Source organism: Larimichthys crocea, chromosome XXIII, assembly GCF_000972845.2.
Source record: "Larimichthys crocea isolate SSNF chromosome XXIII, L_crocea_2.0, whole genome shotgun sequence".
NCBI lineage: Eukaryota > Metazoa > Chordata > Actinopteri > Sciaenidae > Larimichthys > Larimichthys crocea.
In genome coordinates, this window is record NC_040033.1 from 8,827,158 (window position 1) to 8,959,578 (window position 132,421).

The 132,421-nt window shown below is 41.8% G+C and overlaps 3 protein-coding genes and 1 long non-coding RNA gene across 24 annotated transcripts; 3 read left to right on the forward strand and 1 right to left on the reverse strand.

Moving 5' to 3' along the window:
• The first annotated feature begins 1,718 nt into the window (after positions 1–1,718).
• otud1 (OTU deubiquitinase 1) lies at positions 1,719–3,849 on the forward strand. The gene has a single exon (XM_010740875.3). It carries the CDS (start codon positions 1,981–1,983, stop codon positions 3,355–3,357), a length of 1,377 nt encoding a protein of 458 aa, XP_010739177.3. The 5' UTR covers positions 1,719–1,980; the 3' UTR covers positions 3,358–3,849.
• A 23,211-nt stretch (positions 3,850–27,060) lies between these two features.
• Positions 27,061–109,534, forward strand: kiaa1217 (KIAA1217 ortholog). Of its 21 annotated transcripts, none has more exons than XM_019274714.2 (22): positions 27,061–28,060; positions 66,003–66,289; positions 82,525–82,605; positions 83,747–83,942; positions 86,986–87,184; positions 88,192–88,285; positions 92,371–93,221; positions 94,756–94,860; positions 95,369–95,418; positions 96,975–97,114; positions 97,231–97,406; positions 99,360–99,490; positions 99,973–100,120; positions 100,808–101,306; positions 101,441–101,639; positions 101,747–102,039; positions 102,140–102,295; positions 102,633–102,755; positions 104,320–104,400; positions 104,519–106,159; positions 106,669–106,812; positions 108,176–109,534. In XM_019274714.2, the coding sequence occupies exons 1-22, from the start codon at positions 27,733–27,735 to the stop codon at positions 108,398–108,400; spliced, it is 6,147 nt and encodes a 2,048-aa protein (XP_019130259.2). In that variant the 5' UTR covers positions 27,061–27,732; the 3' UTR covers positions 108,401–109,534. The 21 variants fall into 21 exon arrangements, with proteins under 21 accessions (XP_019130259.2, XP_019130249.2, XP_019130252.2 ...); XM_019274704.2 differs by having other exon boundaries at positions 27,064–28,060; positions 107,858–109,534; XM_019274707.2 differs by having other exon boundaries at positions 27,064–28,060; positions 106,681–106,812; positions 107,858–109,534.
• Positions 109,535–109,613: 79 nt separating this feature from the next.
• On the forward strand, positions 109,614–112,967 carry LOC109142130 (uracil nucleotide/cysteinyl leukotriene receptor). The gene is made up of 2 exons (XM_019274703.2): positions 109,614–109,691; positions 110,638–112,967. The coding sequence occupies exon 2, from the start codon at positions 110,660–110,662 to the stop codon at positions 111,578–111,580; it is 921 nt and encodes a 306-aa protein (XP_019130248.2). The 5' UTR covers positions 109,614–109,691; positions 110,638–110,659; the 3' UTR covers positions 111,581–112,967.
• Positions 112,968–126,208: 13,241 nt separating this feature from the next.
• Positions 126,209–131,732, reverse strand: LOC104938263 (uncharacterized). The gene is made up of 3 exons (XR_003461590.1): positions 131,695–131,732; positions 127,055–127,101; positions 126,209–126,256 (listed from the first exon to the last, which is right to left on the reverse strand). It is a non-coding gene; the product is annotated as an uncharacterized LOC104938263 (long non-coding RNA).
• Between the last annotated feature and the right edge of the window lie 689 nt (positions 131,733–132,421).

The following is a 132,421-nucleotide window of genomic DNA, read 5'->3' on the forward strand; positions in this document are numbered from 1 at the left end:
CAGTAAGTCAACATCAGCCAGTTCTGTTATTACTACTTCATACTGAAAACTATCTAAGTAATGATAATAACAACACTGGAAGTACTGGTCTGTCATTATTTAACTTTATAATTCAAATTCAAAACAAGTGAAGTTCAGTTAGACTTCCTTTCATATTATATTAATGAGGTATACTGAGCTGTTCAGTGTTCTTTTCATACTCACTAACCCTACATAGCTCTTCTCACATTGTGTACTTTGACCTTTTTGGTCATTTTCATAAGTTTTTAAATAACTTTCCTGTGAGAACAATCCTTGTTTTTTTGTTTTCTTTACTAGAAAAGGAGAACCTTCTTCCTTACACGAGCTTTCCCCCGCATTAGCACTGAACTTATTTTTTTTACTGTGACACATCAAATCCTTCACATTTTTCTTCTTGTGGTCAAACACATGCACTCCTTCAGTCAGGACCTGAAAGTGGAGAGCTGCGTCAAGCCACGCACACACAAGCGTGAGTGACACAGGAAATTAGGCGAGTTCGCCTTCAAAATAAAGTTCTATTTAACTTCATCTAACAGGTGACACACACAAGGAATTTGCCTTGATGCATAACAATAAACGTAGTAAAATAAAATATAAAGAAGGATCATTTCAAGTCAGGAAGCTTGACTAGAAATCAGCAACATATTAAAATAAATATATTATATATTATAACAATATGTACAATATAAACGATTACAATGTTGCACTATAAAATATTCAAAAGGTAGAGACATTAAAAACATGTTTGTGTGCAAATAAACTGCGTCATTTCACGCACACGATTGCTATAAAAAGTCAACTGACACCACAGACGACACACATTTCACTGATTATGTGACCTCCAAATCAACCAAAATGCACCTGCAACGATTTCTTCTCTTATAAGAAGTAAATACTTGAATACTAGTGTTTTTCTGCTGATCAGTTTAAAAAAAATAATAATACTTTGATTCAATGTTGTAAGACAATGAAACAGAAAAACTTCCAAAAGGGGGTATTTTAAAAATAATTTCACACACAGCTTGTGTTTTGAGACCGTAACTCCAACTTAACATGTTAAAATGTATTCAGTGCAGTGTATGAAAGGCTATTATGCAGCTAATGATTTAACTAATTACAAATAAAAAGTCTACTTTGCATCTTGTAGCTATTTCCAGTAGTGAAATGTAACTGATATACTTTCTTCTCCTTTTATTTATTTGACATTAGTTACTCTTATGAGGTAATAACTTGTTATATTTGTTATACTTACTTTGTTTATATCTTCCTATATTTACCTTACTTTCTTAATATCTCTTTACACTTCTATATACTTGAATGCTTCATGTTTATTGCTTGTTTTGCACCAGAGATATGAGGGAAATTTAATTCTCTGTGTCCTGTACGCATGGCAGTGCTTACAATTTGCTGTATATACCTCTGTACAATATATTTTATTTTATTTACTATTGCTATTTTGATATTTTATTATGTATAGTTTGCTTTTTATATCATATTTTTATTCTTATGTTGTCTCTTGTCACTGTGTGTAATGCTGCTGCTGCACTGTAATTTCCCATCTATCTATCTATCTATCTATCTATCTATCTATCTATCTATCTATCTATCTATCTATCTATCTATCTATCAAGTTGACTTTCATGAGCATTTTATTTTGAAAGTCTTTAAACGGTACCCACATGTGTTTCTCTCTGTCTGCCTTGACGCCTTCAGAGCTGCCAGTGTCCTGTAACAGTTTGAAGTCTAAAATTAGGGAGGCACCCCAACTGCAAATGACGCAAGAAGGCTAAAGTGGACAGTCTCCTCGTCTCTGCGTGTCACTGGTGTCAGGACTCAGGACCATGGAAACGGTCCCTACAACTTTGCTGTTGTTGATGACATGCAGGGTATTTTTAGGTCTTGTTGTCATCTTTCCGTAACAGCCCGGCTGTGGCGTTCAGTATAAAGGACTCTTTCAAAATGCAGTTGTACAACAGTGTGCTGACACACTACCCGAGGTCGTCTCGCAAAGTTACAGTAACTTTATTGACCGGATCCGAGCGTCTGAACGGGACAACACCAAGTTCCTCTGAGGCGGATAAAGCAGGATTTCCACAACCAGGCGCAACTTCAGCCAGCAACGGGGATCCTGTGAGAGAGACTGCTGCTGCTTCTTCCGCAAACATGCCTGCCTTTTCATGTTACGAGGCTTCATCCAGGAGGCCGATTTACTTCACGTCCACTGCTGAGATATTAATCCGCAGACCTGATGGAGTGGAGAGGTCTGTGCCTGTCCACATCGTGAGGGAGTCCAAGACCAAACCACCCACCCCTGACTCACATCATGGGGAAAGTTTCCTCTCTAATGACTGTGATTCTGATGTGATTGTGGACTTGATAGATCGTCTAAGAAATGGGACGGATGAGCTTTTTCCTGACTGCCCAGAGCTGGTTGGAAACCACCTTTTAAACACTGACAACATCCGTAGACCCAGACTAGACGAAAACAAGAGGATTGTTGGAAACTCAAGGGAGGATGAAACAGTTTCAGTGACTGATGCCCCCTTCAGTCACAATGGATGGGTCTCATTAAATGAAGAGGAGCTTGTTCCCTCCAGGGAAGCTCAGCCCGAAGACCTCATAAAGGAAGATTTTAGTGATCTGAGCGGTGGCAGAGCTGCTCCAGCATCACATGAGAGACGGGCCTTTGAGCTCAGCGTTCTGCAGGAGTCGTCGCCCCCACAGAGATGCCAAGAGAGAGAGGATGTCAACGATAAAGTCACCCGGTACCTGGCTGAAGTGGAGAAACAAAACAAGTACCTCCAGGAGAGGCATAAATACAGGTACCACGTCATTCCAGACGGAAACTGTCTGTACAGAGCTGTGTGCAAGGCCACGTACGGGGACCAGGCGAGGCATGGGGAGCTGAGGGAGCAGACGGTTCACCACATCGCCGACCACTTGGATGAGTTCAACCCCATCATCGAAGGGGATGTAGGGGAGTTCCTGATTAACGCGGCGCAGGATGGAGCCTGGGCGGGGTACCCCGAGCTTCTTGCCATGAGCCAGATGCTGAATGTCAACATCCACCTGACAACAGGAGGGAGCTTGGAGAGCCCCACCGTCTCCACCATGGTGCATTACCTCGGGGAGGAGGATGCATCCAAACAGGCAATCTGGCTGAGTTGGCTGAGCAACGGTCACTACGACGTCCTTCTGGACAAGTGTCTTCCCAACCCAGAGTACGAGGACTGGTGCAGACACTCGCAGATGCAGAGGAAACGAGATGAGGAACTGGCAAAGTCGATGGCGGCGTCATTGTCCAAAATGTACATTGAGCAAAATGGATGTGCGTGAAAAAGAGACACTGTATGTTGAAAAGTAAAAGATGCACACTGATAGAGCAGAATGCAGAAACACTGATTCTGCATGGTTTCTACATGCTTGAAATAATTTTTTATAAGATATATATCGTGAGAGAAAGGAAGTGCAGTGCACATACTTTGGATTTTATACATGCCAGAGATGCCAGATCAGTGGCAGTGTTCTCTGAAAGTGTTTGAAAGTGTGTGAGACTGTTCCTATTGATTGTTTGGGTGATGTTGACAATTCTTTAATGCTGTTCAGTTACTGTACATGGCAATGCTTTTGATTATACAGTATTTATTTGCCTTTTATTGTCAGACCAGTTATTTTTATATCATGTTTCTGCTTTGTAGGCCATTGCCAACTGCAGAGAGACTTGGGTTGCCCTTTTTCATTGTTTCATATCTGTCTTGCTACTCTCTTTTGCACAAAAGTCCTATCAGACAAGTCCAGAGAGTTTGATTTGTGTCTGTTTAGAACAATTCAAGAGCCCCTTTTCCTGTTTTTTGTATTATTCCAGTTCTTTTTTTTTCTGGCTTTTGACAAAATATTTTAAAATAAAGTTCTGAAGAAACATAACTTGCAATGATTTCATGTTGAACTTTATACCCATGGCTTGATTGTCTGTCTCTTGTGGGGATTTCCACAGAATTTGTTGTCCAGTTTCCAGTGTTGTAGTATTTCAGATCAGTTCTGGTCTTGAGACCGGTCTCAAGAGCACTTTCAGAATCAACCACATTTTTACTCAACCTTGACTTGGTCTGGGACAAAGGATGGATTTTATTTCAAGACCAGACAAGACCACAACTGCAGGAGTATCACCGAGTTGCCTGTGTGTATTGTCTGATTTGATTCAAATTTGCTTGCTGTAATTGGATGTAAAACATCTTCCCTCAAATACAACCAATAACTCGACCCAATCCAAAATTTAAATTTGTGTTATTGTTAACAGCTGTCACCCCTACACACCCCCACTTAACTCACACTCAAAGAAAGTGAATACATGAAACAGGAGAAGAAGTTGTGGCTGTCGGGGAGATGTCAGCCAAATCTTTTGTAACAAAATCTCAAAAAAACATCAGATAACAAATCTCAAAATCCTGAACCGCAAAGAGTTCATCTGCAAAACAGTGTCAAAAAGAAAACACACAGCAGTAGGTATGTAAATTCTGCAATGCAACGCTTGCTGACACAACCTCACCCAAAGAGATCTGGCAAATATTAGCTACATATTGGCTTTCAAAGTAGCCTACTGTCTGGTCTTGGTCTTGACTCTGTCTTAAAATTTTCATTTTGTCCTGATACACTCAGGCCTCAGTCATGACTTGGTCTCAGTTTAGGTGGTCTTGATCTTGTGCAGAATTGTCTGTTCATGTAATGGGATCCATCTAATACAGGGAGGCTAGATGAAGTGATGAGTGCACTACTCATCCATCACCTCTTGCTGTCCTAAAGTGAGAAGTGATGTTTGGAATTTATTACAAGCAGTGACCCCTTGAGAGTGAAACAAAAGAGTAAAGCTGTGGGCCAGATGGTTTAACAATTGCTACATCACTATGAGTGACCCCTTTCACATTGTGACACATTCTGATTTTTACATTGACTGTAACTCTGTAGCTTTCCTTTCCTTAAAGGTTACATTGCAGAAAGCAGCCTAATCATGCTTTCAATTAGAAAACTTGTTTGAGTTTTGTTTTTTCTAATTTGGGACAAGACATAAGTCTTTATGTTGTGATTTTTACAGCGACTTCCTCTTTAGCGTTTTACTATTACTGTTTAATCTTTCAGAAAGTATTTTCATGTGTCATGTGTAACACCTTGTCTGGGGCCTAGACGATATATACGTTCATGTTAATGTACACAACATACATTTCTAAAATAAAGTCCCTGTAATGTGGGTCAAGACATTATAACAGATAACATTATAAAATAAAGTTCAGTGAGTGTGATATAAATTAAAGTGTATAACTTTCTTACAGCGTCAACAGAGATCACCAGTAGGCCTACATTCCACTACAGTAGCCTGTTTTTCTACATTTTGTTCATAGAGGAACCGAATTCACTCTCCTGTGACTTCTGAAACTCCAAGTGTCATTCAGGAAACACTGTCTGAACTGCAGTTGTGCTAAATTATGTAATACAGTTTGTGTTATTCTCTTTCTGGGATGCCAGAACCTGATGACACTGCGCTTTTCTTCCATTAGGTGGCGTTGTAGCCCCCCATATACACCCTGACAAAGTTACTGTGTCGTTAAAGGAATTTGTATTTCTTTTACAAATTGATTTCAGTGTGGGGTTGTGTGACCTACTGCATTGAGGTAAACTGGCGTTTTGATTTGTAAAAACAAAAAGGTGAAATGTTTGAAGATTACTAAGAGACGATGGGAGAAAGTGTGGAATATTGTTTTAGAAAGTTTGAGTTTATTACTGAGCAGATTGCCTCACAAACAAAGCTCTTTTGAAATCAGCTGTTAACTTTCTGATTCATGTCAAACATTTGGTTTTATTCATAAAACATCAGCATATAAGCAGTCTTCTAACTTAAACTTTATTATGGGGGGGGTTTATGGATCATTTCCCCCCCTGAAATCTTTACAGTGATGACGTAACCCTGCAGTCATGTGGACATTAAGGGAGAAAAAAAAAGTTTTTATATTTTATTTTACTGCAGGAGGAGATGTAGTGTCTCTGCCAGCTCCAGTGCGTCCATAGTAAAGTCCACCGAGCACAGGGCAGGTGGGACCGGACCGAGCGGTGCTGCTTCTCCCGCAGTACTGGCACACAGTCAGCAGCACACACACACACACACACACACACACACACACACACACAGAAGGAGCAGGGGGAAAGTCAATGACAGACGCTCTCCAAAAACGGCGTGTTGTGCGTCTGTGAAGGATTCCCACGCTGGGGTCACCTCGACGCTCGGAAGTTGCGGGATACTTTGAAAGAAGAAAGCCCGGAGAACACAGTCGGTTGGCGGCGTGGTTCTGACCTGAGGAAAAAGGGGGGGAATCGGACATGTCGGGACACCGGGTGCAGTTCGCAGATCTTCCTCCGAGTGATCACAAAGGAAGTCCTAAATTTCACAGTAAGGAAAAAAAAAAAAAAAGATTGAGCTGTAATCTCTGCTGACCTTGATTTCACCAGTGTGGAAACTCATGAAGTTTTTTTGGCTTATTTTAGGTGTAGGCTTTTCATGTAACTTAATACTGTCTAGTTTTGTAGTCATATAGGAAGGAGGGATGGTTCCCATTGAAATCCCCATTGGAATATGTGCTGTTCTTTCCTTTTTCTTTCATTATTCGTGTAGTGTAGCCATGATGTAAGTGATTATACAAACACTTAATGCACACAGCTGTCTTAAGGAGAACAGATGTGCTCCGTTAAAACCTTGTCCTAGAGATGATTACACTTCTCCTACATGTCTAAATAATTTGTCAAATACAATCAAAGAAAGTCCAAACTGGTTGAAGGTAACTTGTTTTTCTTTCAGCTTTCAAGCCAAACCATCGTCACTTGCTGACTTATATCTTTGAGGAAATATGATCATTGTTTCAAACATGTATAATATCTCCACTGTTAACATGTATGCTGTGTTATGTGTTTGTGTTGACCCTTTGCTTGCGATGCACTCCGCATGTGTATCGGTGGTGTGATCCCATTCATTCCCCACTTAATACACTTATCTGAAGTGGCAGTTGCCCTTTACGTGCTGCTTCTAACTTTTTTTCAGTGTTGACACCTCTCATGTTCTGTCTTAGTAAGATAATGCTCACCTTGAGATGCATTCAGTGACCACTTCCCTGCATCACACAGCCTTGAAGTATAGGACATTAATGGCTCTTAAATAAGAGCGATGCATTCAAGGATTTTGCTGTTCTTTGGCACAAGTGGATGTTTTAAAGACGTGCTTATGGTGCGACAGTGTCAGCCGTGCCTGCTTCACTTCTGCTGCTGCTGCGTGCTGCAGTGTATGCACTACAGCACGAGACACAGAGAAGCTGAGCTCATCTCCATGGTGACAGGTTGAATGACAGGACACGTGAGAACGGACGCAATGGAAAATTGCCAGTTTGCTGCAAAGCCCTCCAAAGTGGTGCATCTAACAGTACAGTCTGGCTTCATGACAGCGCATGTGCAAGCTCTGGATATATTTGTACCTTTTGATGGCAGCTGTTTTGGCAGTCCGACGTGAGGTTTTGTCACAGTAAGGTGAAAAGGGCTGATGCTGTGCGCAGGTTGCATGCAGGGCATGCTGTGTTGGTGTGTGGAAAAGACAGAATGGCAGCTTCAGCACCAAACCACACATTCTGACTCAGCCCATCCGTTCCTCCTGTGGTCCAGATGCAAGTGACAGTGCGGGTCAAGTTTCATTCTCTTCTCTTTCTCCCTGATGTCTCACAACCACACACACGACATGCACAACCTCACAATCATTCCTGATTCAAGATAGACTGGCAAGTTTTAATGCTCACTCTTCACAGTAGAAATGTGAAATACAAATAGCACCTGGAAAGCAACAGAACACAGGCTCATCCATCACTCCATTCATTTTCAGACCGCTATAAGAGCTAATGATCTTGGCATCACCTAGAGGGAATACGTCATCGGAGTTTGTTGTTCAGTGACAGAAGCCAGCTCTATGTTTAGACATTTTAGAGGAAATGGTCATTGCTGTGGCATTAATAATGGGTAACACTGTGACATCCTTTTCTTTGGGTATTTTATATTTAGGTAAAGTTTGCATTTCTTGCTGTGGTATGCTTTTCTTCCATGGTGGCTGGTGCTGCTCAAGGTAACTATCAACTCTTCCTAGTTGTTGCTGCTTCTGACAGAATAAAACACATTCATTTCTGTGTGCCAATCAACGTCTTCCAGGAAAGCCATTATAAAACAAATATAAAGGCTTTCAGGAACAGGTTACATGTCTAATCTTGTGCTGTAAGAATGAGATAAAAGTGCGAAAGATTATTACTTTAACCTTTCTCCCCGAGTCTGCATCAAAAGCTGTTTTTGTACAATTACAGAGAGAGAGAAGTGTAAGTAATTGCGTCTGTTTTATCACAGCTAGTCTCTCAGTTATTGCTACATGGAAGTACTAACATGCCTATGAAAGCTTGAAAATTGTACAGTATGATTCAAAAGTTTGGAATCACCTGCCACAAAAGCTTCAGTACTGTCAGACTCTTTTTTCTTTTTAACGGTCTTTCACTCTTTTACCTTGTAGAAAGTTCTTTTTACAAACATATTATTTAGTATGAAGTGTTTTGGAAATGTTTTGTACATGAAATACAAAATGCTTTACAATGTTTCAACCAGACTGACAACTGGAAGGGTGGAAAGAGACAAAGATACCTCTGGGCAACAAGAAATCAGTGGTCATTGGTAGTGAAAAACACACAGAAATCTAAGGTTAGTCTTGGGTTATCATAGTTAGAATTGGATCAGCTGAACCTAGTACAGTATAGACAAATCACAGTTTAAACCCATTTAATCTTACTGGTTCCCAAAATATTTGGAGCCCAATTCCACCATTGTGGTTCAATAATGTTTGTGTGTAACTTACATGTTTCTGGACTGGAAAACAAAATCAAAATCAAAGGGTATTTTGTGTTAAAAAAAAATTGCTTTCAACATAGGTGATTAAAAACTTTTGAACAAACCTAGAATGTCCATTTTCAGCGGTGAGAAACTCAAAGTTATCGCGGATCAAAACCCAAGCGACAAAAGGAAAAAAGTTTTCAGATATATACTCAAGCTCTTAACACGTAATTCTAATAAGTTTTATTAAGTACATCGCCAAACCATACTGTACCAGCTCAGAGATTCATTGACTCATCTGACTGGATTACTTGAAGAAGACCCTGTTCCTCCTTTGTTCTTTATCTGTTCCACCATGTTCCCATTTTCACCTCACCTGTTACTGTGCTCTTCATATTTCCCCTGCAAAGAGCCAGAACAGCTCTTTAATATTTAGATAAGACTTTAAGATTAATCTTTTCTTATAGCGAGGTGAAAATAGGCTTCTTTTCTTGGAGAATGGCTGTCTGTACATTTAATGATGTGTCTCTCAGTAAGCTACTTCATTCGGGACAGCTGCACTCTGAGCCACGATGTTCATCTTCTCAGATTTTCAGTGAAATTTGAAGATAATACCAGTTCCTGGAGAAGGATATGCAGTCTTGATTTGGATGATTGGATGAAGATATTACCATTGCTTTTTCCATCAGTCTGGTTAGTCACAAAGAGAGGGTGGAGCACTTCAACAACATCCAGTCACTGACTTGATCTTCACAAGGAACAGTTTAAAACTCTCCTCTGTTTGCTCTCTTGCCAAGAGTTCTTCTAACTCATGTTGTTGCTGTCGTTCATTCCATAGGTCTGTCTCCATTATTTCAAGTCCGTCATGTCTCTTTGTCCACGAGCCAATTTAATCAAACAGACTTGTTGTGAGTCCAAATCTTCTGTCATTCTTTCCCTTTCAAGAACCATCTGCTTCTAGACTAGTCATATTTCTGCGGTATGGTCCATTTGTCCTTTATAAACATGCATTTTCTATGGATGAGATTATGTTGTTAGTTAAAATCAGCACCAGTTAAATTATGTGGGGTAAATGTCTTTAAGTTCCAACTGCAATCAATAAATCAAATATGTTTTGGGGCTAGCTTTGGAGACCGGTCTGCAGTGGGTTTTGTTCAGTTTGATACTTGGATAGGTTACCTACCCTCGCTTTAACATGGCAAAAAAAGTTGCTTAATTAACAGGTCAATCAACAGAAAATGAACCCGCAACAATTACACTGAAAGTAGATGCAAACGTTACCTGATTCCAGCTTCTTAACCGTAAGGATTTGCTGCTTTTCTGTCTGATGTGATAGTAAAATGTTGTCTGGGTCACACAAAACAAACCATTTAAAGATACACTAAACTGGTAGGTATCACATTCCAAACATACTGTGTGGTACTGAGACCTGTTGTTGACTGACAATGTCCAGTAAACAACTCTAGTGCGCTCTTACCTCATCACCGCAGTAAATTAGATATTTGCACACATGTTATTGACGGTGACAAATACATACCGACAACAATTCATGTCAAACAACATGTGCAACACTTATGTTCCACTGGAGTTTGCAGGTAGCAGCTTTAAATTAACACAGCTGGATGGCATCTTAGGTGTTTTTAGAAATGGTATTTGCATATTCAAATGCAACATCTTGCCCGACCTTAGTTTAACGAGAAGCTTTAAACTAATAGTATCTACATCAGACGTTATTTGTTGCTTGTCTTAAAAGGGTCAAAACAAACATATCATAATCAGTGGGAGACCTCGCAGTGCTCATTAACTTTTACATGATGTTCCACTTTGGCCTCGTTAAGACTACATTGCTCTAATCACTTATCAACATCCCTTTGTCCGGATGTCAGGAGGAACTATAAACACGGCTTGCTCCATGCTACTCATACTCACAGTCCCTTTATGCGATTGTCTGGAAATGGCAAACGCTGTGTTGGAATGATAATCACAGTATGTACGTCTTTACCAGCTCAGGAATGCAGATGCTGTCTGCGTCAGTGTCAAGCTTTAGAAACCAGGGGCGGGTGCTGTCTTCGCAGCTTATAATTCTTTGCGAAAACAAATCAAATAGTCATGAAGGTGAGGATAAAGCATGGCCTTAATTTCCTGTGACATATATTCTAAAGATAGCTCACTCACCCGCTATTACTGTCATCTTTTTCTACTGAGTCGCTGTCCACTCAGGTGAGGTGTGAAATGCTTGGTGAAATGTTTGGTAGACAGTTTTTCCCCCGCTCAAGAGATGCTGATCACACTGGATAGGCACTTGAGATGATCCTTCTGGAAATAGCCGAGCCCTTGAGACGGCAAACAGCTGTTTTCACAGCGGATTAAAAGCCTGTCCCTGAAGGGCTCTTAAGTTCCCGTAGAGTTTAAAACACAAAGATTTAAGGGTATGCTGTGGCCTTCCCTACCCGAGAGTAATATGCTGTTGTTATAGCTTTAACTGTGGTTGTCGCTCTCTGATAAAAGGCGGTAACCTTGAGCTGATATCCACTTTGTTTCTGTTGTTGCTCAAATACTGAACATACTTTCAGACATGACACTCGAGTGAACCACAGAGCCTATCCGCTGCTTGGCTGCAAAGATACTTCTAATTTAATTAGCATAGCTTATTCATTTCAACTTTTCTACATATTTATTGAAGCAAGCGTTGGTTCTCGTGTCTTTATTGAGACTATTGTGCTGAAAAGGTTTCTTGATGACAGTGAAAATAAAGATATATTGGCGTGCATTTGATCCCTGGCACTCACATTTCATCTTTTTTTCTTGCTGACCTTTTCATATCTTTCCATGCACTTTATTCACTATATCCGGCTCTAATGTTACATACTCGTGAAAAAGAAAGCACGCTGCTTCACTTTGGCCTATTCTTGAGAAGAAGGAAAAAAAACTTTATATTCAGTGTAACAGTTTATTATTTTATGACCTCTGACATTTCGTTCCTTCATCAAAGCATTCGTGAGAAAGGAGAGTTAACATAAAGGTCGCACGCAAGAAATTAGGTCAAAGGGAGATGGTATTTTGAAAAGACCCAAAAAAAAAAAAAGAGATTTACAATAAGACTGTAACATACTGTACAGTATCCTGTGGTTAGAATTACTCCTGGCTGAGTTATCATCTCTGTCTCACTGAATGGCTATGCATCACGAAACGTTGCGTGCCTAATGAATTATCCACCCTCTCCTGACTTCTCTGTCTCTGTCTTCAGCAGCGGGATGCCGATGTGGAGAAGAACCAGATGTTTTCCTATTCTTTAGTCTGTTGTGTTTTTTTTTTGTTTTTTTTAAATTAGGTTCCCCTCATGATCTCCTTCCTGAAGAGGACGTGATGAAGTATCTGTAGTCTTCTCAAAACCTGCAGCAGAACTAAAGCAGCCCGTGTCAAAATCTCACCACCTGTTATGTGAAGAATAGGGAGATAATGAACTTCACCTGTTCGGTAGCAACAAGTGTCACATGGACCTCTCAGCACCAGGCACTTAAAGCTTCTTATTGGCTGCCGCAGCTGAGCTGGAACTCAACTCACAGCCGACGTAGACACCACAGCGTTGACATTCCAGCCGCTGCTCTTTTTGTCGCCTGTGGAATCAGCTGAGGAGTAAACAAACACTTCTGTCTTGTTTATAGGCATCTCAAGTCTGGAAGGATCTAAGGCCTGATAATACACAGATGGGAATGTGCACAGTTAAAATGATGACTCCCAAAGGCTGCTGCAGCTCCCCGCGCAGTTGTCATTCATCCGCCCTGAGCAGCAGTCTTGAAATATCTGCGCTGCTTTATTGGTGATTAGAGACAATCTGGCTGTATTTCTGGGCTGTTGGGATACAAGGATGTAATAACATTCTCTGCATGCTCTCCCCGAGCACTAATGATGCATGATGCCAGCCTCGATGACATCGTTTTTTTTGTTTTTTTTAAAGGAGCGGCAAGAACAAAAAATTGATTTGGACACAGATGAGTGAGAAGTCAAATAGTCTCTGCTTTGATGCTGCAGCGAGGTCATGTTCAAAGGGAAATATCAAATAGGTTTGTGGGGGTGAAAATGAGGCAGTGTTTATGTGAGCAAAGTTGAGCGCTGATGCTTAATATCATCATCAGTGTGTGTGTGTGGATACCTGATAATTAGGCTTATCTTAGGCTTATCTTCAAACTCTAAGCTGACGACATCCAGTCTTTTATTCACCACCTGTGATTTTAATGAACCTACAAATCAAGCAAAAGATCTGGGTCACTGCCGCGGAGGTCAGCCTAGACAAACACACACACACATGCTTGACAAAAGAACTCCTGTGTCTGCAGTCCTCATTGTTAACTTTGTGAAAGACATTTTTAGCCTCATTTTTTTTGTCATGTAACGGGAATAGTTTGACATTTTGGGACTTATTTGCTTTCTCGGTGAGAGCTGCAATACAGAAAAATGGACGTCATATCCGTGACGTCACCCACAGGTTTCTGAAAAGTCGCTGTAGAGCTCAGAGTGTGTTGGCTCTGGCTCCGCTGTCATCTTGGCAGTCGTGCCTCTGCAACCGGCTAATCCATAAACAAAGATGTAGATTGTGTGTGGAGCCGAAGTGGGCTGAAATGACGCATGGGTGCTCAAACAAGCCACCTGTAATGGCACCCACCTGTCAGTCAAATTAATTATTCAGAACTTTAAAGGTCCAGTGTGTAGGCTTTAGTGGCACCTAGCAGTGAAGTTGCAGATTGCAGCCAACTGAATACTCTAATTAAAATTAAAAATAATTTGTGTTTAATCTACAAAAGCACTTTGTGGTATAGTAATGTTCGGGACTAGTTCTTGGCTCGGCGCTGCGACTCCCTGAGTGGCAAACTCACAGTGATGACAAGACTCTTGGCGAGTTAAGTTGTATGAAATGTGTATAACCGCGGCTGCATCTGCCTGTTTGTATGTGCGCGTGTGTTCGTGTGTGTGGTAATGTTTGTGTGTGAGCTTGTGTGTTATGTTGTTTTACCATCTAGTGATACTTTATGGGAGTTATGTATTGCTTAGACACATGATCTGTACAAACTAAGACTCCAAAGACAGATATTTCAACATAACTGATAGAGGTATAAGAGAAGCCAAACACACACACACACACACACACAGGCCTGAACATATTCTCTCAGTTACGCACTGTATGTGATCAACCCCTCCTGATTACAAGTAATTTATGCTCGCTTAGCTAAAAACAAGCCATCTGACACCACTCATTTAACATTCCAAACATTTTGCTTCAGTATCTAATTTGATAACTGAGTTTGTGGATGGGAAAAGAATCCACTCCCAGTCAATAACCACAAGCCGCTGCTGTCAATGTGATAAATGGGAGGTTTAGTGCAAGGATACAAGTGGGTGTTTATAAGTGGAGGGGACGCCACTGATTGGGTGCGGTCACAGCAAGGGTCTGTGGGAGGAAAGCATACGTCTAGAAATGTCTGAGAAGTTCTGCGATGACCTTACAGTACGTTTTAGGAGCTGCTTTCTCTCCCACGCCGGATGAAAAACACCTTGAGCCGCAGCAATTATCCAACTTCTATATATCTTATATTTTTTCGATGATAAGAGAGAAAAATGAGTGGCAGAATAAGCAGCGACCTATTGCTTTATCAGCAAACTTCCTATAAAAAACTTTATCAGCAACATTCCCTTATGTGAAAATGAGGAAGTGAATACGAGCATTGCTGCGTGCAGTCGATTCTTTGGCACTTCCTGTGAATTTTTCAGGTCAAGTTGAGATAATCCACTTTATTCTCTGGAAAGTCTATGAAACACCAGCATGCCAATAAGTGTGGTGCTGGCCTCAGCAAATAGCTGTTGATGCTTTCATCCAAACTGTAATCTGGAGACAAAGGTTTTTTTTTTTTTAATTAAGAGGCTTTTCCATTATATTGAGCCACCTACAACATTTGAATGCAGTCTCTCTGTCAGGGTCAATCTCTTTGACTTAACAGAACGAATAAGCCTTTCAGAAGTCGGTTTGTCACAATTAGAAATTGTAATTATTCTATTCTTTGCCATGAGTGATGATTTTGTCACATTGTCTAATTCCCCTGGTTGTTCACGGCTTAACATACCTTTCCCGTTAGCTTATCGGACCTCCTACAGCTGCTCTGGTAAGAGGTGTGATATTTAACAATCAAATATGATGTGCTGCCCCTATGTGAAGCTGAACACCGTGATGATGCAGAATTGGCTGTCGGGAGCCACTGCAAAGGCCAGCAGTTGTGTAAGAGATTTAATGGCTGAGCCTGGCAGTCTAAAGAGGGGGCAGCAATCATCAGACCCTTTTGGCAAGGTCAGCAAGGTCCTTTATTCTCTGATTCTCTTGTTCAGTCACTGTTAGTCATCCTAAATAAAAATACTTTGGTGCTTCCCACCTCCAGACACTGCGCTTTGTGCTTTTGTCCGTCAAAAAATCCTTGTCTTTTATTTTGATTTATAGTCCTTATGTTGCCACAGTCTTTGAGCCGTATAACTAAAACAATGGCTTAAAGATGTTTTGCATATTTCTGTTTCTTAAATTAAAGTGTGGCTTTTGTCTACCTTCCTCTGTTTGAACCGTGGCTTCTAACCGCAGCATAAATGCTTGTAAACCTAAATAACAATAGACGGGTGCATATGTGCACGGATCTGCACTGTTTTTGCATTTTTATAACTCGTAAGCCCCTGGGTGTTTCAAACCCTATTTTTTTGGGTTCCTGTCCCAGCATGGCCAGATGAAAGAGGAGTTATCGGTGTGTGTTTGATGCCTGCTGTGTCTATGATAGAAACAGCCCCTTCAGTGATCCTGTGTTGTTGTGACCTGACTCTGCCCAGCTGCACAATTTTGGACCACCAGGGTGGAATGTGTACTCAGCATTTATATTCTCCTTTAAAACACAACCAAGCAGTTTGTGTCTCATAGTGTCTTGTATACCTCTCTTGAGAAAAGGTTAAGGGTCCATTTGTGCAGAGAGTAGACAGCGTCAGCTCATCTGGACTTCAATGGTGTAACTTCAGAAGACTGAGATTTACTTAAATGTTTTTTTTTATGTATCATAGGTTTCTGGTTCTCTCTGTGGTTTTCTCACAAAGGCCGAGTTAAAAAATGTTCACATACGATAGTGAATCACTGTTCAGATCATCTATCACTGTAAAAAAATGACTTTTGTTGTCATGAAATCAACTGACTTTATCTTTCACTTAAAGCTACAGTATTAATATTAACAATAAATCACATTTGTACAGTAAATCAATTATCACCCGACTCTGATTTTAGGATCTTTCAGCTCATTGTTTTGGTTTTACCAACCACAATTTCACTGCTTCACTGTCACAGCTTTTTCCTACTTAGGTCTAGTTACCATTTTAAGGTGTTTTAGAACTTACCATCATTAGTTTGTCTTATTTCAAGTGTGCACTAAAGTTACTAAATTATTGATTTTTTTATTGATCAATTTTCCAGCATGCATTGTTTTAGGGTTAACTATCTCGACCCCCGGTTCCTTAAACAGTAAGTCGGATGTCTTCTCTCTGTTAAAAATGAAAACAGACATAATCGTGATAAAGATTGGTATGCGCTTCTGTCCTTAGGCTCACTCACCTTATTTTAACAGTCACTGAGAGTACCCTTAGATGTTCTGCCTTCATATTAGCATGATATGAAAGTGACTCTTAACTTTGCTGCGAAAGCTGAAAGGATTATGCTACATGTGAAGAACTGACCTTGATACAGCTTCAAAGTGGAAGAATAAATGTAACAGGAAAGCAAAGCTGACCAGTGACCCTGACAAATATGATTAAACAGTTGTTAATTTAACCTAACGTCTGAAATTTTATGCAAATGATTTGTGTTTATGAAATTAAATGAATTTCACACTCTAGCAAATAATGAATAAACAAAGTTATGCACCAGCCTGTGCTTCTAAATTTAAATAGCTTTAAATGTTTTACAGTGTCTCGCAGCTGCTAGTTACTATTATCTACCAACAGCTGCCAGTTATCATCGGCTCCTACTTTTTTTTTCCTTCCGGCAAAAAGTGATTCAGCAGCAGCCAATCACTGAGGTGAGAAGAAAGTTAGCACAAACTTTTCCATTGACCTTCAGGACCTCAAAGTCCCCCAACCTCTGAGTCACCCGAGCCTCTGTGCCTGCTTCAGAACTTGACACTGAATGGCGCCCGGGAGTTTTAATATCACGGGGATTGTGGGTGCTCCTGACTGATAGAGGTTTGGGGTTGGTCTTTGATGTTCTTTGTGCTTCTTAATGAGGATCAGACTCCAGGGTTTTTTTTGGCCAAAGCCCGCTTCCCCCTACCCTCTTCCAGTCTACAGGGGGACAGCAGAGATTGAAGGACCAGTGCTACCTCAAGAGAGGAGGATTTTTTCACCCCCGTCTTCTCTTCCCTTCTATATACCCCCTCCTCTTCTTTCTCTCCCTCCATTTCTTTCTTTAATCAGCCTCTCCGGCACCCAAAGCGCCTCTGCGTCTCAGTGTTGAGTTCATCAGTTCATTAAGGAGGCCTTGGCCCAGATGAATCGGGCCTCTGAAGTCTTTTCACCAGCACCTTGGGGAAGCAGGAGGTGTGCTTATGGGAGACAGAGAGCATGACACCACTCAGGAAAAACACCCAAGGGGGTCGAGCTCAGTCCAGACTTGGGCGCGAACACTAAAACGTGTGTACACAAACCTGCAACAAGGCGAAGGGTTAGGGCAGATGTCAGACAAGGGGTTAGCCAGACAAACGCCTGACCCAAGTTCTGAAATTGAGGGCCAATCAGAAACATGTGTACCACTGCTCTAGTTAGGCTGCCTTTCCTGTTGAAAAGACATATTTGATGAATTAACTCAGGGAAACAAAGACCCACTGTAGTGTCATTGCGCTCCCTGTTAGCAAGGCACAGCAGAGTCCTCCTGGATGTGATTGACTCTTGTCAAGCGAGACCTTGTACTCTTGTCAATCAATAATTGTGGAAACTTGCACTTTTAAATGACACTCACAGAAAGCGTCTTTGTTCCCCAAAGTGCGCCCAAGGAGATAAATACCAGATGCTGCGCCATGAGAATACGCTCATCCTACAGTAAAATTAGACATAGTTCTCTTTTTCCCCATAGGCTAAACTGTCAACAATCGCCTGCAGCTATTCCTTGTGCAATTTATTACAATTAGCCTCAAGTCAGTGCTATTTCTAGCTGAGCAACCGGACTGTTAATTTGTGTTATTGCCATAGAGGAAAGCCATAAAGACTGGGGCTCATTATTCCTGTAAGAACATTTGGTGCCATAGCATAATTGAGAGAAGTGGAGCTAAAGAATCTGTATCTTTTGTCGTGAGACCAGATCCGTACAGCACGGCTTCTCGCATGACTAGTTCCTCCACACCCGTCCATCATCCATTCAGTCTTGCACCTTCCCCTCCATCATTAACAGCCGTATAGCCCTGTTTTATTTTTAAACCACCTCCATGTATTCAAAGCTTCACATTTAGTGCCCTCACGTGCCTTTCTTTGTGCGTACATCACATTTTCTGTCCCTTCGCGTCAGATGCTTATCTCTGTCCTGTGTTTGGCCAGTTGCTGTTGGTTCAGCAGATCTCTGCTGCTGACCGAAGCCTTGTGTGTTTTTGTGGCCGTGCATCTGTGTATGTGTGCCTGCCTGCTTGCATTTATGTGTGCAGTTGGAGTACTTCCTGTTGTGTTGTGACATGGATGCTGATGTTTGCTGTCCCTGCACTTAGTCACCACTGTTGCTTATTTGCTACTGGGACACTCTCTCTCTTTTCTTATGGGTCAACCGTTTAATATCTCACTCTTGTAATTTTTACTCTTATATACGTGTGTACTATAGAGTTATATTATATTATATTATTATATATAGCCTTCCACTGTTTTTGGTTTTGTTTGCTCTTCTCACTGATTTGAAGTGAACGTGGCTCTTGTAATTATTTGAAGTTTTACAGAAATACTTTTCTAGGGTGTGTAATAATAATGATAGTCCAAATCAAAAAGGTTTATGTCATAAATTTAAATAGACTTATTTAAATTTTAAAAGACTTGAAAGATTTGAAAGACTAACAGCAGATATATCTCCATCAGTAGCTCTTCAAACACTTAATTTCTGGTACTCTTTTTATCTTTGATAACATTTCCAAACGCCTCTCTCCAAACCATTTTCATCTCACTCAGAGCGTGTGGCCATGTCAGTTGTTTTAAACTCATCCCTACAACCTTTTTTTAAGAGTTTGGAAAATAATTTATATGTCATCATCTCCCATCCAAGCACTTGGTCAAACGCAAGAAATACTCAACGAAGAAAATTCCACTTTAATGTAGATCTGTAGATCGTCGCATGGTTGGCTGACCTAATCTATCTTGCCTCTGCAGACATAGGTTATAAAGATTTAGAGATTAAATCGAGATTTTAAATTAATTACTGGTTTTAATAGACCCTGTTAAATGGCAACACAGGATACTTTGAATAAACCTCTATAGAGTAACATATTTTTGCCACTGTAAAAGTCCCACCATGTGTTCCACATACTTCAACTCAAGTGTGATTTATGACATATGATATAACCGTAATGATTGGTGCATTTGTGATGTTGAGTGGAATGATGTTCACCGGTGAAACTATGCAAATTTATAGGGGTGATAATCGTCCATTTGAAAGCTGTCAGCTTGATTTAGAGACCCAAGCCATGAAAACCTCCAATGAAAATCTACTTTCTTGGCAAGCATGTGTATACACAGACATGCACACGCGCAGATATAGACACAGACGCACACAGATTATTCACAATCCCCCTGAGAGCGCTTAGACAAATGGCATTTTCACATGTTAAAGGTCACAAATGGAATAGCCGTTGTGAGCATAAATTTGGGTACTCCACAGCTTCTATGGCAGAAAGGGAGTCATCAGTATAAAACATTACTTACGTCAGGTTGAAGAACCACCAGATTAACTGCTGAGGGTTTTATGCTTGACCACATTAAAGTTCATATCATTCAGCGAGCAGATTCTTGAGCAGCATGTTCCTGACAAGCCAGAGTGTTTTCCTTTTGTGCTTCATTTGTCCTGAAAATGGTAGAAGAATCTTTTTTGTTGTTGTTGTTCTTATCCTAGTTTCAGTTGTCCAAGCTGACCACAATACACGTAAGAAGAGAGAACTTGTTGAGAGAGGTTTCATCAATTTTGTTCTTGCTACACTTCATTTGTATTTTATTTGGATTTCAGAGTTCCCAAAGTTTCATTTTGCCATAGATGTTTCTTATAGTGCTGCCTCCTAGTGGCACAAAATACAGACCAACCAATCATATGTCACATTAACAAGCATCAAGAATTCTGCGCAATGACAAGGATGCTTTTATTAAATACACGTAGGATCATCTAAACATCTACCCAAGGTTGCAGCTGCTCCAGCACCGATGATCATTCTTCTTCCATAATACATGACTAGCATTAAAAGACTACTTTAACTCCTCAAGGTGTTTACATGATGCCAACAACAAGATTTAACAGGTCCTTGTGGTGTAGATGTGTGTGTATGAGTGCATGCTCTTATGTGTTTGTGTTTTTGCATTCGCATCAAATCCAAGTAAAGATGGAACAGGTGGGATGGAAAGATGCATGCATGGAAAGACTTCAGTATTTATTTTAATATATTAACCTTTATCTTTTTTTCTGTTTCTTCTGTTTTGGCTATGAATTTTTTTGTGTGTGTGTGTGTGTTTGACTTCTGAATCAAAAACAACCCAGACTTGACCCTGCAGACATCATCTCCTTAATTCCTCGGCTGTAACACTAGAATATTGTTCATCCAACATGTGAATAAGTTCATTGTGTTTTCCCACCACATAAGAGAGAGAGGCTCATACCTTTGCTGTTTTGGTAACTTAACTCGGGTATACAATCTCACAGCAAAAATCTGTTCATTACCATGAAATCCTGACAATATAATTAAGGGGCTCTGATTTCATTACGACACACCTTGTACCTTGTGTGTATGTTTGTGTGGGCAAACATGTTTTTTTCTCCCATGTTCTTCATCGTGATCTTTATGGCGCAGAAGTGCCATTAATGTGGCTTTTATTCCCAGAAAGATGCTGCTGTTTCAGAATTCAGTGACCACTTCTCTCTGTCTTTCTGTCCTCCCTCCCTCTTTTCTCCGTTTCTGCCTGCAGCCAGCCATCGAACTAAAAATCAATAGGCCATAAAGAGAATGGAGAAGCCTCTTATTTACATCAGTCTGAATGGAGAGCTGGTTTGTCTCTCCTCGTATCCTCTTTATACACTCCGCGCGAGAAGCATTCAGTTTGCCTCCAATAACACACTTGACAGGCTGTCCAGATAAGAAGTCAAACTCTCCTAAAATGCTGAGGCTGTGAGTTTAATGCGTAGCCACTACCTCTGGGGTAACTAGATGAAAATATGAGTTTTGAGGTAGACATTTACAAACTGTGTGTGTGCATGTGTGTGGAGCATGTGAATGCTCACATGTCGATGCAGGGCAAAGAGCAGGAGTGATTCATAAGGCCACAGGGGGGCCCCAGAGACAGGACATAAGTAGGAAAAATCCATGATGACACAGAATGTTCATGCATAATCCCATCTCACTGAAAGCTGTGAATCGACCCTTTTGTTTTTTATAACGTGTTTGTTTCCTCGCATTATGTGAAATGTAAGAGTAAACATTTTCTACTTCAGCATCTGTTACAATAATCCTCTTATGGGTCCATGTTAAGAAGGGGGTTCTACTTATTTCCAGGGACAGGAGCTCACCAAAATGATGTGACATGACTTTGTTCCTTAAAGCAGTTTGCTTTTTCAGTTCAGTCACTTTTAAGAGGATTCTGCGTCTGTACATAACCAGTGTTTCTCCTGCATGTTTAAGCCTGTTAACTACAGATTCCAGATGTTTATCGTCACTGTGAATTATTTATTTTTGGATACATTTCATCTCATAAAAAGAAATCAACTTTCAAACAAGCTTCAAACAGATAAAACTGTCATTTGCAATGTATTTTTTCAGAATTCACCATATTGTTTCATGGTGCTGCAGTTGCTTGAAAGCACTGTCCTGCAAACTCTCATTACTGATGTGTAGATTTCAAGTGAAACTTACACATCCATATTTCCTCATATTTGCTGTTGTGTTTGTTCATCTTTCTCTTGGCATAATGTCTCAAAATTGATTTTTTGAAGTAAAGTTTGATATTTGTGATGTGATTAGTTTATCGTGTGTGTCCGGATTCAAATATGTGTCCAATAAGTCTTCTTGAAGTATTTGTTAAGCTTATGCGATGGAATTTTTACTCTTCTTTCATGAGCTACTTACTCCCATCATGTTACCATCTATCATGTGTATTTCCATGTTGATGAAGATCCAGATAGAAACTAAACATTTCCAAACATTTCTCTTGTTAGAATAACACATTTGGCTGATCTTGCAGCCTTGGCGGAGACATGCACTCACCAAATGCTTCTGGATTTGAATTTTCAACAACATAACTTGTCAGTTTAATGCTTTTTGGCTGCCGATGATCAATTTTTGGAGTCAAATCTTTAGCAGCTGATTTACCACGATGAATAAATGGAGGAAATCAAACTTGAACACTTTCTTAATTCTTTGAGTATATGTACCAAATAATAATAAAAAATCAGTATGATACTCAAGAGAAATTGGAACAGAGCCATCTTTAAAACTTCAAGCCACATTGTTCTGTTTAATTAGTGCGCAGGTGAGTTGACACTCCTGCAGACTCACCTTGATCAATCTTGTTCTTGTTTAGACAGCTGATGATAATGGCGGAGACGGCGCTTCTTCTGACTGGGTCAGCGTCTCCTCTGACCAGTTCAATGAGTGTGACTGTGACTTTGCAACAGATAATGTGACATGTTGAGTGGCTTTCCCCAGGAAGCAGCTGAGTATTAGGACTAATTGGGCCCAACTGTCTGTGAGTCCCCTCATCTTATAGACTTCTTTTCTGCCTTTAAGTCACTTTTCTTCACCCGGGAGTCAGGAGCAGTCAACAGCTAGAGCTACGGAGGAGAGTAAAAGAATTCATACTGGAAAGAAAAGGCACAGTTTGTCGTTGTTGACCAATTTAAAATACAGTATGTGTTCCAGATAGAGATTCAGATTCAGATGTTCATTTCATGAGTCTGTGAACTACTAAAAAGTCTCTGATGAAATATTGATTGCTTGCTAGGGTGAGAAATTGTTATTCTCAGGAACATTCGAGTTTTACTGTAGCCCCAGTGCAAGATTTGCCTCAGTGATACACTTCTCTAGGTAAAATCTACTACGTCATTCTCGATAGATTTGGTATTTCTCTTCCGATCATGGAGGATAACAGGAAAGCCAGAAGGGGGAGAGTTGCAACCTGGTCTCAGACCTGTTGTCCTGCACATATTAGGCACCCAAACTGTACTGGTCCTCACATGCACAATGCGATTATTGTTTAATGAATGTAGATTTCTGTAGAACTTGTGTGCCTTCAGTAACTGATTCAGTGGCTGATATTGAGTAAATGTTACAGTCAGTAATGACTCATGATATGGTTGGGAGGGAGCACTGAGATGGAATGTAGAAAAAGAAACAACCAACCCCCGAGGGCTTGGAAAACATACTCAACCTTAATCCTCAGCAGAGAGGTACACAGCTCACCCATCCCCCCCAATAGCTTCCCAAATCCCCCCCAACCCATCGTCCACCACAAGCACTCTATAAACTTGGCCTTTGTGTTTATTCTGCTGTACAGAGAGCCATTCACTGGGTAGCCGAAGTTGTTATAATCAATATTTTTATATGGATTAAATGACTCATAGTCATGAATCCACTTGAGTCTCGAGGTTTACAACTTTACTTTTGGTTTAGCCTCAGCGCTCTCATCAGTGTTGTTTCCTACTGCAGCAGGCAGCTGAAAAAAATTCAGATAAACCACCTGCCCGGCACCAAACACACAACACAGCAATATTTAACTTATATTTGTGGCAGATACATGCTAATGTTGCAACATATTTGGTGGGCTAGTTTATGCAGCCCCCAAGTGGCCAAAAAGTTAATGCAGATTTCATGTTGAACCTGATATAACTGATTTTTTTGTTAAACTTGTACATCAAGTAATCACTGTTGTTGTCTAGTTTCTGTTACTATGTTCACTAGAAAACTGTTGTTTGGTGCTTGGCAGGTAGTGTAAAGTCAGCTTTTTCTGATGGAAATATCTGCTACTGAAAACAACACTATGAGAGTGTTAAGGGTAACCAAACAATGAGGTGAAAGACACTATAAAGCTCCATAAAACTGAGGGAAATTGTAGAGTCAGGTGATAATTATGTGACCTATCGTCAGTATAAAAATATTGGTTATAGAAGCTTTAAACTATCCCATTTATTGAGTCTGTTGCATTTCTCTGAGCTTGTGAGCACTCCTGTGTACATTCAATTATATATTTTGGAGATCTGTAGGCAGATTCTGCAAAAACAGCACATATACTGTACAGTGAGCCTAACCAACACTGGCTTCAGCTCACTTTGTGGGGAGGGAGTCATTTGTAACCTATGCACCCAGTTTAATAATAACCCTCAGACAGAAAAGTCAGTTAATTAGAGAAATACCACAGAGGCACTCAGACAACTCTTGCTGAGCCCACCAGTGTTCTTACCCAACAGCCCCTCCTTTACACACTTATGAGCCATAAGCAGCTATACCAGAACTTGTGGGATTTTCTGCCCCATCGTATTTCCACAGAAATACGCCCATCCCAACCTACTGTTCCACAACTAAAACTTCAATCCCCAACTGCCTACTCCCTCACTCAAAATGTGAAACAGTAGTTGGGTCTTTGGCATTTTGAAGCCAGAGTTAGCTGCTCAAACAGCTCTGGGTGGCAGTTTAGTCATTCAGGTCTTTATTGTCAAAGCCAATTTCAACTCCTTAGATAATCATCTTCACAAGTTTTTTTTTTTTAAGTTAAAATATTTGTGGTTGGTTGTTTTCCACTTCAAGTTTGAAATGCAAATTGATGCCATGCCTGGATAGTGTGTCAACGTCGGGGTTTGTTATTTGATATGTGGACGTACTTTATGATCTATCATATTGCACAAAATCACAGGCTTAATTAGGAAACTCAAATTATATCCATCCCTAAATGCTATGTTATTTAAAGCCTTTGAACCAAGTTCCCGCCGTTTGCCTACAGTTAGAACTGGCTAAAAGCCTGGGCGGCATCCAATCCACACAGAGGGCTTTCATTTACTTCCAGCATGTACACACACACACACACACATACAAATGGCCATAAATAGCCATATAACCAAAAGAGAGTTCGCTCACTGAAACCTATATGCAGTCTGTGTTTTTTCATGGTCAACCTTTTTTAGGTTTGACGTAATCCTTCGTAGTACGATGCTGTAAACATAGTAGAACTCAGCCAAGCGGATGACGCACGAATATATATTTCTAGGGATCCTTCTAATATTTAATCTTATGGAAATGTCTCTATCTTCTGTACTTTTTCTCTCTTTTAAATCCATCAGACATGCAGCAGCTCCCATGAGGTTCTTAGCCCTCTGATTTTGTCAGCGTACTATTTATTGGGAAAGTATGTAGGTCAATCTGCTCTGCTTTTTTATCTAACGCCATACAGATATGTAGCAGTATGATTAATATTTCATATCTATACGATCGGTGATGGCTGTCATCATGTTCCGAGGGCTTAGTAGTCTAAAAGGCAATCATCAGGGTGGGGGTGTGGAGGACAGAGTATGCAGGAATGTTGGGGGAAAATCTTCTGCACACATCTGAGTGTATTTTGTGCCCTCTAAATCGCTGTGTAAACGCCTGACATGTACATCAGTGTGTAATCATGCCGTGCAGCTTGAGCCACATGTAAAACAAAAACTGGCTTTTCTATACTAAGACTTTTAAGTGGGATGTTTTATGATATCTGAGTGACACAGTGCCCGTTCAGAGAGAGAAAGCATCCAGCCCCTGTGGATTGTTGCTCTTTTCTAATGTGTTGCCTGGACACGGTTGATCCTTTTTCTCGCTCTAATCTGTTTTCTGGTGTTTAGTCAGTGCGCACGCAACAACGTCCCTGTGCGTTATATCACATGTTCATTTCGCATGCTGTGGCATATAACACAAGTCACAGACTCAGCGCTCAGAGTAGGGTGTCCTGTCTGCAGAGATAATGAATTAGACAAGTTTATAGGATTATGGTTTACTTTCCAGGGTCAGCCTGTGTCAGCAAAATGTGCTTTTACAGACAGAAACAGACTGGTTCTCACTTTCTTTTAAAAATGTCCATAAAATCTTTCTTTAACGGTTCAAAGTTGTTGTTTTTGCACTTTCTGCCCTGCAAACAGTGATTCATACTTTATTGTGCTTGTCTGGCAATGATCACTTTGTGCTGTGGAGGAATTTTCTGTGGGTCAGACAATTGTTCAAAGCACTTTGTCAACCGAGAAGAAAGTCTTTTGCTTCATGAGGTTTTTTTCTGGGGGGGTGAGAACTTGATTAGTTTTTTCATCAGGACAGAGGGTAAGAGGAAGAGAAGTGTCTGAGTGCTCTGATCTTCTCTTCCTTGCTGTTTCTCTCCAACATCTATATTTTTTTCTTGTCACAGACGATGCCTTCAGTGCAGGAGATCAGAACAGCTCCACTGTGTGTCTCTTGTATACACACACACACATGGTGTAACGCTCCCCTCCTTCGCCCTCCTTTAATTCTCTGTAAATTCCACCAGTGAGTGAAGAGCTTGGTGTGTTGTGTTGTGCATGTGAGTTGTGCGTGCATTCCTTCCTCTGGTAGCCTGAACATCTCATCATATGTGAGGAGTACGAGCTCTGAGACGGACAGAGAGAGAAGATAAAGAAGGAGGAAAAAAATGGAAAATAGGAGGATGTGAAGTGATTGTACCAGAGTGTGGCTCTGAGTGGTCAGCTGATGGCGTGAAGCGCTGCACACACATCTGGAACAGCTTGAGCAGCTGCACCTGAAGAGAAGGGCTCCTCCGCAAAGCCTCTGTCGACACTTTTTCTTTCTCCCTCGTGCCCTTTCTTCTTTCCTTTTTTTTTTTTCTCTCTCGCTGTCTCTAAATCTTTCTCTCTCTCTCTGGTCTCTGCCTGCTGGGGCGCTGGAATGATTACCCGCTGAGCATCAGCAGAGAAGAGCGAGTGGATCGGAGCGAAAGAGAAGAGGAGAGGAGAGACGAGGCACAAGAGGACAGTAACACGGGGAAGAATTATGAGGCAAGAGGTAGGAGAAGTTGATTATGAGTGCAAGTGAGGAAGAGAGGGCGCACAAGAAATTTGCAAAAAAGGAGAGAGGGATGGAGGAGAGAGTGTGAAAGACGGGAAAAGAGAAGCGGAGAGGGGATTAAAAAACTGGAATGCGCTGACACTGGAGACATGAGTTTCTGTTTGCATTTGGCACAGCCTGTCACTCCACAGGTTTATCCACACATACACCAATTTACCAGCACACACACACACACACACACTCACACTATTTGCTTTGGAGGATGATCCCAGGAGGCCCTGCTAGAAGAGAACACCTTCCAAGGAGCTATTAACCCCCCACCCCTCACCCTCAGCTCGCCTCCCACCTAACTTCCCAAAAGTGCCCTCCCTCCCTCTGGCCCCCTCAGCCTACCTGCACCAGTCACAACACGCTGGAGCTGGAGAGTCACAGTCACACTCACTGAGAGTTGAGAAATCCTGGATTGCCCACGGGACACAGCTGCAGTCATACTGGCTGAGAAAGACTGAGGAGCTGTACTGATCCACTGACCTGCGGGATGTCTAAAGCCTCCAGGCTGGCCCGCCCCCCCTCAGTAGGGGCCGGATCCAAGATGCCCTCCCCCAGGAAGGAATGCCCTGGCACGGCTGGTCGAGCCCGGGTGCTGAGTGTGGGGGAAAAGCTGATGAGGGCAGGTAGTGATGGTATCCTGAGCAGACAGAAGTCTTTAACAGCCGCTGTGCCCCAGGACAAAGCACAGAGGGAGACCCAGATTGAGACTCAGGCTCCCAGCCAGAGTCCAGGTGAGAAGGGCCAAAATATGGAGATGGTCCCTCCCAAGAGCAGGATCAGCCCACCAAAAGCCTCAAGTCAAGGCTCTGTGCAGAGTAAGTAATACACCAAACTTCATAATCTGAGTGTAAACTTGTCTCTAATGGTCCTTTGGTTTAGATCTTTTCACATGAGAAAACTTAACTTTTTTAATGCATAAACTGATTTCAATCTATAAATCAGGTGTCGCATTTTAGTCCTTAACTGGCTGGTGTGATGTGTGTCATCCTCCTCCTCATCAGTCATCATTTGTCGGTCAGTTCAGCATGTAGGAGATTAGGCTTTTTCTGCTTGTCCCCTGTTATGCTAGTTCATTGTGTTTTGTATCGTATGGATTAGGTCTTCTTGGGTTTTCTGAGATTCCCCTCCTGCCCTGTGGCGAAGGATGGGATTATCATCTCATGCATCTAACAGACATGGAGACCAAAAATAGCACCAGGTTAAAAAAATACAAGGGTCTGCTGCCAGGGTGACCATACACAGCAGACAGGTAATGCAGTGGCAGTAATTTAGTTTTCTGTCTTGTAGGTATTCTGACAAGAATGCACACTTGCTCTGATTAGCCAGATTAATGCCTTGCTCGTTGATGTTGCAATGAATTGCGGTAACACCTGGTTACATTTCTGCTGCATAACCTTGGTTTATTTGGTCTCATTGAAATGAATGAGGAGGCTTAAATATTTGACGCAGTTCTATTGTCGTTGCGAACTTGATGGAAGAAAGAGGAATAACTGCTTATGGGATCTCTGTCGCCATCCCACTGCCACGGTCTCTGTGGGGTGCAGATTAAGAAATGGGGGTTGAGGAAAGTGGTCTTATCATTCCCATTTGGCTTTCCAGATTCCCAACACTGCAGGGCACCAGCTTTCATGGTTTTGTCAGGTCACAGTTATCTTACGTTCTCAAAGGTAACTTGACCAAGATTGTTTTGAGGATTAATTTGTGTTAAGAGTCTGATTGACAGACTAGACATTCCCCCCCTGTCCATTGAAATGTTTCTTGTCAGTCACTCTTGAATCACGCTTGACTGTTCAGCTTGTACTCAAAGACAGCAGTTCAGGAACTCTAAGAGGGGGTTTAAGTGTGTAGATAGGGGTGATTCAAGTAAGAGACTGACAGAAGGAGGTCAGGAATGTGAGCAGGGTATGCTGGGAAATCAACAGGTCTTGAGCTGTGTCTGTGTGTGAATTCCTCTCTGCACTAAAGACAGGTTATGGGTTATAAGAGGGCAGGTTTGCACTGGAAACCAGATGTTCTCGTCGGTGCGGCTTCCAGTCTCTTCTTTACACAAATAAAATGACCCTTTCTGCAGAGCTGATTCACTTCTCAAGGTTAAGGGTCAGTGTGCCTTCAGTTCATTTGGTCCTAGATGTGCAAATGTACAAACTTTCATTCAAGGTGTAATCTGCAATTGAACCTAAAAATGTTAACATACCTCTTTGTTTGGTCACATGGAAAGCAATCCAACAGTCTTCATTTCTACATCTTTCTTGTTTTGTCTTTTCCCATGTCCTCCCTCACTCATCGTTTTTCTTTTACCCACTTTCTTGTGTTTCTTTGTCTTTCTTCTCTCTAACATTCTCTCCACTTTTGTTTCTCATTGCGTCTTTCTCTTCTTTCGTTCCCTTTTTCCTGTCGCTTTTTGACAGCGGATGAATCAGTTATTGAAAGATGCCACCTCCGCCCACACATACATCCGCATAAATTCACAAAAGACCATCAAATAGAATAAATGAACTGTGTGTATTCTCCGCATTTCACTTCTGTCCTGGTGTGTTTTCAGTGAGTTTAAAGACACCAAGAACTCAGTACAGTTCTTACAGTTACGGACAGTAACTTTGAAGTTCCACACTGAAAAGGCAGTGCTCCAACAGTCCAGTCTCTCTAGAAACCAGCTATACAGTCGGCTGGTTCCACAACTCTTTGATATATAACACTTTATTTTTACATGCCATGCAAGGTCTTCACTTTGGGGAACTGCTGTTGGCTCCACAGAACAATGTGCTGCTTAAGTGTCTGGATTTTATATAGGTCCTATCCAGTTATGGCTACAAACAAGGCTGGTTAATGTGGGGGGTTCAGGCCGTGCCAGGTCTCCATCTCCCCAGCTAATGCCAGTTACAGGGCATGACGACAGCTAAAGCATAGACCCACAGGGTCACACAGAGCTGATGCACAGTACGCTGGCAGACGATAAGTCCGTGTGACAGGTGACATTTCCACTGTGTGAAAGCTTCAGAGCTGACTGCTGCTTGCCAAAGGGCCCAATTTCAGTCTTAAAGTGGCAGCTTCCCCCGAAAAACAGAATCCGTTTGACATTTTCTGTCCAGAGAGGGTATAATATGAGTTTCAAGTACAGGTTCAAATTCTTTTGATACTGTGTGACATTGCAGCAAACCACTGTTAGGCAACATTTTGGCTTTTTCTCTCAGGTATTTCTAATCCTGGATGTATATATCAATATGCATACCTATGCACACAAGGTTTTATGATCTACCCTCCATGGCAAAAGCAAATAGACACTCAAACATTACACCCATATGTGATTTTTGAACATATCACTCTAAAACCATAACAGCCTCCATCCTTCTGAGAGAGCTTTCAACAAGATTTGAAATTGGTCCCATTCAGCAACAAGAGCATTAGAGAGACCGGGCACCGGTGTTGGCCGATAAGGCCTCACTTGCAAAATTCTTTCCAAAGGTGTTGGATGGGGTTGAGCTCAGGACTCTCTCCAGTAAAGTCAGTTTCTTCCACAGCAAACTCTGAAGACAATTTCTTTATGGACCTTGCTTTGTGCACAGGTCCCAAAGGTCATATGTCCAAATGCAATGCAAACCTGTGTCCTAACCACTGTGGGGTATTATGAGACGATGGTCAAACAGTGTAACATGGTACAGTGCTTTTCAAACCAACAGGGGTCCTTGAATGTGTTGTAGTAGGTGTCCCCCCTTTTATACTTAACAGGGGAGAAATTAATGTTTTCCTTGGTTGTCATTTATAGTCATCCTCATTTGATCAGTGATTGACAATGAAAAATGATGTTATTCTTAAACCTAAAAAATAAAAGGTTTGTGGGTCTGTCAGGAGTCCTTGACATGAAAAAGGAACCCCTAACATAGCATAAGAACAAAAGTAAGCAAACTCACATGTCAGCAACACAGCAATATCCTCCTAAATTTGGCGAACATGAGCCACCATAAGCCACTGGTCATAGCAACCCCTGAGTGTACTGAATGGAATGGTTTTGTTTCTAAGAAGACGAATGTGCTATGTCTTCTCTAAAGGTTACATAGGATGACTAATGCTTTTTTATCATTAAAGAACCAGATGTAAACATAAGCACAGACTGTTGTACAAAACTAGCTGGGCAAGGCTACCCAGTTGATTTAAACATCTGGAAAGGTTAGAGACTTGACCTCTCTTTCACTCTCCTATTAATCTTTGCTATCGCTAAAACTCCCAGACTCTTACTTTCTCTTTGTGTCTAGATCAACTTGAAAGTATTTCACCTCTTGTGCAACCATATGTGTCCTTTGATCCCCTGCCCCATCATGCAAGGATTTGTTTTCAAGATGCTCTTGAGATAAAGTCACTCCTCAGTTTTTTTTTTGGATGACCTCATCTTCTGGTGATTGAGAAGGTGAGTCAATAAAAGAAACAGAACAGTGTGGTTAGGGAGTGGGGTAGCTTTATAAACTTCGTCTGCAGTTTCCTTACTCATCTAGACACAGCAACAAGCCCTTGTGTTATGTTGTTTCTTGCCTGATCAATTTTGCAAGACTTGTTACTACTGTACATCAGTATGTGCAGAGTTGCTTTAGCTTGTTTCCAAGTGTCAGGGGTTATTAAGATGTTTTAGCGTTTGCCCCGGGTATATTAATGTACATGTGTTCTTCTGCTCGTTGACAGCAGCGTATTGATGTGAATCATCGGCTAGAGACTTGTTACATGCTCCTACATGCTCACTGTATGGTTGTGTTGTTAGTCTGAGTAATGTGTATCTGTGACTTGCTTCCTTTTGGGGAAAAAAGTAGAAAAAACAGCTTAGTGTAATGGGAATGAGTTTGAGGATTGGGATGTGATCACCCATTTCTTTGACATTGAAGCCAAGAATTTGGATTACATTAATTGCAGGCTCTCGTGACTTTTTAAACCCCCAGTTGTCTCTCTGGAGTTTTTCTTCTTTGACAACTATCAGGGTTATTAAGATTACAATATACTCCACATCAATTGGCCCACTAAAATGGATATGTAGCTCTGATTCTTCAGAAATCCATTTAAATTACCATTTTATGTACATATCTGTTACAGGATTGGATCATTCAGGTTTCTGACACTGTGCACGGTCTTGAAAATGCTTTTTTGCTCTGCCAAAAGGGAATTTGAGAGATTGGGTTCCTTTGTACCATTCAGTTATTGAGCTGACATATTGAGGTCTGTAAGTATGGGGTTGATTTTAAGCAAACCACCCCCACTCTGACTCTGAATCGAGAAATCACAAACTTTTCACTGGTATAGGTTGATATGACTTTCATACATTCATACTTTTCATACAACATCAGATGTTTGTTTTGTTTGTTAAGGTTTCTTAAAAAGTTTCCAAAGAACTTTTCCTCCAAAGGCCAAAAGGTAAGAAGTGATGTATTCTCAGCTGTGGAAGACAACTCACCTTTGTCTTTAGTTTGTCAATAAGTACTCGATGACTAGAGAGAAGTCCAGTGAGTCATGAGACGCATGGGAGTAGGTGAGTTAATGGTGTGTTCATGGACCTGGGGTCTGTGTTCAGAAAATGAGTGGATGTGACTCATCCCTCAAACAGAAACAGACAATAATCGGGCCACTGAGCAAGAAGAAAGAGCTTTGGTTATGTGATTACTCATGAGTGTGTATTGTAAATCCCCTTGTTAGGTCTCACGTCTGTTTTTCTTTCGGGGTCTGGCTTGGGGCAATGTTGCTTCTTCCTGAGTCCGGAGGCTGTGTGAGAGACAGCCGTGGAGATTGGTTTTCTTTCCATGACAGATTAATGATAAAACAAAAGCCTTAATCTCTTTAATGCCCGCCCTAACTTTGTGTCCCAAGGTTTTCACTTGTTGAAGACAAACTGATTACCATCTTTTGCATATTTTACTTTCCAGTGTGGCCTGTTAGTTTGGCTTGATTACACACCAGTCTTCAAAGCTAATACTGCAAATGTGGCATGAAATTCTTTCAAACCAGACATCTCACTACTAGATTGTTTTTTCAATTTAATGTAATGTGTGTTTGTGTGTACGTGTGTGTGTGTCTAGCCCAAAGCATAAATGTGGTTAATTCACCCAACTGAGGGCTGTAAGCGGATGCAAGGCCTCCCTCAGGGTTTCCTCTCAAAGAGTCGACAGAGAAATCAATATCTCCACCTCCCCTCTTACACCCTGTTGACCTCCAGGCAAACGTGATGTGATATGTGTGTGTGTGTGTGTGTGTGTGTGTGTGTGTGTGTGTGTGTGTTTGTTGGTCTGGTCTGTCCGTCTGTGTGGGCATGAGTAAGTGCACACACACATTTCTGTATGCACAAACTTCTAAATATTCACACACTTTTATCTCTGTAGTTCAGACTATACAAATTGAGTCTCCAGCTGTGTTTAGGCCTATTTCTTTCACATGGACGTGTTGGTTCAGGGGACTTTCATTTATACGTTTCATTAATATTACATTAATTTTTAGTGTTGCTGGCGATACTCATCTGTGATCATCTGTGAGAGGAGGATTATTTGGATATTTGAATATTTGGATTAGGTCATTAAAATAATGTTGTGTCCATGTAAAATACAGATTAGATTAGAAGAGATTTTCTGCCAGAATTCATGGTTAAAGTGAAATTAAAGGAATCATTTTTGGGAAATCACTAATTTACGGCCTTTCAGTGAGTAGATGAGAAGATGTATGTGTCTGTGCTCAATATGGAGCTGAAGCCAAAAGTCAATCAGTGTAGCTTGCATAAAGGTTGAAAGCTGGTGGAAAAATAGGTCTGCTAACACTAAAGCTCACATTGTATCTCATTTGTGTTATGTGTACACAAATGAACTAAACTCAAAAACAAACCAACATGATGAACCGTTTCTTATGACGACAAGGCCATGGAGTTAAAGCTACAAGTCAGTTAGTTTAGGTTAAGATAAAGCAGGGGAGAAACACCAAGCTCGTTCAAAAATACACCTATAAAGTTTGGTTATTAACATCTTCAATGTTGTTTGTTTAATAAACTAAAATGTAAAAACAGCAAGTTCTGGTTTTACATTAGTTATGTGACTTCCATGTAACTTTGCGTTTTTCTTTCTACATTTTGGTTATGGAAAACATTTTGATAGATGGATTTTTAAACTCTTGACAGAGCTAGGCTAGCTCTTTTCCCCTGCTTGCACTCTTTAAGCAAAGCCTCCTGGCTCTAGCTCCATATTTATCGTACAGACATGAGAATGATATTAATCTTCCCATCTAACTCTTGGAAAACATGTCCCGAAATGTCGGAACTGTTTTGGCTTTTGAATAAAACAATGTTGCTTTACAGCTGACTAATGGTCTCAATCCACTGTATGAGTGCGTAGATGTGGACCACATGACCCACCATGGGGAAGCTACCTCCTACTGTACGCTCTGTCAGATGATTCGGGCATGTGGTGTAGCAGGAAGGACTGCAGGATAAACAAAGTGCATGTGATATTGTGTGATGTGATATTACAAGCAATTTCTAGATTCCCGGCATCAATTTCAGCCTCACATTACTGAAATGACCACACTGTTACCGCTTTCCATTAACTGCCTTTATTCTTTTATTTGTTTTTGTTTCAGGGTCTAAAGCAGAATAGAAATTCGCCAGTCCATTTGAAAACTGATTTCCCTTCCCTGTATTGTCACTTCCTTAGAGACTAGAGTGTTTTTATTACCTCAAATCATGACAGGCATGAAAGTGAAGCTGTGAAATCCAGGGTTAGAAAAGTTTAAGACTTTCTGACCTTTTAACTGAGACTGTGTGGCTAAATGTCCTGCTGTAAATCATTTCTAAGATAACAAGGAAAGTCAATCACTCCACCAAAATGTGTTCAGGGAAGACAAACCACATTCTTATTCCAGTTGTTCAGGACGTTCAAGTGGGTTTTCCTGTTTACTTTGTGCAGAGAATACAGAATTTTCTCCATTGAAATGTCCCTTTTTGCTAAGGTCACCTCCCATATGAGAACTTCAGTGAGTTTCAGTAAGAGCACTGCCAGATTCTTTAGATCTCTGACAGGGTATGAAGCTTTTAAGGGCACTTCTTTACAGCATAGTTGTGGTTTATGGTCAGGAAAAGGAACTAGTAGCAACACAGAATAGGCATGTCTCTATGCGTTGAGGACAGAAAGGGTGCCTAGTGGTGTTTACTCTTTGGCTGATCTTTGAACTTTGTAAAGGGAAATGAATATGCCATATGTCATATCCACATTGGAATGAAATATCTTAATTTTCTCCTCAGTAAATACTAGCTATAAATACAGAAATAGAAGCATCATGCATATCTGAAGCACCATTGTAATTTAGGATTTTCCTCTTGATGTTACTCCGTGCTTCTGTGCCGCTGGAATAGCAGCTTTTACTGCCTCAACACTGCCCTTGTCTGTCCCAGTTTCCAGAACCAAATGTGACAACAGGCTGTGAACATACAGTGTGGTGTGACAGTCACACAGCTCAGTAAACGACCAGGGCAAAAGGATGTTCATTTCTTACAATGCTACTTATTTAGGAATCTTCATCTGTGATCCAGTTACAAGACTGAACATGCAAGTGTACAAATAACAGATAAATGTCTTGTCTTGTGGTCAATCTGTGTCAAAAATAGTGTTGCCAAGCCTTTTTCTGTCTGCCAGAGACGGATCTTTAAGCCAACATCCTGTGTTTGAATATCACTTTTCAGCCAGAGAAGCCTATAAAAATCTGCCTTTTTCTTTTTAAATGTTGTGATGCAATTAAATGAAGAAAATAAAGACTGAGAATAAGTTCCAAGATGCTTAGGTTGGGAGCTTGTGGTTCCAGCAGGAGCAACACATTACACTTGTGTTTTAGCCAAGGCACTGGCTCGTAAAGATTATTGATGAGGTACACCATGTGATACGAGCGCTGAGCAGGATGAGGCAGCATTAAATCTCACTGATGTATGGTCCTCTTTTTCTTTTTCTCTCTCTCTCTCTCTCTGTCCTGGGAGAGGAGGGAGAGAGAGAGAGGCTGACGGATGAAGAAGAGAAATTAAAAAAGTTGCTGGAGGAAGAAAAAAAAAAGCAAGACAGAGCTGGTGCATGTTTTGCTTCTGATTTTCTTCTTCTTCTTTTTCTTGGCTGCATTAGTGCATCAGTGGCATTTCTTGGGCACAGTTCGTCTGTGTGTCTATGTGTGTGTGTGTGTACTTGAAATCACAGTGCTGAGAGCTCAACATTTACCTCAGACAGGTGCATGTATCAACGTGTATTTAATAAAGGTGAAAGTGGAATGTGATACGAGAAAAGTGTGTTTACTCACAGCTGTAGTTACCTGTGCGGTTGTTATGGAGGTTTTATCGACCCCCTCTGACAGTATCTGTTTCCCGGCAGCAACAAAGCTTTTCCCAAGAATGTGCCCTACGTTATGTTTACTATACCTTCTGCAATGCATGGGTAACGAATAAATGTAGCATGGAGTGATCATCTCTTTTGGCGTAATGCCACATCTGATTTGCAAGATTAGACACATAAATTGTATTCACTCTAAGTAACTGTTGCATGAGAGGAAGAAGTCCCACCTTTTTCAATGTCTGTCTAAAGATGAAACTGATAACTCAGGCATTCCCCTCTTTTGGAGACGCTCTGTCATAGACAAACTCTTCCAGTTTCTCAGTAACTTCTATGTGGTTTTGCTTTCAAAACCCCTGATGTCAGGGGTCAAAAGTTGTGGTTGTTGAGGGGGTCTCTAAGTGTTTAGGAGCTGCGCTGCTTCAGGCTTTCAATAGAACGGAGTATTTATAATTAAGTGAAAACGGCTTTTTATTGCCATCCAATATATGAACAGTGTATGCTGAATTTTATTAAAGCAGGCCAAGGCGGCCTGATTTATAGAGCACATTTGAAACTCGGAGGGAATTTAAAGTGCTTTACATAAGCAAAGAAAAGCATTAAAATGACATGCAAAAACAATAAGCAATAAAATCTGTCAAAGAAGAAAAAAAAATTAGATTTAGAAAATGAAATAAAAGACACATGAAATACAATACAAATTGAATGAACAAGAAATACAGTTTGTGGACAATTTGTTCACAGTGATCTATGCTTATCTCAGCCTCAATGAGGGCTTGAGGCCAAAGTAATCACATTAATTATAAATTAATTATAAAGATAGAGATTTAAGGTATATATATATATATATCATGGGGTTCTAAATCAACAGTGAAGCAGCGAGTGCTTTTTTCTGAAAGGGCGCAGTGCTGATATCAGATGCTGCAGCATCCTTCTGCTTAATAAGTGTGTGCAGCTCTAGCCGTGGCTTAACGGAAAATAATTGAGGCAATTTTAAATGTACCTCATTTGCCAGCAGAACAGACAGACATTGTGCTGTAATTGTCATGTGCTCAGCGGGGCCTCGGCCTGTCTTAGTTAACGTAATGACTGTCAGATACAGAGAACACCCTCACTCTGAAGCCATTAAGATCACCGTGACCCATGTGCACTGAATGACAAATTCCTGGTTGCGTGCGTTCTGTTCGGCGTTAGAAAAATAATTAAGGTGACGAATTCATACCATAGGTGCCTGTTTCTGTCATTTTATCCTCAATTATTTGTCTGACTTTGTCATTTTGTTTCTCTGTTGCCTCTAATTGAACACCTAATTGTGTTTTAACACCATCGTTTCAAAAAGCACACTTCCTCTGACCCTTTAATGGCACTGACAATCTGTACAAACACCCGAGAATTGAAATATTCATCTCTCTGTTCTTTCCTTTTATGTCTTTGCAATATGTGGAAAAGCAGAGCTATAAAACAAAGAGCATGTGTGCTGCTTTATAGAAAAAACAGGAAGATTTATTCCCGCTGCACTGCACTGTATAATTGCAACTGGAAATAAAACAGACTTCCTAGCCACATATGTGATCTTTCATATTTAGCCTTTTGATAGTGAGCAGGTTTCCTACCACCTCATGTAATTACACCTGACAACGCTTCAAGTCCAAGCAAAAGCTTGGTGAGTTTCTTCCACTTTATGTTGGAGAACTCAATAGCTCCTGGCATGTAGCGCCCCCAGCTGTACAGCTAATGGGATTTCAGGTTGAACTTGATTCATTATGCCCACACTGGAGTTTCAGTCCTCATGTAGCTTTATGCCTCTCATGCGGTTTTTGTCAAAGAGTTTGATTTGACGTTTATTCATTTTATCCCTGTTAGCACAGCTTGTTCAATTAGGCTGTGACTAAAAACTTCACTTTTTGCCAAGTTTCTTTTCCCCGAAATATGAAATACTGAGATGGGTTTGACAGGCGCTCTGTGCCTCTGAGCATCTTTGGTACATTCTTACAGTATTAAACACTAGAAACCTTGAATCAGGGATCAAATGTACTCCTCCCCCAACCATCTGGGGATTTTTCAAATGGGGAATAATACCGTTTGGCTTTGTGATGAAGTCATTGGTAAGACATGCATGCTTTCCAGCAAGGCAGCTAAAGCTATCACGAGACTGACGCAGCATTTTTAGCCTGAGCTGCAGGGGGAGAATGAGGAGGAGGGGGTGATTTCTGCTAAATTGATGTAACCAGCTGGAGGTTTAATAGTTCACAGGAAACTGGTATGCAAACGAATTTTGTGACAGTGGATTTCTCCAAACTCTTTTTTTTTTTTTGTTATTTCAATTCATCACAATTATCAAATCAGAAAGGGTGAATATCTTATCAGTTTTGGATTAGTGGAAACTGAAAGGGAGCAAATTTAATAGACCATTCAACCGAGTGACAGGATACAAAGATTTAATCCCTTCATTACTATACTTTTGATACTGCTCCAAGAGAAACAGTGCAAATACATGTTAAATCAGATTCTTTTGGCTTGGCAAAAGTCAATTGTTTGCATCCGTTATTTGTAGTCTGTTTTTCAGCTGCAATTGTCTCCTTGTATCATCGCTCAGCCAAACAACCGTCTGACATGATCCCTCCTCACCAATAGTTTTGTAAGACGCCAGAAGAATGTAAATTGGTCACGATAGGCATCACAAACTCTTATCTAACGTCCCACGTTACATAAACTTTGATTTCTTATGACTAGAGAAGAAGATAATGTTAGGCAGAACGGGCATAACCCATACTGACGTGACACAACAGGCAGTGAAACAAGGATGGAAATCAAATGGAATCATTTTGGAAACAGGACAGTGTGTATTTTCTGCATGGTAAGAAAGCCTTGTAGTCTCCCAATGTGATGTGTTTCATCTTTGTCCCACCTTGACAGCAGCAGAGGTTCAGAAATATATCAACACATGCACAGCTGTATAGCATCAGGACAGATAATGCATGGATGTTGCTGGCGGTGATGGTTACGCTGTGTGGATGGATGTCTGTCCCTGCAGGCTTGTTGTTTTCAGAGAACAGATGCTGGGCTGCTGGGCTTTGGTAATGCACTGACCTGTACGGCTCCCTGCAGAGTCTCTGTGCAAACCCTGTTCAAATATCCAAAAAGTTTCAGCACCCCATACTGGCCAAGTTTATTCTCCTCAAGGCTTCTAAAGGGCTATTTGCAACCCTTTCCTCTCCTGTCTCAAACTAAAAGGTTTGCTGATGCTCCCAGCTTTGGAAAACATGCAATTAAAACACATTTTTTTCATTATGAAAAACTGCAAGTTGATGAATTCTGCATTCGGCTGCAACACTTGACAAGACAGGGATTCACAGTTAAGTGTTCTTCACCTTAATTTGCACTTTCGTGCTCATTAGTGGATGCACTCCAGAATAAGTTGATTTAACTAAATGTTGCTGCAAATATAAACGACAATTAATGTCATTTGGTCATAAAACATTCTAATAATTAAATTACAGAGATGGAGGCTAAATCACTGAGTAATATCAGCAAACTAAAAGCAGTTCCTGTTTTGTGAGTTTATGTAATTTCACAGATTTATTTGCAGATGTACAGATAGCTTCACACTGTGACCATATGGAGCCGCAGAAATGTCTGTAGATGTAATAAGAAAGCAGTCCAAACAAATATTTCTTTTTACTCTCTCCCCGCTTACTTTCTTTATGCTCTCGGAGACAGAATCTTAATTGTGATTAAGACCAAATGTTTCTTGGTGCTGCATATTTCATAAGACATTTGCTATTGTTGTTTGATCCCCTGAAATCCTTTGATAGGCAAACAGGGAGCGTCTCTCGTATAAGTGGGAAGTCAAGAAGGGTGTGCTAAATTGTTGATTGAGACCCACAGTTCACAATGCGACAGCTGGCAGTTAATGTTATGTGCAACCAGCAATCATCAATTATTCAGTGTTGAAACATTTTCCAGAGTAGCAATAAAGGGCACTTTTATCGATAGGCAAATGACTTATATCTTTAGGGCCACTTTATCTCCAAATTCCTCACAGAAATGTTTTGCACAATACATATTTTGAAAAGCAGATGCAGCACTGCAGTTAGCTATAAAAACCGTATCTTATGGGGGAAACATATTTGTTCATTTTCCTTTTGACATTACATAAAACATCTGATAAATATTTTAGCTTCGTTATTCGTGACCATTCTAAATGCATAACAAGAGCAATAATTCTTAGACTGCACCAGAAGTGCACTCTGGGCCAAACACAATTAAGCTAAATTCTTTGTATTACTCTGTAAAGCTGATTATGAATCACATTTCTATGACAACTAAAAACATCTATTTACAGTGATTGATTGCAAGTGCAGCCCTGCAAACAAAGAGTTACATAATAGAGGGCAAGTACGAGAGGCAGAGATAGAGATGGAGTGATGGACAGATGTTGAACCAGGTGGGAGAGGAGAGGAGCATGACCTGACAGGTTTGCTGCCTAAAGCAGCTGGTGGCCTGGCCTTTTCACACACGTTCACTGCGTAGGAGTTTTAGTTTAGTTGTTATTAGAAGCATAAATGCCAAAGGGCACAGATGGCATGTCTGTGTTCATAATCTAGGACCCAGCTGATTCTTCTGTGTTCTTACAAACTGTCTCAAAAACAATCCATGTGTTCCAGCTTCGCGTCACTTTCTGTTAATATTTTTGTCCTAACTGGTCTAGTATCATTTTAGATCTCGTAATTATCATTATAGAAAAATGTCACCACAGCAAAGCCTCTCGATATCTGTGGTCAAAGATTATGTGATATTAAGTGTTGTGCCAATAAAATCATGCAAGACATTTTCTCTGGTCAAGTAATCTACACTAGGCATTTGTGAACTCGTTGGCCAAGAACGATCAATGGTTTTATATTATGGGTATCATTTAGAACCATGGACTCAACTATACAGACCCAATGATGAGCTGAAAGCTTCAATCTGCTGTGGTGTGTTGATTCACAGTGGGATTGGCACTACTAGCTACTTTTTTTTCCGCATTATGAGGCATTTGACACGGTGTTAATAACAAAAATAACGCTTAATGACAAGCGTGAGTATGTGTGCAGGAATGGTTGCCTGTTTGTGTGTGTCTGTTGAATCACTGCTTGGGTCGTGATCACAAAACGCCCATGGAAATTCTCTCTTATAATAAATCATTCATTCATATTATTGTATTACTATAATGAGATTAAACAAATGTTAGCAAGTAGATCTATCCACTGGAAAAAAAGAAAGGAAGACACATTCCCATCATGACATTCAAAATTTTAAACTGTGGGCTGTGAAAAATGAAGATTATTCTCATTGTGTTGGTTGTAGGCAAGTATTTTCTCTGCATTATGTTTCCTTTTAGTTCCTTCTGTAATTTCATATTTGTAGTAATAGCTTTATTCAAGGCCATACTAATAGTAGTTGAGAGATTTTTCTGATTTACTTTAGTAAAATATTTCATTGCTGAGGCATGTCTGAGGTTCAGACCTGAGATCTTCAGATCAAAAGCCAACTCTTCAAACATTTGCTCAGCCTAGCGAGCTCTGAAGCGGGCGCTCAGCCACCGCTTTGTTACTTTATTTATCTCTGATAGCTTTGTTCACCCAGTCTTGGCCGTCGTGTTCTCGGCTTTACATTTCTGAGACTGTCTGATTTGAAGACTGATCAACACTGACCGATCTTCACCACAGGACGATGCATCCACGTCCTCTCTAGGATGTAATTTGTCTAACCACATCGTTACGGAGGCTGCCATTTGAATTCAGGCATGTGAGTGTGCCCACCCAGAGACGAGACCAACAGTCAGTCAGACAGGCAGACAGGCAGACAGGAACACAGTCATGTGGCCTGTCTGACCCTCTGTGCTGTGTTCTCTGGATGAGTTATGTCTCATTGTTCCTTTCTGTCATTCGTGCAGTGGGCCACAGGACAATCAGACTGGCCTCATAGTGCCACATTCACTTCTCCAACCCGGATCTGATCTCACACCTCTCACATCACATTCTCATTACCTCAGGCTGTTATTAATTTATTTAATCAATAGCTGTTTAGCTTCTCCTCCCCCGAAATCCATAATGGCAGGCAGATTCACTAAGCTGCTACATCAAGTTACGAGCGTGCGCTGTGGTGTCTCTGCACACTCAGATGTGTTTGTGAAGGGAGAAATACAGGTTGCAACACATTTTAATGAACATTATTTGCATAATGTATTCATGGTTATCCTCTTTGGACAAACTGATACAGTCATTAACTCAGAACTTAAATAAGATTTCATATCATGCACTTTTGGAGTTTTGACGCTGACTCAGAGATCATGCAAGACCTGTGCCTCCGTTGTTGCTATCAGCTAAACTCTCCAGCCTCCCTGTTGAAGATTATGAAACTGCCTTTAAACTAGAGAGAAGCAGCTCACCAGGGCTTTGGATGATTTGAGGCTAAATATATGTAAGAGGCAGCTCATTGCAGAAGCTAGAATGGGATCTGGGTGGATAGCAGCCAAGGCCTTTGGTGTTTTTTTTTTTGGACTCTGTATCAGTTTGGTAGAAAGATGCCCTGTAAACCAAAACCTAATATGAACCAGCAAGACACAGACTCTGAGGTTCTGGGTAATGAAGTGAAAATTACTCTGCAGAATAAGCTTTGGCTGTTTTAGTAGTAGTAGTTTTTCAGTTTATCGTAGATACACGTAGAAACTCAGAGGATGTCAATTCAAAAAGATCTTAAACATAAGATAATTCATTTTTCATGTGTGGATTAATGTATTTGTCAAAACTGGTTAAATTCGTCAAAATGATTGACACTGTGATATGGCATTATTGTAATAATATATTTATTAAATGGATGTAATAATGTAATAATGAAGTATTTATTTTTCTGTTTTTTCACATTTATTGATGACAGTCTGATAAATAATAACCTCATAAGTCTCTGTGACAACTGAGCAAACTTCATCCACTTCTGAAGCCCATGAGATATCATCCATCCATCCATCCATCCATCCATCCATCCATCCATCCATCCAGTATATATCCGTATATATCCATCCAGAAAGTTGGGTTTATCAGTTTCAACATTAAATATATTGTTTTTTCTGCTGTATTGAGATGATTATACAGTAGTTTGAAACAGATTTCCAAATTTCTTTTTTCATTTGTGTTTTACACAGCAACCCAACTTCTTTGGAATCAGGGTTGTTTCATATGTATGACTACCTGATTTCACATATGTGCCTGGCATCATTTTTCTCCAGTCTTTTCAGCTGTTAAGAGTTTGTTTTTTGGTTGTCTTTGAGACCATGAAGCTACTGAATCTCAATCTGCTGGCCTTTGTGGTACTGAAAGCAAAGTCCCTATCGTTTCTCTCTCTTTACTCAAGTCATATAATACAAGCGCAAGTGGAGTTCAGTCGCTTCCAAGACTCACAGGTGGCTCATTCACCGCGTGACTGCAGGATCAGTTCCTCAATGGCAGACTGGCACAGACCGTGGCTCCAAACCGAATAGCTTGAGGTGTAATCCTCACCTGCTCGCTCACTGTTGAATCCCAAATGTTTTGATTTATTTTGTCTCCTCTCTCCGTTTGTTTGGGTCTCTTTTGAGCAATGGAAGCATTTTGCGCTAAGGGATTAGGCAAAGTAGGTTCTGTTTATTCTGTTCATGCAAGAAGAAGAAAGTGATGTCAAGGCATATCCTCTGTCATATGCATCATGAGTCCAAAAGGTATTCATGAGCACGTGCATGCAGTTTCACATATGCACAACTATACAAATATTGCATGTACGGTTTCATTGTGCCTGCTTCCTGTTATCTAGAAAGCTTGTTGCTCTGAGTCAACACCGCTTTTTTAGTCTCTATTACCTGATTAAAGCAGCATAAGTAATGGATGCTGGTGTACAAAGCATCCATGCTGACACACCTGAGCCAGAGGCAGTGACAGAGCACATTTTCTCTATTCATGTTAGTGCTGTTTTGTAGTAACCGCTGCTTTGAAGTTAGGTTGTTTTGTGCGTCTCAGGCCCTAAACAATGGACCACAGTTGTGAACGTCCACATCGTGTCTGTCAGCATTGGGTTTTCTGTGCTTGTGTGCACAAGAGGAGGGAGCGGCCTCCCCGTTCCAACACATGGTGCCCAGACTAAACAACAAGATGAATGTTTCCTGAATCCAACCTGGCATTGAGGCACCCCAATCTGCCCGTGTGGCTTTGACGGACTGACTGAATGAATCGCATTCAGAGCAGAAGAAAAGGACAGGTTACAGGAAGGGAGAGAAGAAGAAATGAGTAGAGAGTGGTTAAGACAGCAGAAGAAAGAGGATTAGTTTGTTCATTTCAAGTTTAGATCGCACCACAGTGGCATCCATCCTTATTTTCATAGCCTGGGCCGTCATTTGTATCTGTAAGTATAGCATTGTACTCACAGTTGATGGTTGAGCGATTGGAATGCAGCATAGTCACTAAAAAGAAGTCAGACAGGGTGAGTGATATAATGTAAGTAGTCAGACTATGATACAGAATTTAAAGGGGCACTCCACTGAAAAGCAAGTTCAGTTTACTCATCATGAGGGGCACTACTCAGCCCTTTGTGTGTCTGGAGGAAGCGCTACGAAGTCAGTCAAAATAGCTGGAGTGCCCCTTTAACAAATGTCCAGATTAGAGAAAACAAAGGCGAACGGTGCATTTTTTATTATTAATCTGTCCATTTTAAATATCCTTTAGATGAACGTGAACCATTTGAATTTACCGTTTAATTTGTGTGATCAGGGATTATTTACTTGTTCGGTTTCACCTCCAAATTACCACCAAGAATTAGGCGGTTCAGATAATCTGGCTGCTGTTGCTAGTTTAGAAACTGATTATTTGTGTCTTGTTGCACTTTTTTTTCCTATCAATGCCACTATGATCTCAGTATGTTATCATAACCCAAAAATGTAAAAGACCCAAGTTGTAGTAAGTAAGTTATCCTCTTACTGGCTACACTTTCAGTGGAAACACTAATCCAGCACACACACATTCACCTAGAATTCCAAACATACTTGTTACTTCCGGAAAGTTTATCTTGGAAGTCGAACATGTGTTTCAAGTTATACCACCTGAACGTCAGTTTGGTCTGAACTGACTGCTCCATAACCCACAAGGTGTTACCATCATGCGATGATGGGACTGTTGACAACAACAACAAAAGCTCAGTGTGCTGCTGTCAACCTGTCTCCTCCCACACGTCACCTTTCACCTTGCTACCCTGCACCCCCACCTCACACCTCCGCCCTCTCCCCCCCCCCCCCCCCAAAAAAAAAAAGCATGGCGAGAGCTGGCCTGACTGTGTTTGGCTGGCTTAGTGAGACGCTGAATTAGAGGCTGGGGCTTTGCGAGAAAGGGGTTGGGGTATCGTGGTGAAAACTTTTGGCAGACTGTGGGGAAGGCGCCTCGTTTTGGAGACAGAGCTCTTCTGAGGCTCTCTGGGAGCTTCGATGGGCTGAGCCTCGTTTGCGGTTTGTAGCAACAAGCTGTTGGATTTGGAGAGAAAGTTCCAGACACACCCCCAACCCTTACTCAACGCTGCTACCCCCCTTTTCCCCCCATGGCTGGAAAAGTGTATCCGACTCAGTAAGACATTCAAGCAGGAAGCCCCCTCCATGTGTTTTTCTTCAGTCAACTAGTCTTACTCCCATCCTGCCGTTTTCAGCTTGCAGTTTGCTCCTTCCTCACTCTTCTTCTTTTGATTGAGGGGAGCCAAACTTTGGGTCGTGGTCAAGAGGGAACACACACACACACATACACACACACATCTACATGTGACAAGCCCCCGCCAAACAATGGCTGTTGGCTGAGGTAGTGCGAGAGGGCGGGTGGGGGGGCAGCAGCAGCAGTTTCTTGGATGGCCTGATTGGAGCATAAACAGCAGCCCAGGAAGTACTGAAGTAAGAGAGAGAGAGAGCGAGGGAGAGAGGAGGGAGGGAGGGAGGGAGGGAGAGCTGGGGAACTGTGCTGATCTGCCGGGAGAGAGCAAAAAGTTTGGGACTGCGGCGGTGTTGGTGTGTTAGTTAGTTTGTGTCACTCCGGTTGTGTCTGAGGCTTTGACTTTTTCCTGTCAGGACATACTGTATAGCAGAGAGACTGAAAAGAAAGGTGAGTAGCTGCATCTCATACAAGGTCACACACACACACACTCACACACACAGATGTGAACTTAGTCATATACTTGCTTAGTCATATACATGTGAGTACAAACAACACCCATTTTCTTCTCTGTCTCTTCCCTCTGTGCACATCAGACTGATGTATTCTGAGGCAAATATTCAAGAGAAGTGGCTTGTTGTTGTTATTATTGCACGCAATGTCATTTTCAATTCCAGAGGGGTTTTTTTGAATGGTATTCATGGTAGTGTTCTTAATGTGTGTGCTGTTTGCAGATGGTTTCCCCTGGCTCTGAAAGCTGCTTGTTTTGCATAGCTTGTTTTTTTGTGGTGCCTTGAACTGCAGCCAGCCATTCAGTGCGTGAAGCAAAAAAAAAAAAAAAAAAAAAAAAAAAAAAAAAAAGAAAGAAAGAAAGGGGACCATCTAATGTGTGTGTGGCTGTGTCTAATTAAGCTAATGGGGGAGATGAGCGGTGAGGGTCAGACCATGAGAGGCTGAACTTGAAAACACCACGGTCACTTTCTCAAAATACAGTATCCAAACTCTCTGGTTACATCAGTCGTCACCGATTCAACGTCTGTGCATCCCACTTTTTAAATCACAGATGAGTGATGTCTGCAGCTGATGGGAGATCAGATTTACTCCAGATTTTGGCCATGTAGGGTGCTGTTTGCTCGCTGGATCGAATGGATTGTTAAATTTTCCCCACTGGGGAGATGCTGCATTCCTCCTCTCATCATCATTGTGTTGGAAGTTTGCAACTTCAAAGAAATTGTGATACTCACATAGATTTATAGGCACAGCAGTAAACTGCAGTAAGTAGCGACCTCTTTTTATCCGAGAGCTGTGGCTATTAGTGACTACTATTTCACTAGTGAAGTAGCATTTTAAGTATTTTACTGTCCTAACAAGTCTATTTTCCCGTCTGGAGCGCTCCAATTCTGCTGGAATTAGTTGAACTTTTTCCGCTGTTGAGTAGATTTACATCTGGAGAAACTGGCCGGCTGAAGCGCAGGCAAATGAAAAAATAATAATTGCACTTCATTTCACAGCCATTCACATGTAAATGTTTAATAAATCTCAATTAATGTCAAACTTGGTTTAAAATGTCTTTTTTTTATCACCCTAAAATTGCAGACAAACCTAATAAATAATCAGCAAAAGCAACTTCCTATGAGAAAACTTGTTAAAAAGCAGATTTCCTTGTTAAACTTGTTCTTTTTTTACTGCTTACAAAGTAAATCACATCCTTAGGCAGCCTTCTAATTAGCCTTTTTCCCCTTCAGCAGTGTTTTGTACAATACAGGTATGTAACGTTTCCATAACTTTGCTTTTTACTAGTCAGGTGCTCAGTGATGGGTGTGATTTGTTGTGTCTCTTTCAGCAATGAGTATATCAACTTCGGTTCTCCCGCTGGGAGGGAAGGTAAACAGGTCGGAGAGGAGTGCCTCGTCAGAAAGACAAATGAGCTTGCACCCTTGCACCCCTTCCAGAGCCCCCGAACCTCATCCGTCATCACTCGTTCCGACACTTTGACAGCACTAGACTGTCTCTCATAAGTTTTCTCTGTGCTATGCTGATGTAGCAAGTTGTCAATTCTCTCACAAGACCAGAGGAAACTGTTATTAACTGGAAGGCAGTGCTTTGGCTGCCAGTTTGATTCAGCCAAGCTATTTGTCTAAGTGCTAGCATATGAGGTGCAGTGATTTTGGCAGTGTTTTTACAAGCAAAGGCACACAGTAGCTCCTGACCATATGCCTCCATTTGTCTGATATCATTATGGGACGCTAAGGTTACGTTATGACCACTTGATTACCTGGCTGGACTGTTCTCTTGCATCGGTATCCAGACACAACAGATCATGTCTGGATCTGAGCAAGAGATCAAGCACTAACCTGGGCCATATGTATTAGCTGATGCAAATCTGTGGCTGTGGAGTTTGATGGCTGCCACGGGACATTGAGCTCGGTGGAAACACACCTGGGCCAGTGGCATGTGGCCGAGCAGTGCTGAAGCCGGGGGGGGTTTGTGGGTGTTAGAGGCCTGACCAGGTGTTTCTCCTGTGAGCTGTCTGCACTGTCATCCTTCAATGGGACCTGAGCCAACTTGCGCCACGTCTCGTTGAGCTTCATGGTTTGATCAAACCTCATTACAGACCTTTCATTTCAGCTTGTATTTGCAGGTTATGGATATGATAAAATATTTCCAAAAAGAAAGAAAAGGAAATTACAACGAAAACATCCCAGTCACCTGTGGATTATAGGGAGTGACAAGGGACATTGTTTCTGTCAATCCAGTGATGACTTTTAAAAAGCTCTGGAAACTGACCTCTAATGTGAAACCTGCTGATTTTGTCAATCCAAGTTCATCACAAGCTACTTCAGGTTTACATAAATCCTGACTTCCTTCACACGGTCACCTCACAGCTTTCTGGGACATTAAAGTGTCCACTGCTGTTATCGTTTGAACAGTTTTGTTTAATAAGCTTTGAGATTTTGCCTGAGGCAAATTATATTCTCAATTAGCTGCGAATAACTGATCTCGTCTTCTAGGAAGATTTTCTATCGTTTCAGCAGCTTAGACCACGAGCCGTGCTTATGGCCAAAACAACTTGAGTCTAATAGAGGTGGGGATGATTACGAGGTATAATCAGACGAAATCTCTATCACATTAATTGACTTCTACCCGTTGTAAATTGACCTCATTTTGAGCCATGTAATTTTCTGTGGAACAGTTGAAGGCAGTCTTTGAAAATCTTTCCTGCAATGAAGGTAAGAAAGTATAGTATATAGCACCTTATCTTGCCACCCTTTAAAGGAGCAGAAGATAAGTTATTTCTATTGTACACTTCCTCTTGTTTCTCTTGGGTGCAAGTGAAATGACTTTCTGGCAGCGGCTAATGTCAACATTTGAATGACTTGTACAGAGAAATATGACAGACCAGCAGAAAATGATTTAATAAGGCAGCACTAATGATTCATTAGTGTCTTTTCATTTCCCCTTCTTTCCCATGCCCTTTTTATTCGATATTCACACATTGGTCTGAATGGAAGAACTGGAAGAAACCCCAAGAACAAATCGAGATGCAGAAAATATCCTGGAGATCCAAGACCATCTAAACGACGGAAACACATTATGATGTTGTTGTCTTTTATTGTTGGACTGTTGGGCTTGTGTTAGACCTCAGCATTTGCCAGCGTTGGTGCCTTAGGCTTTAAGGATTATCCACAGAGGAAGATCGTACTTCCTGTTGTGATATTGAAGCTAATGAAGAAATCTGCCAAGACTAGATTTTTTTTGGAGGCTGAACTGCAAAGAGCATGTTGGAAAAGTCACTTTACACAAGAAAACAAGTCTTCATTCATGTAAAAAAGCCCAACGTAGATGATACAAAATCTCACTTTTTAACTTCCTCTTGACGTTCATAAGTTTCACATACTGCATTGACTCCACCTTTTCAGTGAAGTCATTTGTTTGACCATCTCCTCTGGCAATAATGAGGAAGAGGGGGGTAAGACAAATGTTCCCCACCCACAGGCACAGACGGAGGCGGGAGAGGCTCAAGCGGACACTGCTCTGACACTCTTCAGTCGCTATTAACCCCCCCCAGCTCTTTTCTCTCAATGTAAACATCCCTCTGCCGCTCCCATCTGTCTGCTCCTTTAGGCATTTGGTTTGACATGGTGCCTCCCGCAATACACAAAAACATACCAGGGCTGTTTTTGTCCACAGACGGACATGCTTTGTGTACACATAAACAGGAGTTGTATGTTTTTGTCCAAATGTTTGTCTGCCCCGGCAAAACGAGAGTGGAAGAATTATAATTTCCCTCTAAAAACCTACAAATGACCTTATGTGTCAGGCCTGTAAAAGTGTATTTTCCTATGTCACTCTTTATACTTTGAAAGAGTATAAAGCACTCGAGGTTTTCTGTTAATTAAAGAATTTGAGTATTAAAGCTGCCTAATCCCAATAAATATGGATGAGACTTCTGTCCTATTTAACAACCTTCTGCGTGTGCCCCTTTTCCTTAGATTTTAGCTTTTTTTTTATGTTCTCTATCGACCGAGCTGACCGCTTGCTAATGAGTCATTATCGTTGCATGATTTCATAATTACCTCTTCGCCTGACAAACTCAATACGCTCTCATTTAGCCACGGCTGAGATTATAAAACTCCTATTTCTGAAAATATTCCGTAAAGCCTGTGACGCACAGGATGTTTTCGTTAAGCCTGGTTATTCTAGGGAAAAGCAGCTACCTGAGATCTGGAGTTGGACGTTTTGAGGAAACCTGTCTTCTACTTGTAAATGGTCTGTTTAAAGAACTCCTTCCTGCTCCGGACTGATAATAGACTAGACCATGTAAATACTGGAAAGAGGCCCAGCAGATCAGTTTAATGAGTATCAAATGAAACCATTCCAGGCTAAATGTAATGGCAGATATACAGAGAAAGTTGCTATTTTTGCAGCACGTATGGGTGAAGGCACAGAATCAAATCAGTGTACTCTGAGGACTTTATTTAAGTAGTACTGGGATTATACAAGAGTAACACCTCTTAACTTCAAATCCGCACTGCAGCAGATAGATTTGGTCACACGTGATAGCTACAGCAATTGGTGGCATTGAAGGTTTGTGGCTGCAATACGAGTGTCTAAGCTATTTTTATCTAATGCTAGCAGCTCCGTGGATGGCAGTGGTGTTCTGTCGGTGGATTGATCCACCATTTTGGTTGAAACGGAAACAACTCATCAAATTTGAATGGATTGTCATGAAATTTGGTTTGTGACATTCATGATGCCTAGAGGATCCCTTGAGTTTTTTAGTTTTTAGTCAAGTCTTGACAACTATTGGCTGGATTGCCATGATGGCTCTAAAGGATGAATCCTAACTGTACTTATTTACAGAGTGAAACTGTTGGATGGATTAGCGTGCAAGTTGCTGCAGACATTCATGTTTTTTTGTGAACTTTTGTGACTTTTCATCAAGCACCACAATCGGGGCAAAATCTCAAGTTGTCTACTTAATCATTTGTATTTCTTTACAGAGAGCTGCACAAAGCAGCTAGCCTGGCATCTGATTAAATAATTCAGCTTGCAATATTTTGTATTGTTCTTCCAATCCAGCAACATCTTACTCACATCTCTCGCTACTTGGCGACTTATCCAGTCCGTCCATTCCAATCGAAGACATACATCTTTAATAACTGTCCATGAATCTATATTTTAAAGGCTAAATAACTTCCTAAAAGAGCTGGGTACTAGTAGTAGTTTTTAGTGTAAATAGTATACTTGTTAGGAAATATTTTCAGTCACAGATTCAGCGTGCTTGTTAGTATTTTTGGTACCAGGATTGTGTATGTGCCCACGTTCATCATAATGAAGGAACAATGCTGCTTATGTATGAGTTCTTGGAAAGTTTTGGGTCAGACTATGTGGAATACACTAGACTTCGGCTCATTGTTTTATCGTATCATTGGTTTCAGTCTTTTCATATATGTCTCTTAGAATAAGAACCTTCTCAGTTAATAAATAATTGGAGGTTTGGAGGTTACAGGGTGGGTGTGATAGCTATTTTTACCTCTAGATCTTCTGGTCCAGACTACACTTCTGTGCCAATGAGCTATTCCACCCCAGGCTCCCCTCAGAGTAATGAAAGCATTCTTGTAAAACCTGACATTTTCGATGTTTAAGTCTTTTACCTTTATGTCTCACCTCAGTATCCTGAATATGGTTCAATTGGTATTGCCAGTGTTAATAAAAGTTAAATATGTCCCCAGAGTGAAAATATTTTAGTAATATTTTAGCAGCCTTTATAGCTTTAAATCATAATAACCCTTAGGTATTTTCCATTTTAGCCTGCCCAGTAGTGACGAAGTTCTCGTCTGAGTTTTTAGCTTAAAAGCTCCTTCACAAGACATGTTCAGAAACATTATATTTTTAAAGCTTGTCTTTACAGATAATATCTATATTATGGGTCAGTCTTAAGGTTTACCAGTCTATCATTACATTTCCCATAAATGGAGGAAAACTATGGCTAGTAATTGGTTTGCTTAGAGTTTCCATTCCCCCAAGATTTCGCTCGGCTTCTACCTTAAAATTCAAGGCCACAGGACATTCCAAGAAGTTCTGAACATTTCCATTAGTTTTTATAATGGCAGGAAGAGGGGAAGCAGCCCCTTCACACACACATTCACCCACCAACACACAGTTCCGTCCCCTGTACCCTTTGTCACCTTTTCTTAGCACTTTGTTTCGAAGTTTCCTTCCCGTCAGGTTTTCCTTTCACAAGAGTGTGTATCCTCCCCCGGCAGGAGCACAACAATACCCCGCTTCATTTCAGCTCTCCAAGATCTGAGACCACTGGAGCCAATGGGCTGCTAGGCACATGCTAAAGCCATTAGGTGGTGGATGACGGTGGTTAGCCACAGAGGCATCACAAAATAACCATCTCACTACGTACATAATGAAGCCGAGGGAAGGAACGGGGTACTGTGTCATCTGTCTGCCTATTTGTGCACGTGCAGCTGTGTGTGTGCACGTGGCACATTGCCTGCCCAACCAGTGGAGTGCTAGTCATACAACAAGCATCTCAAAAGGAGGAATGTGCCTTACAAGTCTTATTCAGACATCATGAGATCAATTCATATTACTGCCAGTTAAATCTTCCTGTGAATTTCGCCAAACGCTGCTCAGTATCTGCTCAGGCGAATAGGCAGAGGAGGCCTTTTATTATTAGACTCAGACACATCCCATTTGGTGTCTCAGTCAAGCTCAGACAGTTTGATGGAGGACTCTCTGTGGAGCTTGGAGAATGACTTAATTACAGTCACTATCTCCATCTGAATTTACTGGGAGTGCATCCATAATGCATGTCTTACTTGGTATCAGTGTGCCCCAATTAGAGTGGAACTACAAAGTCCAGAGAACGTTTGAATTTTGCTTAATTGACCTTAATTTTGTTATTGTGTTTTGTGTTAAACTCTTGTATGTATCTTTCACAGCAAGGAAAAATCTCTCCTCAGTGCCCTCTCAGAAACAACTAATAGATTCTCTTTGGACTATTAACAAATGCAGTTTCTATGGAGCAGCTGCATACTTCACACTTGATGGCAGCACTTAGTTTGAGTGTCAGCACTCTGATTTCCATTTGTCTTGACGATAAGAAGATGTTTTAAATAGTTTCCCTTTAAAGGTCTGTGCTGCACTACAGTTGTTGGTCTGTGGGTTTGCAGCATGTACACAGTATCACTTCCATGGGGGGTTATGTGTAACACAGTACGTCCCAGTAAGCTGGATTCTGTGCTGCTTTGATCAGGGTAGAGTCCCCTCACTAATCCGCTTGAGCTTTGGATGTTTGCCCAGGACACGTATGTACACACATGCGAACACACACACACACACACACTCTCACAAATTGTGATTAAAAAACAGATGTAAGAGCTTTGACAAAAAGATGAAATGGTCTGAATAAATCAAATAGGAGCAAACTGATGTAACACATTTGCGTGTACTTATGTTTAAGTGTGTTGTGCCACTTTCTGTGAGTTAGTGGTTGTGTCTGTGGTAAAGACTATCCCGTTACACTCTTGTAGTTGTATGTCTCTAAGTGTACAGAAGGGCTCTGCAGTTAAAACTACAATTTGATGATGTCATGCCGACCTGGGCTTTCGTGTCTTTACTCACACCTTGTGGGGAAAAATGGGCATGATCTCTGATCCATATTTTAATTACAGCTGCAGGACAAGGACAGGATTAGGAAATCTAAATGCCTGCCTTCTGTTATTTCTCCTTGTCTTTTTAGGACCCATTTAAAACTTAATAGCTCCGGGCTTAACTGAAAATTTGTGCCCTGTATTGGAGCACTAATAAACAGGTGGGAAAGGGGTTTTTATCTGGATGCAGCTGATGAGCGGAAAGGGCGTAACGTAAAAGATGGAGATGGAGATGATGAGAGGAATGGGAGAGGAGGAAAGAGAGGAAGGCTTTGGAAGAAAAAAGGGGTGCTACTTGAGTTCTTGTCATGGCCCTCCCTGCATTACATCACTGAGATGCTTCAGCACTGATGACATCGTCGGGCTGGGAGGAGGACTGGCCCCGGGGATGATGTCATTAATAACCAATCAGAGAACTCTGGGGCCGGTAGAGTCTGGCCAGCTCCTGAGGCTGAAATAGTAGGATCTCTGAAAATGTATTTTCCTCCTCTCAAATCGTGGAGACGTTGCGTCTTGTGTGCTTTTTCCTGAGGTTATTTTTGGACTTGTGTTAAAACAAATATATTTCAGACCTGTTCCTGTCTCTGCTACAGAGCAAAGGGTAAGCGGAGCTGACTCTCCCAAAGAGGAGAGAGTCTTATAAATCTAGCCCTAAGGGAATTAGCATTTAACCAACTTAATAGCACATGAAGGAACGGCTTTGTGCCTGTCCACATGAATGGTTTCTACTTTACTGTGTTTGGTACGGACCATGCAGTGCTAAGCGTCCATTTCAAGCCAGGAAGGCAATGCCAGCGGGATATCTTAAATTCATTTTGACTGTTGTTTTTAAGGACTGTAACAGTGGCCTTCTTCATCACTTTGCACATATACCACATCAATTCTCTACATGCATAACACCCTGTTAATAATGTGACCTCGATGCTTGGCAAAGTGTGACAGAATTTTCTGCACAGTCCTTATTTGGACGAAGCAAGCATGAGTGAGCAGGTCAATTTTCATTGTACGCGGACACATGGGCACACTGACTGTTGAAGGTATTAAACCTGTGACTTTTCATTTGCAAGACAGTTAAAGTCAAGATAAAAATATTAATTAGAGCAGCTTTAAAGTTGTGACTTTAGTTAGGACTTGCTTGTTGCGTTCCCTCTTAAATCTTTATAGTAAAGGCCGTTAAATTAGCCTGCTGTGCTGCAAGGAGGAGGAGTTGGGCAATTGAGTATGGTGTTAAATCAGGTCTAAAAATGAAATTCTCCACAACTGTTGCAGAAAATTACAGCACAGAGGCCAATAATACGAGGAGGCAACATGATGCCAGGTAACTGTTTCATGTGAGTAAAATCAATCACTGGCACTGTTGTGCAGTTAACATTGTTCCCACATAGAAACTCCTCTGCCATCCATACACCCTGTGCACTGATCGCTGCCTGGTTGTGCATTATGGGTCCACTGTGGTAAAACTATAAAACTTTGCAGGCGCTCGCTTTTTCTCCTCTTCTCCCATGGGAAAGCTGCAGCGTTCCTGTTGCTGCAACCACACCACAATAAAGCTTGTGTTGTTTCTCCTCTTACTTCCCCTCCAGTTGTTGTTCACCTGCATTCTTGTGATTCCACTAAGAAATCTCCTCTTACAGTGCACAAATATATTTACATACCAATACAAACCATTTAGGTGAACTACAGATCATTAACATTCCCATTTTTTATACTGAGAGCACTGATGGGGTAAGAATGCTCTTACACTGTTACAGTTTATATACACTTTATGCATTAAAGCGTTTTTTTTTTTTCTTCCTCCATCTGAATAGCTCTAGCCAAGCTGGTCCACATTCACAAACCTTCCAGCCCCTTCTGCTCCTCAGAGCTTTAAACTTGGACGCAGTCCACCCACTGACCGACACACACAGACACACGGACAGCACACAGCAGGTCTCGTAGATAAAGACTGGGACAGAGGCACTAGTGTTCCCAAGAATTCTCAAAGTGACTCCCCCCCACCACCACCACCACCACCACAAGGCCCATTTCACATCCCTCCACCACCTGCATCACTTATCAGCTCCAGCAGCACTCACCTCTCCAAAACAGGCTGGAACCACTCAGCAGCTTCATCAGCTCACTTACACACACAGATGTTGAACACTTGGCTTTGTCTGCTTGGAGAACATAATGCAATCTGAGTAGGTTTGAGGCGTTTTGAAGGCTGCATTTTAAAATAATGCACCTTTTGTCATGAAGCCTAATGTCATACAGAGAATTGACTGTGTGGCAAAATGCTGATTTGGTATTATTTGATTTAGTAACACATTAAATTTTCATTGCATTCCTGAGCTGTTGGGTTGTAATAAGCTTTAAGTTTACGCTGGTTACACTGTGATGGCATGCAGAGAAAAAGGAAGGGAGAGGAAGAGATACGCAGTGCAGAGGGGAAAGTGAGGAACACATGATTGACTGGCTGGCAAGTCCAGGCCCTAAGCTGCTTATCACTACGAAGAGAGTCAATTGCAGCGTAATCACTTTTTAATAAACTTGTGAGGGAGCAGACATATTGAAAGACATATTTAAATGGATGCCATGTGCAGGCTGAACGCATAGTTAACTCGCTGCAGCAAAGGGGACAAAAGTTGTTTTAATTTGCTCAGGACTTTGCTGTGTGAATCTATTGTGCGCCTTCATGTACATCTGTCTGTCCGACTCCAGTGAAGACTCATCAGATAATAAGAGCAGGCGCTCCCATCTGCGTTTTAAACCTGTTTGTGCAAAGTAAGCTATATCATCTGGAAGTATGTGTTTGTGTTTGTCTGCTGTCTGCACTTGTTGTGAAATTGTTGACACATTAAACTTGCCAAAACAGATACGAGATATCTTATCAGCAAGCACACAGTTGACAGGCCTGAGAATTCAACATTTTCTCACTCCATGCCTGTTGCAATGTGCTGCAGGCTGATGGACAGGCTGCAGTATGGCTGGTGTCCGTAGTGAGGGCCAGAGTTCAGCAGAGAGACGATGGAGTCCCAGGAATCTACAAGATTAAAGGATCAGTTCTTTAAAAAAATCAGCTGTTAGTTTATTATGTCCACCTACCTGTAACTACTGAAGTTGAATTATATTGTTGTGGCTTCAATTCTAATATTTTAATATTTCTATCCCTTTTGTCAGTGAGGGTAAAGTAAATATAATATAACCACTGCCAGTCACTGTCAGGCAAAGTAAGTTAGGTAAGCTATAAAAGCAGATCAGCACTCCTATCAAACATGATACCCAGCCCTCGTCACACTCGGTAGGTCGCTAAACAGATGAGTCACTCACACTGGGGATTTGGTGTGATTAAATTAACTGCAGTGAAATATTTTCCATCCCAGTTCCCCTCTTTTAGCGTTTTATCCAGGGAGAGTTCAAGCTCTCCTCTGGAGATTTTGGCCCTTAGGAGGTTGAAGCATTCGGCCCCGAGTGAGTCAGGTTCCATAAGTTTCTCTTCAGCAGGAAAGAAGAAGTAGCAAATTCCTCCTCTGTGGCTCCCGGGTGGATGTCCTCCTCCCAGATGCAGCTGTTCTCAGCATCTCTCCATCCCTTCCCCTCAGGAAGCCACCGACCTCACTGTTGGCCTAGAGACGGTTGTCACGGGAGACCAGCAGACATCTGAGCCGGTGGCTAGGTTGACATACACCTACTCTGGCCAGGAGTTAATGAAGTGTACACTCTGCTGGGGTTTACTGGTAAACATATGTGCACTTGTGTGTGTGTGCGCACACACACACACACATATTTGCACACAGGGACACACTAACAAACACACCGGTTCATTAAGCAGCACTTAGTGTCTCAGTTAATAAATGACAAAGGAAATATTTCAGAGCGCGTTTCCTTGTGCAAGATTGAGTAGGCACACAGACACACTATCTTCTTTTCTCTTTCACACACTCACACACACACACCCACACACACACACACACTTTATAATTTCCTCCTGATCATTGCACAACATGTCTGGTGCATGTTCAACAGCACCCCCTGGTGTGATGAAAATGCAGTGCACCTCAAAAGTTGCAGCAGCAACTTGTTTAGAATAAAGAAGGCCGGTTATTTGCTTCGGATTGATGTGGTGCCGATGTGTATCAGAGACGGGTTAGCAGACTACAAGGTATTTGTGCTAATGAGTGGAGCTGGCCAATAAACAGAGCTGTTTGTTTGGCTTGGAGGGAAGTATCAGAACTAGGCCTGCACTGCCAACGGCTCATCTCTCCCTCCCACTTGTTTGTTTAGAGACAGAAGAAGGAGAAGCAAGGGTGTGAGAGACAGAGAGCAAAATGATTGATTTGCAGACATGTTTTTAGTGATTTTACCCTCCTTGGAACAGCCTTATTCCAAAGGACTGAGCTTAAATTTATTGAAGTTGTAGTCCATTCAGTGGGAAAGTATTAACATTTCACTTAAGTTAAAGATCTACAAGTTTCACCTACTCAGGATAAGCAATTCCACTAGGAGCTAAAGCAGCAGTAAAATCAATTTGCCATGCCTCATTGAGTTTAGCTACAGTAAAGAGCTTTGCTTGAATATCCTGCGATAGATATGCATTTAAACTTTATTTTGAAATGTTAAGCTGTCACATTCTGTGCTTTTCCATAGCTGTTTTGATATCGCATCCGCTCACCCCACCACTGCTACTATTCCCAGCACTGACACCCACACTCACACACCAGACCACATGTCTGTAACTCATATCTTTTGGCCGGCTGCCTGTCAGGTTGGCAGCCCTGTCTGTTTATAAGGTTTCAACGGAGCGGAAAGTGTGGACAGGCCTGCGTATCTGACTGCACATATTCCTACTGTACATATCCACGCATACACACACATGTTAATTGAAAGGTGCAGTGCAATCAGTGCATGTACCACAGAGGTCTGGGTGTTTGCAGCTTTGAGCTGAGACAGATGTTTCTCTGGCCTGAGCTAACAGGGTGGGGACCGGTGTTCATTAACAGTGGCACGGCAGCTGGGAGATGCCTCATTAGCTGAGAGATAGAGGGGGGTAGATGGGGAAGACGACAGAAAGATGGTGAAGACGAAGAAGAAGAAGAAGAAGCGATGCAAAAATGTGAGAAGAACCGAAAAATCCAGCCATGTGTTGGGGAGTCAAAAGAGTTACAAACTTCAGGAAAGGAATCTGACATCTCAAATCCCAGTGACTTTTTTCAAACCAGTAATGAGATTTCATTTGTCAGCTTCATATGTATAATTCATATGTGGTGTTTTATTTTATGGGATTTTATTCCTGCAGGACCGAACAGTTGCATGATTTAATGGGGAGAGAGGAGACAGTTGAGAAACAATGGTATCTTTTGACTGTACTGACTGCACTGTAGTTTATAGTATGACGGTGCCAGTGTCCTCAATGTACAGCGCGGCTGACGGGGTGAATGCTCTCACTGTATCCGCGAGCATTGTGGACTTTACTCTTGTAAATCAACGGGTCACATAAACACACACACAGAGAGGCGATGGAGGTGGTTCAGTCACGAAGAAGAGTGAAAGAAAGGGTATTTTAGTCAAAGAATAAAGAAAATGGACAAGTAAAGTATACACTGAAACTATAAGAATTTCTAAAATATTAGAAAATTCAAAGCCATATTGAATTGATTACGACCAGTTCTGTGCTAAGACACAGGAAAAAGGAAGAAATCAGGTTAGAACAGCCTGTTGTTCTCCAGGAATTGTGACACCCTAACCTGAAACTCATATAATCACCGTCCCAAATCAAAACAAAGCAGCATTGATCCACGGCCTATTGGAGGGAAGAACTTGGGGGTAAAGGTCGCCTCATTCACAATGGTCTCTCTGATTGGCGGATTTCATATGTGGACAATTTTCTTTGGCAGCTCGCCTTTAGCCTAAACTAGAAATTAAATCCCTCCTATTTATGAAGGGCTTCGATTTCCCCCTTCTCATTGTACGGAATCGCTTTCACACACGACATGTTTTCAGCCTTGTGTGCAAAATTCAAAAGTGTTGACGTGCCTGAAAATGGTCGTTTTTTATGACTTGAATATGCAAAGGATGAAACTGATCCCCAGTAAGGAAGTCAGATATTTCCTTCATGTCTGTGTTGCAGCAGGAATGTCTGTGTTTATGTCCATGTGTGTGTGTTTGACATGGAAGAAATGTGGCCAGGCTGCATTGCGGGGGCATTTTCAACCTCAGGTGTCGGTTACCTGCACGGAAAGGAGCTTATCTGTCAGATTAGCAATCAGTGACAAGTTGATGTAGAAGTCAGCTTCTTTTTTCTGTGGGCTTTGAGCAGATCACCTCCACAGACTCTCACACATTAGCCTTTCATACTGTAGTCTGGCAGGGTCAGCGCGCGGCGCTGGCTGTGGGTGGAAGAAAATAACGTGATAAGTGAAGGGCATGGAATCAGGTGGTCTCTGTCTGACACAGGGAGGATGACTTACGGGAAAACAAAGGTCCTTTAGGCACATGATGCAGAGGAGTGGGAAACTGTTCACAGTTTTATTAGGTTTTACAAGATGTTCTAATTTGAGGTCTTATAATATAACCAGCTGAATTTAAATACATTATTTTGCTTTGGTAACAAACATATTTTAGATGTTTTTCAAAAAAATGACATGATACCCATGAAGTTATCTATTTTATTGTACTGGCTTTGGCGAATCCCTGATTCTAATTAGTCCATTAAGACATTCAATGGTCAGTTATTTCTGAATGGCCGTGTAATAAGTGGGATAATGTCCTGCATCATCCTCGGGGGTTTATTTTTGCAACAATAACCGCCTTGTACATCATCCCTTACTTAGTACATTATAAAGACAAACGTCTCTTTGAGGCTGCACACAAGTGCTTCCAGCTAAATGCTAACACGCGTATGATGACAATACTAGCACATCAGCAAGTGTAATTTGTTCACCATCTTCAATTCGACTGGATGTTCTACTAAAAACAACATGGTGACAGGAACAGTGACATGTTCGGTTACTGATGTATGTGTATTTAAAGATGAATGTGATTGCTTAGCTTTGAAAAACAATTGACTAAATTAAATATTCAAATCAAAGGGAAGTGATTTGTGATTTCCACCTCTACAATCCACCCAATAGTTGTCAAGATCTTTCAAGTCTGGAACAAAGTGATGGATCTCCCGACCAACCAATAACAACCATGTTAGCACAGCAAAATAAATAAATAAAAGAAAATAAAAAATGAATGGTCAGCTAGTTTTTAAGTGTTAGTAATAGTCTGGATAAAGTGGATATTATTGCAGTGTATTAGAAGCTTAATTTATTCTAATCATATTTAAATAAGTTCCTTTTCATACACTAGGCTCGGTTCCACATGAACGGATCATTTGATATCCCCACTGATAAGTTTTACATAATAAAAATACTGTCAGATAGTCAACAGTGGACCAGTGCTGTCATGTGTACAGGCTGTGTATGCTTCAGGGTATTGCTCTGTGAGCCCTGCTTTTAGTGCACACAACAGGGCTTTGTATCTAACTGCATAGTTATGGGACAGTAATAGTAGGGAAGAGTGGGAGGACACACAGGGATACATTCCTCCATAAATAAGTGACAACCAGAGAGTAACTGCATACAGCAGGAGGCCCTGCTTCTCATAAGACTTGGGTGTTTATGGACAATTGTTTCACGATGTCTCTTTACTGAGAGGACATCATTTACTCAACAGTGGCAGCGGTGAAAGGGAGAGAGACGATATTGAGCTATTGGAGCGAGACACAATTCACTTGCACATCCCTTGCGACATTCAGCAAGAAGGAGGTCATTTTTTGGCCTGGAACACCGACAGTAAAAGTGCAGCGAGGCAGGTTGTTCAGACCACAGGATGTAATTGTTGGTTTGGAGGAGCTGCTCTAATTATGCGTTTGGGTTGGCAAAGGCTGACCTGTTGGTTTGTTGCGATGATGCATGTGTCAGTGCACTGACACTAACTGCTATGAAAGACGAAAACTCAAGAATTTCAGTGGTTTTCCTTCAGATTTCAAAATTCAGACCACATTTGACACTCCTTGAGTCAACATTGGATTATATATTGTCAAATATTTAATATAAATATTCAATCAAAAGCAAAAATACCCTGATGGCTTATCAAATTTTAGGTTCACCATGTGTCAAATATCATTCCCACTGAAACATTATAAAATATTTAAAGATAGCTGCAAGATTGCAAAATCTTTTGGCACAAAACTTCGACAATAAATCATTGTTACTGGTGACTTAGGGCTCATTTTGTTGTTGTATGTCAATCAATATAACATTATATGGTATTTTCAAAGAGCCTTCAATGTTTTGTGACATTTTATAGCGTAACGATCCAGTTTATAGATTAAGTAAGCATTTTTCCCTGCTTACAGCAAGTATACAGGGTTAAATCTATCATAAAAGTATGTTATTGCTGTTGCTTTCACCAGCTGCTCATAGGCAACATGTTCTCTGGGGGCTGTTGCATAAAATTCTGGGAAATATAGGAAATCACTAATTTATGCAGGAGCAGATGAGGCAGCTTGAGGTGAAGATAGTGTGCCAAAAAAAAGAGGAAATGACTACACATAGTAACTCTTGGAATTTAATTAACGTTATAAGTTTATTACCATAGCATGGAGCTAACTCAGTTCCACAGTATAATTAAATGACATGATTCCTATCTGTCGGCCTGCTTACTGTCTGCCTATTGTGGCTAAGTGTCTGAGCATGCGAGCCAGTTAAAGCAGACAGAAAGTGGATGGAAGCAAGACTTGTCTCCATATGTTAGACATTATCCTTCAGCTGCTGCATTGTGTTTGTTCATGCTCTCCCTCCACCGCTTTCAATTACATGGCCCACAAACTAGACCATTGATCCCCTCACGTTCTCCTCTTAAAGTGTGTCAATTTGTGCTTTCTTCTTGCACATTTTGATCAGGTCACTTACATCGGCAGCTGCGAAGAAATGATCTCATGCAGAATCGCGGAAAACCGCCTCCTCTTCCTTTTACATAAACATACATAGATCAGCGATAGGCATTTACATGACAGGTTTGCACAATACATATCGCCGGCGAGCGTGTTTGCTGACTGCTAGGCAAACAGCAGTGTTGCTTTTCAGAGACCCCAGAGTAGCAGCAGACACAAAAACTGTGGTGTCTCCCACAAGCTTCCTAATTGGAAACAACACCGCCTGCAGGACTGACGCTTGTCTAATTCTGTCGTGTTGATCAGATAACTCGATCACATATTAGCTGGCTGCCATGCGCTGAGAGCACTTTGGATGTGGCTCAGAAGTAGGTTATGACACATTTGGATGCATGCTAGTGTCTGGTAGGGCCCCACTGCGGAGACAGAGAGTTAAACAAGAGACAGCTTGCAGACAAAGTCATGATAAACAGACTGTGTGGGTTAGTGTGTGTTAGTGTGTGTCCATCAGAGAGGTTGACTGACGCCCTTTAGTCTCAGGGTCCAGTTTTTAAGAGATGATGTGCTTCTTTTGCAATGCCTTGTCTTTCTCACACACGTTTAGATTCAGTCTCCACTTCATGGTAGCAGAACTTTTAGCCTGAGGGTGAGGGGCTAGTTGCTCTGTGTCCTGGAATGCAGTTGACTTTCTAAATCCCCACCAGTCTATCCTGGGGCTGTGGGGCAGGGCCTATCTCAAGCCCCCTTTTCCACGTGAGCTACGTCTGGAATCTCAAAGCAAGCAGTTAGCTGATTCTCACAGCCTCACTCTTTCACGGTCACCGTGTTTGTGTGTGTGTTGATCCCAAAGTGCAATGGAAGAGGAAATAGCAGATGAAGACAAAGATTGTTCACTTGGGGAAGGTAATGAGCTTTCTGACATGCCACCCGTAAATGAATTCACATCCTTTGGAGGTTTGGGTCTGTACTGTCTGCTGAGTGTAATTTGGTTAGCAGTAGGGAAACTGTGTTGGAGAGTTAAAAATAGGATTGGAAATACATGAGACTACTGCGGCTCTGAACTTGAGCAGGGTGGGGGTTTTGGCTGATGGTGCCGGTGACGGGGCTTGATCATGACGCACCACCACTTAGTGTTTCTCAAACATTCTGCCTGCTTTCTGTGCTTGTTTGTTTTTTTCAAAATATCTGCAGGTGGAAATGAATGAGATAAAAACTAGATTGAAAGGATCATGGCATGGGAAAACAAATAGAAGTCGAGTCAAGCATGTGTCTTTGTTGTTGCATTAATTAAATCTATGAAGACGGCGTACATGACCTCTGTCTCGGTCCCAACATGTTTTTGAGAGGCAAACAAGAAATTCTTTGTTCATCCGTGGGTCACAACATGCGTTGAAGATTTCAAAAAAGAAAAGGAAAGCCATATTAAACCACCCACCAAACAGTGGCAAATCACTTGAAATATTCCTTCTTCGACTGTTGAAGAGCTGAACTCCGTAAGAGGTCCTTTATTTTCTGCCATTACCCTCTGAAAGGGTACACATTATAGCTCTACCTGCCTGTCTACAAAACAAGGCAGCAGATCAGCTTGCTTTATTGCTTCGTTCCTCTCTGTTCTCACGCTCCAGTAGCTCTCTTTCTTCACTGCCATCCATATTCTCTCCTTTACCTCCATCTTCTCTTCTTTTCTCTTCTCTTCTCTTCTCTTCTCTTCTCTTCTCTTCTCAGATTGATAAATTAATAAGTGTGTCCCTCGGACCCTGATTGATTTAAGATACCAAAGAATGTTCATGTTCCTAATCGAGGTTGTTGTTTATTTTCTGCAGTAGGTGAACTCTCTTTTTTTTGCTGTAGAAAGTATTTTCACGTGTCATAAAAAGGAACATTTACCAGTTACAGTAGCAGTTTTGGCTTAGGGCTCCTTGAAAAGTATGCTTTCTATCAGAAACATGATTGATGTCATGTTACCATAGATATAGTGCTGTGAGCAAGTGGAGCACAGCTGTGTCAAACAATCATCAAAACTAGAAAAAGACATTTCCTCTTGAATGTTTTTGAAATGAAAACATCACCCTTCAATAAAATTTATTGCATCTAAGAGCGCCTGCTCATTCTCAAATTTTTTGCAAAGCTCTGGATTTAACAGATGCTCTGGATATCGTATCCAAGTTTCTCCATTTATGTCTCCCTACATTAATGAATATCCTTGGCTTTTTAGGAAAGGAAATAAGACCGAACAGCTGTTTGTATTTTCATCACCAACATTCTGTCTCTCACGTTAGATTGTGAATTTTATTGCTGAAATATGAAACGGCATGAATATATAATGAACTGGGCCGACTGTGTATCAGATCATGTTTATTTCAGCATTGCTTCAGAAACAAATATTTGCATCAGTATCACCAACATAACCATCTTTTTGCAGCCCAGTTTTTTTTCATCACATGGAGGATGTTAAAGTAAAAGACAACAACTTACAGTCCTGATTTCTTTCATTTGTTTGCAAAGTTGAGTCTCAGATATGCCCTCACATGTCCTTTTTATGACCTGCAGAAGAATAACAATAACACACATGCGCGCACATGTTGTTGATGTCAAAATATCAGTACAGCACATGTGATTGACCCCTCAACTCTATGTCCCCTCTGTCCCCTCAGAACAAACCAAAAGCAACCTGAAGGTAACCTCCCCAGAGGACGCCGAGCACGTAACGCGCAGGCAGGCCTCCCCAAATGGGACTGCCCATTCAAGAGGGGACGCCAAAGGCAGCCGCACTGTCCCTCGAAGGCACACTTTAGGGGGAGCCCGCGGCTCCCGAGAGATCCTGGCTATGCAGCCGTCAGACATGGATAAGAAGAGGGAGGCCTTCCTGGAGCATTTGAAGCAGAAATACCCCCATCATGCCTCAGCGATCATGGGCCACCAGGAGAGGCTGCGAGAGCAGGTCAGTGGGGTGAGAGAGGCCTCTGTGTGTGATGGTGTTATTGTTGGGTCTCACATTATTAAGATGATCTGAGCTATGAATTCATTTTAAAGTTGCACTAAATACTATATTAAAAATTGATCCAAAGACTATGTGTAATATTAGTACACAGAGAATTTCCTAACTCTGCAGTTTCCACAAAGTCTTTAAGCACATTTAGCGTATAATGTATTTAGGTCTAACAAACTCTCCACTCACAGTTAAAAGACAAAGTTGCTGGTAAACAGTGTACTCACAGGGAAAACAACTCTAAATGAATGCTATGTTGGTCCTAAGCAGTACTCTTCGTGGCTGTGAAGTGAAGCAAATGTGGAAGTGTCAAAAACTGCAGTTCCAGTGCGGTCGGTAGCATAGTGGGTTAAGCGGCCGCCCCGTGTGTGGAGGCTATAGTCCTCGATGCAGCTGGCCCCGGTTCAAATCCTGCATCGGACGGCTAATTTACTGCATGTCTCTGCCCCCTGCTTCCTGTCTATCTTCAGCTGTACTATCAATAAAGGCATAAGAATAATCTTTAAAAAAAACAAAAAAAAAACTGCAGTTCCTTGAATGACCAATTGAGGCTGGTTTCTATAGCTAATTTCCCTGTTCATGACAACTGTACTGAGGATGGATTTGTAAATTCTGTTACACATATTGACAGGTGGGTGCCATTACATGTAGCTATTCTTAGTCCACCAACGGTCCACGTCTTTGCTGATTTTTGGATCAGCCATGAGGTGGCAGAGGCAGGACTGCCAAGACGGCCAGAGCCACAACACTCTGGGTGACACCACAGATACAACTTCCATATTTATACTGTCTAAAGTTGCTCCATGTCCCTTGCAGATAAAATGTTATGTCAAATTCACAAGGTGATAATACAGTGATAATAGAGTGACCAAAACTTAAGGCTTCCTGAAGCAGCTTTATTTAGAATAACTTCAAACTTTAGTTTAGTTTAGATTTATTCATCGTGTGATTGATTCAAAGCTATTTTGTGAAATATATTTTTGACAGATAAAAGTGATGAGGTACTGGTATGGGAATTTTTACCTTAGTTGGATAGAGCCTCGCAAGCTGTTTCTCCTTGTTTACCAGCATTTGTGCTGAGCGAACAGGCTAGTGGCTCCAGCTACATATACCATTCGATTCGACAGCGGTATCAATCTTCTCGTCCAACTCTGCAGAAATCAAATAAGCGTATCTTCCAACATGACAACGAAGAAGTAGATCAGTACAGATTCCCAGATGAATAACTATGCCTATGTACTCACAGACTTGCTTCTTAGTGCTTTTGTCCACTCGTGGAGCTGCAGGTATTTTCATTTTCCTTTTGAAGACTGAGGCAGTAGTGCAAGTGCAAAACTATTTCCTCCTCTCTTTTCTGCCGCAGGTTAAATGTGAAGCCTGTCCTATAAATCCAGCCTGTCACGTTTCCCTCCCACAGCTGGTGTGAAACAGGAGTGTGAAACATGTGAACCGCAAACAGTCTGAATTGTCCACACACTTGTAAAGCCTGACTCGATCGAAATAAATGGACCTGCTTATAGCTTCAGACCAGTTTGTGTATTCTCGGCTACATTATCACATTTTTTAAAGTATATGGCTCGTTGTTGTTTTGGAGCTTCTTGATTATAAAGTCTCCCTGTGCCTCAGCTTATTGAAGTCATGTAAGATGATGGGGGAGGGCAGCACAGAGGGAGTCACTAGATGGACATTTGGCTCACCTGGTCATTGTCTTGTTTGTTTGCTCCGGGTCAGAGGAGACAAAAGGGAGGAGCGAGCTGGCTTTGTAGCCAAAACAATCGAGGTAATGGTGAAACTGGCACGGAGCCACAGGGGAGCTCCAGGCAGTGGTACGAGGCATTGTGCAAGAGGGATTTTGTGTGCTGTTTTCAGACCAGCCCACACAGCCTGCACACATGCAAAGTAAACCCTTTTTTTTTCATGAGGGATTGTTTCGATCCATTGCACTTATCATGAACTCTGTATTATTATTTGCATAGGTAGTATCAGCCAGCAGGAAAAGATGGTGTCACTCCAAGCATATCAACTTGGCAGTGTTTGTGTTTTGGAGGCACATGTGTGATTACCTAAAATCTATGTACATTTCCAGTGCGCAGGGAGAGAGAGGGGAGGTTTGCTTGTGAAATGTAGGTAGTCAGACAGGTAAGTTCAGCTCTGGACTGGGGTGGAGTCAGAGTTGCCATAGTGACTCATGATGTCACCGCTGGAAGGGTTCAGTTTACTTGTAGGTGCCTGCTGGAGCGAACTGGCTGGCTGCGTGAGAGCTTTGTGCGTGTGTGTGTGTGTGTGAGTGTGTGTGTGTGTGTGTGTGCAGGATCGCTGCTCTGCAGAACAGGCGATGGATCTGAACGTTGTCTGGAGGCATGGCTCTCTGTACGTGAAGTCCACAGAGGAATGAAAGAAAACAAACTTTTCATACAGACGGATTAAACTTGTCACATCAGCGCCTTTTAGGTCCGGACAGAGGCAGTAAAAAAAAAAAAAAAAAAAAAAAAAAAAAGGTAAGATATCATCGGAAAATGTGCTGCTCTTTTTTTTTTTTTAGCAGTCGGTGCATTCCCAGACATTCAGAACAACATTAGGTGCTGCTGTGAGTAATGCACGGGTTATTGCGCTTTTAAGTAAAGAGCATGGACCGGGTTTGTGCTTGCGCACCAGCAGGCTGTCAGGTGCTGCAAACTTTAAAGAGCGAGTGAAAAACTTGAGGGAATAAAAATGGATCGGAAAAGTCTTTGAGCGCAACTGATTCCGATTGTTTTCACATTTAGACGGACTCAGCAGTAAATCACCCACAAGGTACAATCACCTGCATCTTCCCCGTAATCTACACAAAATGGCAATTATGTCATTTAGCCATAATTGCAAAGCAAATTATCTATTGTGAACGGAAGTTAAGGTTTCTATCATGACATGTTTTATCTTGTTGGCGATTGATGGTGGTTATGATGATGGACATAGCTGGTAATAACTGGTTTCGCTGCTATTACTGCTGCTGTGCGCTTTTGCAATGTGAAATTAACAATTTCTGAGGTTTTATATAATTTTAGATTTCTTTAGTTGTCTTTTAGTGTCCAGAATGACCTTTACATTCTGTGTCTGTCAAATGGACCCTGTTCTTATGTTGTTGTTTTTCACTGTCTCACTCCTGTTATTTTATTGGCTTATTTCAATTGTGGTTTGCTTGTTTCTGGGTTTAGATGGCATTATTTTTACTTTGTTGTGTCCACAATTGCTGTTTTTTTTCCCCCCAGCATAATTTTGTATGTACAGTTTGTTCAAGCCAGCTCTGCTTGTGTATGAACCTGTATAGAAAATGACACGTTGGGTCATTCCAGGGTCAAAATGTGAGATCTTATTCCAGTTTGTGTAGTTTGTGTAAGCTCATCCTTTTGCAGCTGAAACACTGACACATGAGATATAGACATGGAATGATCCGTTGGTGCTCAGTTTGTAAGACTTGGCACTTTCAAATTGATTTTGGAATGAAACTCATATGTTATTCAGATGTTGGGAGTGAGATTTGACTGGTGATTGAATACATCACCCCGAGGAAAAAGATGCAAGATGCTGTCACAAAACCGACTGGTTTGAGCAGGAATTTCTGGCGAATAAATGCAGGGCTGATAGATGAAAAAAATTTGATTGAAGACCATATTTGTCATAATCTAATTCAGAACGTCAAGAGGAATGCAGTCATTCCCTGCTAATGTAAACAGCAGAAAATTAAAACAAAACGAAACAAAAATGACAAGTTTATTGAAGCGTTTGTCATTTGGCGTCCTGGGGAGGCCTAATTATTCTGTTTTGGGGGAAAAGAAAGCAGCAAGAAAACAAGTGGAGTAGCTGTGAAAATGTGACAGATAGTGTGTGAAAACTTTTCACACGGACGTGAAAGTGCCGACCATACAGGAAAGACAACATCAGTGGCAACAGGACATGCTTCAGAGGTGAGAAAGAATTGTCTCCGGAGGTTTGAGTTACAAAGCCGGAGATTCATCAAGGTCAAGCGGAGGTTTGGAAGATGATATCGCTTTAGTTTGAAAGGTGGATGACCCCACTCCACCCAGCATGACGGCACTCACATACACACACACACACACGCTCACTGACTTATTCTTTTATAAGGTACCCCTCTATTCTTCCTTCGTCCCCCTTCTGTGATCCTTAAACCTGCAACAAAAACGAGTGGTTTAATTTCCTCCTCTCCTCATCAGGCCTGCAAAGACCTGGATCCCACCCAAGGGAGATGAGATAATATCCTATTGGCCTGACCGCCACCCATCCTCTCACCCCTCTCTCTCCCTGCCCAGGGGCCTTGACGAGCACAAACTGAACCGCCTGACCGATCACAGATACACACACACACACACACACACACCGAATTCCCCTCCTTCCGCCTGTGTGTCAGTGTCTGTGTGTGATGAGCTGTGACTTGCTAGGCCAATGGTTTCCCTGCAGAGCAGAGCGGCCATGTTAGGACAGCTGTGTGCAGCTGTGGGCACTAGACAGACAGACAAACAGACAGACGGACAGGTCTGTCACCCCCAAGCTGTGATAATCCATTGGCTGACGAGAGCGCAGATTATGGTAACAGTGTGAGTGTCACGACGGGTAAATTGTTTTTCAGTGCAATGTTTGACAGGTGCTCACAGTGACTGTGGTTCGGTGTGTAAGTGGGCTGCGTTGGGGAAAAAGTGATGTCAGGTGTTTCTATGCACCAGTCAGAGTTGAACAATAACAAGAACTGACTGTTAAATTTACGACCCAGCATGATTTTCCCTCAGGTCTTAGATCGCTTAGAGCCAAATACTAACGGTGAATAAACGTTCCAAATCTGCAGGGTGGGACGATTTTGCAATATATCACAATATGTGATACATTATTGAAAAATTGGCACCGGTAGCACTTTGTGTTCTGTACTTAGACAGATGCATATCTTATCTTTGCTCGCAGCTTTTTAACTGGTTCAGTCTACTTGATGTTTTTTTTCCAATTTTAGGCTGTTTGTCTGTGAAACAAAGTCGCACACGTCAAACCTGATGTTGATGCATTGCATAAAGACAACATATGGTTGAGTCCACCTTTCGTTGAATGACATGGCATTTTAAAAGAATGTTTTTCTCTTTGCACGCGATCTATTGTAGGTAACTGCTTTGTAATACATTATGTATTGGTTATTGTTGGCAATATTGTATCTAGTTATGATTTGATGATGTAAACGTTCGTTTCCAGTTATATTTTGTGTGCAAACAGGCAGAGCCAATCTTGATTTGTTTGCTCAGAGTGCGTTGTGGTCAGCAGGAACAAAGTTTGCCAACAAGCAAAAGTGAAAGCCTGTTTACAGCTGATGCTATCAAAAATCTCAAAATGTTACTCGGTGGTGTGCTGCTGACCTTTATTGTTTCATCCATCAAAGTTTCAAAACTTTGCCGGCATGTTTTCACATGCTGCTTTGTAACTCTATCACAACATTAAAAAGCTACAGGGGAACGAGTTATATGATGATGATAATAAACTTTGTATTTTATTCGGTGCTTTGCGAAATAGACATGTTGTGACTGTCTTGACAGTTAGATCCCCTGAGAAGAGGGCAAGAAAATAACTTTTAATGGGAACCAAAAATTGGAAGAAGCCTTGGAAAAGGATCACACACGAAGAGATCCCTATTCGTAACTACTGGTTTGGCAGCGAGTCAGAAGCAGATCGGTGATATAGATGAAGCGTGGAAAAATGCTGCATTTAGTAGCAACAGCAACATCAATAAGATGGCAGGGTGCACAATATCTGCACCCTCCCACCAATTCATGTTGAACAAGGCCACATAAATACCGCTCGTTTGTCATTATAGACAGCAAATGTACTGTAAACTCTCCCTCTGAGGCTTTTTGAGCCATTGCAACATTTGAACAGTCCCCCACATACTTCTCTCTGTGGGCTCCTGGCCTTGCTACACTCTTGCTCCTCAGAACCAAGGTCAGCTAGATAACACTGTCTCGGGCATGCATAAACTCCCCGCAAAAGATCTGACCATGATCAGAGAAGAAAAGACTAGGGAGGGAGTTTTGGGGGAGTATTGTTCCTGTTTTTAACTCGTGCAGATTATTGCATACTGAATCATTTATACCCATGTGATATTTTTGTAAAACACCTCTTTGTCGGAGCCTCTATTGCACCTTGTGTCTGAAATCACACAATCAGACACTGTGTGCAGCAGGTCTGCAGCAAAACATCTGTTTTTAATCATCGCACCTCCTCCACTGACCATCAGGAGCAGGAGCTGGGCTGTTTTTAATAGCATCTGCCACCTCTGCATGAAATGACACTTTGAGAGCTACCTTTAGTAACACAAACAAGAACCACAAGGTTAATGACAGGCATGCGTTGACCTGCCAGTTAATAGGAGTTATGTGGCGTGGGGTTTTTTAGTTTTAGGGGTGCAGCACCCCAGCTGAGAGAACAAGTGGTCCGTGGAGTGGCGCCAAGGCTGTGTCTAATCCCGAGTGTCGTGGGGGGAGTTAAGCCACTCTGACAGAAGGCCCTGATGGACCAGCCTCTGATCACCGCTGATAATGAGTCAAGCCAGACAGAATTTTACACACTGTCTCAAACGCAAGGCCAGTGTGGTAATCAGGCCAGCTAATCAGGTCTGAGCTCTTTTCAGTGTACTACTCCGCATCATAACAGGGCCGCATTAGGCCGGGCTTAAGATAACAACAGAAGTCGCGAGTTACCTTCGGTTACATTGTTGCTTCTCCGACTTAAAGGGCAGGTACTCGTTACAAAAAGTTCAGATTTTCTTGACAGATTTAAGAATGGAGGTGAAATGTCTGGGACCTCTGGGACCTTTACATTCCTCTGAGTACAATTAAGACCATTCGTCAATATGGCAGATACAGCCTGAGGAGCTTCTTCTGAGGAACATCCTTTCACTTGCTTACTTGGGTGTCGTCTTGCAAAACTACCGATTAACTAAACTATAACAGTACAGAGAAGGCAAACAGGTAATGACACATGTTAGTAAAGGACGATTTTAATGGGCACCTTTCTTAACTTCCAACTGGTAGTTGGACTAATTCAGCATTGGTGGAAAAAAAACTCTATGGGTCTTACTGTTTTGTTCAAAAACGATTTAACCCTAACTAACCCTACATGATGTACATGACAGGAAAAAGAATGGAGATCAGTATTATTACAGTAAAAACAAGCTCATTACATGAGATTAGTTTCTTTGTTACTGAATTAGTTAGCTCTCCACCCACAAATGTCACACCTTTCCCAGTGGCATGTACCTGTTTGGTTGGCGATCTTTACTTGGTACTTTAAAGAAGCTCGAGGTTAAAGGCATCTTGCGATTCTTTATGTCCTTTGTTGGCACCGCTGATGTGTTTTTGTCAGTAACATGATGCCAGTCATTAGACTATATTCAGCAACTAAGTGACTTAATGAGTATCTGAGTTAATGGACAAATATGTTGTCACCAGTCAGGATGATGAAGTGAACTTATGGTTGCGTTGATGCTTCAAATCTCTGCTATGTTTTTGTGTTGCTGATGTTCACCATGCTCTGTCTTCAGCCTGGAGTCATGGTAGTCAAACGCAAGTTAGAAAACCTTTCATTTTGATGGATTGCCTTCACTTGCACAACTGTTAATATTTTTGATATACTAGCAAAGAGATTCCAAGCTTTACGACCCCTAGAACTAACTGGCAAGTAAAGGAGAGGGGTTTATTCCCCTTGCTTTCTCTATATGTACCTTTTGCTTTGCAAGTCTTCGCATGCAGCCCGACATCTGGACTCCACCTTGGGCCAAAGGTATGAACCTAACTTCAAAAGGCAAAGCAGACAGAGGCACACCAGGCTGATTTCACCACTGACAGGTCCAGCTCCAAGCATCTGGCTCAAACCTTATTTTGATCTCCTGTGCTGTATTTCCAGTTGGCTCTTCTCAGTGGAGATAAAAGAGTGGAGAGTGGGGCGTGGGGATAGAGAAAGGCATGGCAGCAGCCTGGCTCAAAGTCAGAAGAATTGCTTTTCAAAATGTTTAAAATACATTTTGCATTCAGATAGAACAAGGGCGCAGGTTTCTCTTTTACTAAACAAGATGACAGAGATGAGTGGGAACACCTGGGATATGAGTAAGTATACAGTGGGAAAGTATATATTTCAGGCATCAGCAGTTAATGGAATCAGTCATAAATTAAACTATTTGACAGAAGTGGAACATGTGCTGCAGTTTATCATAGCACCTCCTCCTAAAGGTTGACATCGTAATCTCCTTCAACTTTTGGCTCGTGTTTTACATATACAACCATTCACGTTATGTCCATGCACCTCAACTATTGTTATGTTTTGTTTAAGGTCCAGTGTGCACTTTGCAGTTGGTGTTAACATGGTGGATAACAAAGCAAGTCAGTCATGAGAGTCATGGGCCTGAAGCTCAGTGCAGAGAAAACTATATTAGCACCTGAAATACCAATGTGTGTTGTTGTTTTCTGACAGTGAGAGTTGGACTGAGATATATTGTTAACCGAGTCTTATAGAGTGCAGGACTTTGTGTATGTGAGCAGTGTTTCTTATTGTCTCCCTCTGAGGTCAAATACAGTTCACATGGGTCAGAAGTTGATAACGAGGAAAAGGCATGCTACTACCAGTCGCCGAGAGGAAAAAAAAAACAATGCGATAAAAATAAGCGTGACAGATAAGCTCAAGGAAAATAAGATAGAATAAACTGTTGCTGACAGTGTTTACATGACAGTGATCTATAAGGGATCGTGTTTTCCGAAAATGCAGAAACGTTGGATTCAGTCCTATCGAGCTTAATTAAATCTTGAGTTTACTCCTGATTATCTGACTCTTTTTCCACACACACACACACAGGCTCACAGCGAAACCCTCCTCTGGGAGAGTGGGTATAATAAATCTTAGGCTCAGTGGAGGAGCCTATGTGGTCCTCGGTGACTTGTTAATTAGGCATGAATAGCAAAGCCATTATCAGGGCTGGTTTCGTGGGACGAAAAGGAGACTTGACACTTGACAAAATACAGCGATTTAACACCAGCCGAGACTTCTGTTAGCGAATAAAGGTGCAAAAATTTTAGTTTAGCTTCGGCAGTACTAGAAATAAGCCCCTTTGATCGCATTAGATTATGTGAGGTTATGTGAACATGATGCAGAAGAGGCAGGACTCCGATTTCTCTTGAGAAAAGAAAGCCCTCTTTGTCTTGGTGACCACAGGCTCGGAACCACACACACATTCTCAGATATACACCCAGAGAGGCTCAAATTAGACCTGGAAGGTCCTTTATTTTATCTCAGGAGAGACACACTCTGGAGACAGACCAGGTTCATGTGAGGACGTGTCAAATAAATGGGCCTCGCGAAATATGAGGATGGCTTTGTCCTCCATGTATATATGGATGGGTGCTCTCTTTGTGTTTCGTTATAGAGGGATCCTGTGTTTTTTGTGAGAGTTAATCAAACATTTATTGCCTTATTCTGAGGCGCTGCAAGTGTGTTCAGAGCTGTATAACGTGTCTTGCTCATCATGAAGTGATATTAAAAAAACAAGTCCAGGCAGATCATGACTCTGCAGGCCTTTCAGCAAATAGTTTGCATGTATTTGTTTGGTTAGAGACAGAGACAGAGAGAGAGAGGAGGGGTGAGAGACTTAATGTGTGCACACTCGTAGGTGTATACAAATCATTGCATGCAGGACTAGTAAATGATCTGCCAGTCTTGGTCAAGTCTGTACCTGTAATCTTATGTAACACTTGACTTGAGTATGTTTTTGAAACCACAACACAACACCTTGTCGATGAAACTGTGTGTATTTATCGACACAAATTGCTCTTCCTGTAACAATCCTAAAGTTCATTAAAATTAAATTTGCTTGTTAACCAAAGTAGGAATAATTAAGAATGACGGCCGTGCCTATGCATGCATTGTATGACTGTGTTGATGCATTGGGTGTGTCCAAGTGTGTGTGTTCTATAGGGCGAAGGCCTGTTGGGTATATCTTGCATAAGCTTTCAGGCTTCCTGAAGGTAGAGCTGGGTCTTATCTCCTCAGGACACAAGTGCCATCTCTCTGTCTTCTTCAGCCACAGCCTCAGGCCAGTGAGATGGAAGCTGAGATTGTACATGGGGATTAGTGTTGGAGCTGCCATTTTAAGATAAAATGCATTTATTTAGTGTGGAATGGAAACTTTATGGCAGGTTTTAATCTTTTTTCAGGGATCAGATATTCTACTCACAAGCTGCTTTCATAGCCCGCAGAAATACTTGAACAAAATGATTCGCGCAGACGTCCCCTTCGCTCTATAACACAATCTCTGTCTCATACAATGGCGCACGAGTGTAAAAGGCTGACGTACAAACAATGACTTTCCCCCTGCTGTCCGCCGGGTGTGGATCGTGTGTGTTTGTATTGTGCTGTTGGATAGTTTGGGATGTGGGGCTGTGTGTGCATTGGATGGAAGGGCATCCGCTGTGAGGTAGAGCAGAAAAGGAAGGGAGCAGGACTGGGCAGTACAGAGCAAGTATTACAAGGGCTGAAATAACAGTGGAGGAAGAGACCCAGTTTCCCTTAAACCAGGGAGTTTCCAGTCTCACATGGAAGTTACTGCTGGAAGGAGATTGCCACTAGTCTGATATGGTAAATATGCTTTCTTAGATAATTTAGAGAATGTTGTTGTTGCGGAAAAATGTTTAAGGCGGATTGAACATGAGTTTATCTATTCATAGATGATATTAAAATGCAGAACCAGCTTAAGACAGCATTTCTACTCCACAAACTTCCACCGGCTGATATATCTGATGGTTACTCACAGTTGACTTTTGTAACTTCGCTCATTCAGTCGAGGGGAGGATGTCTGCTGGTGATAACTGTGACTAACTCATGTACGCGTGAGTGGATGAAATCAATTGTACGGTGCAGCTCAGTTGTTTGAAATGTCACAAGAGATAGTCATCTTCCCTCCTCTCTGCACTGGGTCAGCAGACACAGTATTGTGTCTGTTGTTATTACGCACTTGATTTGCAGTCTGACAGATCTGCATGATTGTATTTTACTTGCCAATGAGGTGCTAACAATCCTGCGTATTGTTTTGCCCATAGCTTTCTTTTTTATAAACTTGTAGATAGCAGGTCTTGAGCTGCCACGGCGTGGGCGCACACGCAGCTTCACCTTCCCTGTCAGCTTTGACTGTGGAAACCATAAAGTCATCTCCTTTTAACACACCAATTAACAAGCGAGCCCATCTCTGAAAGGTCATCTGGGGATTTGGATGAAGGGATTAGAGGAGGAATGCATCAGAGGAGGGAGGGAGAGAGGGATGTGGTAGCAATGAATGGGAATGGATGACTAGGGGATTTCAGTATAATGTCATTAAGGCTAGGGGAGACAAAGGATGATGGTCTGTCCACAGACAGCATACGGACAGAGTGCTGACTGGTTGATTGACAGGGGCTTTATGCTTTAGAGTTGAGCAGAACTGCAGTGGCGCTAAGTGATAGACTCAAACAGGTGTTTTTAATGTACTCTCGTCAGTTTGTGCCTGCTTTTATTTTTGTGGGAAAAACCTTTTAGACTAAAAGGGAGGACAGTACTGATTCAGTGTTTTTGCTCAAGGACACAAATGCTAAAAGCATCTCACTCAAATTTGACACCACATCAAACCAGACAGATTCCAGGTGAAATAATGTGTCAGAGTGAGACAAGTTAAGTAAGGGGTTAACCGCCTGCGGAGCCACCGTCCTCTGTTTATGTGTTTGCCATACAGATCAGGCCAGGTAATTACAGTTAGCTCTATTTCCGCTCCCCAGAGCAAGGGCCAAATTAGCATCTTAAGTGGAAAGCTGTGCTCACAACACTGGAGTTTGTGTTTAAAGCCACACAAAACTCCCACCTCCACTCTCATGTTTACACTCTTTCACATCTGGAAAGACACTAATATAGAACGTGTGAATTCAGCTTGTTTAGCGAACCATCTGTGTGTTCCCTCTTGTAGTCCTTTTTTTCTGGTAGTGGCTGTTATTGTAGATAAATACATCTATATAAAAGTTGTTTCTAGCTTCTGGGTCTGACCTGTGAGACCTGTCATCTGTTACAGTAAGGTGCACAAGATTGATATTGACTTTTTTTTTTTTAAGGTAGAAGTAGGGCTATGATATGGAAAAGCTATTATAACCCCCAAAACGTTGATTATATAAGAAAGTAGGCACCAATCAGTGGGCTTTGTGTAGGCTGGCAGCAGGTGTGGTGCATGACGCTTTGGCAGTTTTTCGCGGCTATGTCTATACTTAAATCTCCATGAGTGACACAGCAGGCTCCTGGTGGGAGCTGCCATTATTCTTAACAATCGTGATTTACTTTAATCGCCCCATCTCGGCTCCACATGTCAGCATGTCGGGAGCAAAGACAAGAGGCCGCATGATATAACATAATCTGTTCTGCTTGGTGAAATCATGCAGCATTCAGCCCCTTCAGTCTGAAATGTCTCTATAATGTACAAGACAGGGCGACAGGTAGCAATGAAAATGAAAAAATCTATACTGTATATTCATGCTGGGTGCAGATCGAGTGAAATGTTGACATTGTACTGTTAAGACAGTGCAATGTTATGTAACATTTGAATATTACACATATTTTGGGAATGTAGACGCACACAAACACAGACGTGAGCTTTCTTTGTAATGGCTGCACGCTGTTTGTCAGACCACTGTAGCATAAATGTTTTCAGGATGTCCTGGGTTTCGGGTCAGATTTTCTGGAACAATGGCCTGACTCACTCATGTGTACACTCTGTCTCTCTTTGTATCCCTCTTTCAGACACACACATACAACACACAGGCAGCACACATTTGAGTTACTTGCTTTCTTTTATCCCCTTTCTTTTGCAAGCACGGCCGTTCGCCTAATCATTGCTCGTCCACATTGCGTGACACTTGACATCCATTTAATATAAAGCTGTTAAAGACAATTAGAAACCTTAAGATGCACAATGTACTTCCTTTGTGAGCTAGTGCCTGACGGCCTGAGGAAAAGTCTTGCTTCAGCAGCTACCCAACATGAGCATTTACATGTAAATGAGGCAAATTCCATTGAGTTATTTCTAGACCTGCTCTAAAATACTCCAATATTGGTGAATATTTGACTCAGGTCTTATAATAACAACTCACTGATACTGGCTACTTCACAGACAACCCACTGTCTTTATGGTAGACATTTTCTCTTTTCTTTGACACTTTGAAAATCTATTTTCAAGACACGTTTCCTTCCCAAGGGACTCTTTTCATGACTTTATAACTTGTCATATTCCTGTGTATAAGCTAATGTCGGTGTCTCGGTTTCACATTCATCATAGCTGTCAGAGCAAATGTGGCGTGCAGAGGGAGTCGCTGCTGAAAAAGCAAAATCACAGGCTGTATGGTTTTGACTGAAGCGAGAGGGGGGAATCATTGGTGTGGAATTTACTGGAGGTGCGAGCGGGTTGGAGCAGGTTTTTCACGGTGTTAATCAGTGGTTGGCCTGCGGTTTTCACATCTGGAGCTGAACGCGGGAAGTGGTTACCCGGGACAGGAAGTGTATTTTGATGCAAGGCATTTTGGCAGTATCATACGTAGACACAATCAGAATTCATGCATGAGAAAAGAGGGAGAGAGAGAGAGACGGAGGAGTTTATCTGAGCTAAACTGTTGACCTTTGGAAGGGAAACCTCATTTGTCAGATGTGGACTGGTGTGGAGTGGTTTAACTTAATTACCCCCTTTCCACAGGGAGGTAGAAGGTCTCATTTGCAATTTTCTCCGCTTTTATATGTGACTGCTTCTACTTTAACTATCTTTTTCTCCTGTGCAATTCTTCTCCAGCTGTCATATTAGCTACTTTTACAGAGCCTGGCAAGATATATATATAAGTGCTTCATAAGGAAAGTAGGATACTCACTCACTAGACTGGATCCTGTTGTTCTACTGCGACTTGTGCTAGGTATTATAAATAATTAGATATATATATATATTAGTATAAAATATATATATATAAAAGATGTAAACAGTGTAAATATAGCAAATATAAAAAGATATGTGTAAACAGTTTAAATGTAGATGGCACATTTTAACATTTCAATGGTTTTATCACAACAATAAAATAAGTTAATAAATAAGTTTAACTAGAATTTGGTGCACTTCAATGCCGTAGTTTCATGTTGTGAGTTCATTTATTATGAAGCTGGAGCCAGTAGAGGGTTAGCATAGCTTAGCATAACAACTTGAGCAGCTTGGCTTTATCTAAATGAGGCATTGATCTTGTTGTGTATTTTTCAAAATGTCAAGTTCCAAAGACCAAAGCCTTTACCTCGTCAGATTTAACTTTTTATTTAATTATCTGCTGGCAGGGTTGGGTAAAATTATTGTAGATCAGCTGGCAGTGTGATCAGATTGTGATGATTAGGAATGGGAATTGATAAGATTTTTACGATTCCGATTCCATTATCGATTCTGCTTAACGATTCGATTCTTTATCGATTCTCTTATCGATTCAACAGTTTGATCAGCATCATCTAGAGGAGGTAGTGAACTGGAGCAAGTACTAGTACAGCTGCCAGCCTCTGAGCCAGCCAGACTCTCTGTCTCGTCACGGTCATGTTCTAAGTGTAGAGCAGAAGGCATTCGTTTAATGTTAACTGTTGTAGCATGTTTTACAAAGCAGCAAATCGCGCTAACATGGTAGGCAGTGTGTTATTTACCTTCCGTAGTAACCGCAGAGATGGTCTTAGCCTGGCTGCTGCTAGGTTGAGATTCATCTCCAGTCCAAAGCGTGTCAAAAACACGACATTCATTTAAAAATATTGCATGTTGTGTGCGCAAATGCTTCTGCACATTCGTCGCGTTCCCTCCCGACGCTGTTATCTCCACTTTGCAATGATTGCAAGTCGCCCTGTTGCCATCTGTTTTGATAAAATGCAGCCAAACTTTGGAGCGTTTGAACCGAGTGGTTGACATTGTTTACTACTGATTGTACTGTACGTGCGAAACTTGCATAAGTTTCGTGCCATAAGAGAATCTTTAGATAAACTGATTCCATGGAATTGAAACACACCGAAACCGGTTCTCAACAAGAACCGGTTCTTGTTGAGAACCGGTTCTCGATTCCCATCCCTAGTGATGATATGATCATTCCATGGAATTGTTTTCCAAAATTGTATGCCCTGATGATTCCAGATGGTTGTAATTTAAGAAAAAAAAAGTTGCTTGTTAAAGTTTTAGTGTTCCAAATTTTGCTTTTCTGTGCAAAAGAAATACAATAAACTTGATACAAAACATGATAGTAAAGTAAACTTTTATACAAGTTAAAGTTTGAATGGAGGTTCCTCTTCCTCTGCTTTGGTATTTTAGAAAATATTGTATTACACTGCCAGACCACTTTGGCATAATTACTACGTACAGGTGATGGAAGAGGCCAATATGATTCAACATTCCCAAGGGTGACACAGTAGCATATGAGAAGAGCAATGTAGGAGGGCTGTTTGGACCCTCCACCATTGAATACACTCATAAATCATTCAGTGTCCAGATTAAATTCCCTGACACATGTCTGGTTTCAGGTGACATGTCAACTTCACATGACCCTACTGTTTTTTAAAGGTGGCTATCAGCATGTATAAACAGTGTGAGGCCACATTTTTATTCATGTATTTTTAATCTCTTGGTGTTGCAGCCTAAGCGTATTTTAATGGAATTACAGGAGTTGAGTGATGGCTCAGCAGTTTTGCCTGCTGTGTTAGGTTGGCACACTTTGACTCAGCAAATATCACATGGGGATGAGGACAATGAGGGGTGGGAATGCTCTAGGGATATTATATCATATTGATGATGACAATTAATGTAATTATAGCAATTATTAAGTGGTGGGGTTTCCAGGCTTTCTATGGCAGTATTCATTAAACTCAAACAAGCTCATAAAACCTGGTAAGTAATAGTAACTAATTACTTTGTGTTGAAGACACCTTTGCATCTAGGCATCTCCTTTTAGCCTCTCTCTTCTTCTCTTTGGTCTGCTGGTGAGATTGATTTGTTTCCATGGCTCCTCTGTTTTGTTTGATGACCATTTCTTTTTCCATCTCACCCTCCCACTAGCATTTCTTAGCCATTTGCTTTTTTTGTTTTCTCCTTCTCTCCTCTTTTCTCCCATCAGTCTTTACAGGTCATGCTCTCCTCCCTTCACTCTGAACTTGACATTCAAGGGTATTTGATGAAAATCCAATTGCCCCACAGAGTTAGTCAGCCTTTTTTATCTTATCTGCATCATGCCATTGTGTTAGAGCGTGTGTGTGTGTGTGTGTGGTCATGTTTGCATCCTCACTAACATCTGCTGTGTGACCATGTTCCCAACCCTTGTGCCCTCGTGTCTCTCAGCGTCTGCCCCTATCCCTGCTTGCCAAGCACACTTGGCTGTCAGGTTAAACCAGTTCTGGCCATGAAAGCTCCCACAAATGTCAACTGCACTTAATATAAAACGTTTAAATACTGTCCGTATGTGTGTGAGTGTGAGAGAAGAGTCGCGTGTGCATGCAGGTGTGTTCGAGATAACCTGGTGGACCTGCCCTCGTGTCTCCAGCTGCATTTTCTTAACAGCACCACACGTCTGCCAGGGATGAGCATTTTATAAAGAGCCCAGTGTTCACTGACCTCTCAGTTTTGGTCCCACCTTGTCCCTACGGTACAGATCCCCTTACGGCACATCACAATAGCTCAATGGGCTTGGCAGTCTTGTCACACATCATCTTATTGTAGCTGTGAGCATGCCACGTCATGCAGATCAGTTTACAGAGCAGCCAACTAATCTCCAAGTTCTGATGACACGGGTCTTGATCCTCTATCAGTGGTTAAAATTTCTCCTTCTGTAGTACCCACAGTGTAGATTTCTGCTTGATCTCTTTCGGTGTGTCATCATGCAGGGTTTGGACTATTTAAAAACTTCTTCTAGTATCATTATTTAATCAAACTCTGGCTCATGCAGGTGCATATTTAATTTAAACGTCGAGACTCCTGCAGTAAGATTAGAAGCTTCCTCAAGCTTGAGAACATTTAGTTATCAGTACTAAGAAGTGTCAGATGTGTCAGCATGTATCTGTGACATGCAGCATTAACACTCTGCACTTTTGCATGACGGCAGTCTTTTGGTTTATTTAGTTGTTGTGCTTGAGTCAAGCTCAAAGTCAACATCAAAGGTGCTTTATTCTAGCTCACCACAGTGTTATTTCCTAACTCCACCAAATGCATCACTACTTACAGAGTATGTTTGACACTAGAAAGCTTTGTTGTGTCATTTCAAGAATAAAAAACTAATGCATGCACGCAATGTGTTCATGGTCTAACCCCTAACGTGTTATGTTTCCATGTGCCTCCCCCACCAGAGCAGAAGCCCAAAGCACGGCCCCAGTCCGCAGCCCGGCGTCGGCGACCAAGTTGACCACCTCTCTCTGGCCTCGTTGGAGTCATTGGACACCATGTCTGAGACTGATGCGCCCACAGGATTCACCCGCGGCAGCCGGGTTCGTGCTAGCCTGCCCGTGGTGCGATCGACCAACCAGACAAAGGACCGCTCCTTAGGTATGATTTGTATTAAGCTTTTGGTTTATGACATGAATCTGTTGAGAAAATTCTCTGTCTGGTTTAGTTAATTACTTTGCTGCTTGTTGTTTCAATTTCTGTCTCATAATCCACAGAGATTTCTATCTGGTCTTTTGAAAATGTATTGACTTTGTGAATCGACTGAGGTGAAAGTGAATTGACATTAATCCTCTCCGATGACCTACATTTTGGAACTCTTTTAACATAATCTTGGCCTAACTTTAGAAGTCTCTGAAATACCTCACACCATGATCTCACCGTTTCACCTTGTCCAAGTCTCTCTCTCTCTTTCTCTCACTCTATCTGTCTTCTCCTCTCCTCCCCCCCTCCCCTCCTCCACCTCACAGCACCGCTTTAATTAGAATTCATTTCCTCTGTAGTGAAAGATTAGCGAATCCATCCACAATATGCCATCGTGTTATTGACAGGATTAGAAATGGGTCATCTTATCAACGCACATGGTGCTTCATTTGCATCCACACGCAGGGACGCTGTAAGTTGTGCGGAATTAGGTTCCTGCATTAGGGTGAGAGTGATGGAAGGGGTTTGAGAACTCCCCAAACAAAGTCTGTACTTTTAGGGTGTTAGTCTTCAAAGGTATCTCACAACTCAGCAAGACATCTGCTGCTGGATAATAGCAAGTGGCACTCCTTTTGAGCAAAATGAAAATGAATGAAACCATAGGGTGCCATTTTCCACACCTCTGAATGCCAGTAGTGTCTCTTGTTTTGCTTGAGGAGCAGAAATGCAAAATGTGTGCAAAAACACTATAAACAAGCTTTATCATGCATGCATGTGTGCACACACACACACACACACACACACACACACACACACACACCCTCTCAAACACACACTCTCCCTTTCAAAAACATCAGGCCAAAGCATTATGACAGTGGGGGGTTATGGTGTGATGAAAGGGGTGGAGAGAAAAGGGGGCACCACTTAACTACAGTGTCCCTCCCACAGTCTCTCTCTCACACACACACGCGCACACACACAAACACACAGTCACACACTTCGCCGAGTCCCAACGGACATTTGGGGCTTCTTCTTTGGGTTTAGTGTCTTCAGATTGTGCTGTAGGAGTTGTTGCGTGGTCTTTTCCTCAGCATCATAAGACTCAGCAGAAAACAGGAAAACCTTTAAAACCTTTAATGTGAGTATCAGATTTAATCTAAAGTGTGGGATCAAGTGTGTTGTACTTTATTCATTTATTCTGTGCTTCTTATGTAGTATCCGCTTTTTTTGATGCATTTAAAACCATGTAATAATATTAACAAAGGCAGAATTTTTTATGATCACATTTGGTTTTGTGTGCCTCACTGGAGAAATGTGGAAAACTTTTAAAGCTCAGACAGTCTGCAGTGCTGTGCCCATTTGGTCAGGAAACCCACTGGCCATTTGCTTTCAATCCTGGGTGAAACCCGGCGCTAAGGAATGTAACACGACTCTCTGTTAGAACCGAACTCCCCAGCTTTGTTGCAACAAATAAATCCGATGTTAAAGGATTCGAAACTTCATAATGCATGCTCAATCAATGGCGCTTTGTCATCAAATGCATTTGCATTAATTGCTAACATCTGGATGAAAACTAGCCGACTGTTAACATAACAGCTCCCGGGGGAAAGATGAAGTTATTCTGCAAATGGGCACTTTGTTAAGTTATTACTACCCAGAAACCCAGACAGACCAGAAAGAGCAATGATAGACTCAGCACTTTTATTTCCTGGATTTGCCCTCTCTCTGTCTCACTCTGTCTCATGAAGCATGTAGGATCTTGTATAATATTTCACCAACATCTGGTAGCTTTTACTGGCTCTGCCCTTTTATGGGGTTACACCAACTAAAACCATACCTTCTTTCTTTAAAAACAGCTATTTCCAGTGCACAAATGTAAAAAGTAACATGGGAGTCTTTTGTTTCAGCAGCTCATGAAATGTGACATTCTGGACGATTCTTATGAAATGTGACACAACATAACTAGAGGAGAAACACAGACCTTTAAAACTCTGTTGTGCTTTTTTTAAAATAAACTTTTATTGTTGCTACAGAAAACGTGGACAAAAAATCATTGCCATGCTGTTTGGAATGAATCAGAGAATAGAAATAGAAATGTGTTTTTTCCCTTTCCCCTGGCATTGTTTATACAAGTGCAGTGTGGGCGTGTCCATAAATTTTGCGGGGGAGACATCTGTTTTTCTAAAGCACAGTACAGAAGCCACACCCAGGGTTCAGAGGTTCAGACTTTGGTCTTTTTGATGCATGCACAGCTTGTACTGTTCTACATGGAACATACAGCCCTGCTTCTGTCCCTTATTCCTGCCTCAACTCACTTTCCAAATATCAAGTCATTTGTCTGGAATATAGAGCATGATGTTCTCAAACACAAACAGCAGCATGAACTGAACTTGTGTGGCAGGTTTAGTACAATACTCTATGTCTTGGAAGTGTGCTACTGGAAGTTTTTATCAATTCAAAAGTGGCGACGTCCTTTGGGCAACAATTCCAAACTGAAACAAAACTTTAAAGGGCTGTTTGTCATCCACAAATTCAGAAACTGAAGTAGTTTAATGTGTTTTGAATTTTAGTCTGGCCATGACTAGACATTGAGGGCGGTACCTAATGTGTTCACAGGCCTGGAATGGCATAGGAAAAGTTTTATTTAGATCATGTGTCTTATTGAGGCTTATCCAAACTACAATAAGCAGTTTGACCAGTTCTGTTGTGGCATTGTCTTCTCCTCTTACATGAATCGTTTTTGACCAAGTTTTATTGAGCATACTCTTAGCAATTTGTGAAGTCAATACTTGCTGCTGGAGCAGCTTTAGACTAAAAACCCTGCAGCGGGTTGCATTTCGAATAGGACTGATACTTAGCATCTGAAAAGACGGTGAGAAGATAGTGGGAGAGAAATGGAATGCATCACTGCTCATACAAGTCAGTCTTAGTCATGGGAAAGATTTTCTTTAACTGAAAGTGAGTTTACTTCTCACCCTGTTCCTCTGCTTTCTGTCTGCAGGTGTGCTGTACCTGCAGTACGGGGACGAGACCAAACAGATCCGCATGCCTAATGAGATCACCAGCATTGACACTATCAGAGCTCTGTTTGTTAGTGCCTTCCCGCAGCAGCTCACCATGAAGATGTTGGAGTCGCCCAGCGTCGCCGTCTACGTCAAAGATGACATGAGGAATATGTACTACGAGCTCACCGATGTCAGGTAAGGATCTATGTTTGTGTTAGATAAGCGTGGATACAGATTAAAGTGGGCATCATATGTTATTAAAAGGTTCATAGTCTTCCTCTAAAGGTCCTTTCCGTTTCTCCTCCCAGAGCACTTCCTCTTTGAACTCCCCATGCAGGAAGTGTCACTGGCCAGGAAAACCTCGCTTCCTTTTGCCCTTATGTTGAAACTTAATAGAAAGAAAGTTATTTCGAGATGAAGCCCGAAGGCAAAACAGGTCTCCGACATACCCAAACAAACCGAAGAGTACTCTTGAGAGACTTCGATGACTTTCCTTCCTGTTGTCCCCTCTCCTCTGCAGAAAGTTTCAGCAATGTCAACTTTGTATTTTTACACTTTTTGAGCTCCTTTTATGCTTTTCAGAGTGTAGTTTCCAAAGTATTATGTACTGAGTTGTGTGTATCATTTACAAGCAAACAAACATATACTAGCTCACTACTTTTTCTTTTTCCATGTACCTTCTTGGTTTGGTATTCACCAGCATGCCTTATAAATATTACAGCAGATTGCTGTGTGCAGCCATTTGTTGTATTTTTTTTTTAAACAAAAACAACAATACTACACTTGAAGAGAGATGCAACTTTGCCCCGGTGTCTCCAGAGTTCCTGTTTGAGTGCAATGTGTACTTTGTGACTAATACTTTATCAGGGCTGTAAAACAATGTCTCGTGGTTTTCTTAAGGTTGGTACGGGTGTTCAGAGTACAACACCGTAGTGAGAGAGTGAGACCAGCAGAAAAAAAGAACAGATCGGCTCTCCTATAATGTAGTCGAGCCACGTTTCCACTCAGCGTTCATTGTTTTTATAGACTTTTTTTGGAGGTTTAGAGAAAATGTCGAATGACAGAGAGCTGCCAGAGGCTCTGTCAGGGTATGTACCCTTGGCAGGGCTGCTAAAGAAGTCCAGGCTGAGGGAGGATCGGCCGAGGTCGGATGGTGATATATGGGCTGCCTATTTACAACCGGTCACCTCTTTCTCCTACAGGAACATCACAGATCACTCCTGCCTGAAGGTCTACCACAAAGACCCAGCACAGGCATTCAGCCATGGGCCAAGACCTACAAATGGTGATGCCAGGGTGAGTACCCGACTAACACACATGCAAACACAGCAGGGAAAATAATTGTCTCGTTAACAGCAGCAGCTGCAAGACGACCAGACCTGTTGCAGATAGAATTGTAAGCCCAGTCTCACATCCTGTTTGCTGTTAAAGGAAGGAATGTCCCCCTGCCTCTTCTTAATCTGTTTAGAGGGGGTCTCATATTGTTCTCCCGGGGGCCTGCGATTGGGCCTCGCCTGTACGCTCCAGTGCAGCCTGCTTAAAGGGACAATTGCATTCAAATCTCAGGGCTATTTATTTTTCCTTGTTCTTTCTTTCCCCGAATATCAGCCCTAATCTCTTACTCTTGTTCTGATTCCAGCATGTTTGTTTCCTGCTGATGTAACCAAACTAAAGCCCCAAAAAGCCGTTTCCTCAAATGTTCCTCTTAAAATCCACCTCGCTAATCCGCCCCGACCCTTTATCTAACCCGTTGCTCTTCTCTGCCTGCCGCGGATTTCCAGGCACTGCAGCGCTATTGTGATACTGCAAAAATTATATTACCCTGAGCTATAATCCCATTCTCGCATCCTGTATGTGTCACGTAAATGTTAAGTGGAATTGACTAAGTTTAAAGGAATGATGAGGCAAACATGATGCTGGTTTAAGAAGTCGTGGGTTCAGGTGGCGTGATGACTTTGGGGTTTCTAGCTGCAGAAACTCTTATTATTCTCTGCTGCTGACCAGGCGAGTTGCTTCGGCTGGCTCTCTGTGATGGGGTCCTTCGAGGGGAAGTGAACAAAAGACATTTGAGAAAAAAAGATGGCAAACCAGATACAAGTGAAAAAAGTAAAAGGGGAATTTAATAGTGCAAACGGTTAAAGAGCAGGAAAGGTTGCAAACAGGGAACAGCCGAAGCAGATTAATTGTATGGGGCAGTTTTATTTTTTTTTAAGAATTGCCTATTTAACACCTCTGGCACTTGCTGAATCATCAGGATTGAAAAATACAACTTGCGCTGGATGAAGTGAAATGCAATAAACAAAGAGAGGCAAGGCGTCTCTTACAAGGGCACTTGTGCAAACATTGTGAAATCTGAATGACTGAAGAAGATTGTTGTCATGAACACTTCTGTAACTGTTTAACCGAGCGGCAATTGACACACATTCAGAGCTTGTCGGGTTTGGGAGGCCAGGTTGGTAAACGGAGCAGGACGGGACGTTCAAATGAAGCTACTAGACAACATTTGTTGCGTTAATGTGCATTCTTGTGGCAATATTATGGCAGGCTGTCCATTCCAGACAAACATAATGGCAAGTTTTAACACTCAGACACACACAAACACACACAGACATTTTATACCCCGGTTGTAAGCGTGGTCTTTATTCTTGGCAGCTGTAAAGCTTGAACTGAAGATTTTTTTTTGTTTGCTTTGTTTGCCTTTTAAAGAATGTCTGAGAGAGACAAAAAAAACTCTTTCTTTTTTTTTTTTCTTGGCGATCTCTTTTAATAATGAAATAGAAACCCTGCCACTCAAAGCAAAAGGGCAAATACTGCAATCTAATGAGCTATACACCTGTTCAAACACATTTTCGGGGGGGGGGGTGTACCTCACATCTGTTTGGGCTATTCAATCTCCTCTTCCTCGCTGGAATGCCAGTCTTCAGATCGGATTTTAAGTATCATCTGCAGTTGCTTCTGTTATTGATTGGAGCTTTCTGGCCAAATAGAGCTTCCTCCGGTTACACAAACAAATCTAACCCTGTCTGTCAGTAATTGATTTAAGATGGACAGATGAACACAGTAAATGATGAGTAACTTGATAAGGAGGATATGCAGCTGTTACAATTTTGTCTCTTTTGTCATATTTCACGTGATTGAAGAGCACAAATATTTTGAAATATTTAATATAATATACTAATTATTTTGTACTTATGTAAGGGATTGTGCACAAAGCGGTGCTTTGTACTAGAATAGTCAATAGTGGCTGTCAGAAGTGATGTTATGTACACACAGCTGGATGAGATATTTTGTAAATAGAGGTTCCCTTATTGGCTAACCTGTTCACCACAGAGCAATCCACCTAATTGAGTATTTATACAAAAATAAAAAATGTAATGCTTTTCTTGTTTTTACTCAGTTTAATAGCAAGCTTCCGTTTTTTCCTTCTTTCTAACACAGCAGCATTGGACATCCTGCCGTAGAGCCAGCTATTTAAATGTTGACACACTTCATCATGAACACTGCAGCACAGCTCCTCTCTTTATCTATTTAGCTCGCCTGTCTCTGAGGCTCTGCAGTTTGTGAATGAGTTTAGGAATCCTCTCCATCTCCAGCGATCGAGGCGACTCTGTGTTCTCCTACCAGACACGCTGTCCTCATTATTGGAAGCTTAAGAGCACGGTGGAAACAGAGTCCACCAGTCAAACTCAAACCAAATGTTCCTAAACACGGCCTCTCGTTTGCCTGACATGATCGCTCTTGTGTTTATTTTTCAAGCCTTTACTCCTCTGTTTTGTCTGAAAGCAGTGATTTATAAGTTGTACAAGACAAATACAGGCTGTCTTTATAAACTCAGTGTATTTTCAGGATATTTTAAGAAGGTGCAACATCTGTTTGGGATTGACGGGTGATGCCCAAATTCCTGCACAAGAAGGCAACTTTTCTTTGTATGTGTGTAGGCACATTGGTTAGTAAAAGTCATCAGGGTCTGATGATAGTCTGCAGTGGCTTGGTGCTTCTTAGATTTCCTATTACGCTTTGTTGTTTGGTCAGACTTGTTGCTGCCATATTTATGGGCTTTGTGTGCTTTCAAGTTTCTTTTCTTTTTTTTTACCCCACCTTTGTTATCAGAGCCAAGCCTGAGCCCTTTGTTACTATACACCTTGAGCAGTTGTTGTTTTCTAGTTCACACACACACCTATTTCAGACACGCACACTTGTAACACACACTTTTTTCAGGAACTGGGTAAAACAAAATAAAAATAAAAACAACATCGATGAAGAAAAGTGTCAAAAACTGTACCTGAAGTTTCTGAAAGAACTTTGCATTAGGTTTTGACTTGTCTTTCTTTGTAGGTGTGACCCATGAGTCACACCTTAAAGGAACAATAGCTTGTTTGTTTGACAGGAATAGAGCATTGACAAGAAGACAGATGGATTGGATTTGGTCTTGCATGTGACACAAACAGCTTTAGCACAGGGTTCATATCCAGCACATCACGGGTTCTATCAGTGTTTACACATTTGAGTTATGCTTGTTAGCACAGGGAAACGTTTAGTACTATGGGAAATGAACTCGAGATGGGAATACATTAACTCATCATATTGTAGTCATGGTTGTAGGTTCTAAGCTGGAAGTAATGCAAAGATTATAAAACGATAACATTAAAGAAATATGATAACACAGTTGTTTATATTTAGCTTGTCATACTTACTGTAAGACTTTCACCTTCTCGTTGTAGTTTTACCACTTACAACCTGAGCACTTATAAAAATAAAGTTTGGTTTATTGTACATTAGTGTTCCAGGGTTTAAGGGTTTTGGGGCTAAAGAACAGCTGTCTGTTTAAATAGACTGTACTATGATGGTTCTTGTTGCAAAAAACTTCCTTCTGGTCCTGGATGGGCACATGTTTTTTTAGAAAGCCACAGTCCCAGAATTTATTTAAAGTTGAAAGTAGTAGTAAACCAACTCACCTTTATTACAGATTTTCCATCAAAAGAAATAATCTTGTGTTGGTGTATTATAATTTTGTTTTTTTTAAAAGCCTTTGGTTATGTCCCTCTGGGTGAAAGGCTGTACTCTGAACTCGGGGTTAGTAGCCTTGCGAGTAACTATTTTCTGCTTCTGGAAAAATTGCTGACAGTGTGTTTTCTTTGAAAAATAACAGTGTAAACTGAGTTAGATGGATGTTTTTGTTTCAGGGGCAACTTCAGTCCAGAAATACAAGATATGCAAAATAAACAGTAGCTGAAGCTCTCAAGCGGGCAGAAGTATGCAGCTTGGTTTACTGACTAATTCTTTTTCTCTTGACGTTTTATGCATTAGCTTTTCAGCAATAACAAAGTTTTTATGTTCATTAGTGTATAATAACACATCTATATGCTTTTGTGCTTTTCCAGATGCACAGCGAGATGCATGCCGGTCGTGATGGCCCTCACCCTCTGAGACAACCCCCCATGGGTCCTCCACTACACCACCCCATGCAGGGAGCACTACCACCAACTCCCCACTCCATGCCCCCTTCCCCCTCCAGAATCCCATTTGGCCCACGACAGGGCTCTGTACCTGGCAATGCTACCATCCCAAGGGACAGAGTGTCTAACGCCAACCCTACGACCCGCTCCATTTCACCCTGTCCCAGCGCCATCCTGGAGAGACGGGATGTCAAACCTGATGAGGACATGGGTGGTAAAAGTCACAGTCTAGCCAGGGGAAATGAGGGGTTGTATGCAGACCCGTACTTGCTTCAAGAAGGAAGAATGGGCATGGCTACTGCCCATGGACCACACCCCAACCCTGGGCTTGATGGTCCAGAACATGGCATGGGAGGATTTCACCGCGCCTCCATCCGCTCCACAAGCTCTTATGGCGGGCCCAGCCCCACAGACACTATGGATCACCCCTCTCTGTACAGGCAGAAGTCCAGAAACAGCCAGCTTCCTACTCTGGGCTCCAAGACTCCTCCTCCATCCCCTCACAGGATGGCCGAGGTACGGATGATTGACATCCACAGTGGGCCTCCTCATGGTGGGCCTCCTCATGGTGGGCCTCCTCATGGTGTGCCACCTCATGGTGTGCCTCCTCATGGTGTGCCACCTCATGGTGTTCCCATGGAGAGAAGCTCACCTGTGCGCCAGTCTTTCAGGAAGGAGGAAGTGACAGGAACCAAGCCCCGGGGTTCACCTGTAGTTGCAGACCTCCAGGGTCACCTCCAGGGACCGATCCCACCTGCCGCTGACCATCAGACACGGTAAGCACCACGGGGACCGCATGTTACATACATTGGGCTGGTTCAGTTGTTGAAATTAGAATTGCATGGGAGCATGGACTAACTCTGCATCCCAGTTTCACTCTAACCATGAGCTGCTGGCTCTGACTCTGTTTCATCATCCATGACTGAAGGCAAGAATATAACCTTCCCTGTCACTGTCTTGAGCATTAAGATCTGCACATTAAGAACAGCAGGCTAATTCACATGATTATGCATCAGTTTGGTTTGTGACTACAACCAGTTCTGCTTATCTGGCCATTGTTTTCACAGTCTCTATTTAAACTCTGGAGCTTACAGTGTTGATTATTCTAAAGTGTGTAGATCCAGACATAGCTACCATGATGGAAACAGGATAGGATCTGTAGACGCCGTTAACACACTGTATATTTTTCCATTACTCTGTGACTATTGCTATAACAACAATCCTCTGCAGAGTCTATTCAGTTTGGATAATCCAGCAGACATTTTGGTACCTGGGTTAGGTTTGTCTACTCTGAGTGAGAGCACATAAACATAAGAAAGAGACCAAGAGGGATGTTTGCCACTTAGCCAGGCAAACGTGGTTTCATTAAAAGGAAGGTTACAGGGGCTACATGCGTACCTAGGAAAACCAAAGAAAATATTGGTTGAAAAAGTATTTGAAATGGCCCAATCAGTCAAACAGATCAGGCTGGACCACCTGGGCGGCCCAAAACCCCTATTAGAAATGCTTTGGGAATGTGGGAAAAATGTAGGAATTTGAATGGGAAAGTACGGTACTTAACTTTCAAAATAAACATAATCCCAGTGGTGCTCTGTAGCTGTCATAGGATTTATTCATATGAAATATACTGTATGACACTGAGGTTAAGCATTGTTGTGCTCACATAGACCATGTGTCTGTCTATTGTCTATAGCACAGCTAAAACCCCAGCCCCCAACCCCCAAAGTGTCCTAAGCTGGCCCCATATCCTTCCTCAAGATAAAAGATGACTTCTGAAAACAAAAGTTGTTCTCTTTTCCAACCTCTAGGCTTACCAGACAATCTCAGTGTAAGGTCCCTTATTGACCCCTCTGGTGTTTGGCTTTCTTTTACGGCAGTGTAATTTTCCAGTTGTCCTTTCATTCCCTTCTGAGCGGTCACCACTTGTGGCACACTCTTGTTTTATTTTTAAAAAAAAACAATATAACTTGAACACCTTGTGTGTTTATCCTCGGGTTTCCTACTTGTCTTGAGTCGTCCATCTTGTTCATTCCACTTGGACTCAAGCGTTTTCTTTTTGTATCGAGTGCTATTGCACTGTTGTAATTCAGAAACTATGTATATGACCTGAGACAATATTTACTCAGCACATAATTACAAATCAAAAAAAGAATTCTGTTGTATAATCCCATGAAATAACAGAAAGATTCATGGTCAGGTAATTAAAATCAATTGATTATTCTGTTTTCTGAGCTAATATTTGCTCTAGTGGCAGCTTTAATATCCAATAGGCCTCAGTGTTGAAAGTAGAATTTTCTGATGTTTCTGCAGAGAGCGAATGAAGGCAATGGAGCACCAGATTGCCAGCTTGACTGGTCTTGTTCAGCATGCACTTTTAAAGGGGCCAAACACTAGTGGCACCAAGGAGCCTCTAAGGTAAGCAATCATAGTATAGGACAGAGTGAGGCATCAGGGGAAAAGGAGTTTAGAATGAAAAGAATGGCTATCCAGCCAGAGTGGGAAAGATAAAGTATCTCCCTCTATAATGGCCATATCAAACACTCAGGTTAAATAGCATCTGGTTGAGAGGAAACAGGTTTGACTGTGAATCTGATATTAAAGCACATTATGGCCACTATGTATGGTTTATTTGGCTGCATCTCAACTCTTTGCATTTCTCTGTGGAGACCTGTGGTAATGTTTGCTCGGCAGCTAGTCTGTGACTGCAGTGAATGTTTCTATGGTATGTTGAACAGCAATGAAGCTTGTTAACATCATTAACATCATTTTAACCTCTCTGGTTTGTCAATCTTTCCCCCATACTTTGTTGTAATGTGTTTGTTTTTACTAATACTAAAGTAAAATGTAAAAGTTCCCCAAAGTACTGTGGGTTTTTTTTTTCATGCTCAAATTCCTGCTCTTATGAATTTTTCTCTGGCTGCAGCGAGAGACCACCGAAGACATCGTCTCCAGCTCACAGCGCACACAGCTCAGGTTAGTATCACTGTTATTCTGTTCCATTTCATGGCTCCTGTCTTTTTTTTTTTTTTCAAAAACAAGAGTTTTAGCACCATAATGTCTTGTGCAGACAAGCCCACACATCAGTGTCAGTCAACAGACTGCAATGAGCAGTGCTGGAGGGAGAGAAAACAAAGTCAGGCTTCTTTGCTTGTCATCGGTTCATATTTCCTCACAATCCCTCCTTCGTACAGTTTAATAGGAGATGTGAGACGAGAGCCAGCAGAGCTAACACAAGCTCCTTAAAAACACGACTTAAAAGAAGACACTATTACTTCTCAAGCCTGCCAAGATGATTCAGCGATTCAATCTAGACTCCGCAGTGGTCTGTGGCTAGATCTAGATTTGATAAAGAAAAGATGTGTAACCTCACCGGTAGCGGAACGAGAAAAACACTATTCATGTGTCATGCAAGCTAATCTCATGTCTCATGGTACATTTCATATGTAGCTTTCGGAGGGATTTACTTGTCATGTTGTGCTTGAGTAAATCTCCAAAACATCATGGAAGTTACAATGTAGCCTTTCATCTCACCAATTTTGCCTTTACATAAAACTTGAAAAGACAGTGGCACGTCTTTGTCTCACTCAAGTTCTCTTTCATTGTCACCACACTCTTTTCGATGGACATTGTGTCCCCAAGGCTCAAAACACAACCAGCAGTTTACATTGTAACCTGTACTTCAGGTCTAGGCAGCTGTCAGGTAGACTGTAAGGAAGAGTTTTGGGATTGTGGAGACAAAAGTTTGTTGTTTCATACAGCAGAGGGTGAGTCTCTGCGTCAGTGGAACTTAGAGTCAACATTCTGTGACCTATTGTATAACTCACTGGCTGAGACACTACTGTTTTAATGGACCTAATATCTCTGAGGTTAAAGGAAGGATGGTTCTCCCAACTACAAAACAAATATTTTGTAACTTACAACTAGAGGTGCCCAGCCAAGCACATAGTTTTGGTTCTATTTTCCAATATTTTGAGATATTCATCTGAAGATTTCTACCTCAAAGAATTTTAAGAAATTCAACACAAACATATCTATTATCATATCTATTTTCAACCAAACAAGAGTTCATCATTAACTGGTATTGAACTGATATGACATCCTCTGTTTTTGAAAGTTTTTGAAAGGATTGAATTTTTATTGCCGTTGGCCATTTAAGGACTCATCCAAGCCACAAATATTAGCTCCCATGGTTTCCATGGTTTCAACCTCTTTTCTGTCTCTCGTGGCGACTGAAATGGTGAAATCAGTTATCAGACATCTCAGAGGTGCAGCCAATATGAGCCCCGGTACGTCTGCGCTTATTGCGCTGGAAAAAAGACAGCCACAGAGAGTTCAGGCAATCATTACTAAACATTAGGAAGAGTAAATCAGACCAGTATGTTCCCAGAGAAAACATGTTTACAGACATGTCTCAGCATGTGCATGTGAATAATAATAAACCTGTTTTGTTTGTTGTTGCCTGTTTGTATTATTTAAGACTTTTAATGTAACAAGCTATAACTTGATTTTATTTTCTCCCTCTAATACAGGTGGTTCCCCAGTCTTAGCTCCCAAGAGCAATGCAGCCCCATCGGACAAAGGCTCAGCTCCTTTCAAAGTTAACCTCCTGCAGTTCAGGAAGAATGTTTCTGACCTCAGGATGCAACTCCATCAGATGAGACAGCTGCAGGCAAGACCTCTTTCTCCTTTTAATTAATTTCAAGTGTGTGTTACTACAGCTTCGCATGTTGGTGTGCTACTTCAGGATCCTCTAATATTTCATTCCCACTGTGTGCATCCCCTCAGCTCCAGAACCAGGAGGCACTACGAGTCCAGCTGAAGCGGGCAGAGCAGGAAATCAGTGTTAAACTTGTAGAGGCCATGCGGAGTCTGGAGGATCCTGTCCAGAGGCAGAGGGCTTTGGTAGAAGAGGACAGGCACAAGTACTTGGGTCTGGAGGAACGTGTCCTCACACAACTCGGGTAAGGCTTCTCAAGAGTCACTAATTAACTTCCATGACAGTTTTTGTTTTATATAGTCTGAAATGGATTCAGTCGTTTGCATTCATTACTGGATGTTTATTGTTAGGGATTTTCACTCCTTTCACGGGAGCCTTGCAAAAGTATTAGAAGTACACACCCACAAGGCTCCAGTCAAGGTACTTCCATTATAGGAAATCCCCAAGAGGCTTCATTTTTTATCAGCTCACCTATGCTATTCACTCCTAAACTCTTTGACAAGCCAACGCCCTCTAAATTACAGCCCACAGGTTTATACAGGCAAGCAGTGCCTGCCTGTCGGAGACAGCAGTCTAGAACAATGGACACAATTTCTTATTTGAATTCACTTGCCTCATCTTGCCAACAGGGAGCAGCAATTAAATCCTTTTATCTGGATGTTTACAGGCAAGGTCAAGCAGCGTTGTCCTAATAAACACAATGATAGCCACTGGTGGAGACTGGAAAATGAGCAGGCGGAAGTCAGTGGATTAAACCTAGTGTTACCTTTGGTATCCAGCCAGTTTTGAGTCAGCAAAACACGGCTGCTGGCACTTTAAATAAGGCTTAGTAATTAGGGCTGTTTGGCTTTAAGACCAGTCGGAGAATGTGGTGTTAAAACCACTGCCCCCTCAAGAGGAGAACTAAATCTATCGTGACCTGCAAGGGCACATGTTGTAAGATTTTATAACAAAAAAAGGCTGTACTCGAAATTATGAAACTGGTACAGTGTAGAATAATTTGCTAGTAATCCAAAGACAGAAATAGTTTAAATAGCAAGGAACCAAATTAGTCTCAGGAGTTTTGAATTGGATGATTTCTAATTGTTGACAGACAGAGTCCACGGAGCAAAGAGTAGTGTGTGAGTAGAGTCCAAGTAGTGTGCCACAAACTCACTTGCAAGTCAGTTTCCATTTCAAAGATACAGTATTTCAGGCTCATCTAAAGTCAGAATATGAAAAGCACATGATGATTCCTCCAGTAAATTCCATCTTAAGTAGTTCATAAAGGTATCTGGGAAAGCTGCCTTTCATACTCTGACACACAGATGTACATTATGGAGACGTACTGTATCTGTTTTTGGCTGTGGGTGGAATTTCCCATCATTATTCCTGTTACCAACAGGCCTTTGCAGGGGGATGGGGGGGTTAACACACTCTCCTCATTGCTTTTCCCACTCCCTTTAGGGGACTTCTATAAAAGAGGGTTTCTCAAGGGTACCTGGCCACAATGAAACACCATTTTAGTCCCTCTCATGCAGTCCAACGCTGCACACAGTGTTATCATTCTGCACATTTCCCCACAGAGTAGCCATTTTCCCGAGCACTGGGATGGCTTTAAAGCGATGGGATATGTTTTCTATGTGAGGAAGTGCCCACTCACAAATAAACCTTCATTCAGTGTGCAAACATTTGTGGTTTGGGGATTAGAACCAATCGAAACTAGACTAAGCAATCTAATGTAGACAGGAAAGTGAACTGCATAGTGGAAATGTTTATTGTCAGTGTTAATCCTTGAGCATATTTTGAATATGATCTCATTTTTTCCTTTTTTCCCCCCACAAATTCTAATCTCACCTTTGCCCATTCGGTATCACTGTATGATCTTTAAGATAAATGATTGTGTTCTGCCCCCTGGTGTTCATAAAGAGTAAATAAAATGCTAGTAGAAGTCTGAGCATCTATTCTTGTGTCTATCGATTAATCAAGTGGTGCTCAAGTAAATAAATATCTGTGTAACACAAACATTTTTACAATAAAACATATGATCATGGGCTTCCATTAGTTTTTATTTCTGCTGTTGAACATACTGCATGTACTTGTTAGACATGGTTCCATACTGTATTTACTAACCAGTTGTTTGAGAAAAACTGTATCCTTTCTCTCAGCTCTAAATCCTTTTTCCTTTGTCCATTGTGTACTTTGTTTGTCTCTGCAGTGAGCTGGAGCAGTATGTAGTCTCTTTGCAGAAAGGCTCAGCAGCAACACACAGAGTTGTGACCCTGAAGGACGTGGAGGAAGGAGCGGTGACTCTGAGGAAGGTGGGAGAATCTCTGGCAGGGCTCAAAGGTAAGATCATATTCTGACTATTCTTACTTGGGAATAATATTGTGGATAACTCTCTGTTCCAAAATGGTTATATTTATACTTACTATGATTAAACTTACATTCTGCCTTTAGTGTAAAGTTCATTATGAACCGGTGGCGGCACGAATGAGATGTTATTAGGTGATTAACGGGAAACACTGGTGATATTCCTACAGTTGTTGTCTTGACTGATCTTGAAATAAAAGATTGTTCTCGAGACTAAGACTGATTTCGAGTACTACAACACTGTTTATTGACCTTTTCTAAAGGTAGTAATGTATCACATTGAACAGTTATAATGAATACAGTATTTTAAGACTGAGTAACTGTATTTTGAGACTATCAGGAATAATAATGTAGGGAGCTCTAAAGTAGAACTTCTGAATTCAGACTTTGAAAAGTTGAGATTGGTCAAAAATATTCTAAAATAATATCTGTGCATGTTTCTCTGTGTGTTTCCTCAGGAGAGTTCCCAGCCCTACAAACCAGAATGCGGGCTGTGCTCAGGGTGGAGGTGGAAGCTGTCAAGTTTTTGAAGGAAGAGCCTCATAAACTGGACAGCATGCTGAAAAGGGTCAAGAGTCTGACTGACACACTCAGCAGTCTGAGAAGGTAGAGGAAAGATGGAGAATAAAAAAAATCAGCGGTGATAAAGTAGGGTTCAGGAGAAGAGGTGCTGGGTATGGAGGCGGAGAGTGAGAGAGGGAATTGAAGATGAAAACAAAAAGCACTCTGCAGAGCTTCACACAGGGGTCTATGATGTGGGAGATTGTACTATTTGATTATTCTGGCAAGCCGGGCCTTCATCCCATCAAAGAGGTCATTCCGTGTGGACGGAGGAGTGTGGCGTCCATCGGCTTCACTGAACCGATAAGTGAATTAATTTGGTGGACAGTGCAGAGCCTCATTTCCATTTTAATATGTCACAGATTCCAAATTCACTCTTGACTTTTCTCTCTCTCTCTCTCCCTCCATCAATGACTCTCTTGTCTTTTAACTGAAACATGCCTGGTTGCCAAACTATAAGACATTGCATCAAAGTCTTTGGTGGCATTTTTACCCCTGATGTCAGAATTAATCAACATCTTTATTATAGGGTTTGATGTATTTTCAATCTGGACAAGAAATCAAAAAGACCATGAATACCAATACTATTCAATTTGTTTGAAGAATGGATTTGTATTAAATTTGTCATTTATACATAAAGTTGTTGAGAGGCAAAACATTTTAAGTTCAATTAGTTTTTGCCAGTGTTTTCTACATGGTTTGTATTAAATACTGTTTCTGTCCTCTCGGCAGATGTGCTACTGAGGGCCTCCAGAAAGGACCCGATCCTTCTGCTAATGTTCCGGTGTGTAATAGCCCAGCAGCAGCAGCAGCAGAAGCTCCTCCAGAAGCTCCTCCAGCATCAGTCCAGCCTGGCTCCACATCAGCCCCGCTGGAACCCCAGAGCTCCACCATCAGATCAGAGGTGATGCCTTCCTCTCCGGTGGTCATCCATCATGTCCAGAGCTCCCCAGTCCACATGCAGCAGTCCCAGCAGTCCGCTGCCTTGACAGCTCAGCCCAGTCCACCGCTTACCCCCAGCCCCTCTCATGTCCCCAGTCCCAACCTGAGCAAGACTCAAGGCCGGGAATCTCCCAAGGGGACAGCCGTGGATCCACCGAGTCCCCCCCGTCATAAGAAGACACAAGGGAACCCAGTGAATAACGGCAACGGCACTGCCAATCAGGTTCTTGTCATAGAGGAGCTTCAGAGCAGCCAGGACAAGAGCAAAAACAGAGCTATGTCTATAGAGGTATGTTTAGTCACCTTCCAATTGTCACTTGGTCTTGATCTCATCCAGCATAGTAAAGCTAAATTGCTCTAGAATTATCAATTCTGTTTCTCTTATTTTGGAAAACTGTGGTTGTTCTTCTGTCTACCCTTTAGGCAGCAGAGAAAGAGTGGGAAGAGAGGAGGCAGAATATGGGTCATTATGATGGGAAAGAGTTTGAGAAAATCCTCCAGGAGGCCCAGGCCAACATGATGAAGGGCATTCCCAGTCTAGATGTTGAAGAGAACCCAGGTCTGCCTCCTGCTGCCACTGGAGAACAAGAAGATATCCACAACCCTGTGGAGTCACCATCAGGTACATACAACACATTTTACATTTCATTACTATGTGAAAACATTTTAAAGTATCTCCTATATACGATATACTATAGTATCTCCTATACTAACTATTTTGTATGCCAGAAGAGCCCCAGTCTGAGCTTCACTCTGACAAATCAGCCAAGAAGGGGCCTGAGAAACTCCCAAAGCCTGTGCTGGAGAAACCTGCCAAACCTACATTGGAGAGACCCTCCAAGACTGCCACCAAGACAGCACACACTGACAGTTTCACCAAGCAGGGATCTGAAAAATCGAGGAAGTCCCCGCCACCACCACCTCCTCCAAGGAAGACCTTTGCCAGCTCGAGCTCAGGCATGACCACCACACGCTCTGGCGAGGTGGTCTTCACCAGCAGGAAGGATTCTGTCTCAGCTCAGGTCGGTGTGATAGGAGGTTGTATTTTCAAATGTGTTTATACAGCAGCTATGAAAGACAATCGTTACTGATTATTTTTTACTAATCTAACTATTCTAACAGGAGAGTGAAGAGGACACTCCACCTTCCCCTCCCCAAACCAAGACCACCAAGGTTCCACCAGAGACCAAGCCGAAGCCAGCCACGCCTCCACCCGTCACTGCTTCTGTCACTGGAGAAGAGGAGGATGAAGGGGACAAGATTATGGCAGAGCTCCAGGTTAGATTCATATGAAACTCAAGCACTCACACACATACAGTCCACGTACACGTCCCCTCAAACACGTAATCAGAAACAATCAATAGGTGTAATGTTGGCTGGATATTTCTAATTTCTGCATTGCGGGTGTGGGTTGCCTATCATTTCTATCCATGGCGGTTGACTTTTTCAAAAGTGGCAAAGGATGAGCACTGACTGCTGCCAAACTCCTTGTTTTTTTTATTTAACATTGTCACCTGTGAAGGATTTACACCTGTGGCAAAGGTGAAGCACTCAAACTTCTTCCCTCCTCAAAATCCTTGTCCCCACTTCCCCCTCACCTTTCTCCACTCTTCAGGTTTTCCAGAAGTGCACAGTTAAGGATGTGGGGGTGAAAAATTTGGTAGAACCCACCACTCGAATTGAACCACAAATCAGAGAACTAAGATCGGGGGCCTTATTGCCCCTCAAAGAGAAAAAGGTAAAATATACGTCGCCGTGCGGCTACCCAGCTAACTGCCTGCCTCTGCCAACTGTCTGATACAATCGATGGCTGTGTCTTAACCCTTCTACAACTTTGCACCCTTGCTTTGGCTCGAGAGAAACCTGTAACAGCTGCCTCCAAAAAACTCCTTTCCTTGCTGCCTCAATTTCCTTCCCTCTTGTGATTCTGCTGGATATCACAGCTTCCATATTTCAGGATTAAGTCTGCATAAAATGAAGCCTCTGAAAAGATGCTGTGTCTTTTGTGCGTCTGGACCAGACAATGATGTGTTTTGCGACTGATTTAATTATCACTTGTCTTTTTCTCCAAATCAATAAAGACCTCAGCACTGTATCCTGCAGGCAATTAAATCGTCTTGTGTCTTTCTTTAATTACATGTCTTCGTACAAAATCAACAATCAAATAAATGATTGACAATTGAGAGAAACAACATAGTTAAAACTCATTTTGTAGACACAACCTGTTTTTGCAGACTTGGTTCACTAGAGGTCAGTCTGGCCACTTTGCATGTTACTCTCCCCCACTTATACTTTTCTGAGGGATTACTTTTCTGTTTCTCTTTTTCTTTGCACAACTTTACCTCAATTTGCTTTCCCAGCTTTACACCTATATGTAACCGGCACAACCCTATAACTGTTTTTCACATTTAGATTAAACAATACACAAATGTAATATGATTTGTCATATTAGTAATATGATGTCAATCAATGTGACAAAGAGGACAGGTATGTTCAACTGCAACAAATTTGACTATGTAATCTAAGTTCTATCAGTTTTTTAACATATTAGAGGTGTATGAGTACGTAGTTACAGTTACTGTAAATAATGAAACATGTAATGCAAAGATTATGGCCCATATTATTTTACTAAAGTAAAAGTGGTCTGTAAAGTGACCTGGGTAATACTTCGTTTGAAGGGGTTATGAACATGAAGGAGTCTTTATGAAAATATTTATGACCCTAAATTGTCATTAAGTATCATTCGGTCAATTAACCTCAACCCTACTCCAAACCCTATTAAACATGATCCAATGACACTTAATGACAACAGTCATAAAGCCTCTGTCATGTTCACAACAGATGTCGTGTCAGTATTATAGATACCCCTCTAAATAAAGTGGTTCCATGATTTGCATGGTATCAACAGTGCATACTGTGTGAACAAGATAGGGAACATATATAAATATAATCTGTAGTTGCTGTACTATCAATAGTGGAAGTCCCAAAAAGACAGACTGAACACACAAGGTGTCGCCATCAATAAGTAGCTGATCTACAAATAGTGGCTTAGAGTCTTAGCTTTAGTTCTCTTTTTCCGAACAGCATATTAAGGTGATGTCAGATGGTATGACACTGGAGTCTGTCAGTCTGAATAGTACTTAGTGTAAATTACTTGCTGTTGCCTTGTAGAAGATAATTGCCTAATGCAGTGTTGACACCGCAGATGCTACTGCAATAATGTATGTTGAATTCACAGTTAATCCACAGCAGCCTGACACACCATTTGCACAGTAATATTATTCCCTCACACACTGTCCTAGCAGAGCTCAGAGCCCAGTCGAGAGGATAAAGATCCAGACACAGATGAAAATGGCAATACTACTGTCCGACAAAGCCAAGGGGTATGTATGGCTTTCATTTATTAACATCATATTAATGTATAGTTCATGTACGTTCTAGATTTTGACTGATTTAAACTAAAGCATTACACTTAAACTAAGCTAATTCTTTATTTCTCAGGTCATATACTATGTAACTGGTCAGATTCCCAAAGAGCAACCACCACCACCAGGAATGGAGGAAACCCGCGAACACAGAGAACCTACACAACCTTCATCACAGGTGTCAAATGTCAATGTTAATGACAATTCTCCAAGCCAGCAGCAGCAGGAGCAGCAGCCACCACTGTCTCCGACACCAAAATCACCTCCACCTATATCACCTAAGCCTGTGGGACTGAAAGGATTCAAACTCCCAAGGAAGCAAGTTAAACGCGCCGAATCCTTGAAGACCAGTACAGAAATGGAGAACGGAAAAATCCTCAACAAAATAAACACTGAAAAGAAAAGCAAAGTCATTCCACAACGTGTTTCTAATAATAAAAACATAATACCTGAGCCTGTGGCAACTACAACAAGCAGTACTGTAAGAGAGGCACCTAAAACTTCTGTTGCTCCACCAAAAAAGGCTCCTAGTGAGGACAGCGATCCTCCTAAAGCTAACTGTGACAAGGGTGACGAGGAGGCTAGTCTTAGTCCTGATTTACCTGGAGAAGAGGCACCTCCACCCCCTGACAACATAGCATTTATGATCACTAACACCAAAGTTCAGGCCCTGTCCTGTGGTGAGTACCAGGAACTGGTCAATGCCAAGAAAGGAAGTGTCCAGACTGTTACTGTAGGTAACGCGGCTAATAGAGGGAACACGACAGCGGATTCCACTGTGCCACAGGATAATGGCTTTAACAAGAAGCCTGTCATCATTATTTTTGATGAGCCCATGGATATCCGTTCAGCTTACAAGCGCCTGTCCACCATCTTTGAATGTGAAGAGGAATTGGACAGAATGCTAGCGAATGAGCGCATTGACGAGGAGAGTGAGGAATCTGACTCAGAGAGGAGTAGTGGGCAGGTAAAAGCTGGAGGGACTGAGGTGGTTGATGGCAAAAAGGTCAGCTCCCCACAAGTCACTGCAGACCAGACTAGCTTATCTTCCTCATCTTCATCCTCGACCTCTGAGCTGACGGACAGTGGAGTGAACTTAGATTCAAATGGTGACCCCAAGCAGGATGGTAAGAAGAAGTTCAAGTTTAAGTTCCCTAAAAAACAGCTGGCAGCACTGACCCAGGCAATTCGCACTGGCAACAAGTCAGGCAAGAAGACTTTACAGGTGGTGGTGTATGAAGATGAAGAGGAATGTGACGGTACTATCAGACAGCACAAAGAAGCAAGGAGATTTGAGATTGCACGCTCAAAATCTTTAGCAGAGTCTTCCAAGGTAACAGGCTCAACTGTACTGAAGAGACAGAACTCTGACTCCATTGGCAGGACGAGTGAGATTCGGAAGAACACCTACAAGACACTGGACAGCCTGGAGCAGACCATCAAGCAATTGGAGACCACTATCAGTGAGATGGGACCACAGTCCCCTGTGGAGCCAGTCTACGCAGAGGAATCTAATGCAGGGAATGGGAAAAGCTCAGAAGGGGTGGGACTGAAGAGGTCTTCCTCTCTCCCTACCTCCAGAGGGTCAGGCCCTAAGGTACTCGGCAAAAATTCATTGCAGAAGAAGACTAAACCTCAGCTCCTTCCTCGCCCTATAGTCATCCCTACTACCACCACCACCACTACTGTCCCCAGTGCCCCCAGCACCCTACAACAGGTCTCTCTCTAGCTCTTGTTGCTCCGGGAGGCTTTGGGTCCTTCTTTTTCAGTTTACAACCTACCTTCACTCCAACCCTAACCACTGAAATTACAAAATCATTAATCCACTCCACAGGTGCTTCGAAATATTGTAAATGCCGCCTGTGGCTTTCTCCCTCTGTGAAATCATGGTGACATGATTGGGGGTGGCATTTTGTTGGGTTCCTGGCTACCATATTCCTCCTTCAATTCATTGCTAAAACTGTGAGGTTTTCAGCAAGCGGCAAACTCATCATCAAAGACTCTCATGATGATTAAACTCTGATACCTTCCTTATTCTTGACTGCATGTACTACTGTGTATTGAGGTTTATGGTCTCACTGGGTGCATGATCTTTCATTGGTGTTGATCAATGAGGTGTTAAATGAGGTTCTTTTACCTGTAGTGCCTTGATTTTCATACTTCCTATATGGTGTGTGTTTTTTTTTCCTTTCTTTTGTTTTATTTCTCCTTTTGTTTTTCGTTTGGATCCCCTTGCAGAACACCAGTGTCGCTTCCCCTACTAGTCGGATGCCCGTCCCTTTGTCTGCGAAGTCCAGGCAGTCGCCGGGTACTACTGACAAAGCAGGAAAACAGCAAAAACTGCAGGACGCTCAGAGGCAGTTCCGACAGGTAGTTTTACTGTAGGGCCTTACCAGAGACTAGAGGAAACAAACATATAGGAATCGAAAACATGAGGCATGTATTATTAGGGGAAAAAAGACTATCAAAACTGTGAGATTTAAAGTGTCTTGAAAAAAAATAAAGTCACCATGGTGACAACTGTGGATCTGTTAATGTTTCTCTCGAGTCCGCTCTGACAAGAAGGCATGCTTGACTCTTGACTGTTACCCCATAACATCACTGTACTGTATGCTTTTGCATGTCCACACTGCTCATGGTTTCACTGTGTTGGTGACTAAACAAAAAAAAAAAGGAAAATGGCAAAGAAACGTGGAATCCTGTCATCATCTGAGTTGTCATCACATCTCCAGATCCCATCACAGCTGAGTTCCTAAACAGTGTTGCCAATTCCCAGGATGCTTATGGCTATGTTCAAATACAAACCTAACTGACATTTTCGGCTATGCACCTTCCTTCTCACCTCAAATGCACCTCTGCTCAAACCCAACATTACTGCATAGCTTCTTAACCTCACGGTGATATATTTCCTTACCCTCGCCAGACCTCCCCACAACTCACCATCTTGCACCAGTCCGTTTCCATGGAATACTGGCCCACATTTCCTCTGTTTGCTCTCACTCTTCAAACACCTAACCCTGTTATCTAATTCTCTCCAGTTTTCCTATGCACCTCTGCCCTATGAATTTCCCCCCACAGCTCCTTTACAAGGCCTAACAATTCTTCTAACACAGGCAGAATATAGAGATGCCACTCCTGTCTGCCATCACACTGTCTAACCCTTTACAGTGTTCTTTCTTGGTAACATGTCTCATGTGTCTCACTTTTTATGTAAGCTAGTAAAAACAGAGCTTCTCTATATGTTGTTTTTGGTGTCTTTTAGTTGTGTCCTAGTAATATAAATGTTTGTGTAGTCATAGTGTGTTTCTATGTGTATAACTTGTAGTTTTTTAACATCGTCTTACCTTTTACATGTATTATTTGACCAGATTTCTTTTTTGACAACCAGTATCTGTTTTGGCATCTCTGTTTGCAGGCTAACGGAAGTGCTAAAAGAGTGGGAGGGGATCATAAAACTACTTCCCCTACTATACCCATCTCTAAAATCCCTGCTTTTTATCCTAGCTCTACTAAAGGCAGCTCCCAGTCTGCACAAAACTCAGATGCTACTAATCCCATTAACCCTTCCTCCTCCTCTTCCTCCTCCTCTGTGACAAAGTCCTCCATCCTGTCCTCTCACACTCCTCGTTCCGGTTCCCTACCCTCCTCCCACATCCCCTCTCTGTCTAACGGATCACTCAAACTCCCCACTCCCTCACAGCACACCGGTAAAGCTCTCTCGTTTCCCTCGCAGACTCAGAATGGTCGAGTGCACTCCTCCTCCTCCTCCTCTTCATTCTCCTCCTCCTCCTCATCCTCCTCCTCCTCCCCCTCCCCTCTGTCGCCCACACCTTTGGGCCCAGGTGGAAAGAGCATCCGCACCATACACACCCCCAGCTTCACCAGCTACAGGTCCCACAACGGCAGCAGCGGCAAATCCTGCATCCCAACAGCCACAGCAGCTAAGGACACTACCTAGCTCAATTATCGCCGCTCTGGCTTTACCGCATAGCAGGTAGACCCGGTCATTTGTCATTTTATATACTTTTGGTTTGTTGTTTTTTGTTCTGTTTACTTAAAAGTATTAAGTATGCACTCCCCATTTCATGTTTTATTTGACACTGGCATTCTCACACCAATGCTTTCACCTCCTTTAAATTGCATTTTCCAATTCAGAAAAAACAAAAACAACAAAAAAAAACTTGGATTCTGATTCTTTCTTGAAGGTGTACCAGATGTTCTGACAAAATATTTTATAATGGAACTAAAACTTACTTCGTTTTACCACTTTGTAGTTTAAGTGGAAGGCTCTAATGGTGTTGAAAATCTATTTTTCTTGCTGTAGCTATGAATAGGGAATATAGAGTTGATGTACAATCACAAAGTACCATGTAAAAATGTTGTTTTATTTTTCAAACCAGAGATTGAATAACCATAGTATAATTAATCTTCTATATTTCTTATGTTGCCAGACATTCAACACAGCCCTTGTAAATGCCTTTTATGAATGTATACATAATGTATACAGATATTCTAAAGTTTAATTCATTGTTAACTTCTGTTTTCTAAGAGTGTTTTTCTCATTTTTCACCCATAATGAACTGCCAATTTATTTTACAGATATGTGAAACTGGTATCATGTGCACAAGTTTTGATTTTAGTGTGCCTATTTGCCAAAGTTGTTGTACAATGACTCACTTCAGGCCTAACCCAGTCACAGGATTTAGGGGAATTCAAATGTGTAATGGCTGAAGTGTTGACCTCAGTATTTGTACTGCTGGTCTCAGTTTGTTAAGTTAACATGTGTTGTTGTCTAAATGTAAACTGTACTAAAAACAAAAGTGATGAATCGGTTCTACCACATGTACATAGATGCTTCTACTAAGAAAATAAGTAGTTTTTTTAACATACCAAAGTTTATTTGTATGCATGCCTTTCAAATACTTTAGGAGAGTGATGTAAAAGAAGAATTATGTTTGCACAGATAGATTTTGTAAATATCTGGTTTTCTCTCATTTTTGTAAAGCTTTAAATCATACTATAAATGAGCAATGTGGTAAAGACAAAACTGTGTTGGAGTAGCAAAAATAAAGACGTGCATGCTTGTAATGCATTGAGCTTCAGTGTATTTATTTTTTTTCCTGACTTCCTGTGCAATGAAACAGGAATTGGTGTCTGTATAAATACAATGACGCACCACACAACAGAGCAGTTCTCACTTCCACTGAGTGTTCCACTGAATTCTGCATTCTGTATCTCTGCGATTACAGGTAAGAAGATGAATAATAATATTATGGTTTCTGACACAATGTCACATGTGAGGTTTATATTTGCTAGATTCACTCATTTCAATTTCAGTTTAAATCTCGTTTTTGAAGTGCCAACAGTGATAAACGTTTGTTTCCATTATTAGATCTTTATCACCTGAGGAAGTAAAAACCGACATCACTTCTTACTCACTTGACCTTGTCAGCATCTATTTTAACACATACAGTGGCACAAGTTCAACAATGGTCTATATTTAATCAAGGTTTTAAAAGGGGGCTGAGTTCCCTCTAACTTTGCCACAATATCTGAAAATATGATATGACAGAGTTGACTTCATTAAATATAGGAACACTACAGAAAAAAAAGTTTTGTTTTTTTATGCACTGGTCATTTTTGCTTTAATAACTTCTTACTGGGTCTGTAGAATCTAACAAAAGTATTAGATAATACCCCATTTGCATATTTAAACAAAGAACTTAAACTTAGTTTAAATCTTGTTTCCTCCTGTTTGAAATATAATTTTGCAAGCCATTTACCAGGGTTTAATACAATATGTTAAATTACACTTGTATAGTTTAACCACATCAGTGTAGGTAAAGGTGAACTACAACAATAATGCCATAAAAGAGGTGAAACTCATTTTTCAAAATGTTACATAAACAAATAATGTGTTTATTACATCCTGAAAGTAATTTACATTTGTGTTTTTGTTTTATAAACCTGTTTTTGTATCTTGAAAGTTTAATATTTGTAGTTAATTATCTCCTGCTGTACTTCTGCATCACCAAGAACACTTCCTGTTTCTAATTAACTTTGTTCACACAGGATGCCACATGAGTGTCTGCTATTTTTACCTTGTGGTTTTAGTTTAGCAGCAGTGTGTCATTTGGTGAAACACAAATGGCTGTCAATCATCATAACAAGTTATTTGTATCTATGCTATAACAGGCTGGTCCTCTCCATAACTACAATGAACGTCTCTGAGGAAGGAATGCAGAGCTTCAGTGCCTCCCACCATGAGAACATTATCTTTTCTACTTTTTACATCCTGGTTTTTATCATCGCAGTGCCTGGGAATGCTCTGGCGCTGTGGGCCTTCTTTCAACAGGACAGCACATCTCCAACTAAGGTCTTCCTGAGGCACCTATCTATAGCAGACATTTCTTACATCCTCATTCTACCTATGCGCATAGTTTATCACCTTTCTGACAGCCACTGGCCTTTTGGACATGTAGTCTGCCAGCTAGCAGGCTTTCTCTTTTACCTAAACATGTACTGCAGCCTATACTTGATGAGTTTCATCAGCCTAGACAGATTTCTGGCTGTGGTTCTACCTCTAAGATCACGGTCAGTTAGGAAGGTTATGTACGCAAAGGTAGTTGTTGGCATACTTTGGGTAACAGTAATTGTGTCTATGAGTCCTATACTTTTCTCAAAAAAGAATACTGCCAACTCAACTGGCTCCTGCAACAAGTTGTACCTAGAAAAGACATCGCCCACAGCTTTGATCTCGACTGTTGTCGCATTTGTTATTCCCCTTGTCACCATAGTGGTTTCCTATATTCTGATTTTGTTGAAGCTAAGCGCACTCAAGCAACAGGAACAACGACCTGTGAAAAACAAAGCTATCAAAATGATCATACTCATCGTGATGAACTTCCTCTTTGCATTTGTGCCCTACCATGTGAGCAGGGTAATCTACATCCAACACCACAGTCATGAATTTATGACTGCAGCAAGCCGTGAGTCACTGGGAAGAGCCAATCAGATTACATCTGCGCTCACCTGTGTTAGTGGCATACTGGATCCTGTGATGTATTTCTTCCTGAACCGTGCATACAGAGACAGACTGCGTCATCTGTTCTGTAAAAACATGGAAGATAATCAATAAGAGGTGTTAATAATAATAAATCGTCTACTAGTCTCAGTAATGTGGGCAGTCATTGCTGTTCAACATAGAGCTGCTGTTTGGAGAACCTTTGTAGGTACTCTGTTCTCAGGTGTGTGGGACTCCTGATAGTACCAGCACTAAGGACTTTTTTCTGTTTGTGTTATTTAGGTATTTATAAATTCTATTGTGCAGTAGTTCAGAGGGAAGAAGTGCCAACAGTGATAAACGTGTGTTTTCATTTTTAGATCTTTATCACTTAAAAGAAGAAGAAGTAAAAACCGACATCACTTCTTACTCACTTGATCTTATCAGCAGCTATTTTAACACATACAGTGACACACATATTTAGATTTAAGATTTTAAATGGAGGCTGAGTTCCCTCTAACTTTGCCCCAATATCTTTTTAATTGGACCTAAACCTCTTGAAAATATGATATGACAGAGTTGACTTCATTAAATATAGAAACACTACAGAAAAAAGTTTAGCTTTTTTATGCACTGGTCATTTTTGCTTTAATAACTTCTTATTGGGTCTGTAGAACAAAAGGATTAGATAATACCTCATTTGCATATTCAAACAAAGAAATAATCCAAAATTTAAAAAAATTTTTTACAATTGTCTTAATGTAGTTTTCTACTAGGGAAGTTTCATGGTGATATCTATTGGTTTTTTTGTTTTTTTTTACCTTGTAGTGTCAACAATACATATATTTCTTTTCATAACCACTTCAGTAGCATTTACATACACCAAACCTTCCAGTTTTATTTCTATCTATATTCTTTCATTTTTTACAGAACAATTTGTTCATGTATCCTTCACATATTATGTAGTATTTCCTGTCAGAGATTACCAAAATCCCCTCTGCAAAAATGTATGACTATTATATCAAAACAACACAAAATAAAACAAGAAATTTTAACCTGGCTTTATCCATTGTTCTGGGAATGTATGCAGACTGTCGCATTTTTTATGAGATAATGCATCATTTGCATAGTCAAACATAACATATCAGGAAAATTGTAATACAAAACATAGTTGTCTTAATTTAGTGCATGTCAGAAAGTAAATGTCAAGTTGCCGGTTCATTTGTCACAGTATGAACAATGCAGTGAATTGTGTTGTACAAGAGGAACTGGTCAGCTCAGACAAGACCACAATAGTTGTGTAACAACAATAGTAATATGAGATATGTATGAATGTTCTATACACTGTACAAGAAGTTGTGATGACTATGTTACTTGTATTACTGTATAAATAGATATGATGGCTTATGAGAATGCATTTATGTCCTGTCAAGCTTCATCATATCTCTGCTTATATTCCTGATGTTTCCTGATGTTTGAAAATAATTTCACCCTGGGATTATTAAAGTATTTCTGATTCTGATTCTGAAATGTTTGATTGAAAAGGGAACCCTGTTCCACTGTTTATGGGAATGTCTAAAGATCCAAAATCTTTGGAAAGATGTTTGTCAGACATATTTTATACTAAAATTCCTTTAAATGCCGGACTGTTTACTTGGAATATACCCAAAAGATCTCAAACAGACATTAAAACAGACTAAATTCTTGGATTTTGGACTTGGACTTCAAGCCAGGAGGGCGATTGCACTGTGCTGTGAAGAGTATAGAAGCACCATCACAAGAACTCTTACACTGTGTCGGTCTGGAAAGACTAACCTACATTGCTAAAGGCAAGCAGAAAGACTTTGTCGATATCTGGAAATATGAATATGAATATGAATGAATATTATTAAGAATGTAAATCTGTTCCTTATTTTTTTTGCCAACATTCTTTTTATTGTTTTCACAATATAACAAAGGAATACAATTACATGCCTTGAACGAACATGTCAACGCCCCACCCCCGGTCTTTACAAATTTTCAAGTTCTTGTTTGGGAATCCGCTGCAGAACGAGAGAGACGTGTTCCTCCCCATCAGGTAGATGCATGAACACATTTCTGAGTATACATCGCGCAGAAGAAACGATGGGAGTCACTGGAGGCCGAGCTGTTGGCTCATCCACGAGTTCCACGAGAGGGGGGTGAGGGGAAGAGGATTTTTTTTTTTGAGGATGGGCGGATGAACGGGAAACAGAGAGGAGGCGGAGGAAAAGAAGGGAGGAGGGGATGTATGATCTCGTTGATGAAGCGCAGTTAAAACTGGTTTTGTGGCTCGTCGTGTTTCATCAGATGGAAATAATCGACGCTTCATTACCTGACAGATAATGATGAAAATTAATAGTTTGAATCGTTTTTTTATTCACTGCTCGTCATGTACTGAGATTCATTAAGCCGAGTCTCGCTGCGTGTCTGTCAGTGGCGCGCTTGCTGTGCCGGGACTTCTGACGGGAAACATCGGAAACATCGTTCAGTGGCTCCGAGCTTTTTGTGTCACATCGCCGAGTAGTCGAGATGGCGCGGGCCCTCTAGCTTACCTCACGAAGGACCTCCCCGACAGAAGGGAGTAGAGGGACCCAAACCGGCCATCTCACAGGTCTGACCACTTCCTGAGAGAGGACACACTCAGCAAACAGTTTTCTTCGTTCCACCACACAACTTCAAACCATTCACTTCGCAGGACTAGTCTCTGAAAGTTTGGCTCAAGTAGCTTCTGGTGTCGTCTGGTGTCAGTTGGTCGTAGACCGGAGTCGAGCGCTGTTTAAGGTTTAGTGTATCACATGTTTTTATCTCGGCACAATCAGGTATTATTAAAGTGACTGGCTATTACAACAGTTATAAACATACACTGATCAGGCCGCCTGGTTTGGTTGGATGTATTTCGTATCCGTGTTCTGCAGGGATTTTAAGATGTAAAGAACATCATGGTTTGCTACAGACCTCACAGCCGTGATCGGTGACTTCTGTCTGCTGTTTGCTTCGAGCCGGGGGGAACCACCTGGAGAAGACACACGGACCAGGTGAGCCTGTTCTGGACTGCAGGGGCTGTGGAGAGGAGCGTAAACCCTGAACATGCTAACGTGTGTGTGTGTGTGTGTGATGTTGTGTGTGTGCATGTAGGGACCTGGCGTTACATGGCTCCAGAGGGGGTTTTCGGAAGGAAGCGATCAACTTCCCGCGAGACGCTTTTCTCCAAATCACATGTACGCCGTGGGGGCTGCTGGGCGTGGGGGGGTGTGGGGAGCTGGTGTTCCTGCGCCAAGGGCTGTTGATTTTGGTTAACCACACAACCACCACCCCACACACACTTCGACATTTGTCAGCATCGGGTAGGTACTCATTGACTTTAGACAGAAGGGACCGTTGAATGCGCTTCCGGGACTCGACACCGAGAGTACCTGTGCGCCTCCGCGTTGTTTCAGCCCTGGGTGGTCGAGTACCTGCGTGCCGGTCGGTACGTCCTCCGTTCACCTGGCGACTGCAGGAAGTCATCGTCCAAAGAAGATGGGGACCGCGCCTTCAAAGCCTCTGTTGGCTTCATCAAACACAGTGTGAGTGCCAAGCAAACACCCACACACAAACACCACACACAAACCCACACACACCACACACCACACAAACACACAAATATATAATATTTCTATATATATATATATTATAGATATATATATCCTATATATATTATATATATATATATATATAGACACTTGCAGAGCACAGGAGACTTCAACAAAAGGTCAGTCAAAAGGAAGCTTGGAGGTTTTCCGAGCAAAACCAGGGTCAGCCTCGTATGTGTGTGTGAGTGACTGCTGAGAGACACAGCAAAATCTCTAAATGAACGCCCCCTCCAATATTGGACATAATGCAAACGTTAGGTGGTTATCAAAAAGCTTAAATGACCGTGAGCATCCTCATCTCGTTCGACCATATGACCTGCTGATGAATTTCAGTGTGTTGAAGTTAAAAAATGTGACCTGGGGAGGGGAGAGAGAGACAAGAGAACGAAACAGGTGCCACGTGTCTTTGGGAAATTTCTCATCTACCTTCAGTTTACATGGGAGTAGACGTGGCTGTCGGGGGTGTGATCCTGGAGAGCATCAGTGCGTCTCCCACGGAAAAACTAGAAGTCTGACAGCTTTTCAGCAGTGATATCGGCTGGTATAGCCCACAAAATTTCTACGTTTATATGTAGGAAGTATTTCTGTCGTTTTCGTAGAGTGACATTTGTGGCCACGAGAGCCCGTTTGCACAAATGTAATTTTCTGATTTGGATAAACTGTTTCTCTCCCTCTGAACAGTGAACAGGTCTTCAGACTCAGTTACAATGTATTTGTGGGGGGAAACACACCGTTCATTCCCCCATACTTGTCCTCGTGTCTTCTCTCTCCACTCTTTATTGTTTCCTGCCCTCTTGTAATAATAATAATAATAATAATACTATACATGGATTTATATAGCGCTTTTCAAGACACTCAAAGAAGACGCTTTGTGTATGTTACCACAGTTAAGGAAAAAATAAATCGTTTAAATATAAATCAAACATAAAAAAAAAAAATTTAACATGGCGAATCGATGGGGGTGGTGAATGGGAGTCAGGGGCTGGTGGGTGAGGAGATTGAAGGTCTTTGAGAAAAGAGAAAAGTTTTCAGTCTGGGTTTTGACGATTGAGAGTGAGGTGTTGGGTAGAGTCCACGGACAGAGGGGTGGGGTAGCGGAGTTCCAAAGTAAGTGTCCAAAGACGGGTGTGGCGGCACGTGTAAAGGCAGTCTCGCCGTAACCCTTCAGTTTAGAGGAGGTTGAGTGAGTGAAAGCGTGTGGCAGAGGGAGTAGGAGGACTCGGGGTGGGGGGGGACAGTGGGGGGTTAAGAAGGTCGGATAGGTAGGTGGCGGTGCCAGGTGTGGATTGTTTGTAGGGGAGGAGGAGTATTTTTTAATTGTCCGGTTATTGATGGGGAGCCAGTGGAGAGGGAGAGCGGGAGGACGGGAGTGATGTGTTCTCGGCATTTCCGAGTGTGGGTTTAGGAGGCGGGGCCGCGGAGTTCGTTCTGAAACCATTTGCAGTTTGGAGGATTTATGGAGGAGGCAGTGGGGATGCCGATATATAATTTTAAAAGGAGTTAGTTACAGTCGTCCAGACGGGAGGAGAAGAAGCAGATGAGAGTCAGCAGCAGCAGAGCAGATGGGGAGGAGAGGCAGCAGTTTTGATTTTAGCGATGTTGCGGAGGTGGAAGTAAGAGAGTAAGAGGTCTGGACGGTTGGCTTGTGGAACATGTTGGGTGGGCTAGGGGACGAGGGTGGGGTCGAGGGTGTTGATGCCAAGGTTGCGGATCAGGGGGGCGGAGTTATGGTGGTGTTTGCCGATTGAATGGGTTTGAAGGGAGAGTGGGCGAAAAGTTTTGTCCTCTCTCCTTTCTCTCCTTCCTCATCTTCTCTTTCGTTTTGCCTTTTCTTTTCTCTTATTGTCTCCTGGTGCCATCTTTCCTTTCCTCCAACTCCTTCGCTCCTCCCTCGTCTTCACTTCTATTAATTAATGTTCTCTTCCTCCTCACTTAGTTCTCGTCTCCACGTCCTTTTTGTTTCACGAGTTGTCGACGTCGTCCGTTTCGTTGCCTTATTAGACCTCATCTCGGAGCTTCCTTCTCCACTTCCCCCTGTCCTTCCTGTGCATGTAAAAGGCTCAAGTCTTTCTAAATATACACCAGGACAGTTTGAATGAAAATCCCCCATTTAAGAACATCTGAATTCCAAACTAAAGGGAATTGCCAGCTTTTGATGAAGGCCTGAGGCTGCAGTGACAACGTTTGCTTCTCCAGCAGGGACCACCAAAGTCCACCTCACCGTGTTCCAAATGTATTTTCTGCTCATATCCAGTGTGATTCTTTGATTGTTGTTGGGCTCTAAACCTTCTTCAAGGACGCGATGCCGACGACTCCTGACCTGACAGGTGACTCAGATCCAGGTGTCCCAGGGAACATATTACCTCGTTAAGTTGTTGGTCGGTTGGGTCGGGTGGGAAGAACTTGGCAAACATTCTGTTCAGGCTCCACACTCATTTAACCGAATCCTAAACAACGTGTTTGTTGAACTGCCATTTAAAAGGAAACATGAAGCACTGTTCGCATGAAACCAGTGGAGTTGGCGTATTGGGACCAATGTGATGAATGCTAATAATGCTAAGTACCATCACAGCAGCTGTTTTTCATCATATCAATGGACCCACCCCACCCTTGTACTGTTAGCACTGATTTGGCTTAAGATTCTCACACTCGACAGAGACAGCCTCCATGTTTGGCTCATCACACGGCCGTTATGTGTAGTGATTGTATCAGTTGGATAATAAATGTACCCTCAACATGATGTAAAAAATGCGGACGTGATTATTTATCCGTAATCAGCTGATGTCGGGATCTCCGCCAGGACGTGACGTGATGATGGGACTAAGAGTGGGAGGACGGCACGTAGCAGCGTTTCCCTGGTTTCTGCTTTCACTTATGTATTCCAATAAAGAGTCACCATTGAAAGGTCGTTCCTCACTTAATGTTCAAAGAGTTGCTTCCATTCTGTGGCCAGTCAAGTGCCTCAAAAAGAAATCAAGAAGTAGTGTCCCCTTGTTTTGATTTCTTCCGAAACATCTCCAAAATTATTCACTGGTACACAGCCGCCGGTCACTGGCCCACATTTGCGGCCCTCTTCATTGTTCGACCCTCCTCGTTCCACTTTCCCAAGCAGAGGTGGAGGTGGGAGAGGGACTGTCCGTGGGCTGTTTGTTTGCCTGTACCAATGTTTGAGACAAAAGAAAAGTCCCAACGGAGTGTTCGGAGCGTTGTGAAAATCTGATTCAGGGCTTTCATTGGCAAGAGTGTTTCACCAGGAATGTTGCAAGGGGTCATCATGACAAAAGTGCTGCTTGTTTTTGTTAATCCCTGCTGGATAACTGGAGGAGGAAGCCAGTGACTCTGAAGGGCACATGACTCTCCTTCGATTCTTATTCTGAAACAACCAGGGGCCTCATGTCGGAATACTTGCTTTGATTTCCTACTAAACACTTGGGGTACGGCCCAGAACCCGGACACCAGAACCCGGACACTGTCGTTACGCACACAAAAATATTCAGCGTGTTGTATCAATGTGTGCGTTCGGTCCAATGGATCCAAGCACGTTCTTTGTACATGCCAATCAACGTGGACTGAGCGCAACGTGCACACTCTCCCTGTCCCACGGCCCCCATTTACATATGCAAATCTCTTTAAAATAAAACCCTGGACTGAGAAGAGTTCCCCCTCTTGTCCGATTCAGATTAACGCGTTGTGAACAAAGGAAAGAAATAGAATTTCACGAGTCTAAGCTAAAGATTTCAGTGACTGCAGTGGAGATTCTGTTTGGTTCCCTGTCAAACAGGGAAGAATAAATATGACCCAAAAAAAAAAAAGACCGTGGGAGTTGGGCGCGGTGTGTTGATGTTGAGGCTGGAAATTGCCGTGGGATTGCCGGCAGCGCCCACACACAGTGTGGACAGTGTGGGCTGCGGCTGACCATTTACGCCCGCTTTTACTGACAAAATCCTGAACACAGGGAGGACACTCAGGGGTTGTTAGGGAATAGAAAGTCTGACAGCTCTAATTCACCAGCCGAAACATAAAGAAAGCAAGAAAAGAAAAACCAATAAACCTGATATTGAATGCGCACTGCCCCAAATCTGCACTGGCACACTGGCCGGCTGCTGGGTAAGTAAAGAGTTTCTTCGTTATAATTGTTTCGTATGTAATCCAGCGTTACATAGGGACAATTAACGATAGAAGCCACCCATCGCGCACCGTTCCAGCCTCCAGCCTGTTCCCAGCCATGCCGTTAGGTTCATAAGACTGAGTCGTGCGTTGAACAGGAAACCTTGCCACGATGTTAGTTATCTGCATTCGCGCATCAACATATGATTTGAACACTGATGGAATTAAAATGTTTCTACTAACATAAAACAAATTCATCCTGTGATGGCGCTTTTATCGCATGTGTGTTGCAGTCAATAGCCCGGATTACATTTAGGGAAAACCGCTCTCGCCTGCAACTTGCGATTAAGTCGGCCTGTTCAAACAGCACTGTATAGGAATCCTGATTTTGTACAGGAAGACATTCGGATGATTCCGTCCACACCAGCTGCATGGCTCGGCTAAGGGTTAACTGGCACCACTCCTGACCCCGATGGCCAGCTCCCGCTGACTGTCCCTGTTGCCGGGAACCCCAGCGCAGTCAGGCAGCCGGCCCGCTGCCCCAGTTTGCGCTCTCGGGCCGGCCCAGATCTGCAGTCACTCCAGTAACACTGGCCTTTGTAACCGAAATCGGCTGATGAGCAATTTCATTGTTTGCAAGTAAATCCTTGCGTTCCTTAAATTCGCTCACGGTGGTCCGTTGCAAGGTCTCTAACAACGTAACGCTGCCATGTTAATATCCTTTTTCATCTCACATTGCCATGCTTTTATATCCACTCATATAATTGCAAACACCTGCTTGATGTTTAATAGTTCATAGTGTGTCTCTGAGTGCACCTCACTCTGAGACTACTTGTTTTCACATTATTAAACGTTTCCCAGGCGTCACCTCTTAAGTGTCGCCAAAGGAACAATAGCTGTCGAAACGTGCGGTACGACCAGCTATTAAAATTGGCGTGGGGCACGGCACCTTTCTACGATTTGTTTACGTTTGATACATTGAACTGAGCGTGGAGGAATGGATGGACAAAGCCCGCCGTAACCGTAAATGGGAACCGGACCCCGTTCCGTACGCCCCTCTTTTTTGTGTTGCGTACGCTCTTTGTACCATGAGGCCCAGCAGGTGTGTAGAGCCGGCTGGCCAAATGTTGTGAATGAACGTTGTGAATGAAAGAGTTACCTGACCCAACGTGCAGAGTGTTCACGAAGAGTCGTGAGTTAAACTGTTACTCTGTGAAGTCTGAGTTAATACTGTACTTCTGTGAACGTTGAACGGCGTAAACAAAGGGGCGGAAACAAAAGTGGTCCCAGAGCTGGGGACCAGGAGTTGGACGCGGTACAGGGCGCAGGCGGTATAGCCGGCAGGGGGACAGGGTCGGGGGGGTAGAGTATTGATAGAGAGAGAGATATAGATGATAGAGACCTATAGATAGAGCTATTAGGATATATTACATGGTCACAGACGGAACATACAATAACATATCAGACATGACATACATACATACATACCACAACACCACCACACACACACACACCACACCACACAACACATTACACAAATGTTGTTTGGTAAATTTTGATTATAATCAGTCCCTCTCTTCCTTAAATCTATTGTTACATCTCCCTTTCAAGTCCTCTCTCTTCAAGTCCTCTCTCACACACACACCCACACACACCACACCCACCACCACACACCACACATACTACCCTTCCACCATACTATAAACTGTGTAAATTTTGATTTCTAATCAGTCCCCTCTTTCCATATTTAAATCTATTGTCAAATCTCCCTTCAAGTCCCTCTCCAAGTCCTCTCTCTACACACACACACACACACATACACATTACACACATCCAATACACATATACACAAGGTTACTGAACAAATTTAAGATCACTTGTAGAACAAGAAGTGTTATTTCAATTGTATCTTTTTTTATGTGTGGAAAATTAAAAATAAATTCTTGTCAAATCATTTTTACCACACAGGTTGTAAAATTGTTTTTTGCTGTTGTGATTTTTCTTCTCGAATCAGGCGTTTTGTCAAAACACATGGCAGTCGGTGGTTGCGTCGGGTGAGTTCGCTCCACGGGCTCCTCCAGTCTGCATGGCGACAGTTGGTCCTTGGTCTGGAATATGAATCTGAGAGCAGTTGGCACGTGCATGGCCAGCTGATGCTATCAGCGTTTTGTGAATGAATATGTAGTCTAATAAACAACTAATATAATAATTATTTATCGCTTACCCTTTTGTGATTTTTTTTGCTACCTCTTAAACTTCAACTGACAACTAAATGAACGGTCTCTAATTTTTAATGGAAAGTTTATTTACACAGTGAGGACAGAATCAGAAGAGACAGCATCAGCATATTATTAAAAATCTATCCAGAAATCATTAGTTATAAAAGTTATACATTGATTGCATTTTGAATTGAAGGGATAAAATAAGTAACAGAATCTGACTCGTACTTGGCAGTAGTAGTCGCAACCTTGTTGGCATAGAGGATCAGCTAGATGTTCTTTTGTAGTCGGTCATCAGGTTTGGCCCACATCTTCAGGAATTATTTTGGTCCACTCTCTTTTGCAGATTCTGTCATATATCCTTCTTGTTTCAAGGCGATTGCTCAGCACTCGCTTTGGTCAAATTTGAGGTCTGCATGTGTCATTTTTGTTATAAAGTCTGTTACACTACAGCAGCAGCATCTGCTTGTTTTATCGTTAACGGGACTCTTAATTTTCCTGCTCAGGCCATCCATCCCAATATGCCAGTCCCGGTTCTGCCCATCAGTTGTGTGAGAACTAGTCAACTTCAAAAACAAACAAAATGTCTCATTTAAAGACGACGCCGGCACGTGAACTGTAGAACATGTCAGTGTTGTTCTTGCTTGCTTCAGATTAATCTATGGGTCTGGAATCGAAATGGATCCACCTGACAGAGAGCAGCAGCGATCAGGAGCCTCGCGGTGCACGTCCTTTTCTTCGCACCGTTGGGATCAAGTCTCGTGCTTTGTATGCTTTGGCTTTTATTCTGACTGACTGCATCTCACCATCATTTATAATACCTGCTCAAGAGTTCTGTCAGAAGCTCGTCAGAACAGGTTCAGACACCACTGATGACAAACTCTGTTCGACCTGTGAGCGCAGCCTGTCCTCTGCTAGGGACTGTCCCTGCTTGACTCTGTCCTCTGCTGGGGGGGATCTGCCCCCTGCTGGGGCTCTGACCCCGATGGGCCTCTGACCCATGCTGGGACTCTGACCCCTGCTGGGGGGACTCTGACCCTGCGGGACTTACGACTCTGATGGGAATCCGTCCTCCGCTGGGACTCGTCTCTGCTGGGACCTCTGTCCTCGCTGGGCTCTGTCTCTGCTGGCCTCTTGACCTCGCCATTCTGACTCTTGAAGATAACCAGTAAAAAACTTGATTTTTGTTTTTAGCACAATTCACTTTTTTAAACAAAGCAATCTCTTCCTTATTGCAGTATAGTAGTTGGTAGTTAGTTCGTGAGTAGTAGTAGTCAGTATTACTATTAGTATTTTCATTTTAGGTTTATACACCCTGGAGCTCAAATGGCCAATAAGACCCCTCAAAAACTGGTTTCCAAAATGGCATTTCGGCTTAATACAGATTGACGAAAGATCAGAGTAAGACTGAAGACAACCTCAGGGTCAATCAGTACTGTTGCTCTATTTATGTGTTCTGTTGTCCTGTCAGGTGGATTGGATGTATGAAGACTTTACCGGGCGGGCAGATTAATTCACGCGCCAAACACCACCACTCCCGTGTTCGGTCCTTGGACTGTCACAGTCACTAGTCTTTGTGTTTGGGGCAGGAAGATCTCAAACATGGGATCATAATTTGGTTCCAAAGTCATGTCGAATCTTCTCCTGACAAATAAAAACCAAAGAGTATTCAAAGTAAATTATAAACCAACAGTGGTTTGATGACTCAGCATTGTTACGCATCTAACCACAGGGACTTTTCTTTAAAATACTACCTTCAGGCTGAATTTTAGTGTGCCTAGTGGCCTCAGGGACAGTCAAGACTGTAACTATGATTCTTGATGAGTCTGGCATCGAGGAGTGGTCATGTACTCATTAAGGCAAAAACTGTGATTTATGACCTGACGAGACATCAGAACATTTTAAATTTAAAGAGAGGCTTTATCCCTCAGTTCCTCCTTTGTACAAAAATAAATTCAAAGTCTATCTCTGCAGAGGGCTTCAACAGTCTGTATACCATTCAAATGGAGATCTACAAAAGTTTGTTTGGAATATTAATTCCCTCTTGTGTGGGGTTTCCGTTGGGATGCAGTGGACGGACAGGAAACAGAAAACATGGGGAACTGAAAACTTAAAAAGCCTTGTAAGGCCTCTGATACCTTTCTACAGAGTTTTGACAAAATCTGAGGATTGGGCCAGGTAAGGATGGGGTAATGTCCAACACTGTAACAAAACGTTCCCCTCCACCCAGTTAAGAAATTTTTCAACACACAGAACTTGAAAAAGGGCTTACCTCTTCACGATCTACGTTCCTCGGCAGGAGAGAACATGAAGTTTTTAATTTATTGGAAGTGGGGTCCGAGGAACAGTGCAATCGACCATAAACTGGTTTTGTCACAACCTTTCACAACAGGATCCCAGACCCAGGCCAAAAGAGAGAGAGGGGTGATGGACTCGAACAACCCCTGAGAGTCTGTGATCTTCAGCGGCCTTGAGGACGCTCCATCCCATCATCAATGAGTGGACGGAAAGACAACAGACCATTTTCGCAGCAGAGCTGTGCAAAAAAAGCGCTGTTACACTTTTGTTTACTTATAAACAACCTCCGGGGAAGTTACTAGACATGTTATATAGACGTGCCCAGGTTGAGCAACATGCTGTCGCAGCTTACCAGACTGTTCCATGAGTCAGGACTTCGTGAGGCCCTAAAGGGAATACAATTCAATGATCGTGCTGTGGGAAACTATCTATAATTTATTTCACACTGAGAAGAAATGAAAGTGAAAGAAAAAGGAGAGAAGTTCAAACAGCTTATTTAGTATACAGTGCTGTGGAAGAGTCGTGAGTTGAGCTCGTTCCTGTCCTATTGAAGGAAGGAATATAAACCCACTATTAAAAGCCACACAGCTTTATGAGTTCCAGCCTCGATTCAAAGGACGGTTTTTATGTGGAGCTCAGACAAAAAGCTGTGGATGGTCACCAGGCTTCTAAAAGAGGGACGTCTCACTTCAGCTGTCAGGCAGGACAGGTACAAATGAAGGAAATCCACACCATTTTTGAATGAGAAAAAATCATGTTTGGTATTCCAGCATAAGAACATCATCTCATCTGTGGCGCACTGCTGGTGGCCGAGTATCCATTGCCTTAATTAAACTAACTTTAAACTTAAATGTTAAATTACGAATCAAGTTGTTGCAGATTCCACTAACATTGCTTTAGAGTTTGATCATTACTCTAACAAACAGTAACGTTCTCACATCACTGATTTCACAGTGTGCAGGTGGAGAGTATGACAGCAGCACCTCTGACACTTGATATTCGAACGGCATGCCCTGCAGCCGTCTTCCAGTGATGAGCAGGTCTCATCCCATTGGGACAGTTCTGACAGCAAGCAGCAACTCCGGCCTTCCTTCCGCCTCTCTTACAAACAAACCACCATCATTGTCAGTAATGTCAGTAAAAGCCCCACTTGGAACGCACTGGACCCCAGGACCACCTCCTGACTTGAAACTGTTAGGAAACAGATAGGGTGGCTGATTACAACCAAGCTTTTGCATCATTGGTGTCCACCTGTTGATTGATCTGTTGAGGTAAGCAATGCAGAAGCTCTACGTTTCATTCTCTGTTCCTCTGAACTCTGAACATGCACGTAAACAACAAACCCATCAGAAAGAAATTCAGAAACAGAAATTCAAACGGTTTCGAAAAAATGAGTCGTGGGGGCGAGTGTTTTTTGTAGCCAAAACACAGAGTTGACTTCGTTTCACATCTTCACAGAGAACTGGACTTTTCTCATCTCCCTGTTTCCCAAGAACCTCGGGTGAAGCTAAGAAAGAAGGAACGAAGGACGCCCTGCCAGACTCGAGGGGACCTACGAATGTGAGATTTATTGATTCTAAGATTGCAAGAAGATTCGCCTTCTCCTCAATCAGCTCTCCCCAAGATCCCTCCTGGGAACAGTTTTTCACTCGACAGGGTGCTTCATCTAAAGGTAATCTCAATGTGACAGGTTAGTTTGTGTTTGTTTTTTCAGAGGTCGTTGTTGGCAGACAGGAAATACTCAACCTGAATGGTTTCACAGGTCGCACTCCGGAGTTCTTAGAGTTTCTCGTGGCAGTTGGGCTTTGCATAGGATCAGAAGCGTTCTACGGTAGGCTGAAGAAAGGCAGTCGGCTGATGCCTGATGGGTAAAGTCTCAGCCAGACATAACTCTTGCTCCTCTGCTGCGTATCTACAGTCGTAGTGACACTTCATAATTACCTGATACAAGCACACTTCAACATATACATACTATCCCCCTAATCGTAATACAGGTTGAAAAATGAGTCACTGTATATTTCTGGTTTGGGTTACACCTGGTATGAAGTCTGTCTCGTAGACTCAGTCAGCATGTTCAGGTGGTGAACTGTATACTGTCTCCTAAAATTGAATTAACAAAAGGCAACAAATGAGTGAATTAAAACTGAGCGGAGAGGTCGGTTAGAAACACCCTGAGATGGGAGCAGAAAGTGAGTTATGTACAGGTGACAGCTCCTACTGCCTTCACTTATTGCTCTATGGTGCAACTCTCTCTCACATTTTATTCATCTACTTCATCATCCTCCGATCAAAGATATGACCTATAAAATTATTCGTTTTGTTCAGGAAATGATCCTGCACAAGTGAACCTACGGACTAACGCTGGACAGCAGCTGGTGGTTTAATGAGTAGAATTACTACGAGTCTGATCACTGCAGTGTGATACAAATGTTATGACATGTATTCGGAGCCTCCCACAAACGAGCTGACCTCTTATGCCCACTCGTTCTCTGTTGTCTTCAGACACATCCAGTCTGTGATTGATGTGGACCGATCTGATGGGGAGAAAGAAGACGACCCAGCACATGTCAAATCACTTTTGGACATCCTGGTGACTCAGCATCCATAAACCCGAACGCAACACTCCCGTTCACGGCTGTCCCTTTGTAGCATGTCTTTGTGCCCATGTTTCCTGTTGTTATTCTACTGGGAGTCCAGTCCAATAAAGTCCAATAAGACCAAGCACATTCATGATTAAAGGGGACCTGTAGTAATGTTGCCCTTTTCTCGGTCTTTCTATAATGTTACAATATTAAATGTGCCCAGGATGTTTGCGAATATGAGTAAACGTATGTAAAATAATCCGACGTTGATCTGACGTTAGTCACAGATTCTTTAACTGGTCATCTTCTCCGAGTACACAGCACGTCCACAAAGTAACACGGATGCGACCATCCACCACTCCGTTTATTTGACCACTCTGCCAGGAATACTCTTCAAGTTTTTGAGGAGATTCAGGATGTCTCGCAGAAAGAGATTTTATGGTTGTGAAAAAAGTTCAATATTGAATTAAAACATATAGAGCTGGAAATTACAACAACAGGTTAAAGGCTAGACCACGGTCACAAGAGGGTCGATACCAGCTAAGACCGAGTCCATCCAATAAAATGTACACAAAACCTTGAGGACAGAGATTCAAGACATTCTTGCAGTGAGACAACACAGACAGAAGACATCATCATCCATCGTGCAGAACAGTCATGAAGTGCCATGAAGCACATAGCAGCCAATCTTCCAGTTATTTTAATTACAGTTTACGTTCCTTTATGATGTTCCAGTGGGATTTTACTCACCTTCTTCATGTCTTTCATGTGGAGCCACCATTGTTCTGTCATGCACTCTGTAGAAATAAACACATAGAGCAGTTATCTCTCATGAAGTGAAAATGTTCAGGCTCTCTTCAATAAGCCAAACACTGGTTTATGTCCCATAGGGGGGATGCTCTTGACAACTCTTCAGACCTGCACTGGCGCCTGTAGCTGCCAGAATTAAAACAAAGCTCTGACACTAGCCTAAAAACCACCGCAGGATCTGACCCTGCCTATCTCAGGTCTTACTAAAGGCTCAGTCCCCACCAGGGGCGCTACGCTCGCTCATACAAACCGTCTAGTTGTACCTTGCCTCTCGCAAAGCGGGTCACTCTAAACCTCTCTCTGTGGTCGTCCCCAAATGTGGAATGACCTACCAAAGCTACAAGAACAGCAACATCCCTTTCTACCTTTAAAAAAACTTGTAAAAACCTTTCTGTTTCGAGAATGCTTCCCTGCCTAACAAAAACTAACAACTACTCTGTGCTCCTTTACACCTTTGTCAGCTTATGTCCTTCTCTGTAAGTCGCTTTGGATAAAAGCATCTGCTAAATGTAATGTAATGTAAAACATCGGTTTGAATAATACTTGTGTCTGCTCCACGTCAGTCACAACAGACACTGGCTCCAGATAGGACCGACCAGCAGGGAGCTTCATGTCCCATCTACATTTTCCTGAACGAGCCGCTGACACATCCATTCATCCCCCCTCAACATCCTACTTCCTCTTCATGAAGCCTTTCAATCACATGTTGTGGCGTGGTCCTTGCTAGTGAATGTCATTCTGTTACTGGGATCATTATAAAGTCAGACTACTACAGACATTCATCATCAGCGACCTCATCAGTCTCTGTGTGTGTGTGTGTGTGTGTGTGTGTGTGTGTGGTTGAAATCACAGAAACCAAGAAATATTTCTACTTCACACATTTCAAACAAAATCTGACTTCAGAGGATCTTCTGTCACAAGATGTGACCATTTACCAACAATTCTAACCTTCATGACTTTAACACTAACAGAGACATTTCTACCAGTTTCTTTAAGAAACACAAGTCTTTGTGACTGCAGACTAAATTTATACAACCAAACATGAAATATGAACAAAAGGAACATTTACAACTTTATGGATGTAAGTTATGTCTGAACATAAATTGCTTCACTTGTTAATTCAACAGCGGATCTACAATAGTACAGCAGTCAGTGAACGACCTCAGAGTCTTCAGTCTGCAGTGTGGACTCGGAAGAAATCACACAGCAGCTTCACTCCTGAATTCTTCAGGTTGTTGTAGCTCAGGTCCAGCTCTGTCATAGGAGGGGTTGGACTTCAGAGCTGAGGCCAGAGAAGCACAGCTGATTCTGAACAAACTGCAGCTCATCCATCTGAAAAAAGATATGATGTTGATAAAAATCCATTTATAATCAAATCAGATGTGTTCATGTTTGGCAAAACCACAAAAAGACATTATTTATAAAAAACCTTTGTTTCATTCAGTTTTTCATATGTAAAATGTCTCACATAATCAAAATAAAAACATTGATATCAACGATACGACTATTATTTGTGGAAACCCAATAAGCACAGCTGATCTTTGACAAAACTGCAGCCCTTTCATTGATTAAAAAAAATGATCTTGATTAATAATCCATATAATCCATCAATGTGTTTCAGGTTTGAATGTGATGTCTTATGGCCAACATTCAACCCTTAGATGGATCTGAATCGAACATATACAATAAGAAAATACCATAAGCGGTGAACTGACCTCGAGTCTTCAGTCTGCAGTGTGGAATCTCCAGAAATCACACAGGCCGCTTCCACTCCTGAACTCTGACAGGTCGTTGAAGCTCATGGTCCAGCTCTGTCAGATGTGGAGGGGGTTGGACTTCAGAGCTGAGGCCAGAGAAGCACAGCTGATCTCTGGAACCACACTGCCGAACTCCAATCTGAATAAAGAAGTAATTATGTTGATTAAAATACATTTATAATCCCAATCAGATGTGTCAGGTTTGAAAACATAAAAAAGACATTATTTATTAAAAAATGTGTTGTTCATTCAGTTTTTTTTATATAAAATGTTTCACATTAAATCCAAAATAAAGACATGATATCACGATCAGACATTATTTGTGGAAACACACTGAAATCAACCGAAACCAAAGAAATATTTCACTTCACAAGTAGACAGAAGACCTCCGACATCATTATCAGACCTTTGTCCTGTTTCAACCAACTCATGAAAAAATACTGAGACAGATGTTTTCTATGAGTCAAAAAGGCAACATGTAATTAATAAATAAGACTTTAATGAAATAACTGATTGTTGAAGTCCAACAAACCTTTCTAACCCCTCCTTAACACATGTCCCTGCACTTGATGCTCTCATTTCACAGCACAGATTTAGACTGAACATAAAATTGCTTTCATTTGTTAATTAAAATCAGATCTACAATAGTAAACAGAGAGTCAGTGAACTGACTCAGAGTCTTCAGTCTGCAGTGTGGGACTCTCCAGAAAATCACACAGCACTTCACTCTGAATCCTGCAGGTTGTTGTAGCTCAGGTCCAGCTCTTTCAGATGGGAGGGGTTTGGACTTTCAGAGCTGAGGCCAGAGAAGCACAGCTGATCTCTGACAACTGCAGCGCCTCAATCTGAATAAAGAATAAATGATGTTTGATAAAAATCCATTTATAATCCAATCAGATGTGTTGAAGGTTTGAAATGTGCAGCTCAAATTACTATGTCCTAATCAATGAGCTTTTCTCTAAAATGAGTAGAGTGACTTTGTCATGTGTTATTGTGGTCATCATAATGTCAGCCTTCTACAGACATCATCAAAGTCGCACAACATTCAGACAACATTCATGTGACACAGTATAATAACATGCTGCTATCTCAGTCAAGTCTGGACTTAGAGGGTCAATCAAATCAGACATGTTGACTAAAACCCTGTTCATTGTTTCATTTATCACATGACCTTCTTCTTGTGTATTTGGTAGTTGGTAGGTAAATGTCTATTAAAAGGAGACGTCCACATTTGTTCAAGCGTGTCTTCAAACAGCAGCCACATGTACATTCAAAGATTAGTTATTGGTGGCAGTCATCATTCCTCCTGTCCATACTGAGTGTGAAGTGTTTCCTTCATAACAACTACACTGTAAGAAATACAGCAACATGTAAGTCCCATGAGTCGACTTACACTTTATGAATTCACACAGAGGAATGTTTCTCCCAGTGTGGGGATGATTGTACCATTTTGTGTTTGTTGTGTTGTTGCAGAACGCACAGTTAGCACACTTACATGCCACTTGTTGTCAGCAGTGTCGTGTCCTTCAAAGTCCTTAAAGATGGCTCAGCTTGAAGGACTGTCAGTGTCTCCTCAGTGTCTTATTTGTGAAGCTCAATGATTTATTCGTAGAGAAACAAGCTCAGCCTGGACTCATCTGTTTTTAGATAGGAGTTCACAGTGAGAGGTGGTGGTGGGGTCATGTATAACACTTTCTTTACATTTTCCTACAACCAGTCAGCCACAGAGGACGCCATGTCTGTCCCCAGCACAGTCTCAGCCTTTTACCAGCTGGGTTTATATTACATTCAGTTGTGACTGAGAACAAGGTGTGGGCACTTCTAATAGGAATGCATTAAGGACTGTGTGTTGTTTCTCTCTTGAACAGGTAAATATGCAACAGAGTTCAAAGCGCTTCATGAGGGAATGCAACCATATTAATGTGGCACACCAGAGGAAGCAGTATGTGTTCTGATGTACAATCACACAGACAGCTGAGTACAGTTTGTGTCTCAAAGATAGGAGGGTAAGTCTTTGACAAACTCTTTCAGAAGCAGTAGTTTAGGAACAAATGAGTGGATGAAAGAATATTAAATATTTGATATTGATGTGGTGACTTGAGTTAATGAAATGTTAAATAATGAGCAGAAATGTTTAGTGCATCTTACCAGTCTAACAGGCTTCATGTTTGGTTGACTTTGGTTACTTTGTAACTCTTGGTTATGAATGATGTTTATCTTGTTGTTTGATGAATTGACAGAATGAAGTACGTAAATCAGAATCAAAAGGGAAGAAGAAAATATGAAATGTCTAATTCATTTAAAGTTTTTTTTACATTTTCTTTCTTTAAAGGTTTTCAAAATAAAAAAAGAGGAAAAGAAGAATGAGTTGTTCTGTGCATCGTTGAAGTTAACCAGGCTGATTTCAAGTTTGAACAGGAGCTGAACAAACCATGTAGAACCTGACAAATATGAACAGATCATGTAAGCTACAGTCAGTGAACTGACCTCAGAGTCTTCAGACTGCAGTGTGGACTCTTCAGAAAATCACACAGCAGCTTCACTCCTGAATCCTGCAGGTCGTTGTCTCTCAGGTCCAGCTCTGTCAGATGGGAGGGGTTGGACTTCAGAGCTAAGACCAGAGAAGCACAGCTGATCTCTGACAAACTGCAGCCCTCCAATCTGAATAAAGAATAAATGATGTTGATAAAAATCCATTTATAATCCAATCAGATGTGTTCAGGTTTGAAATGTGAATGTCTTATGAGCCAACAATTTCAAACCTTAGATGAGGATCTGAATCTAACGTATACAAAAGAAAAACTACATAAGCAGTGCACTGACCTCAGAGTCTTCAGTCTGCAGTGTGGACTCTTCAGAAAATCACACAGCAGCTTCACTCCTGAATCCTGCAGCTTGTTGTAGCTCAGGTTCAGCTCTGTCAGATGGGAGGGGTTGGACTTCAGAGCTAAGACCAGAGAAGCACAGCTGATCTCTGACAAACTGCAGCCCTCCAAACTGGATAAAGAATAAACAATGGTGCTAAAAAAATCCATTATAATCCAATAGAGTGTTCAGGTTGAAATGTGAATGTCTTATGAGACAACAATTTCAAACCTTAGATGGGATCTGAATCTAACATATACAAAAGAAAAACTACATAAGCGTGCACTGACCTCAGTGACTTCAGTCTACAGTTTGGACTCTCCAGTCCAGCACACAGCATCGTCACTCCTGACTCTTTAGCATGTTGTCTCTCAGGTCCAGCTCTGTCAGATGGGAGGGTTGGACAGAGCTGAGGCCACGACTTCACAGTGACTCTCTGAGAGTCCACAGTAAGAAAAAGTCTGTGATGAAACAAAATATTACAAAGTATGTTTTATGAAAAGGACACTTTATATTTACTTCATGCATTTGATGAGGAAACAGTTGAACATTTCCTGCTTTGATGAACATTTGTTCTTCAACTCAGTCGTTCAGCTGGTCTTATCTCACTGTGTTTGACATGAAAACAATCATTCTCATCGCTCTCTCTCATATCTGCAGATATTTAGTCTTTGTTTAGCTTAAT

Bases quoted from the DNA above. Each gene is read 5' to 3' on its own strand.
- otud1 (XM_010740875.3), top strand. From the start codon at position 1,981: ATGCAGTTGTACAACAGTGTGCTGACACACTACCCGAGGTCGTCTCGC.
- LOC109142130 (XM_019274703.2), top strand. From the start codon at position 110,660: ATGAACGTCTCTGAGGAAGGAATGCAGAGCTTCAGTGCCTCCCACCAT.
- kiaa1217 (XM_019274704.2), top strand. From the start codon at position 27,733: ATGTCTAAAGCCTCCAGGCTGGCCCGCCCCCCCTCAGTAGGGGCCGGA. The intron at 93,222-94,755 runs GTAAGCACCACG...ATGTTTCTGCAG, and splicing joins GCCGCTGACCATCAGACACG to AGAGCGAATGAAGGCAATGG. The intron at 101,640-101,746 runs GTACATACAACA...TTTGTATGCCAG, and splicing joins CCCTGTGGAGTCACCATCAG to AAGAGCCCCAGTCTGAGCTT.